General features: G+C 37.6%; 4 protein-coding genes and 1 non-coding gene across 16 annotated transcripts in view; 3 read left to right on the plus strand and 2 right to left on the minus strand.

The window, feature by feature from the left end:
* Window positions 1–8,933: 8,933 nt before the first annotated feature.
* On the plus strand, window positions 8,934–9,005 carry trnap-ugg (transfer RNA proline (anticodon UGG)). Its single transcript has one exon. It is a non-coding gene; the product is annotated as a tRNA-Pro (tRNA).
* A 1,767-nt stretch (window positions 9,006–10,772) lies between these two features.
* si:ch211-117c19.1 lies at window positions 10,773–14,728 on the minus strand. 3 transcript variants are annotated; one of them, XM_087254178.1, is made up of 4 exons: window positions 14,570–14,720; window positions 14,427–14,451; window positions 13,516–13,940; window positions 10,773–13,432 (listed from the first exon to the last, which is right to left on the minus strand). In XM_087254178.1, exons 3-4 carry the CDS (start codon window positions 13,881–13,883, stop codon window positions 11,659–11,661), a joined length of 2,142 nt encoding a protein of 713 aa, XP_087110304.1. In that variant the 5' UTR covers window positions 13,884–13,940; window positions 14,427–14,451; window positions 14,570–14,720; the 3' UTR covers window positions 10,773–11,658. The 3 variants fall into 3 exon arrangements, with proteins under 3 accessions (XP_087110304.1, XP_087110305.1, XP_087110303.1); XM_087254179.1 differs by having other exon boundaries at window positions 10,773–13,046; window positions 13,155–13,432; window positions 14,427–14,720; XM_087254177.1 differs by having other exon boundaries at window positions 14,427–14,728.
* Window positions 14,729–17,321: 2,593 nt separating this feature from the next.
* Window positions 17,322–78,352, minus strand: mamdc2a (MAM domain containing 2a). Of its 2 annotated transcripts, none has more exons than XR_015490274.1 (14): window positions 78,028–78,352; window positions 77,688–77,807; window positions 56,188–56,438; window positions 55,584–55,668; window positions 42,554–42,691; window positions 42,105–42,361; window positions 37,565–37,658; window positions 35,163–35,309; window positions 31,655–31,920; window positions 30,194–30,290; window positions 21,769–21,920; window positions 21,421–21,674; window positions 21,162–21,246; window positions 17,322–17,862 (listed from the first exon to the last, which is right to left on the minus strand). XR_015490274.1 is itself a non-coding variant. In NM_001130397.1 (14 exons), exons 1-14 carry the CDS (start codon window positions 78,056–78,058, stop codon window positions 17,801–17,803), a joined length of 2,043 nt encoding a protein of 680 aa, NP_001123869.1. In that variant the 5' UTR covers window positions 78,059–78,092. The 2 variants fall into 2 exon arrangements, 1 of the variants encoding a protein (NP_001123869.1); NM_001130397.1 differs by having other exon boundaries at window positions 17,801–17,862; window positions 21,765–21,920; window positions 78,028–78,092.
* A 27,619-nt stretch (window positions 78,353–105,971) lies between these two features.
* ptar1 (protein prenyltransferase alpha subunit repeat containing 1) lies at window positions 105,972–131,076 on the plus strand. 4 transcript variants are annotated; one of them, NM_001130074.1, is made up of 7 exons: window positions 105,972–106,076; window positions 107,340–107,509; window positions 107,651–107,717; window positions 116,408–116,512; window positions 117,761–117,977; window positions 126,881–127,170; window positions 130,731–131,076. In NM_001130074.1, exons 1-7 carry the CDS (start codon window positions 105,991–105,993, stop codon window positions 131,074–131,076), a joined length of 1,281 nt encoding a protein of 426 aa, NP_001123546.1. In that variant the 5' UTR covers window positions 105,972–105,990. The 4 variants fall into 4 exon arrangements, 1 of the variants encoding a protein (NP_001123546.1); XR_015490367.1 differs by lacking the exon at window positions 130,731–131,076 and adding an exon at window positions 128,128–128,466 and having other exon boundaries at window positions 105,987–106,076; window positions 126,881–128,013; XR_015490368.1 differs by lacking the exons at window positions 126,881–127,170; window positions 130,731–131,076 and adding an exon at window positions 121,392–122,784 and having other exon boundaries at window positions 105,987–106,076; window positions 117,761–118,515.
* Window positions 131,077–135,245: 4,169 nt separating this feature from the next.
* The window catches only part of apba1a (amyloid beta precursor protein binding family A member 1a), a 104,947-nt gene continuing 96,013 nt past the window's right edge, over window positions 135,246–144,179 (plus strand). For all 6 annotated transcript variants that reach the window (XR_015491792.1, XR_015491793.1, XM_087254169.1 and 3 more), the window contains exon 1: window positions 135,246–135,333. The gene's annotated coding sequence lies outside the window, so the exon portion shown is untranslated. The remainder of the gene's footprint in view (window positions 135,334–144,179) is intronic.

Below are 144,179 nucleotides of genomic sequence, written 5' to 3' on the forward strand. Positions count from 1 at the left end.
CTTCTAACCAGAAGTGCATTGGGTAGCAGTGCATATATATACATTAACCGGCCACTTTATTAGGCACACCTTACTAGCACCAGGTTGTACACATGTATACATCAATAAACCAACAAAATGCAGGGTAATGGGTTAAATTGATGTAAGAGGCAAAAACCTAGCTGTGATGATTGGTGGATGATCCACCGCTCAAATCTTTCTACAAGATCTTGGTTGTAGGTTGTAGCACTTTCATTAATGCTGCACATTTGTATAATTCTCTGTGAAAGCATCTGAATCTATGGTATATTTATCCCCTTCCGCTGCAGTGTTTGCTCTGTCTGGCTGTGCTTAAATAAATAGTATGACATTTGCACACTTCAATAAACCAATAGGAAACCTTTTTTTTTTCTTTTTTCATTTATATGCAAGCGAAATATATGAGATATGATCTAATGTTGACTATCGGGTTATGCTTAAGCCAATTATGACAAAGGGAAACACATTTTTAATATTAACACTTTTGCATATTGAGCACTGTCGGCTTATTGAGCATTTTCAGATTAAGAATGTGCATTTAAACGCACTCAGTGACAGCTTCAGACGTAATCCTCTCTTTTTCGCTGTAGCAGACGAAAAACAAATAGACAAAAAGTGAGAACGAAGAAGAAAGTGACCAGCCTTTTTGTTCTTCGTATCAAACAGGGCAAACAAAAAGATGAAAACAAGAGCACAGAGTGTGATGAATGGTTTTCACAGGCACATCTGGCCTGGGCTGTGCACGCCGTGTGAGCTGTGGGAAAGAGCGTTCCAGCTAATCCATGCACAGTCACGCTGGGAGTCTACTAGAGACACAGCTGCCTTAGTCAACAACTGGTTTCCTGATTTTTCTTGAACCACACCTGACTCCATGCTAAGAGTGGTGAAGGAGCCATAAAGACTGGCATACAGATCTCTGCCAACTTCTGTTAAACTGTGTGGGAGTGGGGGAGGGGGTGCTAAAATAAAATACAGAGGGATTTTTGAGACAGAAATATTCAGTACCAGATGTGGAAAAAATCTATTGCTTTTAAAACATTGTAATTTTCAGTAGTTTAGAAATATTGACTTTTAAATTTTTATAATTGTTTTTTTTTTTTTTGTGTACTATGGTTGTGTTTATTCAACACTGTAAAAATAAATACTGTGGAAATATGAATATTTCTTGAATATTTTCTAATAAAAAATTAGCATCAAATCTTCATATTAAAAGCTGGAGTATTGACAAGAAAGAAAATACAACTTTTCAATGTAAACTGGTGGAAAAAGTATAAAAGAAATCATACTTAAGTAACCATTACTTGTAATCATACTACAAGTACCATTGCTTGCATAAAATGTAGTCCAAGTAGAGTAAAAGTATCTGTTGTAAATATTATTCCAGCCAATATCTTAAACCAATGTCATATTGACATCAAATATTGCCATTTATTTGTCAGGTATGGCAACCAAAATCTAACATCTGGTAAACATCATAACGTCTGGTAAAAATCTACACAACGTCAAGCTCTAACATCATTAGACGTTGAAATTTGGTTGATTTTTGGTTGGACATTGGACATTTAGGTCGGCCTTAGGTTGGGTTCTGATGTCAACCTAATTTTCATTTCCAAACAAAATGCAATGTCCTACGACGTTGAGTGCAATGTCAATCTGATGTCATGACAACATTTTGGTCATCATACAGTAAACATCCGTCATCTTCTCATCAGTGACATGGATCTAAACAGTCTCTGGGTCAATGCGTGTAAAGGTTTTAGACATCTTCTTGGACACTTTTATTGCTTCCAAACAGTTAGTTGCAATTATAAATTGCCTATGTCTTGAGGTAGTTCATTATGATGCTTTTTACCTTCTATGTTCAATTTGATTAGGCAGGAATCATAAAACTGAAGAAAAAAAAAAGTAGTGACAGCAGGTCCATGAGTGCCCAAACTTGGTCCTGGAGGGCCGGTGTCCAGCATAGATTAGCTCCAACTTCCTTCAACACAGTTGCCTGGAAGTTTCTAGTATAGTTAGAAAGACCTTGATTAGCTGGTTCCGGTGTGTCTAAATGGGGTTGGAACTAAAATATGCAGCACACCGGCCCTTCAGGACCGAGTTTGGGCACTTGTAAGTGCAGAAGAAACTAAACCACTTACTTACTTGCTAAACTGTTGTCAGACAACAAAGTAATCACATTTAAATACTAGACAAGATCTGAAACATGGGCTAAGGCATGGATGTGTCCACAATTTATGCTACGACCTAAGTTACACTATAGAGAAAGACCGCAACAGACATAAATGGCCTGTATTCACAGAGAAGAACCAAGTCTTCACACTCAAAAAAGGTGGGAACAACAACCAAACAAAACTAAATAATATTATGAACAGAAATCAAAAGGGAAGCAAAAACAGAAGGATATTAACTTTAGCAAAGTCAAAATATAACAGATCTAACTTTATTTTGAAACTGTCTTACTAAACTGCATCCCTAAACTAACATAAACAGAAGAAAATTAGTCATGCAAAACAAAAAAGGAACCTACTTTCCTTCTACCAAAACACAAAAGACATAAAAATGAACATAATCTTTACTGCTAAAAAGCACCTCAAAGTAACACTCACTTCTCTTTTGGTAAGGTCTCAATCTAGAAGTAAACAAGGAGACAAAAAGGAGCAAAGCACTTCTTCAATGGTCTCCACACAACTGAGAGCAAGTTACACCAAATCATCAAATCAAAGCCCAGTTCACAATGGGTGAATTTAAAATTTGGTTATTTTTAGACCTGTTTTGGAAATGCTGAAACCCAGGAAGCAAAGAATACTGGCCCAGATTTGGCAGTTATCCGGCGGCATACAGTATGTGGGCCAAACATGGCCCTGTTTTGACAGAGGTGACACTGTCTTTAAGGCGGCACACACGATTTGGCCCAGATGTAAGTTTGGCCTGTCATGACCCATAATTTTTGAGAAAAGCAAAAAAAAAATCTACCAATCAGGTCGCTTTGAGAAAAAGCACATCTATAGTGTGCCTAAAGCACAATGCTTAATGAGTTTATCAATTTCCTTGCAATCAAGACACACTAACCTATCTGGCCCAGTTCAGACCCAGTTATGGGTTATAAACTTGGGTGTGACTTGACCCAGGCATGGATCCATGTTTGGTCCTTGTCTGGAAGCCAGACTTGGTCCAGTCATGTACCATAATTCACAGCGGAATGTGGGCCAAGCAAAACCTGATAGTGTGGGCCAAAGCTGGGCCAGAGAAATTTTGTCATGTGGAAAGATACCGCTTATACTATTGGCCAAATAATAACCATTGTGCTGAGATTTTTTTTTCTTTGATGAAATCCTGGCATTTTGGTTTTACTATCAAGATGTATTGCGTAAAATTAACACTGCAGATTGTTTATGTTGGCATCATTTCAGAATGTGGGTTACTGAACATGGTATGGAGTTCTGCATTTACTTTTGTTTGGTGTATGTTGATTGTCATTTAGTCTGACATTCTGAGATCTTACATGTTTATACAGTCTGACAAGCTTCAATAAGTTATTAAAAATCCCACAGTGTGAGCTGGGCTTAGGCTTTACAACAACAGGTCTGTAAGTGGACAAGCACTCCTCTACGTTCACCCAATAACAGCAGAGCTCTAATTAACAGCATCAGGAGGAAACTTTTGGCAAAAGGAGAAAAAGAAAAGAAACAAAAAGCATATTTATATTGTGTGTGTGTGTGTGTGTGTGTGTGTGTGTGTGTGTGTGTGTGTGTGTGTGTGTGTGTGTGTGTGTGTGTGTGTGTGTATGTATATATATATATATATATATATATATATATATATATATATATATATATATATATATATATATATATATATATATATATATATATATATATATATATTGTAGCCCAATATTTCTTACTGCTCCGGATGTAACAGTAAATATTAATAAACAAATGTTTTAAAACTTTCAAAAGTTAAATATCTACATTAAAGTCTCACCTTTTCTCCATTAAAACAAATTGCAGTTTATCACTGTAGATACATAGGGAAGTTGGTGCAACATGATCACTGTTTACATAATGAGAGGAATGGGAATATAAAACCATGAGAACACAAGGGCAAGAGTAAGACAGCCTCTAGCCTTAACCTTGCTAGAAATAGATATCATTGGGTAGCATCTCCAGGGACATACTCTACGATTTTCAAAAAATTGAAAACAAATTACATTATGGAATTCCTGACAAAAGTTGGCTGCGATTCATCACTCGGAAACAAGATTAGACCAGAGATTCACAGGAGACAATGTGAGTTAGGCATACAGCTTTCTGAAACAGTTTCATAAAAAGGTGTTATGTCTGCTTTTCCACAAATGATAGCAGACAGACCTAAGGACTGTTTTGATTTGACCCAGTTCAGAAGATCGCCTGCAAATAAAAAGGCCAATTAATGGACAATCTTGGGGAAGAGTGCCATCTAGACCCAACATGCCTCACTACAGCATGAACCAGTTAAAACTCCGACATGTTTTTATTTGTTTTAATTTTTTATTTTAGTAACAACTGGAGCACATCAGCCAATTATATGCTTTCACATTCAAAACATTACACTAAACACAGAAATCTGTTGTTTGAGAAGCATTGCTTCATTGTCTCTCCTTGCATTGCTTTGTTTGTAGGATTGAACAGAATAATCATTTCTATTACACATTTGTTTCTTAAGCAAGTGCACATTTTGGAAAAAAAAAAAGGGGGAAATCTGTATATATCAAACAAACTCAACACAGTCACAATAAAAAAAATAAAAATAAAGTTCTAAAAATTAAGATTTTACAGAGAAGAACCATTTTAGACTCTGTATAGAACCATTTAGTTATTTTCAAAAATTCTTATTTTGAAAAACATTTGAATAATCTGATTCTGAAGATCTATTTTTTCTAACATTAATAACATTTTATGGGGTGTAAAGATTCTAGGGATGTTGACTACTAATGAGGTATGTTGACTACTAAAAGGACTACTATTTTGTTTTATTTAAAATTATAATCATATGACATTATTTCATTCATTCATTTCCTTTTCAGCTTAGTCCCTTTATTAATCTGAGGGTAACTGGAGCACCCGGAGGAAACCCTCACGAACACGGGGAGAACATGCAAACTTCACACAAAAATGCCAACTGACCCAGCCAAGGCTTGAACCAGCGGCCTTTCTTGCTGTTGGGGTTATTGTGCTACCCACTGCGCCACCATGACGCCTCATTACATTATTTCTAAAACTGTAATAATGTTATGTACATTTGTAAATAAACACATTTTTGTACACATAAAATAAGTAAGCATTTTAACAAAAAATTAGGAAGTATTTTTGTGGGATCACAAAGTGTGGTTATGAAGACCATCCGACAAGTTAATGCAGCAAAAATTGTGTTTAAAATATCACTAAAATGAGAAGAATTATTGCAAAAAGGTCCACCTTTTGACAAAAAAGACTCATCCATTTTAATAGGCTAGCTACAGGCCTGACTGAGCAAGAATGCACAGCTCAACAGACCATTGTCAGCAGATGATCATAGTGGACTTTATGGGTTGTTGGCTTTACTGCTCTGTGTTGGTAGTTCTGTATTCAGTTCTATTTAGTAGCTATATTAAGAATACCAGACAAAAACCTAAAAGACTTAACCTTAAGTTAAAACACAAATTTAAGTTCAAGCATTACAATTTCTAGCAGCAAATACTTATCAATAAATACAGCTACTTTTATTTTCAAATTTTAATATTTTTATTTATTGTACTTTCTAGCTCATTGTCATGCACTCTCAGAAAAAAATGTTACAATGTTGTACCAAAGAAGGTACAAACCCTTGTCACTGGGGCAGTGCCTTTTTATGGAACAGAATCGTACCTTAAGACAAAGAAAAAAAAATGTACCATTGCAGTTTGTACCTTTAGGGACATGATTTGTGCCAAGGGAAACCAAAATGTACATTTCGTTTTTGAAACCTGCAAATAAAATAAGGTTAAAATATGATCCATGAAGGTACCACCACAGCGACAAGACACTTTGTACCTTAATAGTGTGTGTTCATGAACTATTTAAAGGCTTTTTTCTATATTCAAAATGTGTCAATTTATTTTCAGTAAATATAAAACATCAAATACATTGTTTTTAAAAAGTTTCTTTTTGTGTAAATGCACCTTTTCTTCTTGTAAATTACATTTTTTCATTTAGTACCACCTTCAGATGTAAGAACAGGTAAGTATTATATATAAACTTTCAAAAAGATTATTTTTAGTATGCTTTTATAGCTTACTCCGGAAAGTACTAAATACAAAACAGCAATTGTTTGTTGAATCGTTTTGCCTATTGTGCAAGGGACATGTAAACAACTTTTGCAAGCAATAATATTATATTTTTTTGTCCAAAAGTTCTCAAATTAATTATTTATTTCCAAACCTCTGTAACCTGCACTGCACTAACTAGGCCAAGCTTGTGGGCCTACAAACAGTAATTGGCACATCTCTCTTGTGCGCAGATGCAGAGAGAAAGAGAGACAGGAGATGCAATCAATAACAGGATACATTTCCAGATGCTGGGGGATTCAAGAGCCACATCACACCAGACACTGTGTGCCTCAAACAAGAAAAACATCTCCTCCCTCATGTTTCCCCCTGCATGGTTGAGCATCGGCAACAGATCAGCACCACAACACTGACTGTGTCTCTTCAGGATAGCATTATTAAAACCAACTGGCACCCTTTGGTCTATATAGCAGGGACTTGAAGTGTTGCTCTTGAAAAAAAAAATTAAAAGAAAAGAAGGAGGCCCTGGTGCAAATCTGCTCGACTGCCCACTTATGAAAAATGAACATGAGCAGCTTTAATCCCAATAAAACGTCCTTCAGACATGACACGTCCAGTGCCAAAACAGCGTGCTTAATTAGTGGGCCAGTTCCGGTCTGACGGGTAGGGCCGTGACCTTCCTGAGGGAATAATGAGCCAGGCAATGTTTGGGGCCTCGAGCTGTGGCATCCACACAGGAGCGAGGTGCTGATTGCTGCTTTAGACGTGCTAAACTGACAGATTCATGTGACCGGACAGTGAACCGTACACTTGGCACCAGCAAGCTGAAATATTTTGCTGCCGTGTTGGGGTTGGTCAAATCTCTTGTTTTGTGTCCTTTTGTTTCCGCTTTGTGAAGCTAGATGAGATTGGTCAGCTTTCTCTTTGTTCTCCGGCAAAAGGAGAGCTTTTGAAAAGCAGAGCAGACAGTACAGTCTTCTTTATCTGCATGGGCTAAGAGAAGCTATCTGCACTCTTAAAACTAAATGTTTTGAATGCATTAAAGGCTTTTTGTATGCTGGAATAAAACAATTGTTTACATTAAAAAGATGTTTACTAGAACACTATAAAACCCAACAGTCAACTTTATCAAATTAAATGAGTGTAGTTAACTCAAAATTCACTGAATGTTAATTCTACTCATTTAAAAAGAGTTTTGAACTTAGTGTTGAAGATAATAAGTTAGTTAAATGCCTCATTACTTCAACTCAAATGGAGTAAGTTCACAGTACTCTACTCATATAGGTCAGTTTTTTAAACTCAAATGGTTTTTGCAATCAGTTTCCTCAAACCATATGAGTTGCCTTAACTTATTGGGTTTTACAGTACTCAGTTGGTTTGAGTTCTCTTCATTTATTGGGTTTTACTGTGCTCAAATTGCTCAAATTTACTCAAATGGATTAAATTCACGGTACTCATTAGGATTAGTTTTTTTTTTTTTTTACCTAAATGGTTTGTTGCAATCGGTTTCCTCAAATGAAAGAAATAGCTCTTGTCAGAATTTGTGGATGCCATCTTTCATGTTGCTATGATTTAAAACACCTTTTTTGGAATCTTACTTACTTTTAAAACCATACACACTGTAGTATGCATGACTTTGTAAAAGGAATTGTGAAAACAGAAAACATTGAAAAAAAAAATTTTTTTTTTTCAGGAGCAAAAAACTATACACAATGTTTCAGCTATCATGTTTGTCAAGTTTTGTTTTTGCATGTTGAAGCAACCTACTTAATAAAAATAAAATGCATGGACTGGAAAAAAATTATCAATAAAAGTCACAAAAACATATCTTTAGTTCATTTAAAATAACATACTTTTGCATGTGCTAGCAAACTAATGTAATTGTATACGCAGCAAAATTACAAAAGGCCCTTCCAGCCGCAACCAATCTCTGGGAAATAATGTTTAAGATAAATAAGTTAATCAACCTTTCTGTAAGTTATAAAAGATTCAGCTTGGAGTTTTTTGTTCTTTTTTTACAGTGGTAAGAATCTTAATAAAAAGATCAAATCAGTCGTGCAGTGATACATTGAAATCAAATGTGAAAAACATTAGATAGCCATTTTTAAACTTAAAGGTTTATTGCATAACCTCAGCCATCATTATATCTTTTCCTCACAAAACCACTGATTAACATCTCTTGAAACAAAACACAGACACACGCACAAACGTATTGTTAGCTGAATTAAAATGAACAAATTAGAATGCACGCAGCCTGGGTAGTTTTGATGTTGACGTGGCAGAAGTGCCATCTGCTGGTTGATTCGTTTAACAACACCGTTTAAAGGATTGCTTTATAAAGATGATATAACCTAAGGTTGATTAAATAAACAAAGTCGTTTTAAAGATAACTTGTTAAACGTGCCGGAGCCTTTTACATGTAAAATACAAACATAGGAACACATGTTTAGCTATGTCTGTTCAGACAGCCTTGTTTAGTCTGTCAAAATAAGTACCCTGTTCAGATCAGCTACATAAATAAAATGCGACTCGACAGGATCAATTTCCCAGCTCGATCGTTAAGACTGCCTTTCATCCGATAAGGCATAAGATTATGTATTAATAAGAAGTGTAACACAATTTTCGTATCGGCTCGTTGGTCTAGGGGTATGATTCTCGCTTTGGGTGCGAGAGGTCCCGGGTTCAAATCCCGGACGAGCCCGTTCTTTGTTTCTCTTATTCAATTGTGCTCTTTGTTTAAACTTTAATTACCAATGATGTTCCGAGAAATGCACCCTGCCAAATTATGCTGAATTTGCATCTTGAAAGCCTAATGTCAACCCTATCTATTCACCACGCAAATAATGTCATTCTTCCATCTGTGAAGACAACTATAGGATTTGTAATTATTATTGTAGTCCATATCAGTACAACTACATTCCATGAACAAGACTCAATGTACATATGCTCAATGTAGTGTTTTAAGAATGGGTCCTGTTAAAAACTCAAAACTTTATGAATGTCCCACTGAGGATTGAACTACAGAGAGGGCTTTCCATTACACCATGGAACAGGCAGAAAATAAGTTAGTTGTATATATATATATATATATATATATATATATATATATATATATATGTATGTATGTATGCATGTATGTATGTATATATACATATATATATATATATATATATATATATATATATATATATATATATATATATATATATATATATATATATATATATATATATATATATATATATATATATATACATACAGTTGAAGTCAGAATTATTAGCCCCCTTTATTTATTTATTTTTTCTTTTTTGAATATTTCCTAAATGATGTTTAAATGAGCAAGGAAATTTTCACAGTGTGTCTGATAATATTTTTTTCTTCTGGAGAAAATCTTGTTTCTTTTGTTTCGGCTAGAAATAAAAGCAGTCTTTAATTAAAAAAAAAAAAAAAAACATTTTTGGGACAAAATTATAAGCCCCTTAAAGCTATTTTTTTTCCGATAGTCTACAGAACAAATCAACGTTATTCAATAACTTACCTAATTACCCTAACCTGCCTAGTTCACCTTTATTAGCCTATTAAGCCTTTAAATGTCACTTTAAGCTGTATAGAAGTGTCTTGAAAATATCAAGTAAAAACAGTGAGACTGTTAAAATAAGTTATTTTGTTAGAACAGCTTTAGATTTGGCTTCAGAACTTATTAATCTAATGTGTATGAACAAATATATTATTTAAAAACATCGTACATAAAATAATAATTTGAAAGAGAGATCTGTAAGGAGTGTACTTATATATGCTGTGAATTGTAAGTGTATAAAATGCATTTTATAACCTTTACTGTATGTTCATAAGCTAACACGTTCAAATATAGATATATAATCATTTATAGATCAATACCCAAACACCTACTTGTAATACATTCTCTAAGACACAGAAGCAGAAAGATCTGCTTTTTATTCAATTATTCGAGTTGATCAGTAAAAAAAATTAAAATAAAATAAATTATAACTGCATTTGGAACAATAAATCCTTACAAAAATTTTATAGTTAAATGAATAATCAAATATAAAAAAATGTAGAATGTAATCATTTGTCATATATGCATATCAACACTGTGGGGAACAAATGAAAAAAAAAAAAAAAAAAAAAAAAAATATATATATATATATATATATATATATATATATATATATATATATATATATATATATATATATATATATATATATATATATATATATATATATATAGCATTACAACCTTACTAAAAAGTTTTTTACCACTACATCTGCATGTCAAATGGTGCACTACAGACAATTTACAAAATAAGTCAAAATAAGTTTAACAAGTTCCTTGCACACAGCTTTGCTTTAAAACAATAATGCACTGGTTTTACACTATATTCTAAAGATAAATTCACACATTACAAAAAACGAAGCCACACACATAACACCATACCAGGGAATGATTGCATATTTATATTTATAATTTATTATTCACTCAACAGGTCTTTTTCAAATCTTACAATCTATTTACTGAAGAGTCTTCAGCATTACACAACCACAACAAAGACAATTTATACAAGGCTATGCCTAAGGCATGCCTCTGATGAGGCTATCCATATAAATAAACATTCAATTTAAAAGTCAGTACCTATGTTTTCATCCACCACCTATTTTTATGCGCATTTTGGTTATGCACAATAAAAAAATGGTTAATGGAAATGCCAAGATGTGCATACATTTTAAAAATGCACGTAAAAAATCATGTGCATGACTTTTGATTCAAATTTGTACAAACTTATGTATTTCAAAAAAAGTACATTAAAAATCATGTGATTTTGTTATTAAAGGTCATGTGATGATAAAAATGTGTAAGAATGGATAAACAAGCGGGTTGACTGCATTGTAAAACAACTGAAATGTTGTTTTGGTCATTCTAAAATGCCTTAACCATTACAATATTAGTGTCATTATTTTATTAATTACCTCCAGAACTGTCAAGAGCGTCTGTGCTCCATGTCTCATGCCTTTAAACATAACCACACATTCATTGCGTTTTGGCATTCTGTCTCCTTTTGTGTAGACAATTTATTAAATAAAGAAATGATTCAGCTTCTCCCACCGCAGCAATTTCCGTTTTTACTTTTGATATTTGTTTTCAGTTTATCAGGAAGTGAAGATTTTGCTCTCTTTGACTACTTGGATGGAAACGCTGCTTTATTTGATGTCTTATATGAGATACTCATAAATTTAATTTGCATCTTTAGATGAAAACATAGCTAGTGCGTAAATGAGTGTGAGTAGAGTCATGTCTATGAGCTTTGTTAATACCAATGCCCTATCCACTTCTAATTATCCTGCCCACACAAAGTAAGCAAGTTCATCCAAGTCTACTGGGTAATCAGTAAGGTGCATTGGGCCTTTATCAAAATACTCTCCCTTATAACTTCTCCATCTACCCGCAGGAAGGTATATATCTCTTTCCTGCTTTCCTGGTTCAAGTACAGGTGCCACAAGAAGGTCATCTCCTATGAGGAACTGAGAGTCAATTTTGTAGGCAGCCTCATCATCTGTAGCAATCCACCAAAGAGGGCGAATGATGGGATCACCAGTGTACAGAACTTCCCCAGCAAGCTCTAGAACTCGAGGAGCTACAAGAGACTGGTGTAGAGTGGTGAACTTCTTTGCAATATTCACTACCTCATCATCAAAGTGCCATGGTGGAAGCGAGAACTGCATGGCTGGCATGAATGCTGAGAGCTCTAGCCAACGGATGTACAGCTCCCGATCTGGAGGAACAGTGAGGTTTGAATATGCATTTCCACCTATTACATCTGGCAGGATAAACTGATAGCCTAGAATACTGACACTAAGGACAGTTGGGATTATAGATTTGAGGCCTAGGGTATATCCCCATACAGAGTCTCGGTCAACAACTGTGAAAAAGCAGGAGATGTTTTGAGATTGATAGCCTGACCTCAGCTCTCCACGATCATTGAATGGTATTGCCATCTCAGTGTAGCGTCGGGTAAAAGTACTTGGATCATGCAAAGGAACAAAAGTACTGAACTGCTGAGGTAAGTAGCTTGTTTCTCCTGCATCAAACTTGAAAGATTCCACTCCGTATTTATTCTTAAGGTTGCAGAGATTCAAAGTATACCAGTCCCGAGCTTCAGGATTAGTGAAATCCAAAATGCCAGCGATACCATTCCACCAACTCACCAAAGCGGGAAGTTGGCTACCAGGTACACGTACAAACAGTCCTCGTTCTACTCCGACACCAAAATTGACAGAATTATAGTTGACAAATGGATGCGTCCACAGGGTTACCTTGAAGCCAGCTTCCCTTAATTTTTGAAACATGAGTGAAGCATTGGGAAACTTAATAGGATCCAACTCAAACTCCCCATAGCCACTGGGATATCTATCATACAGCTCCAATTGACTGCAATTAAAGCCATGTTTTTGGATATCAGCAGCATATTTTAAAACACTTTCTTGGTTGACTTCTTCTAGAGCTCCTGTAGACCAGATTGGTTGTTTGAAAACAGCTTCTGATGGAACCTTATTGGGCTTGTTGAAATATCGACGGACCATGTACTTGTGTAAAGAAGTGACATCAGGCCCAACACATACACGGTAGCTTAGTGTTACACGATGGGGATTACCAGGGTCAGGTCTGTAAGGACTGTCATTGTATCGAGCCTGAAACCACAGAGTTCTGTTTGTTTCATCCCAGCCTAGATGAAAAGGAACAGAATCGCTAATTTTTATTGCTGTAGCATTTGAAGAAAGCCAGTAGCGTTCTAAGATGCCACCAAATGCCTGATGATTTGTTTTGATATCACCTGTTATGAAAGGTTTGGGTGCATGTTGTCCTTTCAAAACCATTGGCCAATGCTGTGACCACATCTCCGCACCACCATACCAATGTGATGCACCGCAGGACATGACATGCTCTACAGACCCATGCTCATTCAACTCATCCCAGCGGACACGATAGCACTCAACTGTGTCTTTAGGCTTCACCATTTCAATGAAGAAATGTACATTCCCTGAATTGGACTTGTCACAACTGAGAATCTGTCCCTCTTTCAAACAGGAGTCCAGATCTAGGGTTCCAGACCTAAAATGCACAATAAGAAACAGTGTGAACTCTAATCACAACCATGTGAATACAAATAAACAAGACTGTTTTAAAAAGCGTACCTGAATGCCATTTTAAATATGACAACCCCAGCTTGATTTCTGATAGCAAACCCATCCTTGTTAAGGTCTAATCGTTCAGTCGTCAGACAACTGGCCTTGTGAAAAGAGGCAGAGTAGTCACACCATGCCACTATAGCAGCAAAAACAAGTATGGCTCCTAGTGCACTTGCTTTTATGACTGGGCGGCTTGGTCTGCCAACTCTCTTCTTCTTAGGTGGTGGGCAACGGCTTATGGCACCAATGCCAATATCTCCAACAGTTGCTGATACAATTTGGTACATCTTCACAGCATTCTTATGCACAAAGTTCTCTGTAAAATATTTGTATTTTGTGAGCAGAAAGCAGACTGTTTTAGGCAGACTGCACATGGGCTGCACATAGTTGAATAAGCAGCTGGCCAGGACAGCTTGAATATTTCGTCATGCCTAGACAAAATAAAGAAAAATATATATAAAATCATGCAAATATTTTTAAAAGACAATAAAATGTTTAAAAATAATGTTGTCAGGGCTGTGATTTAAATTCGTAATCAAATCAAACTGCTGGAGAAGTTACAAACCCAAGAAAATGCAAAGTCATTATTGTATTAAATGAGAACGGCAATTATTTCCCAGAGATGGGTTGTGGCTGGAAGGGCATCCGCTGCGTAAAAACTTGCTAGATAAGTTGGCGGTTCATTCCGCTGTTGCGACCCCGGATTAATAAAAAAGGGACTAAGCCGACAAGACAATGAATGAATGAATGAGAATGGCAATTAATATACATATTTCATGTTAATAAAGTTCACTAGACGTAAAGGTTTAGATTAACGTAAGATAAAATAAAACATAAAAGAGAAGCTTTTTGTATTTTTGTTCATACAATTCAAGTCAATTTAACTGTAAATAAAGATTCTCTTGTCCTTTACTCACCTTTTTGTGATTCCAACTCTTTGTTCTGTGGAAAAATAAAAAATATTTCAAGAAATCTCTGTCCATACAATTTAAGTCAGCGGTAACAACACCCTTACTATTTTTTTTTAAATAAGTATATTCTACAGAAGTAAAAGTCATACATGTTTGAAGGATGATTCTGATTAAATTATGACAGAATTCCCCTTTTTGGGTAGGCTAAACTAACCCTTACAGTAAATAAAACATTTCTGTGCATATGAGAGAACCTATCTTTTGTTCCTGCACTACAGCCTCTGAAGTGCTCTGGGCAATGTGGGCATGTATTGACCATACTGTTTATACATTCCTGTGATGTAACAGGCACACTATTGATTGAGCCTTTTGATTTCCCCCCCCCTTTTTTACCATCAAATAAAAGCATCTACTATTATTGAAAAAAAAAAAGGGGGATTGTAATTTCAATGTTGTGGGACTGGAATTATTACCTTTATAAGTTAGTTCAGCATTACTCTCAGTGAAAAAAAGAAAAAAAAGGAAAAGAGTTCTTAACACATACTGTTGTGGATGTTTTCATCCACTCTGGGGTGATTCTGCAATTAAATTTAGCCATAACTTATTCTGTGTTTCAGCTCGCATAATGATTTTTGGTGAAAAATCTTATTTAGAAACATATTTTAAGAAATTACAGAGTGTAAGAAAGATACACTCTGTTACTACCCTTGCATTATGTTTGGGTTGAAAACATCCACTCAATTAAACTATTATATATATTAATATTATATATTAAAAAATTATGTATTTTCAAAATAAAAGTTAGGTGTAAACTGGAATTTTGTAAGGCAAGGCAAGGCAAGGCAAGTTTATTTATATAGCACATTTCATACACAATGGCAATTCAAAGTGCTTTACATAAACAAGAATAAAAGAAACAAGTAAAATAAAATAATGTACCTGTTGTCAAAGTCTTGGACATGTGAAACAGCATTGCTTTTGATGCATTGATTTTTTTCTTCTTTTTTTTCTTCCTAATTTTCTGTTGGTGTCTTCCTTTTAAACCACATCTTTTGATTGAAAAGCCATGATGCCACATAATCATGCATTTTTGACTGTTGGTGGTTTCCCTGTTGGGAATAGGTGAAATTTGTAATTTTTACTGTTGATCATCAGTTGGCACCAATAACCCTGTAAAATAAGCCTGTGCACAAAGAAAAGCTTAGCTTCTGGATTTTATATAAAGTATAACAGCAAATTAAAGTGTGTGTGTTTTTGTGTCTAAGTGTGTGACTTTTACGCACTTCCCTTAACATCAAAATAGGCATCTCAGTTCTCAGACCTACATGCAGTAAATAAAAACAAATACTGTGTGTATATGCACTATCAAATGTATGCCCAATGTATGTTTCATCAATAGAAGTCAATGGGGCAAAAAAAGCCACCAACAGTAAAGGGAGAAAAAACGAAAATCTAACAATGCATCAAAGCCAACATTGTTACTAATCGTTCACATGTCCAAGACTGTGATAAAAGCAAAAATATATGAATAAATAAATCCAGCCCACAACCACCTTTTATATTACAAATATGCTATTTTTTCACGAAATCAGTGACATAATTTATGATCTTGGCAATTGAAGAGTTAAAATCACGTAATTTTTAAAAACATTTAGTAGTTTTGATCAGGACAGAGGTTGATTATCAAATTTATGCACAAAAAACTGATGCATTTTTACAGCAGTTTTATTTAGTGGATGATTTTATTCAAAATATAACAAAAGGGTAGTCAATTTGAACAGTGTACAAGGGTTAACAAGTGCTCTCTAAAACATCACCTGACAGATGTATGTTACACAGCTGCTTGATAACTAACAATTAAGTATATAATGTTTAGCTAGTATTATTCATTCAGAGATATTCACTTTGGAAAGCGCAAAAATTTTATTATTTATAGCCTACAGTGAAAAGTATTTTCATCTGTTACTTACATTTAAAATTCAGAGGGAAATGCTAAAATACAAAACTATAAACGTCTGATTACCTTCAACTCTGTTTCCTTTTTGTGTGAGGTTCTTATTGTTAGATTCACGAGGATCTTAAACACGTGAATACAAACTACATAACTATTGTTTTTTTTTTTTTTTTTTTTTTTTTTAAGTACAAGTAAGTTTTCATAAATGTATTCCCACTCCAACGGCAGTCAAAATGCTCGTGCTTAAACGCTCAGGAAAAGCAGGTTCGACCTGTTTGTGTGCATCATGGGAAATGGGGTTTCTTTTTATTTGATAAGAACATAGCAATGTAAGACAGCAAAAAATGGACACCCAAAACATAGATTAATATATTTAAAAATAATTGTTTAGTAGTAGGGGCGAGGCAGTGGCGCAGTAGGTATGCTGTTGCCTCACAGTAAGAAGGTTGCTGGGTCGCTGTATTGAACCTCGGCTCAGTTGGTGTTTCTGTGTGGAGTTTGCATGTTCTCCCTGCCTTCGTGTGGGTTTCCTCCGGGTGCTCCAGTTTCCCCCACAGTCCAAAGACATGCAGTACAGGTGAATTGGGTAGGCTAAATTGTCCGTAGTGTATGAGTGTGTGTGAATGTGTATATTGATGTTTCCCTGAGATGGGTTGCGGCTGGAAGGGCATCTACTGCGTAGAAACTTGCTGGATAAGTTGGCGGTTCATTCCGCTGTGGCGACCCCAGATTAATAAAGGGACTAAACTGACAAGAAAATGAATGAATGAATGTTTAGTAGTACTGTATTGTTTTCAAAATATCCTAAATCATAAATAAAATCTTCAACAAGCCCAAATGACCCATAACACACACCTTCCACTAGATGGCATTGATGGAAAGAACATAAACAAGAATATCCAGAGATATTTAGTTTACAGTATTTTCAGTCAAGACCTGACAAGAAGTTTTAATTTTAAAAAGTTATTTAATAAATGTAACACTTTGAGTGAGAATGTACACAACTCACGACCTGAATTTTGTCATTATTGCAAACATGTTTTACTCTGGACACTGATAAAGAAAAAGAAAAACACTGAAAAGGATTTGTTCACCTCTGCAAAAACAAACTGAAAACTGGTGCTACCTAGCAGCATGCCGCTAAGCAATGTCAAGACTATAAAAACAAAACAAAAACAATAATCTAATCAAAATACACAAAAACAAGACAGTCCCAAGCTGTCCTGTATGATCCAAAAATATCAGATTATATCAAGAACTAGACACATCATACCACCTAAATGTGAAGGAACAATGATGCATGTGTCTCTCCGTGACTAGAATCAGCAGAACACCGTTGAGCCTAGATAACAAATGTTCTTTTCTCTCCTCGTCCCCAGTGAAACACAAACAAAAACAAACACATTTCAGCATTCTTGGGCTGCTCTCAGTACTCAATCTCATTGAAATTTTCAGAGAAGCCTGAGTAGGAAACGCTGTCTCCAGGATCTAGAAATAGAGAAAAAGAAACAGAAAGCTTTAAAGTATGAACACATGAACAAAATTCATTCTGTCTTTTACATCCCAGCGCTGTCTCAATAAACAGAATCTGGCGGCTACAGTAAGAGACAAACTGCGGTAAAGAAATCACCTGCTCCCCCAACCTGCTGTTACTGCAGTGCAGCCATCTGTACTCACAAAGCATACTGCAGTACATCAAATATAAGACAAGATTGACAAGATGAAAACAACTTCTTCTTTACTTCAAGGCTATGCATTTGAATTCACATCAGTAATGCATGCAACAATGTGATGAATTTTGACCAAGCTATATGTCAGAAATTGAAAGCATTTATAAAAGTGAAGATAAGCTGTTTTTCTGGAAAAATTCTTAAAGGGGTGGTCCACTACGATATAATGTTTTGAACTTTAGTTGATGTGTAAAGTAGCTGTTGGAACATAAACAACATATCTAAATGTATGACGGTCAAAGTTCAATGCAAAGGGAGACATTGACTTTAACAGAGTTTGCTTAACAAAGCCTATAACCAAGTTTGGGGACTACAAAAAAATACATCTGCTCTATAATGTTACAGCAGAGAAAGCTAAAATGCCATCCAAATGCTGCTTTTCTACAGACCTTCTTCTTTATTTGGATTTCCAAAGGACACGACACTAAGAGAGAAGTGCTTACAGTTTTATTTTAATTATGTTCCAGAGAATTATAAAAAAAATATATAGCTCTAGCAGTTGACAAAGGATAGCTTGCAAATTCTCTCTCAGTTCAGTGCTAGATTCAGGTAAAAGTCCTCCAACCATAATAGAAGAAGCTGTGCATTGTGAGCCACAACCTGTAAGTGATTTTATTTGTTAAAATTGCTCTATTACATGCACAGTTTCTAGCATAATGGTATGTTGTAGCAAGGACGTAAACAAGGATGTAAACAATGGGAAATGCTGTTTGGCACCGCTAACAATTTAGCTAAAAATTCATATTTGTTAGTCCAACAGCTGTAAACACCCACAGTCTTTAGCAGCACTGCAGCGTCTGTCTATGCATGTTTTACATCTCAAATAACAAACTTGCAAAAGATATTTCAACGTTTTATATTACTTACACATGCTTATTCCGAATATATATGAAAGACACTTGTCAGATTTTATTTTAGTGAGCAGGTGTAAGGTTCAACTGTGTGCTCTTCATTTTTCTGTCTGATTTAAGCAGCTAAAGCTGCTAACAGCTGCTCTGACTGGACTATTTACACAGTGCAAAAACGTGTGCTTGTAGGGGCATGAAGTGGTGACATGGAGCCACTCCCTAATCACAGCATATGATGTTAGCTGACCAATCAGAGTCTCTTGAGGGCTGGTCTTTCATAGAAAATATCACAGTCGATTTCATGTTAGCTGAGTAGCAGTGTATAATCAAAGTAAAATATATGAAAAAATAACATGATTTTCTACAAGTGAAGCATGAGCACACATTGCTTTACATCTTGTAAACACAACCAAGTCTTAAATATACTATCTAAACCACCCCTATTAGCGGTACACTTTAATACCCCATGTGGTACTGTTTGTTGTCACACCTCTAGCTATTTATGCAAATATTAATCTTAGTTTTAAAATATTTATAAAAAGGACTTTTTAAGCTTTAGCAAGAGTGGCTAGTCATTCCAAAAATATGATATGTAGAGTATTGCATTACATTGCCCCAGCACGAAAGACAAATGCAGGGGTTGATGGGATAATGTGGTGAATATTAAGAGCACCATCACCAGAAAAGGGGAAGAGTAACCTCTGTGTTGGAACATGTGGACTGGTCAAAAATGCACTTTAGTGATGAAGAAAGCATAATTTATATGTTTCTTATGTGTAACGATATTTTTGACATTGAATAAGAAATGTCTAAACCCAAAGTTCAAACATTATTAAATTAACACCTTAGGTTAGGTGACAAATCATACTAATCACTACTGGCTTTGTACCTAACTAAGACATTAACTCTTCATAAGTAGTTATAATGTATGATTTTTTTAGGACAAATTAAAGGTTTAAACATTCAGAATGCTTGCACTGCACGGTTGCAAAAAAAGCAAAAAAAAAAAAATGGAGCTCTAGCATTTATAGTGAGGGAATGACATCCAATCCAGTACAGAGTTAGTGGTTGTATTACAGATAAGATATATTGATTACGTAGTATATATATATATAATGTAAATAATTGCTTTCAGCTTATTATAACAGCTTGTCACCCAGTAAGAAGCATAGTTATTCTACAAAATTAACGTTAAAGTGAGCGGCGTTCGTCTGACAGATCCATTTGCGAAAGTACCCTCCCAATGCATATTAAAAAAGATGAAATGGCCAAGCATCCAGCCAAAAATATACAACTGTCTCATTCAAACTCTAAGTAATTTTACAAGAGAGAAGTTAAAGGCCTAAGTTACAAGTCTTTGGATGCCAACAATTTTGTTCTGTGTGGTCATGTGCAAGAAATAATGTTCCATGATTACCACATTCAAAACTTCATATTGCTAAAAACCAAGATTCTGGCTAGCCAAAAAAAAAGGAAAGAAGACTGAACTGTACAAGGCCTGGCTAATCATCAACAAGCAAAACAACTGCATTCTGACAGCGAACTGCAGCTGTATGGCAGTGTATGTGAACGTACATTTTTACATTTCATTCTAAGCATTCAGTATCCGCAGTTTCATTCACCACATTTAACTATTTTTGCTGAAATCATAGCTGCAATCAAAAATGAGTAATGTGTATGAGTTAGCATAGCATGAACTTACCTGATATAAAATGAGAACTACAGAGTCGGGCATTTAGATTTAGTCATTTAGCAGATGCTTTTTTAAATAGGTCCTCACTCTATTCAGCTCTTACGATTGCTGTTAGCCAAATACATCTGCAGTTGGCATTAAAAGCAGTGTGGTGTACGGTAAAAGTTAAGTTTTCTACTTTTGGACTTTCGATTTTAGAATTCAACCACACAACATGACTTGTTTGGTATTGCAACCGGTCTTTTTTTGCAACCGGTTTGCGTGGTTGAACCCATGTGGCGCCATGTGTGACGTAGGTTGGCAATTCCTCTACTTTCTGGTATTCTGCTACTGTAATCCTACCTAAAGCCAAACTCAGCATCTACCTTACTAACTATTTAATAAACAGCTCATTAGTAGTTTATTAGGTAGTTGTGTTTGTTCATGGTTTATGACCTAAGCTAAAGTGTTACCATTTTTACTTTGGAAATGTTAAATTATTTTAAAGCCATTTGGAAATGAATAATTTTCACTTGCCTTTGCAAGGTCCCTTTTTAAACACAACATCATCAATCGCAATGTCACTCCTTATTGACGATCCTCTGGTGGCTTCAAATATAACCTGCAAACAATAAACCAGACATTAAACCTTAAAGTACATTTTACAAACAAAAAACATAATAAAGTCATTTTCCTGGGACATCAGAAATGCAATGGTTTCAGTGATCAAATGGTTGCTGTAATATAAGTGTTGCAAAAGATACTTTTCAAAGAGCAGCAAGAACATGTCACTAACCCAGTGCCTTGTGTAACACTCATAATCCACCATGGCCTTCATCCAGGACACGCTCTGTTCTCCTTGCCTAGACCAAAGCAGTCTTTCCTTGTCCCCCTTACGCAGCAGGATGCTCAGGGTCCCTGTGCCCGAGCCATACATGTGGTAAAAGAAGATCAGACACTGCGGGATGGATGAGCCCCTCAGCTCAGTGGACATCAGCTGGGCTGACTGCTTAGGTAACATGTGGGAGGCCTCAATGTACATGAAGTAACCTTGAAGTCAGAGTAGGAGAAACTTAGTGTGCTCTGTCTCAAGAAATCAGAGATAAAAGCATTCTAAGCTGAAGTATAAATCTGACTCACCTACCCCTAAGGTGTGGTCCCCCTTGGGTCCGGTGTAAGATGTGGGCGTCTGTCCTCGAATCCTTAGCCAATGTCCTTTTTTAGCTTTCTTTTTCTGGGTGTAGCCACAGTCACCAGTTTCAAAGTTACAGTGTCCAGGAGGTGGATTCAAGGGTCCTAAAAAGAGAACAGAAAAAAGTGACCTGTTTTGAAATAGTAGTGTTCACCAATTAGGAAAAGTCTGAAAGTTTAAAGTCACTCTGAAATTCAAATGTGCTAATCTTCTATTTTAATATGAGTTTTTAGAAATTGTTATAAATGATGTTTATGTACACTTCATATTTTTGTTAAATATTATTTAGCCTCATAATATTTTATCAAATATCCTAGCTTTCCCTTCCCCCACGAAATGACTTTTCTTTACTTCTGGTCATATGGAATGCCTTTCGGGAGGGGTGTGTGTTGTTTTACCCTGCTTTTGTCCATTCATCAATCTACCTTCTTTTGTTAGCAACACCCATCTTCCAATGATCCGATAGGTAACCAAAGGATGGGATCATGTGTAGCAGTCGCCACATCTCACTCCTCTGACCTCTAAATTGTGCTCTAGTGACAGACGCTAGAGGCCATGGTCTTTAGCTTCCTTATTAGAGCAACTGACTCCGATGTGGACGATCACCTGTTCGATCCCAGCTCGAAGTGGGTTAGGTAATGTAGGACCAGAGGGGTAACATTGCTTATCAGAGGAGGCCAGCTAGTGAAGTGCTGTGCAGGTAAACCTCTAAAATGTACTCCAGTGACAGATGCTAGAGGCCATGGTCTTTAGGCTCCTTGTTAAAGCAATCGACTACCATGCAGAAAGTCACCGGTTCCAGCCACTGAGTGGATTGGGTGGTGTAGGATCAGTGGTATTACAATCGTGCCATCCTACGTCTTTTTTCTAATTTTAGGACTGTTGTAATTGGATGTATGTCACAATATGGGAAAAAAGAACAATCTTAACTTATGTAACACTGTTATTTTAAAGCTTAAACATGTTTATAAATGTCTCCAAAATGAGCTTTTATGTAAAATGTTTATGGTAAAAAAACAAACACTATATCAGTACAAATAGTTACATATCATTATCTTTGTTGTTCTTTTTTTTTTTTTTACAAAACAGACGAAAAAATAATAATAAAAAATAATAATAATAATAATAATGATAATAAATAACAAAAGGGGAAAAGAAAAAATGGAAACAAGAGTAATAAAAATGTACAGAAAATTACAACCAACTATCTATCTAATGTTTATAAAGTAAATATTTACAATTAAACAGTATACAATAGAAATAGTTAAAAAATAATAATAAATAATTACTACAAAAATAAATAAAAAGGAAGGATAGTGCATCTATTAAATGGAAGGCCAGACCTTAAGAGAGTTAAAGTAAGTTATAAAACATTGCCATCCAAAAAGAACTTTTAACATCCAAATAATATTTACATTTTACAGAAAGTGCAGTGTGGTTATAAATAAAGTTTTTCTTTCCACTTAATTGTGCACTGTATTGTTAATAGCTGAAAAAGGCAGAAAACAAGCAAATAAAAAAAAATAAATGGCTAAATAAAAGATGCTTTAAACACTGGGAAAGTTTGGAAGAAACTACTGACATCCACATAATAAGCCATCCATATTCTATATTGGGAAATTCTTGGGTACATTTTTTTTTAACAAATTGGCCAGTGCCTCAGTTTGTAGGTGCTTTATGTAGACTTGAATTCTTTAATAATGCACATGAAATGACGATTATTGAGTTAAACGTTCAGTACAGTATAACTCCATACAACGGGGGTCACCAATCTTGGTCCTGGAGGGACGGTGTCCCCCCAGAGTTAGCTCAAACTTGCCCCAACACACCTACCTGGATGATTCAAGTATACCTAAATACCTTAGTTTTTTCAGGTGTTGTGGAGTCGGGTGTCTGGGTTGTTCAGGTGTTGGAGCTAAACTCTGCAGGACACTGACCCTGACAAGTTTGATAACCGCTGCCATATAAGTTCATACTTCAGCACTTTGCAAATGTTTAGTGACCCCTAAGTAACACAAAACATGTTCTCACATTCATATTACATGCATTTTATGGGGAAAACACATGAAACTGCAACAAGAATTAGAGATAGCTCTTAAAAGCTAAGATATGTCGGCATCAGTGAAAAAGTACTCTTTAGATAAATAAAATGTTTTGTTTGTTTGTTTGTTTTGTATAAAAAATACAAATAGAAAGCAAAAACTGCAAAAAAAAATTTAGATGTTTTTGTCTAATTTCTAGTCCAAATATTTTTAAAAAATCATAAATCAAGAAGCATTTTCTAGACAAGCAAAAATATTGTATTGTTTATGCAAAAACCAAGATAGCTTTTCTTCCTTAAAATAGGCAAAATAATCTGCCAATGGAAAACAATATTATTTTGCATACTTCACAGATTTTTTTGCTTGACATAGGGAAAAAATTATGTAATTTTAGCATATTATTTTTTAAACAAAAAAAAGTATTTTTCTTGTCTAGAAAATGCTGTTTGATTCTAAAAAAAAATTGTTAGATGTTGTTAATAGAAACAATAAAAAACTAACAAATCTGGAGTACTCTAAACTTTGTGAGGGTAATGGTTACAAGCTTGTCTATTTCTGTTGGCCACAGGAGGCACTGCCCATTTAATGTCTATGTTTGTGAGGGCAGATGTTCTCTGTAGCTATGGGATATAAGTCTATAAACAGAATATTGAAGAACCTATTTCCTGAACCACATTGTTTAAAATGTGCTCACTATCAACAAGCAACGACTTCCAAGCAACCTGTAAGCAATATACATTTGCTTTTAACAGAATAATCAGCTGCTTGCATCTTTTACAAGTCATTGGTTTCACTTCCATAAAAGCAACAAAACTAGGTCAAACAGAACACTCTGGAATTGTGAGGACAGCCTGTGTCAGTCATGTTTATTAATAAAAGAAAGAACAAATACCAATTTGGAATTTTTTTTTTATTTAAATATAAAAATACAATACATTGCTCTGTCCAAAACTTGACCTTTATTTCAGTTATATATGTTTCTGAAATGATTAACCCTAACTGATTGCTGAAGAGTTTAGCTTTGACACAACCATGTCCGAATGATCTTATTCCAGGATGACATTACCAGATTCCTCAGGCTCAAATAGAAAAAGAAAGCCTATTTTTATCTTACGAATTGACCACCAACTCTTGATGGAAATAAATGTTGAAACAATGCAAAAGGTCATTGATGATAAATGTACACAGTATTTAAAGCTATACATTAGATCAACCTAAGACGCTTACTATCTGGTCTGCTTTCAACACATCCAAAAGGACATACAGTGGGCTTCAGGTCAACTGGATGCCAATGTGAAAACAAAGCCTTCTTTTATAATGCTGGCATTATCATCCTGGAATATGACAATGAGATCTGTTTTACAACATTACAGCATCTTTCAACATTGTTTAAAAATAAATGGCTACACACTGCATCAGTTAGGGTTAAAATAACTGTTGGCAGATATATAACAGGCCAGAAAAACAAATCATCACTATAATAAATATCCTGTCATAGACTAAATTTCAAAAAGAAAAGTAAATTTCAACAAGTGGCGTGATTTTATTTGGCCTTGTCATGTATTTTGGTTGTTCTTCATTATATCGAGATTGTGTAAACTAAATATATGCACTTTTGCCATTCTATTGTAATTATTTTTTAATTAGAGTAAACTTCACCAAATCAACATATGCACTTTTTAGACAAAGTAAGGTAGTGTTTGTAAAACAAATTGCAAAGTTTCTCTGTTACAAATCTCTGTATTGTTTTGTACTTAACATTTTAAATTAGCTGTTAATTTCATTTAAATTTCCTATGTAGTTTTGTCATTTTTATTAGTTTCCTTTTTAATTGATATTTATCTATATTTGCATTTCAGTTCAATTTAAGTGAAATCTAAATTTGTGTAAAATTAAGTGTAATGGAGACCAGCTAGTGAAGTGCTGTGCAGGGAAAGCTCACTCCTCTGACCTCTTTAGCAACATTAAAGCTAGAGGCCATAGTTTTTAAGCTTCCTTTTTAGAGCAACCGACTCCCATGCAAAAAAATTGCTGGTTTGATCCCAGCTCAGAGCAGGTTGGGTGTAGTAGGAATAGTGGGTTATACTTGGGGGCTCGTCATGGATGGAAATGTGGGTTATGAGGATGAGTGTAATGGAGGCCAGCCAGTGAAGTGCTGTGTAGATAAATCTCCCTCCTCTGAACTCTAAAGGTGCTCTAGTAACAGACGCTAGAGGCCATGGTTTGTATATATAAACCTTGTTAGAGCAACAAACTACTTTGTGGTTTACAATAAGTAGAAGCATAATTAGCAATCAGCTATTTTAAATATCCATTTTTATGATTGATTGCACCTGTGCTGGGATTGTTAAGGTTCACTGACTCCACACACTGAAATCAATTTTGTGTTGTAATCAATCAGCATTAAGTGACTACAGGTTTTGTAATCCACACAAACAAGAGAGTGCCCAAAATTTAATTTTACACATCTCAATACTGCTACACTATGGATTTCTGTGTGACAAACATGACATCATCTAGCTTTCACTAGAAATTGAATGACATAGAATTAGAAGGTTTCATCTGACACTTTTTTCAAAATAAAGTTATTGACATATTCTTATTAGGCGACGTAGTGGCGCAGTAGGTATTGCTGTCGCCTCACAGCAAGAATATTGCTGGTTCGAGCCTCGGCTCAGTTGGCGTTTCTGTGTGGAGTTTGCATGTTCTCCCTGCGTCAGCGTGGGTTTCCTCCGGGTGCTCCGGTTTCCCCCACAGTCCAAAGACATGCGGTTCAGGTGAATTGAGTAGGCTAAATCGTCGGTAGTGTATGAGTGTGTGTGTGAATAAGTGTGTGTGGATGTTTCCCAGAGATGGGTTGCGGCTGGAAGGGCATCCGCTGCATAAAAATGTGCTGGATAAGTCGGCAATTCATTCCGCTGTGGCGACCCCGGATTAATAAAGGGACTAAGCCGACAAGAAAATGAATAAATGAATGAATGAACATATTCTTATAAAACGACAATTATTTACATTATGGGAAGCTTTTTTATAAGTTGTTTACATTTTAAGACTTCGTATTTAAAAAAAAAACTCAATATCTCAAAATCATTTAGAATGCAGAATAAACCTTATAATTCCAAGGTGACAATATCTCTGTGATCTTCTCTTATAAAGAAAGAGCACAGTATTATGCAGCCCCAGAGATGGCCAAACTTTTGCATAAAACTATACACTCAAAGCACTGCAATATGGCTGTATATCAGCACTGTTAAGATATACAGCCATATCACACTGTATATGAGTGTGATATGGGTTTCATACAACAGTTGGATAGCATAATCATGTATTAAAAAAAAATCTAACTGGTAGAGTCTAAAAAAAACTTTTGTTTGAGGAATAACTTCCTTCCCCCATTTCATTCACATCTGCAGCTGATGTCAAAAACAGCAGAAACCATTACTAATTCACCAAAGTCACTTTATAGCTAGTATTTAAATTATTTTCTTGCGTAATGTCTAAATTTATGACAAGACAGGTGATTTTGCTCACTCTAGAGACATTTAAGAAAAACACGCTATACACATGTGGGCATTTCTTCTTTCTTTCTTTATACTAATCTAGTCTGCAATTATATGATACAAATACAGCACTACAACATACAAAAGAGAGAGATCGACTTAGAATGTCACTCACTAGTTTAATAATGACTTGATCAGCAGTGGTTAGAAAATACAAGTTTTTCTCCTCTAAGGGCTTATTATGTAGTCTCGCCTGCCACTTTGTGGCACAACGTCAACCGTCTTTGCTCTGCTCAACGACAGGCTGAGGGCTGCTGATGCGCTTTATCTAAAAAATTATAATTGTTTACGATGGGCACTATCCTTATAAATAAACTGCATAGATTCAATCTAAACAACTACATTCTCACTTTAAAAAAGCCTCAACAGTACATTGTGTTGTCCAACAGCTGCAATTTTTGTCAAACTGTAGTGATTTAATTGATCTGCCGACACTCTATCTGGGCAGAGTAAAAGTGAATAGACTATATACTGATATTGCAGAGCTATCAGCCAATCAAAAAGAAAAACCAGACAGAACTGTTATACTATATGACCTATATCAATTGTTCGTGCAATTTAAATAAAACAGGCTCATTGAGAATGCTTCAGTTTGCATTTTCGAGAAACTGAAAAAAAAAGTATTTAAACATACATTTGACTGTCGTTTCTAGGTAAAATTTACACCAAGGGGTAGTATGACACCAGCAATTTTAGTTTCTTTTTACATTAAGCATATTTACAGGGAAATAATAATCATGAACAATTTATTGTTTTTGTGCCGTTTACACAACACCATGTCAATACCAGAAAACACCATAACAGTGACTATGATTTGCAATCTAATATATTTGGCTTAGCTATCTATCTCTATGTGGACAAGTTTTATGGTGTGAAAAGTTTGCTCAGTTGTTCACTTTTTTTGCTGTTGTAATTGACCCTTCGCTAAGCCACACCCAAAAACCACCATCCACCAATCGTGGCTTAGCAACCGTAGCTACACGCAGGGGCTATGTCAAGCTTTCAAGCGACGGAAACAGAACAAAGCATTGTGCATATGGATTGTGCAAATCTGATACCTGGTATCCTTAAAGTTTGGACAGGGTGGTGGAATTTTTTCCTTTTCAAAACCTAACACCCAAGAGGAGAAATGTCAGTCTGGATCAAGCTGTGTGAGGGGCGCTAAAGGAGCGGAGCTAAGTTGGTTTTGTTTTGATATTCCTGACACATTCAGTGATAGATCGACGGCAATAACTCAAACCTCTTACCCTAAACAGATCTAAACTGTGCTTCCTACAAAAACACAAAGCAGGTGATGTTTCACAGCTGTCTTTTTCTTTTTTTCCCGCTCGATATTATGAGCAATGCTCTGTTTAACCATAGTAACGTTATCATACTAATAGCAAATAGGTCATCATGAGTTACTGATTAGGCAAAAACAAATCTGCAAATATGTTTCTAACTTTACTGAACTTCATATCTCCATCTGCTTCAAGCTACGAATATTTGAAATTACAAATCAACAGAACAAAACCTTGATATGATCACAAACTGAGCACTTGCGATCAATATACTATACCCGCAGCTGCTTTTCAGTAAATTATAAAAAGCACTCAAAAATACTGACAGTTATAGGTAACTTACTGTACATTGTTATGGGTCAGTGATGCTAATACTCGGCACAAATCCATCTGTTTCCCCTTTCTGGCTGTTCTTTCTCTGAATGAATGATGTAGAAGGATGTCCATGCGTGTTTCCTCGTCAGTTAGTGATGCTATATTTCATTGCACAACAATTCATCTATCAGGCTTTTTGGCTAAAAATAGAGACATCACGGTTTAATTATTCATAAATAGATTATTTTTAAATGTCACCTCTTCTGCTGAGCATGAACTAAGCAGCTGAATCATCAGCGTATGAGCTATAAGCTAGCTTCAATTTTGATTTAATTAATTTCTAATCGGTTGCCTATTATGTGGTGAATATACCCCTGTAATGCATACTGCAGTCCTTTTTTGTCTGACTTTATCGGATATCTCACCTGTTCGCCAAAAATGACATTAAATCCCTTGCAATGTCTGACACCAGCACTCGCACATTGTAAAAGCCTTGCCAGACACGAAAGCTTGACAAGTGTAGCAACAGTAACTAAGGAGGGCGGGGCTTAGCGAAGGGTCAATTGTGATGCAGAGCACTCGGGTTTGAGTCCATCTAAAATCAAGGTAAAATGGCATGGTTACAATGCACTTTATTCTACATTTGATTTTAAAAATACTATTTACATCATTGATTCACTGATGATCTGCATGACAAGCCACATTCTCATCTTGTGTACAGAAAGATGTGTATCTGATACATATTACAAAACCTATTTCAGTAGCATATCTCAGCATTCACAAAATGTAGAACATGCAAAATGTAGGTTGAGGCACATATTTTCAGAGAGCCTAATTTAAATTTGCCTTTGTGTAAAAGCAGCCGCACAACAATATGAATAATTTAAAATATTTCTGTGATATAAGCTTCATTGTTCTTAAAATACATAATTTGCCACACAATGCAACCGGTGCTTGGCAGGGGTCAAGAAGAATTTCTCAAATGCCTTTTGGATTTATTCCTCTTAGTGCCACATGACTATAATGGTTGTTTAAAAAAAAACAGTGAGTGAGTCATTGGGGAATTTGGAATCTTGTTGCTGAGAATATTTATTTTTATTTTTAAATCTGACAAACATCCCCATGTAACATAATTAACATCAACATAGGATCCCTGACACTGGCAAAAGAGTTAAAGTACCTGCATTAACACGACAGTCTCCAAGAGTCACAGAGATGTCATCAAGAGACACAAGGCCACAGTCCCAGAAGTTTCTACAGATGCTGACAAATGCTACCTTGAAGGGAAGTTAAGAAAAGATCCATGGATAATACAATTAAACAGGTAGATCATATGGTAAAACTTTATTTTAATGGTCCGTTTGAGTATTAGTAGACTGCTTAATATGTGTTAAAACTGCTCAACAGACATTTAACTGACTACAAGAAACTTTGCAAGTACATGTCAACTTACACTAACCCTAACCCCAATGTTAACCCTAACCTAACAGTCTAATGAGAATTAGTTGGCATGTAGATCCAATGTAACATAAATTCAACAAAGGGACCATCAAAATAAAGTGTGACCGATCATATACTCCTAGAATAATACAGAATGTTATTTTATCAAATGCTAAAAGGTATATTGAAATATCAACCAAATTAGGGATAGTTCAACCAAAAATGAAAGTTTTGTTTTCATTTATACTCACCCTCTACTTGTTTTGTTTCTTTCTTTTTTTTTAACCACAATATATAAAGTCAATTTATAAAGTCAGTAAGTGAACTGTTTAGCCACTAAATACTCAGACAGCACACAACAAAAAATAAATAAATGCCAAATTTGGAACAACTTGACAGTGAGAAAAACTATGACAGACATTTTATATTTTGGGTGAACAATACCTAAAATACCTTAATATACTATTATTTATTATAATAAATATTTTATTTATATTTCAAATATATTTTTATTAAATTTTGTTTTAATAAAAGACAGTTTAATTAAAATCCACATTATTTGTCTTTAACATTTGGCAACATCAGTTTAAAACTCTTAATTTTTTCTGTGGTTTTTCCTTTAAAATGGCTTTGACATTTTGAAGAAGCACAATGAATATCCCCCAGATGGGGTTTGGAAGTGATTTTCCTGCAGACAGACACTTCATTCAAAATAGTCTTGTGCTTCAGCTATCAGAATCCCGGAGATTATGACAGGAATTTACACACAGGGTGAACCAAAGTACAGTCAAAGATTTGTTACGGCTTATCTGTGACAAGAAAATACTTTTCTAAAATAAAAAAGCATTAAAACTGAATTTGTACTTATCATTCAGGACATTCAATGTCCTTATATCACCTCTAATCTGAAGAACACTTAAGACCTTAATGTTGTTCATCATCTCAATTTACTTTCAAAAGTGTAAATTTAGTTCATTTGTTTTCTACAAATTGTTCCATTTAATAAGAGATCACTGTATTGTCACAAGCCATGGATATTACTTTTGTTTTGCCCATATATGTTGTTTTGACTTTGCTTTGAAGAATAAGTTATGTTTTACTGAAGAAAAAAATCCACATCTTGGTTGACCTGAGGGTGACTAAATTAACATTTTCCTTTTTAGGTTAACTATTGCTTTAAGAAACAATGCACGGATTTTACCTTAGTAGACATGGGCTTCAGGTAGGTCACTTCCACCTCAGTCCAAACATCTCTAGACCTCTCAGAAACAGTCCATAGTTTCTCCTGAGCTATGTTGTTTTCATCATAAACATAAAGAGCCAGAGCATTATCTATTTTCATGAAGCCATGAAGGGCATAGTAGAACCTGAGGCAGTATTTATGGTTCCCTGGTAGGAAAGGTCCAAAAAGACGACCCACATACCCTGGACGAGAGGCATGGCGAGTGTTGGTCAGAAGAAAAGAACCTGTGGATATAGTAGATAGATATAAAGAACATAGAAACAATAAGTGAAATAAATCTTAAATTTACAAAGTGTAAAGAATCTCTTAAAGGGATATTCACCCCAAAGTTTACTTAACCCCATGTTTTTCCAAACATAGATGAAATGTATTCATCTTCAGAACACAAATTATCATACTTTTGTTTACCCAAGTATTCAAAGATTAAAAAAAAAAAAAAGAAAGAAATTCATATGAATTCTGTGGTCTACTCTAAACCAAGTCTTCTGGTTAATTTAGTATTTTATCCACATATGAAAAGGAATCAGCATACATAAACTGAAGTTCAATGATACCTTCATATCACACAATAACAAACTTCACTCATTGGTTCTTGCGGGAGCTCAGTGCCATGTGACAAACATCATTGGTTCATGAGCATCAAGCAAGCATACTCGAGCTTCTGTGCCCGAATTTGTAAAAAGTTGTAAACATAAAATTTAAATAAGTTAGCATAAAGCATACATGAAATCTATGCATAATATAAAGCAATGGTGTCTGTTCAGAAGACTTGCATGAAACTTATTTATATGAATATTTTTGGATCTTTTAATGAACATTTTGAAGCTTCATAATGCAGTTTATTGCAACACGTCTAGGTAACTAGACCTTCAGTGAAGAGATAGAAGCCTCTCAGATTTAATTCAAATAGTTTCACTCGTGTTCTGAAAACGAAGACGTTTCTCATAGTCTTGGAACAAGTTTAGGGTAGGACATTTTGATAGAATGTTATTTCTGGGTTGAAGCTTTGTTTGTTTATAACACTGATAATTATTAATATTGAAAAATTATCAAGTAAAATGGCATTTTTATAAAGCAAAATTGATCTCACCTTTTTTGCAATTCCATAACTATCAAAGAATTCTCTTAACAGGTAAATGATTTCTTTCTTAGTTTGTCAATAAACATTACCTTGACTATATAGAAATATATAGAAATAACTGCAACTTCATTACTAGCACACTCACAAACATATAGAGAAATGAAAAGAACTAAATAATTCCTAAAACTGGCAAATTCTGACTTAAGATTACTTTTATTCAACCACCAAGTTTTGAAAATGACACTGCTTCTCATAAAACATAATGAGATGATGTACAAGAGGGATCAATCATTTATTCATTTTCCTTCGGCTTAGTCCCTTTATTTATCAGACAGATTAAACCACCAACTATTCCAGCATATGAAGAGATCAGATGCAAAAAACTCTAAAAGCCATTTGAAATTGTTTTAAAAGTCTTTAAAATGAAATAACTTAACATAAACATAGGAGTCTGAGAAAAATGCTCATTTTCGATGGAAATTTCAGACGGCACATAGAGGTTTTTGCATCCGAACTCTTTAAATGTTTTACACAGCAGATGCATTTCCAGCTGCAACCAAGTACTGGGAAACATCTATACACAATCACATTCACACACACTACAGCCAGTTTAGCTCATTCAATTCACCTATACTGCATATCGTTGGACTGTAGGGGAAACTGGAGCACTCGGAAGAAACCCATGTCAACACGGGGAGAACATGCAAACTTCATGGCTCATGCTGAATCACTATGCTGCCCCTACAAGAGCAATCATTGTATGAAAAAAATATTTACCAGCTTTTATTTAGATTTGAACAGAAGGCGCAAAGTCTAAAGCGAAGGGCGCAAAAGCATTAAGGACGTGTCTGAGCCCACTTTTGCTAATTTAGGGACGGAAAAATATAATTTGCACCCTGGCACATGGTCTAACAGGGCTGTGCTTATTCTCTTAATGAATCTCATCTCCCATTCCCTTTAAGAGTCAGTTGCATCACACCATGGCACATTTGCTAATTACATGGCTGACTTTGTAAGAAGCAAAACTAAAGCTTCACTAGCCAGAAAACAGTTAAACAGACCATCTGCAGCGCGAGGAAAAAGAACAAGCCTCCTCCATTCTGCCTCTTTGATTTCTCTTTACTTTACTTTTACTCTTTACTTTTGTGGATAAGGAAACGGTGGAAACTCACTCCAGTGAAGACATCCATTAGCCTACATATTTCATTTTGCTTGTTAAGTGCAAAAATTTGTTTCAAAACTATTTCTTAATTCAGTTCTAATTTCCAGCAAACAAATAAATGAATAATCAATAACGTGTGTTATATCCAAACACACGTCCTGTTCTTATGCCCTAGAGACACCTATGTCTCCAAAAACCCGACAGGTGGACAAATCTAACCTGTTTTTGTTAAAACAATTATAAATATGCCCATAATAAATACTGCTACGAATAATAACATTATACAAATGCAAAATTGGTTTATATTTATTTAAAAAAGGATACTTTTTGTAACATTTTAATCCTTTAATTGTTTTTATATGCAAAAATATTTGTGTATTGCTGTACATCCTGTATATATTAAGCAATGTGTAAGTGTTTGGACTAGCATACAGTATAGTATACTGTAAGTGCACAACTAACATGATTCGCACTGGGCTTTAGACCACCTTGTAGTTGGTCAGTGGCACAGTCTATTTCAGTTTCCCTCAAAATAACAAAACGCCAATAATGGGCCTTAACACACCTTCTTTTTAGACCAACATACCCATGAGTCCACGAAGTGGGGCAAATGTATTTGCTGTTTAAACAACGTGGCGCATAATGTGAAAATTAGGATTGCGCTGGTCTGATAATAGCATATTGCAGTGTGTGTATGATAGGGACCTGAGTCCGAATTTGCTAGGGGTATGAATAATATTGGGTTCGACTGTATATGTAGCCCTAAAATTTTAAAAAGCATCCTTTATGGAACCTAATGATAATGTTTCTATTTAGCAACAAACTATATAGTAAACAAAAAATCATTACTTTGATTATTGTCACAAAGCAAAACAACATAAATTTAGTACAGGGGTGGGCAAACTTGTTCCTGGAGGGCCAGTTTCCTACACAGTTTAGCTCCAACTCTAATCAAAACATTTCTAGTGATCTTGAAGACACTGATTGGCATGCTCAGGTGAGTTGGAGGACCGAGTTTGCACACCCATTTAGACTACCATTTAGAACCATGTATTTTCTAATATTTGCATCAATAAATAGTATACAAGTATGATTTAAACCATAACAAATGTTAATCAGGTTTGTACACAATTATGTCCAGCTAGCAACGTAACTTGGAGGATGGTTGAAAAGATATAAATATATCAAAATAATCAGAAATATCAAAAGACAGATTTGCGCACCAGTGCCTGTGGTGTGATCTCCAATGCGGTAAACATTCGGTTTGACAGAGACTTTGTTCCACAGCGAGCCTCCAGTCTGTTCCTGATAATACTGACACAGGCCCTCCTCAAAGTCACAGTTTGCAACAGACGGGTCAATCTCTGGCTCTGAAACATGAGTGATATGAAACAAACACACAACATGAACATCTCCCACATGGACAGACTTTTTGTGAAATGTATGTGAAGTGCTGACTAAAGGAAATGTCAATGTAGTTACTACATAACAGGACAACAGCAAAAAAATTCCCCATTAAACAGCAGTTTACTGGTAATTGTGGGTTGCGGTGTCAGCCTCTTTAAGAACAACAGGCTGTCTTTCTGTTTCAAAGAATAGTTAGCTTTAAATATTTTTGTTGTTAAAATGGTGGATCAACATAATTTTTTTTTTTTTGCAAAATCAAATGGTAAAAATGTCTTGAATTTATAAGCAGCTTCATTTATGTAGACTTAAACTGCAAATGTCTTTAACAAACTCAATAATTAATGACTAAAACATTGATTATTTGAATTCATGAACTATTTTCTATTCCAGCTATTTTGTTAGGTACATTATTCTGAAACATGCATAGAATTTCAAAGCAATTTCTCATAAAAGCATTAGTTTCAGATGTCGATGTTTTGTTGGATTTTTCCTAAAGTGATACATATGAAAGTATATAATGCATGTACTAATAAGTTTTTTTATTTCAAAGTGTATTTATAAAACATCATTTTCAACCAAAAAAAATATAGCTGTTAATTTAACAAGGATGACATTTTGGTGACCTAAAAAAAGTGAAATTAACTGCCATTTTTTAAATAGTAAACTAGTTTGAAACAATAAACTGGGCCTTATTTTATTAATCAAAGTGTACAGTATAAAGCATTTGGCGCTGATACACTCAGGGTGGGTCTGAATCCACTAAAAGATCAGTGAGCCAGAGCATGGTCTAAAAGGGTTGTGCTTATGCCTTCCACTGAATGGTACAGTACAGTTCAGTATAGAACGGTAAGCTATATTTACGTTCCGGTCACCTTTATTCTCTTCAGTAATGAGTGTGTTTTGGCCTTAACATGCAATAAACCAATCAGTCTCATCTTCCACTTCTTTTAAGAGCTAGTTGAGTTCACACAATCTGCAAAGTGTACTTAAATACACATACCTACTCTATAGGCAAACATTACTAACGAACCTTTTAAGTAACAAATAAAATCTGTAATGACTTCTATATTGATGCATATTGAGGTTTCAGTGGTTCAGTGCCACATTCTTTTTCAGTGTGCTGAATATTAAAATGGTAACTGATGAAACTAGCAAATAATACAGGGCTATTCAATTGGCAGCCCTCGGGTCAAACCTGGCCCCCGAGATAATTTGTGGCCCTCCAAACAGTGTGACCAAGACATCAAAGATAAATTTAGTTCAGTAAAAAAATATCCGCCGTAGTTATGAAGTGAAATGCATCTGTACAATAAAACACAAGCTGCAGTTGAAAGCGGCGAGCGTGAGTCGCCTGGCATTTAGCAAGTGGCGCAGACAGCCGAAAACATTTGGATATGTTTGTAGAAAAGGCTTTTTGTTCAATGCACTGATATCATTAATAGGAATGCAACGATTTGCTGATTTTACTAGTAACCACACTTTAATTCATTATGGTTAATTAATCTGAACGTCTCCTCAACACCATGTTTCTGTTGTATGGAAGGAAACTCCTTCCATACAAAACTCATTTGTAAGTCGCTTTGGATAAAAGCGTCTGCTAAATGACTAAATGTAAATGTAAACTGCTGCAACTAAACACAGTTATGACAATACGTAAAAATATGTTTACTCAACCACAATGTAATAAATATTTTTTTTTTTTTTATTTAAAAGGGATTTCAATTTACAATTAAAAAACAGGCAATGTACAGTGCAGGTGATATATGTTTACACAGATCTAAAAAAAAAAAAAAAATGAATGAAACACTTAATGACATCTCCGTACAAGGCAATGTTTCAAACCCAAAACTCTGCTGATGAGTAAAAGAAACGGCTAAAATGCCATGTCATGCCTTCCAGAAATCTCTGTTTTGGTATTATTGATGAGCTTTTGTTTCTGTATATAAAAGTCAATTGTTACAATTAGATTCTGTCTCAGGGTTTATCTATCTTTTGCTCCTGTAACCAGCTTGAGACATTTGTAAAGCTATATGCTAAGTATGAAGAATTGTTCATATCCAAATAAGCATTGTAGAAATGACCAAAACCACAAAAACAGAAGCGCAGTTTCATAGTGTTTCTTCAAAATGTCAAACAGCTGTTTTTTGTGATGTTCGGAACTATGTACAGTTGCATAAGGTTAGGGTTAGTGATTGTTATGTAACAGAACTGCACTGACCTGTTTCTGTGTGGCAAAACGCAGAGGAGAAAGAGATGTCATCCAGAGCAACATGACCACCGCGAGCACTATTAAACGCCACCTCAAACACCACCTAGTAAACCAAATACACCAATGATATAAATCACACTCGTGAAGTGCCCGGCATCAAACAAACAATAGTTTCTAGAATGATCACAGTGTTACAGATACAACTATAAAAAGTGCTTATGATTTCAAAATTAATACAGGGTTCCCACATTTTCATAAACTTTTTTTTTTCATAGACTTTTTAAAGCACCATTTATTTTTAAGAACACCTACACTTAGAGGTCAATGGTTTATTTAATTACGTAGCCTGACATGTTTACTGTTCCAAAATATTATAAATGTTTTCTAAAATGAAATATATTGTGTTAGATGGGGGAAAAGGCAACAAATACAACTTCAATGTCCTAACAGCTCAAATTTCACAGATTTAAAAATGTATAATAAATAGTCTGATGGTATTTTAAGCTGAAACTTTACAGGCACGTTCTGCAAACACAAAAGACCTATTTAAATCTTGAAAATGGGGTAAATTAGGTACCCTTTGAATCGAATACTTCTCTAACTCACACCAACAACATATGTGGTATCATGAAAGTATTTACTTCATGTACGCTTAATATTTATATTAAAAATGTCAGAGCAATGATGATGTTTTGAACTTTATTTTCAAATAGTAATATTCAAATTATGTTTCTGAAACATTGATACAATTGGTACTATTTGTCATAGTTATTGTATTCTATTCAATTCTAGAAAACACCATAAACACATTTCATTTCAAATTTAATTGAAGCACTTTTAAAATGTTTGTTTGGTAACACTTTATTAAAACTTGTAAGATTTATGACAAGTTTTGTTATCTTGTCTTATATCTGTAGTTGTCATGACAAAGACAAAAAGCAGGTTGTGATGTATTTGTTTATGTGACGTTGTTATACCAAACAATGTCATCACTTTCAAGTTCTTTCAAAAGTTCCCAGAATGATACTTTCATTTTGAAAACCAAAAACATTTCAGACAGATTTAGCTTGTGTAAAAGTACAACATAAAAACTGTAGATGGTTCAAAGGATCGCTCTTTAGTAACACTTTAGACAGTGAGCTCATCTGCTGAAGAGAATGTCCAGACTCCACACACACTACCACTCTCATTATTTACATTGTCCCTCAGTGTTGGCTGCTCACACTTAAACATGGCTGAGACAGCACTAGCTCTTCACTGCATGTTTATACCATTTCTGCACATGCAAAATAAACACTCTTTTTCCCCCAGAACAGAGATTATGTTATTGTAAGGTCTCAAATAGATCACTCTTTGAACTATTTGTAAAGAAAAAAAACTTTTACCAAACAGTTTATAATCTGTCAGTTTTCGGTAGAACTATTCATACCTAAGACTTTTACAACAAATGGGTACTGTTTCACTACTCATTGAAAAATTTGATAATCCAACAACATTGACTAATTTCTGTAATTTTTCATCAACAAATCTTAAGGTCAAACACAAAAAAAGAGATTTCGAGCATCAAAACACTCTAATGCATTTATTTTGCTTCAGCTTAGTCCCTTGTCTGTCAAGGGTCGACACAGCAGAATGAACTGAAAACTATTCCAGCATATGTTATACACAGCGAATGCCCTTCCAGCTGCAACACAGTACTGGGAAACACCCAAACACAAGCACTTGAAGGAAACCCACTCCAACACGAGACTCCACACAGAAATGCCAGCTGACCAAGCCGGAACTCAAAAGCAACTTTCTTGCTGTGAGGTGATAGTGCTAACCAACTAATCACAATTTAACTGTTTTAAAATATTTTGATGAAACTGCATCCTAATAGAGAATTAAGGGCTGTATGTAAAAGCCTTATGGTTGTGCATATTCCAGTTCATAATAAAACGACAAAACATCAACATTAACATGATTCATAACAAATCTAATGAACATTAACTAATGTTTGCAGTTGAAAATGATTGCAAACGCTGTTAGCCATTAATCTACTGAAGGTGTGTAACGAACATTCATTTATATTTGTTTGACTAAAACTTGCCATCTATAATATGACACAAGCATACACATGCAATAAAAGTAGGCCCCTTTTATAAATAGGTGCTAGCCATGTTTGGATAGTGTTATAGTGTATACTAGCACTTTAAGCCAGGGTACTTACAAATGGCTTTAGTATATCATGGGTAGTTAAAACGTGTAAGATTTACAAAGTAGACAAGCCATCTGTTCTAAACAAAAGCTTACTTAAGGATAAAGTTAACATGTGAATGTGCAGTAATGTACAGTACATTTTGTTTGCATACAAATTATAAATCATTTCTAATCTTATCAAAATATAAGAAAATATTCAGAAATACACAAAAAAAAGTAGATTTAAATTTTATTAAATTTTGTTAATAGAATCACCTGGCCAGTTACACTGCATAGTCCATAATTTTAAAAATATGTAATGTAATGTAATGTATTTATATATAGCACATTTATCGTATTTGGCCATACACCCAAAATGCTTCACAATCACGAGGGGAAGGGGTCCCTCTACACCACCACCAGTGTGCAGCATCCATTTGGATGATGCAACGGCAGACACAGGATAACAGTGCCAGCACGCTCACCCCACACCAGTTATAGGCGGAGTGGAGAGACAGTTATAGAGCTAAGTCAGTGGATGGGGATAATTGGGAGGCCTGAGAGGCCACAGAAAGTCAGAACCTCGGCTTAATGTCTCATCCGAAAGACGATGCTCACTGACAGTACAGTGTCTCCTTCACTATACTGGGGCATTAGGACTCACACAGACCGCAGGTTGAGCACCCCCTGCTGGACTTAATAACACCAGCTGCTTTTAAATAAACTTTATTTTATAAAGTGCTATATAATTGTAGGTGACAATTAGACAATTAAACAATCCTTCTAGCCACAGACATGCTCAGGATACTTAAGCATGTCGATGGTTAAAATAATTGTTTAATTATTTTGTCAAGTCACCAACTGTTATTTAGCACTTATTACAATAAAGATTATTTCAAAGCAGCTTTATATCAATAAATGGTCATGTCAACAGTACAAAACAAGAGGGATTACTGTCAACAGACAGCAAGTTGGCTATCATTGCTTTAAATCGAGTGTTATTTTCTGAATAATGCACACAAAATACACTAAACTTGAAATGCATCACTTTCATTTACTTAGTATTCTGTGGGCATGTACAGGATTTCTGCAAATAAATGAAACCTTTTAAAACATAGTCCAATAATTTTTTATTGATAATGTGAAGGGGGCACAACACATTATTATGTTCTGTAATGTAACCCTTTAAGGAGAACACAATGAGCAATATTAGCAAAAAGTCAACTTTTTTGGCCTCAATGATATACTTTCACTTGAAATTACACCAATTTTGAATGTTAGCAATTGATTGAATGGCCGTTATCAGTGGTTATCAGCTGATTAATATGGGCCAGTAGGGTCCTTCTGCACCTACTGGTAGGGTCAGAAGGCTTTTATTATCCATCCAAATGGTTAATCAGCTAGTCTTATAGAGAAAACTCCACATCCAGATCTGTTTTTACATTACTGTTGGGTTTAGGGTTAGGGTAGGGGTAGATGTTAATAGAATACAATTTATGGGAAATTTAATAAATAACATAAATAATTTTCATGGTTAATCAGCTATACTAATAGAAAAGAATTTAGATCCAGATTTTTACATTACATACGGTTGGGTTTACACCCCATTAACACAGGGTGTCAGCAACAACGCTTCCCATTCACTTTGAATGGGTGACGTCAGGTGTTGCCAAACTGTATTGTGGATTCATCTGTGCCACTTCAGCATCATTGCTCGATGCAGAAGTTGTGGATTTCTCAACTTTTGAAGTGCCAACAGATGCGTCAGCCAATCAGATTCCTTTATGCAAATACACCAGCTAAGTCAGTAGTCGATTGCTAATTAATTTCATTGGCTGACGCTGCTATGATGGTCACATAAGCCCCATCTTCAGACATGCCCCCTGTCAATCATTCGTGCTGAAGTTCCATGTAAATCGGGCGTTAGAGTTGGAGTAGGGGTACACGTCAATTAAAAAAAATTATTGGGAAATTTAATGAATAATAAAAACAATTCTCGTGGTTAATCAGAGAATACTCCAGATCCAGATTTGTTTTTACATTATTGTGATGGTTGGGTTTAGGGTTGGGGTAGACGTTAATAAAATATAATTAATGACAAATGTAATAAATTCTCGTTAACTTCCTGCTGCAGCCGTATGTGATATATAGCTGATTTATCATGTGGATGGATGATAACAGCCTTCTGAACCTACTAGTAGGCACAGAAGACTCCTTCTGGCCCCTATTTATCAGCTGATAACTACTGACAACTGCAATTCAATCGAGTGATAAAAATCAAATCAGCTAGAAATTGCACAATGAAACGATGCAATTTGTTATTTATTTATTTATTTTTTATTTATTTTTTGTAAAACAAACTTTCACTGACCTCTAAAGGATGTGTTGCCTTAATATCCACTTGCACTAACTTCCAACTTGATGTGGCATAAACATCAGGCCTCCATATCTCTTCATAGTGGCCTAGCTGGTCCTTAGTAAACACAGAGAAGAAATTCCCAATGGCTTGGTCTCTTTGATAGTAAAAGGACAAGCACCCTGTCATTGGAGTGGTGGTCATCGGAGACACCAGCTTTGCCACCTCCTGAAACCTTTTAGCATAAACTGAGTCCACATACATGTAGTGACCTAGATTAGAGTGGAAAACAAAATAAAAAAAAAAAACATAAATAAAGAACGGATTCACACAGCACATTCATTTTGGTAGGAGAGCAAGCTATAGAATTGTGGGTTATGAAAAGCTGTTGGAGAGCCTGGTGTGATTTATTCCAGCTCTTGACCTATTGTGCAGCATGAAATGCTTCTGTCCATCTGCATTACCTCTCCCATTGTTCATGGTGTGGTCATCTGGAAGATTTGACCGAGGGTCCCGGACCAAACTGCCACCCACATACCAGTTCACATTGGGATTCCACTGATTACTGTAGCCACACAAGTGATGCTCCTCAAAGTTACATTCTAAAACAGACATTATAATTATATTGTAATTATTAATAGTTTACTTTAATGATCCCATTTTAGATATTCTGTTGTACTTAAGTAACTTTGGAATTACATGTCCGCATATACTACTAAGTCCAACCTAATACTCAAGTAATTCACTAATTTACAAACATAGGTGAGAAGTTATTTATAGTTAAAGCATGTTTAGGGTAATCATGAAAATAAGGTGTAACAAGACTTTGATTTTTTGTTTTATTAGGGAAATTATATTATATTTTGGCATGCTGTCCTGTGGGAGGCATCGGAGCTTGGAACACGGCCCAAACCAGAGACCCCCATTCCTACCCCATCCCTTGCGTGGGATAAGAATACACTACCTGACAAAAGTCTTGTTATCGATCCGAGTTGTAAGAGCAACAAATAATTTGACTAACTGATAACTTCTAGTTGATTATTTGTAAAAGTGTTAGAAGGTAGACCTATTAGAACCTGCATGGACCCAAGATTCTCACAGATATCAGTCAAGTTTGGTAAAGGGAAAATCATGGTTTGTGGATACATTCAGTATGGGAGTGCGCGAGAGATCTGCAGAGAGAATGGCAACATCAACAGCCTGAGGTATCAAAGACATTTGTACTGCCCGCTGCATTACGAACCACAGGAGAGGGCAAATTCTTCAGCAGGATAGCGCTCCTTCTCATACTTCAGCCTTCACATCAAAGTTCCTGAAAGTAAAGAAGGTCAAGGTGCTCCAGGATTGACCAACCCAGTCACCAGACATGAACCTTATTAAGCATGTCTAGAGTAAGATGAAGGAGGAGGCATTGACGATAAATCCACTCTGGGAGTCCCGCAAGAATGCTTTCTTTGCCATTCCAGATGACTATATTATAAGTTATCTGAGTAATTGCAGAGATGTATGGATGCAGTCCTCCAAGTTCATGGGAGTCATACACAATTTTAACAATTTTTCCCCTGCACCATGACTGTATATTCTATACTGTACATTATTTTTATTAAGTGACAGGACTTTAGTCTAAGCAAAGTCAGACCTTACTCTACTTATTAAATAATAAAAAAAATAAGGCATGATCACATTTTATTTTGGTAAAATAAGTGTAATCGAGAGGTCTTTGCCTTTCATACAAGCTACTTTTGATACGAAATTATCAACTAGAAGAAAATGTATTATTTGTTGTTTCTAAAACTTAGATACACGACAAGATATTGTCAGGTAGTGTAGATGAAGTGAATAATGTGAGGAGTTAGGGTGAAAGAGGGATGCCAGAAGTATACATTTTTTAGAGTAGAGGTGAGTGAGTTGGACAGTTATACACACAATGTGCTAGTAAGATGATGAGCTAAACGTTTTACATCTGTGCTAAATTGATTAATAATCTGCTCATGCTCTCCCTGAACTTTGTTAGTGACACATCATATAACTGCAATGGCACAGTGATTCAGTGCAATTGGTATATATTTTACTTTTTTAGATGATATTTACATTTGGATTACAGTTTAGGTTACATTTGTTCTACTTGTTAAGGTTCACAAATAATTATTAAAAGACAGGACATTTCATTCAACTACGCACATGACACTGTTTCCAAATGATAACAGTTTTTCTTGTCAATTTAACTTTCAGTCCAACTTTATTTTATAGATTGGCAAAAAAGTCCCTATAATCTTATTGAAAATGTATGATGTCTTCATACTATAATGTAAGACTTCAAAAAAAGGTGTGTTCTTAACCACACCCCTAAATGTGCCAATCAATGGAGAGATTACCAAAGCATATTAACATAAACATACAGTACTAACATAAACGACAGAACAAAAAAAATCCTGAAAAATTCCTTTTACTCAATTAAAGAAACCACAATAATTAAAAAATAGTTTCATTACTAAATCCTTTACATTTAACAGAGAAAATAAAATATTTAATTGACACAACGTGAAATTGTTATATTATTGACAATATTTAAGATTTACATAAAAGATGTTCCCCTTCGGTTGGGGAACTCCAGTGCTATAAGTGGATTTGATGTTCTAAATCCACGTATAGGAGGTTTCGGTTTAGAAGCCGCTTGTCTGAATGAGTATTGAACGGGCCAATGAAAACAATGAACTGGCAGCATAAGCTTGCGCAGGTGTGCTGCATTGCTAATTAACTGAGCATATAAGCACACCTGGCGCCAGCAAACGCCATCCTTTTCGCTTCAGAGACTTTTCTGATCGAGTCGATGAGGGTTCCTCCTGCTGTGATCCAGCGATGCCGAGCGAACGAGATCTTCTCCCGGTCCAGAGTGTGTACAACGCAGTGGCAGACGGTCGAGCTGGGTTTTCTCCCTTGCCAGGCGATCCTTTGGGTCCGGTCCTTCAGAGCGGCGCGTATAAAGTTGCAACTTCACAAAGAGAGCAACACAGTCGTGCAGCACGTCCTTTTCAGGATTTTCAGGTGCGTTTCTGGATGCTGTTTGTTTCTGTCCTCGGATGATGGGCACGGGCACTGCGTTACATGCTCCAGCATGTTAATGCGCTGCTCGCAGGCAGTTCATGTCGTCATTGCGATGCTATGACTGCGCAGTAAAGATCGCGGCTAGCCTTTGCAAAAGGGCAAACCACCCCAGTTGTCTGCATGCGATAGCCACCTACCAGCGCTACCAAGCGCAGGCGCTGGTCGAGCTGCACGAGGGTGGGTCCAACCCAGGCTTATGAGCTTCGCACCGCAGCCGACTAAGCTCTTCGGACTACTAAATACGCTGCGTGTGCTTTGGGGAGGACGATGTCCACACTAGTGGTCCAGGAGCGCCACCCCTGACTAAAACTTGGCTGATATGCGCGAAGTTGACAAAGTCCGCTTTCTTGACTCAGCCATATCCCAAGCTGGTCGGCGACACTGTCTGCGAATTCACCCAGGAATTCGAGGCGGTGAGAGAGCAGTCTGATGGGTGATGTCTTATCGGCGGGTCCGTAAGCCTGCTCCGCCCGCCGTGCCATCCATACCTGCTCCTCGCCGAAGGCGCCCACCTACGAGAGCTGCACCGCCCCCGCACATGCCTCTGGCAAAGCGAGCGCGTCGAGCACCTCGGAAGCAGATGTGACAGCCCGAAATCTGCCAGTCTGAGACACTGTGCTCTCTAGCTCGCAGGTTCGGTGCGCTCCACCAGTGGCTCACGAGCACTGGGAGCCCTGCCAGTCTGGGATGCGTCGCTTCTCAGCTTGCAGGGTCTACATGCTCCGCCAACGGGGTGACGGTCTCCTTTCTCCCAGCCCCCGAGCCCCCTCTCCGGAGTCAGGGTGCGAAGCCAGAGCGAATAGCTCTCCTCCAGCTCTTCCGCGGGACGCTTGCGCTTTCCGGATCAGCACACCCGCTCCGCGCTGCCCCAACTCTGGTATGTCAGCGGTTGTAGCAATGACGCCATTAGCGAGGGCTCTGCCTGCCTGGTTAGCGCGGGCCAGCCCCTCGCGGTGGCTCATACGCACAATTGGACTCGGCTACTCGATTTAGTTCGCGAAACAGCCCCCCAAGTTCATGGGCGTGTATTTCACCAGGGTTTACCCCCTGTCCGCCCCTGTCTTGCGAGAGGAGATTGCTGCCCTCCTGGCGAAGGGTGCAATCGAGCCAGTTTCTCCAGCCGAGATGGAAAGCAGGTTCTACAGCCCGTACTTCATTGTACCCAAAAAGAGCGGTGGGTCACGGCCAATCCTAGAACTGCGCGTTTTGAACCGCTCCCTTCGCAAGCTGGCGTTCAGAATGCTCACGCAGAAGCGCATCCTCCGATGCGTTCGTCCTCAGGATTGGTTTTCAGCTATAGACCTCAAGGACGCGTATTTTCATGTCTTCATTCTTCTGTGCCACCGTCAGTTCCTGCGGTTTGCGTTCGAAGGTCGAGCATGGCAATACAATGCCCTCCCATTTGGGCTCTCTCTGTCTCCGCAGGTCTTCACCAAAAACTCGCGGAGGGTGCCTTAGCTCCCCTTCGGCTCGCGGGCATCCGCATACTCAATTATCTGGTTGATTTAGCCCACTCACGGGAGCAATTGACTATGCACAGAGACGAGGTGCTCCAGCATCTTCGCCTATTGGGGTTACTGGTCAACTGGGAAAAGAGCAACTTGCCCCGGTGCAGAGGATCTCTTTTCTCGGGATGGAGCTGGACTCAGTCACCATGGTAGCGCGCCTCTCCGGAGAGCGCGCTCACCTGTTGCTGAACTGTCTGAGGGAGCTCGACAGCAAAGTAGTGGTCCCACTGATATACTTTCAGAGGCTCCTGGGGCATATGGCGTCCGCTGCGGCTGTCACGCCGCTCGGACTGCTCCATATGAGACCACTTCAGCACTGGCTTCTAGATCGAGTTCCAAGACACGCATGTGATGCGGGCACACACCGAGTCTCTGTTACTGCGCTGTGTCGCCGCACCCTCAGCCCCTGGAACGACCCCTCGTTCCTGCAGGCCGGTGTGCCTCTGGGACAGGCGTCCAGTCATGTTGTTGTCTCAACAGATGCTTCCAACACGGGCTGGGGAGCCGTGTGTTGCGGGCATGCAGCTGCGGGCCTGTGGAAAAGTGCCTAGCTGCATTGGCATATCAATCGCCTAGAGCTGTTGGCAGTGTTCCTCGCTCTCCACAGTTTTTCTCCGGTGTTGGAGCAGCAACATGTGCTGGTCAGGACGGACAGTACGGCGGCTGCAGCGTATATCAACCGTATGGGGGGTACGCGCTCTCACCGCATGTCTCAGCTCGCCCGCCGTCTGCTCCTCTGGAGTCACCCACGGCTAAAAACGAGGAGCGCCATTAACATCCCAGGTATGCTTAACCGTGCAACCGATGCACTCTAACGGCAGCAGATTCACTCTGTAAAATGGAGACTCCACCCAGAGTCTGTTCAGCTGATATGGGCGCGATTCGGGGAGGCCTAGATCAATCTGTTTGCCTCCCCCAGAAAACGCTCATTGCCAGTTGTTCTTTTTCCTGACCGAGGGCACTCTCGGCACGGATGCACTGGCCCACAGCTGGCCTCAGGGCACACGCAAGTATGCGTTTCCCCCAGTGAGCCTACTCGCGCAGCTATTGTGCAAGGTCAGGGAGGACGAGGAGCAGGTTTTGCTAGGTGGGCCCCTCTGGCCCAACCGGACCTGGATATCAGAGCTCTCCCTCCTCGCGACGGCCCTCCCCTGGCAGATCCCTTTGAGAGAGGACCTACTTTCTCAGGGACAGGGCACCATCTGGCACCCTCGCCCCGATCTCTGGAACCTCCACGTGTGGTCCCTAGACGTGAGAAAGACTTAGGTAACCTGCCGTCTGCGGTGGTTGATACCATCACTCAGGCTAGAGCCCCCTCCACGAGGCGCGCCTACGCCCTGAAATGGAGTCTATTCACTGAATGGTGTGTCTCTTGCAGAGAAGACCCCCGAACTTGCCAGATCAGTGTTGTGCTCTCTTTCCTTCATGAGAAGCTGGATAGCAGGCTGTCGCCCTCCACTCTCAAGGTTTATGTTGCAGCCATCTCCACTCATCATGACGCGGTGGCTGGCGGCACCGTGGGAAAGCATGACCTCATCATCCTGTTCCTCAGAGGCGCTAGACGAATTAATCCAACTCGCCCCCCTCTCATGCCCTCTTGGGATCTTGCCCTCATTCTCACGAGCCTGCGTTCAGATCCCTTTGAGCCACTCGATCAGTATCCTTAATATTTCTGTCCCTGAAGACAGCTCTACTGGTCTCGTTGGCCTCCATTAAGAGGGTCGGGGACCTGGAGGCATTTTCGGTCAGTGACTCATGCCTGGAATTCAGGCCGGATTTTTCTCACGTTATCTTAAGACCCCGCCCGGTTTATGTGCCCAAGGTTCCTACCACTCTCTTTAGAGATCAGGTAGTAACCCTGCAAGCGCTGCCCCCGAAGGAGGCAGACCCAGCCCTTTCCTTATTCTGTCTGGTTCACGCTCTGCGCATTATGTGGACCGTACTCAGTACTTTCCAAGTTTTGGGTTCCAAGGTTGTCATAGCCGGGGGCGGTAATGGGGATAAGCTCCCACTATCTATAAAGTACCCCTATACGGCGTGCGTCTCAAATAGCCTCTGACAACCAAGTCCAGCTCCTGGCCTTCAAGTGTGGTTTAGCTACCAAACCCGGCGGAACTGTTTTCACTGACAGGAGAAGGGGCGCAGGCGGGTCACTGGCGCCTTACAACCAGTTGCTTCGGGGAGATGATATTCGTTAGCCTGGGAAGGCAGATCATCTAGGGGAAGGCAACCCTGTTTTCAAACCTCCGCTGCCTTGCGGCTATATCCATTCATGGAAAAGGCTTCAGGAGTAAACCTCGAGGAAAAATCCGGAGTCGGAGTCCCTAAGGCAGTTTAACGCTGTTTGCAGCCTCACTCTGGCAACTCCTGCGACGGCGCCGATACTAAACTGTAGCAGCCCTGCTGTTCCTTTGGATTTGTCGACAACGTGGAGAGGGGGGACCCGCTACATGGGCAACAGCCTGTCCTCCATAATACATTGCCCTGGCTAGTATCCGATCTCGCACACCGATCTCGCACACCCTGGAGAGGACACTCCAGCCTCGCTAGCACTCTGGCGTGGATACAACACGGGGAGCAGTAGTTTACCGGTTATAAGCCACAGCTCGGTTGGCGTAGAGCAAGGCGCCAGGGACTGCTCCCGACGGTGGGAGGGATCTTCGGGTCCCACTGGACAGTTACCGCCCGCCTCAAGCTGGGCAGCCCCCAGTCAATTAGGTACTGCCCCGCCACAGTCTGCTTTCCTCATTGGGTGCATGGGGAATAGGAGCATTTCGAACAGCAGACTGCAACCATCGCACCAGACAATAAAATAACACAGAGAAAGAGACCAGCTCTAAAACTGGGATGCTGGAATGTCCGTACAATGCTTACGGGCCTCTCCGAGGACTTACGGGGCATTGACGACTCACGAAAAACAGCTGTCATTAACAACGAACTACTGAGGCTAAACGTAGACATCGCTGCTCTACAGGAAACACGACTAGCAGACTCAGGAACTCTAAAAGAAAAGACTACACCTTCTACTGGCAGGGAAGGGCCCCAGACGAGCCCAGACAGCATGGCGTGGCTTTTGCTGTGAAGAACAACTTACTGAGCATGGTAGAACCAGGCAGAAATGGTACAGAACGACTTCTTACCCTCCGCCTCAACACCACCACAGGCCCTCTCACTCTTGTCAGCGTGTACGCTCCAACTCTGAACGCAACACTGGAAACTAAAGATAAGTTTTATGGGAACCTAACATCTGTCATTAACAACATCCCTGATAAGGAACAACTCGTACTTCTGGGCGATTTCAATGCCAGAGTGGGTGCAAACCACGAATCATGGCCCTCGTGCCTAGGCAAATTTGGCATTGGAAAAATGAACGAGAACGGCCAACGCCTGCTCGAGCTTTGCGCTTTTCACAACCTGTGCATCGCCAACTCATACTTCCAGACCAAGCCCCAGCATAAAGTCTCCTGGCGGCATCCGCGGTCAAAACACTGGCACCAGCTGGACCTCATCTTAGTTCGCCGCTCAGCTATCAACTGCGTCCTGCACGTACGCTCTTATCACAGTGCTGATTGCGACACAGACCACTCCTTAGTGTGCTGCAAGATCAGGTTAAACCCAAAAAGGTTTCACCGTTTAAGGAAACAAGGGAATCCTCGCATCAACGTCAGCAGGATGTCGCAGCCTGATCTGACGCAGAAATTTGCAGAAACCCTTGTGAAAGAACTTGACACCGCACAGACAGGTGATTCTGCCCTGGAAATGTGGGAATCACTACGAAACACAATGCAACGCACTGCCCTGGCAACTTTTGGAAAGAGGACCACAAAGACGCATGACTGGTTTGAAGTAAAGGCCTCTACGATGATCCCATGCATAGAAGCCAAGCGTGCGGCCCTGACAGAATACAAGCGGTCACCAACTCAGAAGAACCTTCAAATTCTCAGATCAACTAGGAGCAAGGCTCAACACATTGCCAGATATTGCGCAAACGAGTATTGGCAAGAGCTCAGCAACGACATCCAGAAAGCAGCCATAGCGGGGAACATAAGAGGCATGTACAACGGCATTAAGAAAGCGCTAGGCCCCACCCAGTGCAAAACGGCACCCCTTAAGTCATCTACTGGGGAAATAATCTCCGACAAGCAACAACAGATAGAGAGATGGGTGGAACACTACTCCGACCTCTACTCTAGACAGAACACGGTGTCCTCCGCAGCACTAGACGTCATTAAATGCCTGCCAACCATGGAAGAACTTGACGAGGAGCCAACAGCAGAAGAGCTCAGAAAGGCTATCGATAAACTGGCCTCAGGCAAAGCCCCTGGCAGCGACGGGATTCCTCCAGACTTGCTGAAACAGTGCAAGGATTCCCTACTGCACCCTCTTCACAAAGCCCTCTGTCAGTGTTGGAAAGAAGGGGCCGTACCGCAGGATATGAGGGATGCTAAGATCATCACCCTCAACAAAAATAAGGGTGAGAGAAGTGATTGCAACAACTACAGAGGCATCTCCCTTCTTAGCATCGTTGGAAAAGTATTTGCTCAGGTCATCTTGGCCCGACTGCAGAAGCTGGCTGAACGTGTTTACCCGGAGTCACAGTGTGGTTTTCGCGCCGAACGGTCAACGGTAGACATGATTTTCTCCCTCAGACAACTGCAGGAGAAGTGTAGAGAACAGCAGATGCCCCTATACATCTCCTTTATTGACCTCACCAAAGCCTTTGACCTGGTCAGTAGAGACGGACTTTTTAAAATCCTCCCCAAGATTGGCTGCCCACCAAAACTGCAGAGTTTGATTGAATCTTTCCACACAGATATGAAGGGAACAATCCAGTTCAACGGCAGTTGCTCTGAGCCTTTCAGTATAAGCAGTGGCGTCAAGCAAGGCTGCGTTCTTGCCCCCACACTGTTCGGAATTTTCTTTGCCCTGCTCCTAAGGCATGCCTTTGGTTCAGCAACGGAAGGAATCTACCTCCGCACCAGGTCAGATGGCAAGCTATTTAATCTTTCTCGCCTGAAAGCCAAAACAAAGGTACGCGAGACACTGATTAGAGACATGCTTTTTGCTGACGACGCTGCAGTCACCACACACACCCAGGAAGAACTACAGTCGCTGATGACCCGTTTTTCCATGGCCTGCAAAGACTTTGGGCTGACCATCAGTTTGAAAAAAACAAATGTCTTGAGCCAGGACACTGCCACTCCACCAACCATCACAGTAGATGATTACCAGCTCGATGTCGTCCACCAGTTCACGTACTTGGGCTCCACCATCACCGATAACCTCTCCCTGGATGCTGAACTTGACAGGAGGATCGGGAAGGCAGCCTCTACTCTAGCCCGCATGACAACCCGAGTGTGGACAAACCATAGGCTGACAACTGCAACAAAGATGGCAGTGTACAATGCTTGCGTCATCAGCACTCTGCTGTATGGGAGTGAGACATGGACCACCTATGCAAGACAGGAGAGGAGACTGAACACCTTCCACCTAAGAGGTCTGCGTCGCATTCTGGGCATTATCTGGCAGGACAAAGTCTCCAACGTCAAAGTCTTGACTCGAGCCGGCCTTCCCAGCATGTGTACCATGCTCCGACAACGTCGCCTGCGCTGGCTTGGCCATGTGTGCCGTATGGAGGATGGGAGAATCCCAAAGGATATCCTTTACGGAGAACTCTCATCTGGGAAGAGAACAACAGGACGCCCATTTCTGAGATTTAAAGATGTTGTGAAGAGGGACATGAAGGCCCTTGACATAAACACCAAGTCCTGGGAAGACCTCGCAGCAGACCGCCTGAAATGGAGGTGCACCCTGACCAAACAGCTCAAGTCAGGTGAGAAGAACATGATGCGTGCGTCAGAGGACAAGCGAGTTCACCGAAAGGTGCAGAGCGTCAGCCAGGGAGCCACCTATCAATGCGACTGCTGTGGTAAAAAATGCCTCTCCCGTATTGGTCTCTTCAGCCACCAACGACGCTGTCTTAGACAATCAGTCATGCCTCAATATAAGAGCTAGGATACGTCATCCATGGTCAACACTGACCGACGGAGGCCTACTAAACTCAGTACTTTAGATCCTCTGAGCAGCTCTTTGTCTGTTATGGTGGACGGCAGCAGGGAAGTGCCGTGTCCAAACAAAGATTATCCCACTGGGTTGTGGAGGCCATTTCTTGTGCTTATTTGAGCAGAGGTCAGCCGCGTCCCCCGGGAGTGCGAGCGCACTTAACTCGGAGCGTTGCATCCTCTTGGACATGTGTACGCGGCGCGTCTTTAACAGACATTGTTGAGCTGCGGGCTGGGCGACACCCAACACATTTGCAAGGTTTTACAATCTGCGAGTGGAGCCGGTTTCCTCAAGGGTATTAGGTAACCCTTGATGATTAAGGAAACAACTCGGTAGGGTGTTGTAACACGCTTGCGGTGCCTTTTTTCCCCTAACACGGAGAGATGTGCACCTTCCTGTCTGTCAGTAAAGTTACCCGTTCGGTGAGCCCTGCAGATTCCTCCGAGGCCCCCAGCACTGACTCAGCGGAGGAGTCACTTGCTGGCCCACTACGTTAGGTCTGCCCGCTGGTCAGCCCACGTTTTTGGGTATAGGTGCCGGCTATGTGCGATCCCCTCTGGAGATCCCATATGCTTATTCCGCCACGGTTAAGCCCCCCCCCCTGGATGGACCCGTGTCTTCCCTATCCGCTAACCACCTTCTTATGCGCACTCCCCCTCCTTAGGGTTAGTCCATATGTAATTCCATTTTGTCTCCCTTATTGGGTATGGATGGTCTCCGCAGCATCCTCCCTACCGGGATTGCACGCTTCCCAACGTACTGTCGTATTTCCTAGAATTATCTAGACGCTAGCGACTCCCAAAAAAATATACCTATTCCATAAAGCTTCTTTTGTAGTGGGGATAAGTTAGGGCCAAGGGCACGTTGGAGGACTGTGCCTTCTATGATTTGGGTACGTCACGCTTGCCTAACTGCCCTCTCATCGGAGGCGTTGGTAAGGTGCAGTCATTATGGCGTTTTCAATGGCTCCCATAGGTGGATTTTAACATCAAATCCACTTATAGCACTGGAGTTCCCCAGCCGAAGGGGAACCTTCGAGGTTACTAAAGTAACCCTTTGTTCCCCGAGGAGGGGAACTGAAGTGCTATACTCCTCGCCATAATGACTGTCCCTTAGCTGTTTAAAAGTCTCTTCAGCTTAAAAAGGGTGGCGTTTGCTGGCGCAAGGTGTGCTTATATGCTCAGTTAATTGGCAATGCAGCACACCTGCGTAAGCTTACGCTGCCAATTCATTGTTTTATTGGCCCGTTCAATACTCTTTCAGACAAGCGGCTTCTAAACCGAAACCTCCCATACGTGGATTTTAACATCAAATCCAATTATAGCACTTCCGTTCCCCTCCTCGGTTAACGAAGGGTTACTTCTGTAACCTCGAACGTTCTTCTTTCTAATTGATCTAAGTTCCAATTTTCTTCTGTGACTTTACATTGAGTTTCATCAAATTGATCGATGTGTAGACATTAAACGAATTCATTTCAATTATTTTTACAATGGGTATACCCCAGCGATCAATATTAGGCTTTTTATTATTTAGCTTGCATATTAATGATCTCCCAAAGCAATGTGAAGGCATGCAAGTGCAAATGTATGCCAAAAGCAATATTATTGTTATACGTGTGAGAACAGCAGAGTCAGCAGCTGATAAGTCTATGTCGTGATGAAAACAAATGTCAACAAAATGATCTAAAACAAATGTCAATCCCCCAAGGCTAATACATTTACTAGTGGTAAAAAGAAAGTGGCTCTAAGTTTAACTACATGAGATAAATACTACTGTTTAAAAAAACATATAAAGAAAAATGTGGGAACTATTAAAAATAATGTAATTATCTTTAGACAGACTTTGTCTTTCTAATGATGTATACAATCATGTATGCTACAATTTTTTGGACTTGTCATATTGTCTGACATGCTGGGGAGAAGAAGGAGAATCTGTTATTTAACCACAAAAATTTCTTTAAAAGGCGATTTTTAAAAACTCTTGATAAAAATTCCAATCAACACCATCACTGTAGGGCAGGGGTCAACAATTTCATTCCTGGAGGTCCGGTGTTCCTGAAGGATTTAGCTCCAACTTGCCTTAACACACCTGCGTTGGTGTTTCAAGTACACCTAGTAAGACCTTGATTAGCTTGTTCAGTTGTGTTTGATTAGGGTTAGAGCTAAAATCTGCAGGACACCGGACCTCCAGGAACAAGTTTGGTGATACCTCCTGCAGGGTGTTGGAGAAATACAGTTTTGATAATTTTAGAATTTATTTTAATTAGTGTATAATTTATAAAATTATAAACAGCTTGGCCCCTACAATGTATAAAAAGGCAACAATAATGTTCCTAAATAGTCCCTTTTCATATAAAATGTAATAATAATAATAATAATAATACACAATAGATATTGCACAAATGAGAATAATGTACAAATTCATATGAATTAGTTTCTAAACTAAAAAGTTACCTATTGTGCTTTGAAATTCTGAAAAATAAGATTACAGTGAATATTCAGTTCTGCTGCATCATTTTCAGTCTTTAAACACCTAATTATTTTGTTCAAGTATTTCATTAAAAAAAATAATTCTGAAATAACAACGGTTATGTTATTTTTTTATCATCATTTCTGAGAATGTAATTTTTGTTTTAAACTAAGATTTGTTTTATTTGTTTATAATTTACACTTTGGTTGCTAAAGATGTCCCTTTTATTGCATAACATAGTGTTTATGTACAATTTTTAGATTTTTAAAGCTTTATGAAAGCTGTTGTCCATAATATATACAAGCATAAAATTGTACTGTTTAGGAATAAGCAAAAGTCAAGTGCTCACCTATACAGTATCCAGGTATGATATGTATTTCAAAAACAGCAACACTATTTCCCATTCCTCTGCTAGGTTTAGCCTCAAACAATAGCTAAATGTCAAAAACAAAAGAAAGAAAGTGAAACAATCAGGGTTATAACAGTTAAAAATGCACCAGCTGTTGTCTATAGCCTAAAAAAACCCTCTAACTCATTTCAATAGGGAACAGTTTCACACAGTATAATTTTAGTATAAATACAATATCAGAAAGTTTACATCATACGCTGCCAGTCAAAACTAGCATAATAGATCCCCTTTATTTCCAATCATAATTCATAACACTTGTTATTAAACAAAGTCAATCACTATCCATCTGTTTACAAAGGCCATGTATTACACTTAGTCTATCTTTCCAAAAGTAATGCCCAGAAACAAAACATCACTATTAGCAGAGTAAAAGTGTTTGTCTAATCGACAGAGAGGCATACTTTACAAAGCCCTCTTTTCTTCAACTCTGCTCCATTTAAACCCCCTTTAAACTAACAATCCTCCAGAAGACTATAAATAGTGCTGACTACATTATATAGCTTACACAGCGGCCTTGTTTCCCTGTTTTGCATTGAAATGATACCTGGTAAGTTCCAGAAATGTTACGAAGGTCCACACTTGCGATGAGCCAACTGTCTGAGGGTTTCTCTGCACTCCATAACATGTAGTCAAAGTTTTCCTCCTCGGATCGCAAGTGCAATTGAAGAGATCCTGAGCCTGAGATCTGATAGACCAGCCGCACACAGCTCCAGTCTCTGAGCTCCAGCTCCGGACTTACTAGCACATGCTTCTCTTTTTCTCCAAAGGACAAGGATTCTGCTGTGATGAAGCGACCTGAAAGAAATATTTAAACACTGATGAAAACACATGCATGAATTATGTCACAAGTATAAAAACTGAATATAAAACACTTCAACACTCCTGTTACCCTAAAATCTGATAACATGTTTTATCCACTGGGGTTAATTTGACCCCAGCAATTTAAAACCTTCAGAATAGGATTTTTCTTTGCCAAAAGTTTATTGACAGGTAGTTGACTACCTAACAACACTCTGAAATACACACCTCCACTCTCTAGTCCCAACCCACCCACCCACTTCATGCCCCTTATACATACAGATTAATACAGTTGACCTATTGCATTACTATAGACATCTTTACAAATCAGCATTAAAACTCACAGTTTCACCTAAATTTAGAAAAGTATATATGTATTTGTTGTTTTATTAGTGTTGTACTTTTTTTTTTTTTGGTACATATTTTCAATATTTGTAACATATGAAAAGTATTTTAAAAATTTTCATGGACAGGAATAACACTATGTATGAGGTCAAATTGACATTAAAAAAAACAAAAGGACAGCAGTCACGAAATGGAACCAAACATTTATCCACAGTGATGTGGGGGCCTGGATTGTAAAGAAAGGGCATCCGCTTGACCCACTTATCCCATACTTCCGTATTACTGCGAGTTTGTCATGCTCTTGTCTGCCCTTCCTTGTTACTTTTTCATCAAAGTGCATGACGTATGAGAAAACATGGAATGTCTTTAAAGACATGATGGCTGGAAATACGGACATTATCTATATGGAGTTTCACATAATCATACTCATTAGGACTCTAACATGCCAATGCATACATTTAATTCGGCTATACGGTTATATTATTAATATTTTTGTCAGTTGAAATGTTTGGCACAGATGTTATGTATTTCATAATATTTACATGTTGATCCGGTGCTCGCGGACAGTTCTTGCCCGTATTGCGATGACTTGACTGTTGCGCAACTGAGGTCGCGGCGAGCTCTTTTATTAGGGCAAGTCACCCCTGCTGCTCCCTGCCAAGTGTTTAGCACTCGGCCAGGCCTGAGGGTTACAGTGGGGGCTAATCCATCGCTTTCGAGCCTGTGGACCCCTCGCTCCTCGCCAATGTGCTGGTACATCCTCCGGGCTGGCCGCCCTTTCATTAGATGACACCGGGGGCGTGACGTGCATCACTGCATTGGAGGGTGAGTTGACAAGCTCTGGGGAAGATCCGGACCCCCTGCCACCCTCCGGGGTTGTCAGTATAATTACAGATCAGGAATTAGACATGTTAGCCGTGTTAACCCGGACTGCTTCGGCCGTGGGGCTGAGGATGGCTTGTCCTCCAGAATCGTGGCCGGTCCGCTTAGACAGGTGCTACGTGGGGGTGTAGAAAAAGGCAAAGCCTTCTTCTAGACCCCCGTCCCCATCTCGTGGAGATTTGCCCAAACTCCCTTCCAAGGCATGCCGGTTATCTGAGTATCTCATGGCCAGAGCCTACACTGCTGCAGGTCAGGCCGCCTCCGCTCTGCACGCTACAGCCACCTATCAACGCTACCAAGCTGAGAAGCTGGCCAAGATGCAGGAGGGAGGTTCTCCCCCGGGCTTGCTGCATGAGCTCCGCATGGCAACCGGTTATGCTCTCATAACTACCAAATCGGCTGCTTGTGCCCTGGGGAAGACGATGGCCACATTAGTGGTCCAGAAACACCACCTTTGGCTGAGCTTGGCTGATATGAGTGACGTTGACAAAGCTCGCTTTCTTAACGCTCCCATATCCCAGGCTGACCTGTTCGGCAACACCGTTGGGTTCACCCAGGAATTCTCCGTGGTGAAAGAGCAGTCGAAGGCGATGGGTGAAGTAATTTATCAGCGGGCTCGGAAAACTGCTCCTCCCACTGCCCCTTCCGCTGTGGCAGCTCCTCGCCAAGGGCATCCACCCGCGGCTTCAACAACCACTCTGCTTCCGCTGCCCGCTTCCCACGGGACTGCGATGCCACCGGGCCAGGGTGCCGTTAAGTCCGGTAAACGGACAACGAAGCGTTTCCAGGATGGGCCATTCAGAGAAGAGAGGACCTGCTCTTTCCTCGGAGGGGGGCCAAGGATTATTACATCAGTCCACTACGACTCTAAACTAATCGCTGCCGGCCTCTGGGCCAACGGCACCCAAATTTCCAAAAGAGCAGTTTCCTCTCTCTCTGGATGCGCAAACCCGAGCACAGCCAGTCTGGGACGCTCAGCCTTTCAGCTCGCAGCGCCGGGACCCCTCGCCTCAGGTGAGAGAAATTTTCTTATTTTCAGCTTTTCCTCGGGACGCACTCCCATCCCGAGCTGCCCCTCGTGATGCGATCCCTCAGATGGTGCCATTAGCGCGCGTTCTGTTGGCTTGGTAAGTGCTGCTCAGCGTGTTGCGGTGGCTCATACAGACGGTCAGACTCGGCTATACGATTCAGTTCGCTATTTGCCCTCCCAAGTTTACGGGTGTCCTTTTCACGAGGGTGATCGCCGAGAGCGCCCCTGTCTTTCTTGCGAGAGGAGATTGCTGTCCTCCTGGTGAAGGATGCAATCGAGCAGGTCCCTCCAGCCGAGATGAGGTCTGGGTTTTACAGCCCGCATTTCATCAGGTCCAAAAAGAGTGGGGGGTTAAGGCCAATACTAAATCTGCGCAGACTGAACTGTCATTTAAACAAAATTCCTTTCAGAATCCTCACGCAGAAATGCTTGATTCAAAGCAATGGTCAACAGGATTGGTTTGCAGCCATAGACCTGAAGGGTGCATGTTTTCACGTCTCTTAATTCTTCCACGCCACCGCTCTTTTCTCCGGTTCGCGTTCGAAGGAAGAGCATGGCAATACAAAGTCCTCACCTTCGGGCTCCCTCTGTCTCCGCGGGTTTTTACCAAGCTCGCAGAGGGTGCCCTAGCGATGATTGGCTCATTCTAGCCTTGTTCCGTGATCAGCTAATTATGCACAGAGACAAAGTGCTTCGGCACCTCGACCAGTTGGGGTTTTAGGTCAACCGAGAGAAGAGCAAACTTTGCCCTGTGCAGAGAATCTCTTATCTCGGGCTTGGAACTGGTTTTGGTCGCTATGGTTGCGCGCCTCTCTGAGGAGCATGTCAGGCTGATGCTTTCCTGTGTAAACGAGCTCCACAGGAAGGTAGTGGTCCCACTGAAATGTTTTCAGAGGCTCCTGGGGCATATGGCATCCGCAGCCACGGTCACGCCGCTCGGTTTGCTTCATATGAGACCACTTCGGCGTTGGCTTTGTGATCGAGTCCCCAGATGGGCATGGCGCGCGGGCACACACCGGGTGCGCATCACTCCGCTGTGTCTCCGCACTATGGACGGATCAGGTTTTTCTACGGGCCGGAGTGCCCCTAGGGCTAGAATCCAGGCATGTTGTCGTAATGACAGATGCCTCCAGCACGGGCTGTGGGGCCGTGTGCAACGAGCATGCAGCCACAGGTTCATGGTCCGGACCCCGCTTGCATTGGCATATCAACTGCCTGGAGCTATTGGCAGTGTATTTAGTTCTCTGCCACCTTTTACCAGTGCTGGAGCGAAAACACGTGCTGGTCAGGATGGACAGCATGGTGACGGTGGCTTATATCAACCATATGGGGGGTATATGCTCCCGCTGCATGTCTAAGCTCGCTCACCGTCTGCTCCTTTGGATTCACACGCGGCTGAAATCACTGCGTGCCATCCACATTCCGGGCAAGCTCAATCGTGCAGACGATGCGCTCTCACGGCGGCTAGTGTCCCGGCGAGAGTGGAGACTCCACCCCAATTTGGTCCAGCTGATATGGGCGCGCTTCGGGGAAGCCCTGATCTATCTATCTTCCACCAAGAACGCACATTGCCAGCTGCACGGATGCATTGGTCACAGCTGGCCATCGGGCATGCGCAAATATTTGTTTCCCCCAGTGAGCCTAATCGCACAAACTGTGCAAACTGTGCAAAGTCAGGGAGGGCGAGAAGCAGGTCTTGTTTGTTGCGCCCCTCTGGCCCAACCGGACATGGGTTTTGGAGCTCACACTTCTCGCAGTGGCCCCTCCTTTGCACATTCCCCTAAGGGAGGACCTTACCACCCGCGGTAGTTAACACCATCACTCAGGCTGGAGCACCCTCTACGAGGCATACCTATGCCCTGAAGTGGAGTCTATTCTCTGAATGGTGCGCTTCTCGCCGAGAAGACCACTGAACTTGCCAGATTAGCATTGTGTTATCCTTCCTTCAAGATAAGCTGGAGCGTAGGCTGTCACCCCATTATGACGCGGTAGATGGCAACAGGCTCGGAAAGCACAATCTAATCATCCGATTACTCAGAGGTGCGCGGCGGTTAAATCTGTCCCGCCCCCCTCTCATGCCCTCTTGGGATCTCTCTCTAGTCCTAGCGGGTCTGCAGAGAGATCCGTTCAAGCCACCGGAGTCAATATCTCTTAAAATTCTATTATTAAAGACAGCTCTGCTGATCGCATTGCCGTCATTCAAGAGAGTTGGAGATATGGAGGCATTTTCGGTCAGCGAATCGTGCCTTGAATTCGGGCCCAGTTACTCTCACGTTGTCCTGAGACCCCTGCCTGGCTATGTCTCCAAGGTTCCTACCACCCCATTTAGAGATCAGGTGGTGAACCTGCAAGCGCTGCCTTCGGAGGAGGTAGGCTCAACCCACTCACTGCTTTGTCCCGTTCGCGCTTTGCGCCTTTAAGTGGAACAAACGCAAAATGTAAGATCATGTGAACAGCTTTTTATCTGTTATGGTGGTCGGCAGAAGGGAAGTGCCGTATCAAAACAGAGGTTGGCCCACTGGTTAGTTGATGCCATTGCCCTCGCTTATTAATGACAGGGTGAACCGCGCCCTCCTAACGTGAGAGCGCACTCTACTAAAAGTGTTGCTTCCTCATGGGCGTTATCACACGGTGCCTTTCTCATGGATATCTGCAGAGCTGCGGTTTGAGCGACACCTAACACATTCACGTGGTCCTATAATCTTTGAGTGGAGCCAGTTTCCTCGATTGATTGGGTAACCCCAATCAATGAGGGGGGGAATTAAGCTCTGTGTCACAAACGCTTGCTGCGCCATGCTCCCTAACCTGGCGTTGTGTGGCCTTTTTTCTACTCTGCTAGTAAGTTTCCTTTCTCAGGTGTTTCCCTTTGGTCTACATGCATATTGAGGATTAGTGCCAGCTGTGTGCATCCCCATTTGGTGATGCCATATGCATTATTACCATGGTGTGTTCCCCCTTATCAGGCGGTCCGGTGTCTTCCCTAACCGCTAACCAGCTTATCATATGTAGCACTCCCCCTCATTAGGGCTGATCCATATGCCTCCTTACCATCAGGTCTCCCCTTCTGGGCAGCAGGTGGTCTCCGCCACGTCCTCCCCCAGCGGGGACTGACGCTTTCCCAACGTACTGTCGTATTTCTAAAAATCCTTAGTCTATATTAGCTAGGTAAAAGCACACTTATGACTCCCGATTAAAACTTTAAACATTTATTACCATGTAATGGTAATATGTTGGGCCTATTGGATGTTGGAAGTTTGCGCTCTTGGTGATGTCAGTGCGCTCAGGCTTTGGCTTGGCAAACTACACATCAGGAGCGTGACGTGTCTGTTTATACAGACACACGTAGAAGTTCCCATATGAAGGGGAACGTCCAGGTTACGTGCGTATCCCATGTTCCCTGAATAGGAAACGGACAAGTGTTTCTCCACTGCCACAGCACCTGAGTCTCCAGCTGGGAGCTGAGCGATCGGCTCTTCAGCAGGCAAAATTCTGACGAGCTAACTCACACAGCCAACTGAAATAGCCCTAATTGGCTCATCAGTTTCAGCTGTGGAGCTAAGCTCCGCCAATTAAATTGGCATTTCATTGGCCTGTTTTTATACCTTCAGAATAATTGGTCGTTTAAAGCACTCCTAAAGTCTGTTTATACAGACACACGTCTCCGTTTCCAATTCAGGGAACGTGGGTTCCCCGCGTAACCTGGACGTTTTTCATTTTTGGATGGTAATGTGTCTGCTTGCCGTTGAGAGACAACAGGAGGGTCAACACTAGGAGTGTCATTCACGTCTGAGGAGGATGCCTCATAATCAGGGTCCTCCTCAAGATTATCCTGTCTCAGACACATTCTTCTCTGTCACTTTCAATGTCAAAAACCTATGACAAAATCTCACTAACAGAAAACCTTTACTTAAAGGCCATTTTCAATTGAGAGAGCTTAAGAGAGAGCCCACAGAGCACAATGACTAATATTTTAGAAAGCTTCATGTGCAAGCTTTAATAGCTTTGCACCTACACCTGTAAACCTTATGAAATATGTTTTCCCAGTATTTTTCAAATAATGCTGCATAAAATATGTTTATATCCAAATGCCTCATCTTTTATTGCACTTTTCTCACAATATCTGAATTAGTAGTTTAAAGATTCTATTTTTGTAAACCTCATTTTCTCAGCATCTTCTTACATGCTTAAGAGGCTATCTTGTAGATCTTTTAAACTCAGTTATATGCAATGGCATCTGTTTTACCATCTCAATTTTAGCAACTATCACCCACTTTGAATGTTATCTTTGGATTGAATGGGAGTTATCAGTGGTTATCAGCTGATAGATATGGAGTCTTCTCAATTAGTATACCAGCAGGCTAAGAAGGTGCCCCCTTTTTAGCTGTTTTTACATTACTGTGACGGTTAAGTTTAGGGTTGGGGTAGGGGTAGACGTTAATAAAACACATTAATGGGAAATTTAATAAATAATTTAAATATTTCTCGTTAACTTCCAGCTACAGCCATACACGATCTATAGCTGATTAATCATGCGGATACATGACAACAGCCTACTGAGCTTACCAGTATGTGCAGAAGGCCCCTACTAACCCATATCTATCAGCTGATCACTACTGATAATGGCCATTCAATCCAGAGATAACATTTGAAGCGGGTAAAAGTTTCTAAAATTGATAGGGTAAAACAGATGCCATTGCATATTACTGTGTTAAAAAGATCTACAAGGTAGCCTCTGAAGCATGTGAGAAGGCACATATCTATCAGCTGATAAACACTTATAATGACCATTCAATCGAGTGATAGCATTGAAGTATTTGCTTGTTTTTGCTTAAATTACTTTTTTATTTTGCAAATGTCAACATGTTTTTTTTTTTTTTTTGCTGATTTTTCAACCATCAAGGGCTTCTGCCTTACAACTTATTTTAAATAGTTCAAAATCAATTCTCAGCTACATTACAAACTTCAAGAATATTAATGCATTTTTAAAACACGTGCAGGTACAGTAAACTGAATTGATGTATGGTTTTCCCATTAAGAAAGGAAAAAAAATACCAGCTGTATTCTGTATCAGGTTCTCCGAAAATTAATTGCCTACAGTCGCAGACTCACAGGTTCCCACGAGAGAATGAATGGCTGATTTAACAGTGCATTTAATCCTCTGACTTCAACAGAATGAAAGTTTTCGAGCACTGAAATCAGTTACTTTTACATTTAAATGGTTTATTAAAGATGAAATATTGGCTGTCAGGCATAAAGTAATCATATATGTTGTGAAAGTATCTAATTTCCTCTTGTTTAATTTGTATCAAAGCTCAATATGATGTAGAGTGCGTTTTCTGCAGCATAAGTCAGTGATCTCAGATAGCTCCAGATGTTTGCATGATGATTCATTCCAGGTGCCAGATGAAAACTATGCATTTTTTCTTCTCTCTTTCAAAAACACTCTAATTGTGTCTACACTCTGCGCTTTTTTGGGATCTAAATTACATTTAGTCTATGAGCAAAGTAGCAGTCATTAATCTCCCACTTTTGCAGTCATGAGAAGCACAGGAGGCCTGTGCTTAAAATGATGAAGTCATGTCTTTTGTATGGTCTACTGAATTTAGTCTCCATTTTATTCGCAATAAACCACAATAAAAACTGCTTACAACACCTCTCATGACTGCATTAGAACAGTTGCAAGGAGAAAATTCAGCTGAGCATTTCAAACTAAGGAAACATATAATCACAATGTAAGTCGAGAGGGTGAGAGCTGATGTCACTGACCACTGACCAGCAACAAAAGATTTAGTTTCCAGCAGTGTGCTTTTACAGTGATCCCGCAGAAGAAATTATTTTGGTTTTCCAAACAAACTATTAATTAAGAGTTCTTAAACGAAGCACATTTTCATTTGTGTGAAGAACATTTTAATAGTATGAAGAAGCTTTTTCCACTATAAAATAAAATACTTTTTTTCCTTCTTGGAACCATTTATAGCTTAAACAATGTCAACAAAAGGTTGTCTAAGAATGTTATTGGATGCACCAATAAGCTTTTCTGTTCAATACAGATATCTTACAACATTTTGCATTTCAAAGCCAATAACAAATGTGTAAATGCCCATAAATGCAAATCTTGATAGTTTTTATGTAAGCCTGATTACAAAAACAAACACAGCAGCAAATACAGTGGATCTTTTTTCAAACCTTTATCGCACAAAAAAAAAAAAAAAAATGGCAAGGAACCATATAGAACTATCTTTTTCCCAAAATCTTTTTTACACATTGCAATTTTGAAGTCCTCCTTATGCTTAAAATCTCCCACTCTTGACACATCATGTCATATGACCTAAACTTGGGCTGTCAGTTGAAATCTACCTACACAAACTGACACAGTTATGTAGCCTATCCCAGTTTTAGGAACAACAAATAATAACTTGAACTCTAGTTGATCATTTGGTGTCAGAGGTAAGGCATGAAAGGCAAAGCCCTCTGGATTACACTATAAACTATGATCATATTGATTTTTAATTATTTAATTAGGACAGTAAGGTCTAAATTTGCTTAGACAAAAGTCTTGTCACTTAACAGAAATAATGTATAGTATGGAAAGTCATGATGCAGTGCAGTGGAAAAAGAATAAATACTGTGGATGACTCCCATGAGCGTGGAGGACTACATCCATACATCTCTGCAATGACTCAAATACCGTGTTAATAAAGTCATCTGGAATGGCAAAGAAGTGTTCTTGCTCCATTCATCTTCAATGCTTCCTCCTTCATCTTACCCTAGACATGCTCAATAATGTTCATTTCTGGTGACTGGACTGAGCTGTCAATTCTGGTGCCTTCTTTGCTTTTAGGCACTTTGATGTGGAGACTTAAGTATAAGAAGAAGCGCTATCCTGCTATTTTTCCTTAAAACATGCTAAACAATTTGTCAATTGGTTAAGAAAAATGATTTGATTTCAAAACAAAAAACACAATTATTTTGCTAACCTCAATAATTAATAAAATCATTTTTTGCAGTGTAATCATCTAATAGAAATGACATGTGGAGTCTGTATAGTTTGTTTCTATTTGATGACTATTCTGTTTTTGGACTATTTCTAAACATCTATTAGATTTTCAATGACAGCCCAAATTTAACCTGGTTCTAGCCAAGATGTTTATTTTTAGACGTCTATTGTACACAAAATTGCTTGCCTGGACTCTTTAAAGTGGACTGCACTTTGATCTGGAGAGTATGACAGACATGATTGTTTACTGTAACTTGAATCACCCTTTAGAGACTGTTAACACCAAGCACCATAACAATATTATACAGTTAAAGTCAGAATAAAAAGCCCCTCTTTGATTTTTTTTTCCCTTTTGAGTATTTCCCAAATTATGTTTTACAAAGCAAGGAAATTTTCACATTATGTCTGATAATCTTTTTTTCTTCTGGAGAAAGTCTTATTTGTTTTATTTTGGCTAGAATAAAAGCAGTTTTTTTATTTTTAAAAACCATTCTAAGGTCAAAATTATTATATATTATCTATTATATATTATTATATATATATATATATATATATATATATATATATATATATATATATATATATATATATATATATATATATATATATATATATAGCTATTTTATTTTTTCTCGACAATCAACAGAACAAACCATCATTATAAAATAACTTGCCTGATTACCCTAACCTGCTTGAAAAATATCTAATGTCTAGTCAAATATTATTTACTGTCATCATGGCAAAGATAAAATAAATCAGTCATTAGAAATTAGTTATTAAAACAATTTTTTTAGAAATATGTTGAAAAAAAATCTTCTCTCTGTTAAACAGAAATTGGGGGAAAAATGAACGGGGGGTGAATAATTTAGGGTTAATATAAGGACAAATATATTTGCGTCTACATTGATGAACAATGAAAATCAGTTTATTTTTAGCTTATGGTTTTATTTAGCAATAAACCCAGTGTGCTAAAAGCGCATCTGACAAGTGAATCTTTATTTAAAAAGTTCAATCTAATCAAAGAAATTTTGCGATCATTATCAGTGTAGTGGAATAAAAACTATTTTCTATTTTTTACCAAGACACTGAAATTAGCACTAGATACCTAGTGTACTTTTATTTTGATAATTCTATATTGGCTAGCCTGGCTTGCATAATTATTACATGTATTTTTATCATTATCACTTTAAAATGTCATCTGTAGCTTTAAATTGTGCATGCTCTTTATATTTCAGTGGATTCTGACTATCTGTCTGTGTTTTATCACTTATTATCTGAAAGTGGGCATCGCGGTGACACAGTAGGTAGTGCTGTCGCCTCACAGCAAGAAGGTTAGAACCTAGGCTGGGTCAGTTGGCAATTTGAATGTTCTTCCCGCGTTCACCTCCAGGTGCTATGCTTTCCCCCGCAGTCCAAAGAAATTTGGTTCAGGTAAACTAGGTAGGCTAAATTGTCCTTAGTGTATGCATGTGAATGAGTGTGTATGAATGTTTCCCAGAAATGGGTTGCAGCTGGAAGGGCATCTGCTGCATAAAACATATGCTGGATAAGTTGGCAGTTCATTCCACTGTAATGACCCCGGATTAATATAGGGACTAATCCGAAAAGAAAATAAATGAATGAATATCTGAAAGTGATCCCAATGATACTGCTTCTCTGTATCTTTATAGCTGTGGTCTGTAGTTTTAGACAATTGTTAGAGCTCTATTTTTATTGTTATCTTTATAGTCATTGTGGGCCTTCATCCCAATTGGAATGCAATGTATGCCATGGAGGACAACTCCTCCTGGCTAAGACACATAGCAGCCTAAATTTGAACTCATGGGTCTTTCTGGTCCCCACACCCATTTTGCTTCCTGTCTACTCTAACTGTTCAGTATGATTAAGTCAAAACCTATAAATCAATCTAAAAACAAATATTACAAATTTATTAAGATGCTTGTGGTAAAGTCACCAAGAAATCAAGCTGAACAAAACCAACATCCCTTCCACCATGAAACAAACTAAGCAAGCAAAAAAAAAAAAAATACTCCAAAAGCCTTTCACACACTAGATTGCGGCAGTTATCTAACAAAAACCATGCAATGATCTAATTAATTCCCAATGGACAAAATCAAATCCCAATTCATTTTTAAACTCTGAACATTGATAACGGATGGATGTAATGAAAATGTATGTAGCTTAATAGGCATTTTGGACTATGAATGAGGCTGCAATAAATTAATTGAAGTGCTTGCTGTTCAATGGTTCTATTCTGTGAGCTGCTGATGATGCCTGCTGCTATTTTTAATACAATACGACTTAGAAAATAAAATACTGACACAATGTGACATTGTGTGACTATTTGTCATTTTCAGCCGAAGGGCAAAAACCTTTCAAGTAATAATGAGTAGAAGGCATTCTTCTGCACTAAATTACTTCTTCAGCATGAAAATGTTGGAAAAACGAAGTGGCCATAATGAAACTTGCAACTGTCATTGTCTAACAATACTTTTGTTAGCTAACAAAGCCCACTTACAAACTTAAATATTGTGATGAACTCTCAAGAGATGAATCTCTGCTATACATCTCAATGCCAAAATGATTTTTACAGCTGTCTGAAATTCCTTGGTTAACAATATTAGCAGATCTGCAAGTTTAGTTTTTTCACATAATTTATGTCTCTTACTCAGCTCCTATTGAAATGTTTTGTTGTATTTGGCTGCATACAGTTAAAAAAAATGCTTGATTGGGAGGTGTGCATGTGGCCTCATGCCTTAGTGTCCCACCAGTAATGATATACAGCCATATCGCACTGCTACGAGTTTGATAACATACTGTTTGATAACAAAATCGTGTATTTAAAAAGAAAATCACACACAAAGGGTCTAAAAATCCTTTTGTATGAGGAAAAACCTTCTTTAAGCATCACTTTAGAGCTATTTGAATGTTTCTGTAGAGTAATATTTAAAATGATGACAAAACAGGTGTTTTTATAATATTTTCAGATTATAAGGTACAACAGCATGAAATGTCATCAGTTTAAAGACATTTCCCAGAATTTCTCTGTTGCAATTGGAAGATCATTTTCCCCTGAAAAAGCTAAACCAGCACAAACACTACCATATTACTGTTGTGTTTGCGATAAGGAAAAACGCTAAACACATGTGGGCATTTCTTCTTTCTTTCTGTTTACTCAACAAGTCTGCAGTAACGAAAACAGGAGGCTCATTAGAAACAAACAAACACCAAAAAATAACTCAGGGTTATACAAAAAGTAGCAAACACAAAATACATACATATTCCTGAAATATAAGTCCCATCTCACACACAAAACATTACAATTACTGTGGTATAATCAGCACTGCAACATAAAAAAAGAGAGAGATCGACTGTCACTCACCAATTTTAGAATGTTTTGATCACCTGTAGTTTGAAAATAAGCTGGGGCACTATTTTGACGGTCCATGCGCAGAGCGCAAAATGCAGGGCGCAAACGCTTTCAGGGCGTGTCAGAATGCATTTTTGCTAATTTGAGGACGGGAAAATCCGCTTTGCGCTGTGGCGCATGGTCTAAAAGGGTTGAGTTTATTATCTTAATGAGTTATCGGTGTGTTTTGAGAATAAACCAATTAGAGTCTCATCTCCCATTCCCTTTAAGAGCCAGCTGCGTCACACCATAAGCGCATTTGCTATTTACAGGATGTAAAGTAAGTCTAAGTGGAAAAACTGAGCATTTCACTAGCAAACAGTTAACAGTTAACAGTTTTTTTTTTTTTTAACAGAAAACTGTTAAACAGAGCATCTACTGCATGAGAATGAGAGATAATGGATCTACTTTCAGTTTCGCTCTTGGATAGGGAAACCTTTATGCACAGATATCAATTAGTCTATAAATAATTAATTGTGTTTGTTAAGCGCAAATATTCGTTTTAAAATTATTTCTAAATTCAGTTCTAATTTCTGTTTTGCTGTTTGATATTGCACAGATGATATTGACATATAACTTATTATTTGCATAATAGCAGTAATGGTCTAAGCGCAAATATTCGTTTTAAAATTATTTCTAAATTCAGTTCTAATTTCCAGCAAACGAATAAATGAACAATAATAATTAAGTGTGCTCAAAAACCTGAGTTATATCTCAAACACATGCTGGGGCCCATATGGTCTAAAACCTGACAGGTGGGCAAATCTAACCTTGTTTTTAATAAAACAAATATAAATATGAATATAATAAATAATACTGATAATAATAATAACATTATACAAAAGCAAATTGTTATGAATGAACTGAAAAAGCCTCCCGAGATGAAGAAGGCATAAAAGCAGTGATTTTTCATATTTATGTAGATTAATATTTTAATCCTTTACATTTATATCCTATATCTATTATTATTATATCCAATATATATACTTAATTTTTAATTTTTTTCATATGTGAAGATATTTGCCTATTGCTCTTTTGTGCGTATAAAGCAGTGTGTAAGCGAGGCGCAACTCTGCGCCGGAGTTTAGACCGGGTTTAAACAACTATTCTCGGTAAAAAAGCATCAACAGTACTATATATATATATATATATATATATATATATATATATATATATATATATATATATATATATATATATCATGGGTGCTGTTTGATATTGCACAGATGATATTGACATATAACTTATTATTTGCATAATAGCAGTAATGGTCTTTTCATGAGTTTTTCAGTTTTTCATGAGATATTAGTCTGAATCATTTGGTTTGTAATTCGTACCGAACTGAAAGTCCTAAACGGTTCAATAAGAATATATATATATATATATATATATATATATATATATATATATATATATATATATATATATATATATGTATATATATATATATATATATATATATATATATTAAGGGTGTAACAATACGCCCATTCGTATATATATATATATATATATATATATATATATATATATATATATATATATATATATATATATATATATATATATATATGTATGCATGTATGTATGTATGAATGTATATACTACTGAACAACACCCATTGTTGTAATGACAGTTCAAAAATTATTTTTTTATCCACTTCAAATACAGACTATACTGTATAAAGCCACGGCTGGGCACATTGATAAATAGTAAGATAATAGATCATTAGGTATTTAGTAAAGTGTCTCCATTTTTCTCAAAATAAGATGTCTGTGTCTGCTGTGTTTCCACTACAAAGTCAGTGTTGTCCAGGAAACCAAACAGAGACACACACTATGCCCAGTCTTGTTTTATTGACCCGTGGGGAAAAAATCACTTCACAAGCTCAAGGTTGAGAAGGTTGTCAACCAGACAACTGGTCAGCACATGTTAACTGGATGACTCTGCTTTCATCATACTTCGGTTACAGTCATTCATACAGTCATCTCCTCTGTTTTTTCCCCTACAACAGCTGTGCTCATCAAGTTGTTCACCAGCCATTATAACGTTTGGCAAAAGACAGAAACAAGAAAGTTAAGCAATGATAACAAAGCTTATTTTTAGAACATTACATAATGTGATAAATTTGCTGTATGTAAAATGAAGGTCAACTCAAAAGACAAGAAATATAAAATCTGTCCTGCATCGTCTCTTGTGAAAAGGCAGATTAAAGAGAGTTATAAAAGATTGGTCTGTGAAACATCAGAGTTTTTTGGTCTAATGTGCATCATAAAGGTAAATCATTCATGTCTGGCAATCCTTACACTGTAAATCCCAACAGTCAACTTTATCCAATGAAATGAGTGTACACGGAAATAACCTATATAAACATATATGTTTTAATATTGGTTTTGATAAAGGTTTAGAATATATGTGACATTTATAAAATTGGCCGTTTTCCTATATTATATGTACATATATGTACATATATGTGCACATATATGTACATATAATAAAGGAAAACGTCCAATTTTATATATGTCACATATATTCAAAACCTATATCAAAACCTATATCAAAGCATAAATGCCAGCTACATGTGATACCAATTTCAAGTGTTTGTACATACATAAGTTTTTCTATTTTTTTTTCTTCTCTTGGTTATTGTTCTTACCTTGATAATAAAATGAAAATATGAGCTAGGTGAGAAGTGAGATATATGAGCTATATAGGAGACATCTTGTATGTACAAACAGGGCTTATATGTGGATATAAAGAAGCAATACAGTATACCTATGGCCTGTATATGCACATATATGCACCTCAATTCTGCCTATATGGGGCATATATACACATATATACAGCATATATATTAACATATATGTGCATATATTCTGCATATAGGTTTCATATATGCGCATATATTCTCATATAGGTTCTTTCCATGTGGGTAGTTAACTCAAAATTGACTGTAAGTTAATTCTATTTGAAAAGAGCTTTGAACTCTCTGTTGTAGGTATGAGTTAATTAAATACCTCATTACTTCAACTTAAATGGAGTATGTTCACAGTACTAGATTAGCTTTTAACTCATATGGTTTGTTGCAATTGGTTACCTTAAATGGTTTGAGTTGCCTTAATTTATTTGGTTTTACAGTGTGGCAGTTGTGTCTTGTGTGAATAAGATTAACTGTACAGAACTCATATGAAGTCCTGCCATGTAAAGCAGGCTTACTCAGTAGTGTCCAGATGTGCAACAATTAAGCTCTAAACACGAAAGTGAGATGACACTTACAGGCTCTGCATAAATAATCATGAATTTCAGTGCGTCATTACTTCATAACGCATCTACTTATGTTGTTAAATATTTCCAAAACCACATAATATTAGCAAGGCTGCATGGTATTGAGCTGGTATGTATATATTTTGGCCGACTGGATGATTACCCAGACAAGGGTCTATGCCAAATAAGCTGTGCAGTTTACTTATGAACACAAAAATAGAACAATACAGAGTAGTAGATTTTGTTTCTGCTCTGATAACTGCAAAACTATGCAGACCACTTTGGGTTTGCTTTCTACACCACATAAGCAATGCTTTCCAAGTTGTCCACTTGTGATCGTATCAACAAAAATGCTAAGTGAGTAAGAGCTACCTAAGGACCTACGTTTCTTTTGTTGCCTCTCAAGCAAAAACAAGATTTAGAAGTTGTGTTGCTTTTGGTTTTTAATGGTCTGAAAATGTTTATGTGGTGTTACTGTGCACTAAAAATAAGAAATTAAAGTTGATCTTTTGACTTATAAACTGAAAAAAAACTGAAAAAAAATTTAAATTTGAGTTTAAAGTTTCTTGTTAGATGTAAAACAGATTTTAACGTAGCCAGTCCGCCAAAGTGGCATGTTATGAAATTATCCAGTATATTATGTAATACTATGGCTAAACTTGGTCTTTGTAGAAGAAGACATCACTGCTTCAACATCACTGAGTGTTTATTGGGTACAGTAAATGACAGAAATCGTATAATAAAGATGCTTCAAAGAAAAGAAGATGATGTGCAGAGCTATTTTGAAGAAAAACCAACACAACCCATTGTGGATACATACCCCTGTCTACATTTCTGGAGAGTGCAAATTATGCGGCCAGAGGTACAGCACATTTGACGGTTTATTGTTTTTCCCCTTTTCAAACAATACAAATTTCATCAAATAAACAGCCTTAACACCCCACGAAAAATGCATAAACACGTGTTTAGGCATTTATAAAGATTTTTTTGTCAATGTTTACTTTCACCATCTCATTTAAGAAAACTCCTGAGATAAAAAAAAAGTGATTTCTCTGAACTTTAATAATAAACCGATATAAAATGCTGCACTTTCCACCTCCAGTCGCATTGACTACTGGGACTTCTAGAGCGAGTTCGGTGCTCAAGTCTGCATCCATGCGTCCTCAATATCAAGAACACATCTGGAAACTTTTACACATCCTCCGTTCTTACGGTCTTTAGTTTAGGAAATGGCTTTGACAGCTTTGATAGTTGGTGATGACGTTACATTAAAACAAGAGGACGTAAGATCGCTGAAGAATGCATATTGAGAAACCTGGTGAAATCATGTGGCCACGATGGTTTTAATTTTTCTAGATTGTTTTTGAAAACACTATTGGTTGGTTTTAGAAAATCAATCAGGCAGTCAGTCAGTCAACAGCAAGCTGACCTGGTTAGCTCTCAAGTGTAAATTGCGTCCTCTGTTGAATTTACGAGAGCAGGTGACACGCAATAGAAATTTGAGATCATCAAAAGGCGTACACAGTGGCCACTTGTGGATTTACAAAACCAAATACTGCAAGTAGATGTACCACGTATTTTGCTGTCCCCAAAAATGTAAACCTGGGTAGCATATGCAATGATCCTGGGTTGGGAAAAATGCTTCTGCATTGCATCTGATACCAACATTAGAATGAGAATCAGATGCACACTGCATCAGTAAGGTCTTGGTACTTTGTTTACTTGATTTTACCACAGAATTGTTTACAAACAGTTTACAATTCAACAGACACTGTGCTGACTATTGCATTTGAATATTAAACCACACAAGTATGAATAACTGTTTTTATTACGTGGCAAATATTATTTCTTTCTTTTTACAGATTGTTTGCCACCAGTGGATGTTTACTTCTAAGCCAATCCACCACACCAATTATGAAGGAATTCTAAAGAGGGAGGTCAAAACAGGACAGAAAATGTCTTATTATTTTTAAATTGTTTTTTTTTTTCTTCATAGTATTGTAGGTGAATGTCAAAGAACAGTACTTTTTCACAAGAGTCTTGGGACAACAAAGATTTGGTAGTCATGGGATGTTTATAAATGTCACACATTTAGATGTAAATAAAAGTTTATCTAAAAGATATCATGAAATTTTTGTATCTTTTCACTGGACACTGTATCCTGACCCTTTGATCATTCACAAGGCAAATTAAAAAATTTATTTATTTATTTATTTTTTATTTTTTTTATTTATTTATTTATTTATTTATTTTTTATTTTTTATTTATTTTTTTTTTTTTTTTTATCAGGATTGCCATTATCCCCATTTTATTCAAATAAAGCAAAATGCAGACTGCAAATTTTGAGAAGATAAACGAAGAACAATTATTTGATGTTTATAAAATTTCTTGTTATTCATTTTATTTCATGGTTAGATTGCGCATTTCATGTTTGTAATTTCACCATATAAAATATTACTATGCAAAACATGTTATCCCTCACCTTGTACAAAGTACAAAGTTATTACAACTAAACAGAAAGCTGTCATTCAAGTAGTAGTTAAAAATGAAACATTTAGAAAGACCCTAATACTACATCATTACTCTTCACTATTGGATGAATGTGCTTGTTTATATACACTGTAAGAAATGTCTGTAAATTAACAGTTTTCCCATATAACATGATTCATGTAGTTATTTAGGCTTTTGAATTGCATTATTGCATTATTGTCTCAAACTACTAATATGTTAATAAAAGTCACTTTGTAAAACTGTGTTTCTTCTTTTGGTAGTTTCAGCTTGGCGCAAGAGTCGTTTTGAGGCGTTGCGCTACGCTGTTTAAATAGCAAATGCATTAGCGCTCATATGTACGCCCATAGGTGTTCTGGTCTAAAAAGGAAGGCGTTCTGAGGCGCACTGCTGGCACGTTGCTATTTTGACAAACTAAAATAGATTTTTCATTAGACCAAAACAAACCCGGTCTAAACTCCAGCGCAGAGTTGCGCCTCGCTTACGCACTGCTTAATACGCACAAGAGAGCAATAGGCAAATAGGCCTATCTTTACATATGAAAAAAAATTTAATATTAAGGATATATATAGGATATAATAAGAATAGATATAGGATATAAATGTAAAGGATTAAAATATTACAAAACATATTATTTTCTAGCCTACATAAATATGAAAAATCACTGCTTTTATGTCTTTTCATCTCGGGAGGCTTTTTCAGTTCATTCGTAAAAAATTTCTTTTGTATAATGTTATTATTAGTAGTAGTAGTATTTATAATATCTACTGTATATGTATATTTGTTTTATTAAAACAATCTTAGATTTGCCCACCTGTCAGGTTTTAGACCATATGGGGCATGGCAGGTGTATTTGGAAATAACTCAGTATTTTGACCACACTTGGTAATTATTGTTCATTTATTTGTTTGCTAGAAATTAGGACTGAATTTAGAAATAGTTTTGAAACAAATCTTTGCGCTTAACAAATGAAATTAATTATTTATAGGCTAATTGATATCTGTGCATAAAGGTTTCCCTATCCAAGAGCGAATGTGAAAGTAGTTCCATTATCTCTCATTCTCATGCAGTAGATGCTCTGTTTAACAGTTTTCTATTAAAAAACTGTTAACTGTTAACTGTTTGCTTGTGAAATACTCATTTTTTCCACTTAAACTTACTTTGCATCCTGTAAATAGCGAATGCGCTCTTGGCCCGATGCAGCTGGGTCATAAAGGGAATGGGAGATGAGACTCTAATTGGTTTATTCTCAAAACACACCTTTAACTCATTAAGAAAATAAACGCAACCCTTGTAGCCCATGCGCCTTGGCGCAAAGCAGGTTTCCCCATCCGTAAATTAGCAAAAATGCGTTCTGACACCCCCTGAGTGTGTTTGCACCCTGCATTTTGCACTCTGCGCATGGACTCAAAATAGAGCCCAGAAAAACCAACTGGGCCGAGGTTCAAACCAGCGACCCAGCGACCTCTTTGCTGTGAGGAGACAGCACTACCTACTGCGCCACTGCCTCTCCCACATCAATTAATTTTTTTCTAATTAAATTATGATTTAATATTAATCTGACCAGTTAACCATATTCAGGTAACAAGCGGGGGTTATCAGTTGGCAAAATTAACCAAAATGAGCATCCCAAAAACATATTTTACGAGAAAGTATTTTTGTCAATTATACTCTTGGTTTTCATAACATATATTGTTTTCAGTCATGTTTTCTTTATATAAAAAACAGACTCTGCTGCTTTGCTGATTGTGCTATAGATCAAAGCAGATGGATTCAGTTTAAATAGTAAGAATCCATTTCAAAGCAGAAATAAACTTATTTTATCTCTATTTAAATAAAAAAAATTAATACATTCATTGATTAAACGAAACAGATTAAACTGTTTATTAATGAGTGCTAAAGCAAGCCTGCAGTGAATGGGCAGAGATCTAGCTCCCAACAGAAAAAGATGTGAACAAACAAAAAAGGAAAAAGCACATGTAAAATCTTTGTTTATGTGAAGACATCACTTTTATTTGTAATATAGATTGATTGATTTATTTTGTTTGGGGTTTATTTTACAACTTCAATTTAGTTTTGGTAAAAGGTAGATTTGTTAGATAGATTTAAGACCAAACAATTCATTCATTCATTCAATCATTCATTTTCTTTTCAGTTTAGTCCCTTTATTAATCTAAGGTCACCACAGCAGAATGAACCACCAACTTATTGAGCATATGTTTTACGCACTGGATGCCCTTCCAGCTGCAACCCATCTTTGGGAAATCCATACACACTCATTCACACTCATCCACTACGGACAATTTAGCCTACCCAATTCACTTACATGTCTTTGGACTGTGGGGGGAAACCGGAGCACCTGGAAAAAACCCACGCAAACGCAGGGAGAACATTCAAACTCCACACAGAAACGCCAAATGACCCAGCTAAGGCTTGAAAAAGTGACCTTCTTGCTGTGAGACAACAGCACTACCTACCACGCCTCCGTGTCAACTGACTAAACAATTCGATTGACGAAACTGCTTTGACATGAGCATAAGTAGCCTATATTTTGGGGGTTAAATTTCAAGTATTCCGAAGAGGGAATCGGATTCTAGCCCATAATACAACTTTAACTAAATCGCAAATGTAGGCTACACAGTTGATAGCGCCACCTACTGTCTGACGCACGTATGATGCCTGCAGTGAATTATTTTGGAACCATTCAAGCACATTTGTTCAGTTTGACAGTTTTGTGGCATAAATGTCAACGAAACTAGTAGCCTACTAATAAAAGTGTCTGGATCCAAATAATAAGAGAGTTTCTCATACCTTCATCGTTGATGGTCCAGGCAGCATAAGCAGGATCAGACGTGTAGCCGCAGCTGTCCGCCTCGAATGTGCAGGAGCCCCGCAAAAGCTGCGTCTGAGACCGCGCTACAAGAGCCACAGCTGAAGACACAGAACCTCACATCAATAAAGCCAAACTATAAAGCTTTAAATAGACATACATTGCATTCATAGTGAATATGTTAGCAGATGCAAATGTGCAGCAACGAAAAAATTGCACAGTTTGGAAGAAGAAGGAATTAAACTTACACAAATGCTCAGAAACATGCAAGCAAACAACTTCATTAATGCAATCAGACAATTACATCAAGTGATGACCTACCCAGAAACGTTAAGGGGTGAAGAAAACTCATGGCAAAAGTTGCAGGGATGCTGGAGTGGAAGAGCGGCGCTCCGCTAACGCAGATTGCGTACGGCAGCAGACGCACAGCGCACTGAACACACACCGCTGAACTCACTCTCCATGCTGAGTCTGGCAGACAGTAGGAGGAGGGAGTGGTTCTTGAGGTTTCTATTTCAGAACAGGCAGCGGTGATGGATCTTATTTAGGTAAGGAGTTTACCGCTATGTAAACGTCTGACAGATATGACATACTTCTTGCTCATCGCAGACAGAAGATTTAATTAGATTTGATTAGAGTGAATCACCTTCAGTGGCCAAAATACAAACAAAACATCGACTGTCATTGAAAAAATTGCCAGCAAAGCAACAAAAACCTTTTCTTTTTTCATTTATTACCATCCCTAAACTATATTTATTCATTCATTTTCTTGTCGGCTTAGTCCCTTCATTAATCCGGGGTCACCAAAGTGGAATGAACCGCCAACTTATCCAGCAAGTTTTTACACAGCAGATGCCCTTCCAGCCGCAACCCATCCCTGGGAAACATCCACACACACACTCATACACTACGGAAAATTCAGCATACCCAATTCACCTGTACCATATGTCATTGGGCTGTGGGGAAACTGCAGCACCTGAAGGAAACCCACATGAACGCAGGGAGAACATGCAAACTCTTCACAGAAACGCCAACAGAGCCGATGCTTGAACCAGTGTCCCAGCGACCTTCTTGCTGTGAGGCAACAACACTACATACTGCGCCACTGCTTCGCCCTCCCTAGGCTATATTAATATGCATATTTTTAAAAGTCTCATATTTGTCTTTTTAGTATGGCTGTCTAGAGACAAGAAAAGGTATTTGTAAGAGTAAAAATGCTAAAAAAAATATATATATATGTTTCCACTATCAGTGCATTATTTAAGAAATTATAATCAACAAGAAGTGTTAAAATTGTAAGTCTGCAAAAATTACGTAATGTATGTCCAGCTTGTCTACATGCAGAGTTAGGAGGATGGTTCAAGTGGCCAAACAGCAGCAGCTATGGGAATTTGAGGTCAGAAAACCTCCATCTACAATCCCACACCACATACTGTAGATAACACAACACAAATTTTAAAGAAGAAAGCAAATATTTTAATAAAAAAAAAACAATTTAATATGTCATAACCTACAGTATATCATTTTTTACTGAACAGGTGCCTTCTTTTACAATTGTAAGGCAACTTGCTGCACAGTTTTTAGTTGACTCAATGTTTAACAAAAGTACTGCATTTGACATGATGATCTCTTCCTCATTAGCATAGAATGTTAGTCTTATTTTTGAATCTGCCACTATGCTGGCACACATTTGTAGCTCTGTGTTCTTTTGAAAAGAGCACAATCGCATTTAAATTTAAAGTGACAGTCACCAAAGCAGCACAATTGGGATTAAAGTCTTAAGTTTCAAAGGGACAGTTTCAGTGTTATTATAAAATTTCATTTGTGTGGTATTTTGAGCTGAAACTTTCCATAAACAATCTAGGGACATCAGAGACTTATTGTAAATCTTGTAAAAAGGGGCATAATAGGTCAACATTTTTACAGTGTAGGATGATGACCAGATCATGTTTGACATAAGGACAGAATGCAGATCAAGCCCAGCAACTTTTTTTTACTGTGAAAACAACCATCAACTGCAAATTCTGTTTTATTGTGACTTTATTTGCAATGTATCAGCTATTTCAAAAACCAAATTTTATTCAAACTAAAAAATATTTGTTCTTATATCTTAAATAGTAAATAACTTGCGAGTCTTAATTAAGTATAAAATATTTAAAATTGTATGATATATTATTAATATCAAATCATATTAAACTAATGTCAGCAACTTCGGGATTATTTCTAAATTCAATTGTGGAGGACGTCATTTTCCTTCTTGTTTTTCTTGAAGTAAATTTGCATGAGCTCATAGAACAGAAATAGACTTTTGTCTTTTATTGAAATAAACAGTACCAAACTGTCAAGGTCAGACAGTACCAGGACAGGAGATAGTGGTTCATAAGGTAGTCTGGTGGACATAAAAGCAACAAAGTAATTTTGTTTAAAAAATCTTTGCTATACACAGAGGAACTTTAGGAACACCATCTTCTCTTTAATCTGCCTAATAAAAGTGAAATGGTTTACAAAAGACCCCAGCTGCAGGCATTGTTGTTCATGAGGCTGATGCTTTAAAGTGATTGTTTTTTTTTTTCAAACACAAGATCCGCAGTGCAACAATTCAATAACACTTTATTTTGATGGTCCATTTGAGTATTAGAATCTCTGCTTAATATCTGTTGATACAGACATTCAACAGACAATTAACTGACTATAAGAAACTTTGCAAGTACATGCCAACTTACATTAAACCTACCCCTAAAACCAGCCCTAACAGTCTATTTATAATCTAATGAGAATTAGTTGGCATGTAGATTCAATGTAAGTTAAATTCAACAAACGGACTATCAAAATAAAGTGTGACCAGTAATTCTCATTTCAATTATGGGTTATACTGTAACTCATACACTCACTAGCCACTTAATTAGGTACACCTGTCCAACTGCTCTTTAACACAAATTACTAATCAGCCAATCACATGGCAGCAACTCAATGCATTTAGGCATGTAGACATGGTCAATAAGATCTGCTGTAGTTCAAACCGACCATCAGAATAGGGTAGAAAGGTGATTCAAGTGACTTTGATCGTGGCATGGTTGTTGATGCCAGACAGGTTGGTCTGAGTATTTCAGAAACTGCTGATCCATTGTTTTTTTAACGCACAACCATCTCTAGGGTTTGATGAGAATGTTCTGAAAAAGAGAAAATATCCAGTGAGCGGAGGTTCTGTGGGCACAAATGCCTTGTTAATGCCAGAGGTCAGAAGAGAATGGCCAGACTGGTTTGAGCTAATAGAACAGTAACAGTAACTCAAAAAACCACTTACTGCAACTGAGGTCCATGTACAACATGTCCAACCTTGAGGCAGATGGGCTACAACAGCAAAAGAGCCCATGGGTCCCACTGCTGTCAGCTAAAACCAGGAAACTTAGGCTGCAATTAGTACAGGCTAACCAAAATTGGATAATAGAAGACTGTAAAAACGTTGCCTGGCCTAATGAGTCTCAATTTCTGCTGCAACATTCGGATGGAAGGGTCAGAATTTGGCATCAACAACATGAAACCATGGATCCATCCTAGCTTGTATCAATGGTTCAGGCTGCTGGTGTTGTTCTAATGTGTGGGGGATATTTTCTTACCTGAGTATTGTTGCTGACCTTGTCCAACCCTTTATGACCACAATTTACCAATCTTCTGATGGCTACTTCCAGCAGGATAACGTACCATGTCATAAAAGCATAAATCATTTCAGATTGGTTTCTTGAACATGACAATGAGTTCACTGTACTCAAATTGCCTCCACAGTTAACAGATGTCAATCCCATAGAGCACCTTTGGGTTGTGGTGGAATGAAAGATTCGCATCATGGATGTGCAGCCAACAAATCTGCATGAACTGTTTGATGCTATCATGTCAATATGGACCAAAATCTCAGAGGAATAAATCTAGTATCTTGTTTAATCTAAGCCATGAAGGATTAAAGCAGTTCTGAGGGCAAAATTTATGTACTAAGGTGTACCGAATAAAGTGGCCAGTTATGTTGCTAAAAACAACGAGTGTCTTTAAAACAAATTGGAACAAAAAAATAAATTAAGAAGCTATTAGTTTAAGTTTTGGATCTGATTACCTGATTTACCTGAGTACCTACTGTACATGCAATATTTACTAGATGTTTCGAATACAGTGCTTCCAGATAACACATATTGGTTTGTATTTTAGAAAAATTTATTGATTGCGTAGAGTAGATTTATTTTATTTATTTTTGTTGTTGTTGTTTGCAGAGCAGTTACTTAAGCATATGTATTTCATATATTAGATCCCTTTGTTCCAAAATTGATAGATGGACGGGTGGATTGATGGATGGATGGATGGATGGATGGATGGATGGATGGATGGATGGATGGATGAATGGATGAAAGAAAGAAGTGGTGGATAGATGGGTGTACAGGGCAATTAAATGACTGAAATGTAATAATTTAAAGTTTAATGGCTAAAACTAAAAAAAAATAAAGCTAGGTCTAAAAAAAATTGTGGGGCTGAGGCAAAGGTTACACATTTTTTTTATTGTGTAAACTGTTAATTCTGTGAACTACTTAATAATATTAATAAAGTCTATAATATTTCAATCTTTAGAGAAAGTGGTTACAGTCTAACAGATAGCAAGTTTGCTCCAAAATTGAACTAATATTAATAACCTAACTGCTGTTCAACTACAATAAATCAGTAGTCATTCTGATATTCTCAGCCAGTAAGTACCCTAACAGTCACCACAGGACCCTGTGGACACTGAATGCATTTATACACACAGCACACAGAGGCAATGGAAAATGGTTTATTTTAGACTACTATCAGCTTATGAATAATGTCTCGTTCTCCATCCACCTCCCCCCTCTCTCTATCTCTATCTCTATCTCTCTCTCACTCTCTTTCTCTCTCTCTCTCTCTCTCTCTCTCTCTCTCTCTCTCTCTCTCTCTCTCTCTCTCTCTCCCCCCCATCATCTTTGCCACGCAGCGAATGAGTTTGGAGCGTGTTCTGTAAATTTCCCCTCATTCAGGAAACCCTCTTTCAGGCAGTTCTGTGTGAAGATCCCGGGTTTTTCACTAACCATGTGTTTAGCTTGGAGGACTGCACTTTTCCACACACACAGCCTGGAGAATAGGAATGATGGGATTGGTGGAGGATGAATTCTCCACCAACCATAAAAACCAGAAGATCCCTGTTCCACCAAATAACAATAAACAGGATATGAAATTTCTGCAAAAAATAAATAAAAGCAATATTACTGTAGTATTATTGAATGAATATGCAGAATGTAGACACAGACAGATTTGGCTTATAGTGCATTATGTTGTTAACAAATTGCAAATATAAAAACAACACCAACTGTCATCTTTTCTATTAATAAGTCAAATTATGATAAAACAGTCTTCATGTTTATTGTGCTTTCCACTGGCAGATCTACAGCACTAAAGAAAGGCATGTGCTCAGGACAGTCAGTGCACTATATTGGACCCTACAATTAACATTCATTCCAAGCTCACTGTAAACAAACATGCATCAAGTCAGATTTCTTCTCCAGTTTTCCTGATTTTACTGTATGGGCTGCTTATATGAAGATGGACCTCACATTACACATTAAATAATAAATTAAAAAACACATTAAGGAAAAATCTGGGATACACCAATGCCTGTATGTTAGCTTACATACAATGCTAATGGTCATCATGTGGCTTCCTGTTTGATCCACATGGAAAGTTTCTCAGTACCAGAGGCACAAATGCTGGAGGCTTGATGCCTAGTCATTTCTTGTTGCCAAAGTATTAAACTGAGCTGAATTACTGGGTATTTGATGCATGTGGCTGTTGAGCTCACAAACCTTAGCAACTTCCTTGTTCCAAAACCACCATAACATCATTAGACACATATTCTCCAAACACTCAGAGGTGTGAGACAGATGTTGACGGATGCTGGATGCCTGGTTTTAATACCTTGACTGTTGCTCATTTTGTAAGGAATAAAGTCATCTGGTACAAACATTCATTCATTCATTCAATTTCCTTCAGCTTAGTCCCTTTATTCATCAGGGGTCTCCACAGCGAAATTTTACACAGCAGATGCCCTTCCAGCCGCAACCTATACTGGGAAACTCCCACACACACTCATTCACATACACTACGACCAATTTAGTTTATTTAGTTCACTTATACTGCATGTCTTTGGACTTGTGGGGGAAATCAGAGGAAGGAAACCAACGCCAACACTGGGAGAACATGCAAACTCTACAAAGAAATTACAACTGACCCAGCCGGAACTCGAACCAGCAACCTTCTTGTGGTGAGGTGACCATGCTAACCACCAAACCACCATGTAGCCCCCTAGTAAAGACATGGCACAAAAAACAAAGAAGGCGCTAAGGTCACTGAGACAATTGTACTCACAGAATACATTAATATGCTGTATATGTTGCTGGCTGGGCATCACAGTGGCGCAGTGGGTAGCACAATAACCTCAAAGCAAGAAGGTCGCTGGTTGAAGTCCTGGCTGGGTTAGTTGGCATTTCTGTGTGGAGTTTGCATGTTCTCCCCTTGTTTATGTGGGTTTCCTCCGGGTGCTCCGGTATTCACCACGGTCCAAAGACATGAGTTATATCATATATATATATATATATATATATATATATATATATATATATATATATATATATATATATATATATATATATATATATATGAATTGAATAAACTAAATTGGCTGTAGTGTATGTGTGTGCATACAAGAGTGTATGGGTGTTTCCCAGTGTTGGGTTGTGGCTAGAAGGACATCCGCTGCCTAAAACTAGATTAGTTGGCTGTTCATTCTGCTGTGGCAACTCCTGTATAATAAAGAGACTAAGCCGAAAAGAAAATGAATGAATTAATGAATGTTGCTGGTAAGAGTTAATTCACATAAAAATGGAAATGATGTTATTGTTGTCTACCCCCAACACAAAAATTGTGTTGGTTTAGCTCAATTATAATAAGTATTGTGAACAAACAGCAAATGTTATTTTTTGAGTATGAGCCAGTTAGCATTTCATATTCTCCCTCTGTTTTATAGGTGAATTGAAAGTGGCCGTAGGGTATAAGTGCATGTGTGTGTGTAAATGAGAGAGTGTATGGGTGTTTCCCAGCATGGTACTGGGTTCCTGCTGGAAGGACATCTTTATTAAACCGTATGAAAAAGGTTATATTTAGGGCCAAAATGTTTCCGTTATAGTTACAAGCTGAACTTTTTTTCTTAGTACTTTGGTAGTGTTTAAAACAATTTTGTCATGGTAATTTTTTAGAGTGCCCCCCAGACATTCTGAGGGCACTCTATTTCTCATATCAGCCACTTTCCCGTACTACATGTACCACAACTAACAGCACCTCACACCTGAAGTTCATGAACTTTGATTACACACACACACACACAGCTGAAGGACATCATCACTGACTAGATCAGGGGTCACCAATCTCTTTTTTTGTCCTAAGAATATAAAATTAAAGCAAAAGATCTAGATGAAATTAAAAAGACAGATGTCTTAAAAGATTCAGTACTGAATCTGATCTGACCACTGGAAAAGCATGTTAATACCAGGTGTAAACTGGTCTCAAGACGTTTCAAATTATTGTCAAAGTAAGAGTAAACAACCATTATTTGGTCTTTTCATTACCATCAACTGGACTCTCACAGAACAGTTTGATGTTTTAATGTGTTCCCCTTGACTTAGAGCTTTGGCACAAGCTATTTGACCTAAAGAAGTCCTTCACAAGCCATTTTACATTAAAGATCCCATTATGCCATTGTCTTATGTCTCATGGTTACTGCTGTCAAATTAAACTTTATATCTTCTTAAAAAAATCTAAACTGACAGATTCCAGAGAGTTGAAGGCTCTAATTATATGGCTGTATGCCTTCAATTTTTGTAAACCGAGCTGCTTTGTTTAGTCATATAAAAATAAGATAGAAGAACTGTCCAAAAGTTGTAGCTTACGGTGCAGTTTCTGGTGGCTTTGACTTGTACGGTACAAAATATTTTGGTGCAGCACCTTTTCAAAAGGATTGAAATTTTACATAAGAGTGCATGTGAGTACATTTTATACCAAATAATAATAATAAGAATAATATTAACACTCAAGTTTTCCAGAGATGGGTTGCAGCTGGAAGGGCATTGTGACAGTAAACAACAAGACGTGGAACCCAAATGCAAGTAAAAAAGTCTTTATTGCTTGACTTAAGCAAAACAGGGAAAATGGTGAGTGGTTGGAAGTGAGGAAACTGTAGTAGTAATTAAAGAGATGGTCCGTCTCGGCAACGCCGGATAAATGTTCATAAACTCATCAACAGAGTAGATCAAACATTCGTCGTAGAGAAACAGCAATGTCTCCGATGAACTCATCAACAGAGCAGATCAAACACTCAGCGTAGTAGGAAGAGGGCTCATCAGAGACAGCAACAAGGAATCAACCAAACCACTCACCACCAGCGATCTCAACGGGAGGAGCCTGACAAAAACACAAAACACCGTGAACAAACAACGAACTGACAAAGTGAGACAGGAACGCTGATCATTTATAGGCACATAAAATGCGCTACACCTGTAGCGCGCTGATTATCAGCCGAGCGCGCTACGCAACAGTTCCGGTAACAAAAGATCATGTGACCGCTCAGCTGATGACATGAAAACAAACAGCCACGCGACACCCACACAAACACAGAGAGAAAAAGCACACATACTTAAACACGCATCATGATACTGAACTGTCACACAACGCAGACACTTCAAATAAGGAGCAGATGGATCCACAACCGTGACATTACCCTCTCCCCTAGGGACGCCTCCTGGCGTCCCCAGACGAGCCTACCTGGCGATTGTAATCCTCGATAAGAGAGTGGTCCAGTATGTCCCCGGCCGGAACCCAACTTCTCTCCTCCGGACCGTAACCTTCCCAGTCCACCAAGTACTGAAATCCTCGTCCCCTCCGTCTAGAGTCCAGAATGCGCTTAACCGAATAGGCAGTCTCCCCATCTACGAGACGCGGCGGGGGGGGAACTGGGGTGTGCGGATTAATTGCCGTATGAAAAACGGGCTTTACTTTGGATACATGGAACACGGGATGAATTCTCCTGTACGCTGGAGGTAATTTGAGGCGGATTGCCACAGGACTAATGATTCTAGTGACAATAAAAGGGCCGATAAATTTAGGAGCTAACTTATTACAGACGGTGCGGAGCGGAATGTTCTTAGTAGAAAGCCACACTTTTTGACCGACAACGTAAACGGGAGGCTTAGACCGGTGGCGATCAGCTTTAGCCTTGGTGCGCTTCCCCACTTGGAGGAGGGTCTGTCTGGCCCTATTCCAAGTGCGGCGGCACCTCTGGACAAAGGCGTGAGCGGAGGGAACCGCAACTTCGGATTCCAGACTGGGAAAAACTGGTGGCTGGTAACCTAGACTACACTGAAACGGAGAAAGGCCCGTGGCAGACACTGGTAACGAATTATGTGCGTACTCCACCCACGAAAGTTGTTGGCTCCAGGAGGAAGGATTCTGCGAGACCAAACATCGCAATGTACGCTCAAGATCTTGATTGGCTCTCTCAGTCTGGCCGTTACTCTGGGGATGAAAACCAGAAGAAAGACTAACAGTGGCCCCCAATAAACGACAGAATTCTCTCCAGAATTTAGAGACGAACTGTGGGCCCCTGTCAGAGACCACATCCCTCGGGAGGCCATGTATGCGAAAAACATGGTCAATGACAGCAACGGCTGTCTCTCTGGCTGATGGTAATTTGGGCAGAGAAATAAAATGAGCAGCCTTCGAGAACCTGTCCACCACGGTTAAAACTACCGTATTACCGTTAGAGGATGGAAGACCCGTAACAAAATCTAGCGAGATGTGTGACCAGGGTCTCGAAGGCACTGACAGCGGTTGGAGGAGTCCAGCAGGGGGACGATTGGAAGACTTGGAAACTGCACAGACAGAGCAAGCCAAAACAAAATCGCGCACATCACGAGCCATAGCTGGCCACCAAAATCGTTGTTTGATAACAAATAATGTGCGACTCACCCCTGAATGACAAGCTACCTTGGAGGAATGACCCCACCGGACAACGTCGGACCGTAATCCCTCTGGCACGAACAAACAACTCGGTGGGCATCCGATCGGGGGCGTTACCCCATCCAGGGCTGCACGGACCCTCGACTCAATCTCCCAGGAAATGTTCGCTACGATGATGTTCTGAGGGAGCACAGGATCAGGAGATGACTTGTGATCCGAAGGATCGAAAAGACGTGACAACGCATCAGGTTTGATGTTCTTGGAACCTGGTCTATACGAGATGGTAAAATTAAACCGTCCGAAAAATAATGCCCACCGAGCCTGCCTGGAGTTCAATCTTTTAGCGGATCTAATATATTCAAGATTTTTATGATCGGTCCAGACGATAAAAGGCACCCCCGAGCCTTCTAACCAGTGACGCCACTCCTCCAAAGCAAGCTTGACGGCCAACAACTCTCGATTACCAATGTCGTAGTTTCTTTCAGCAAGAGATAATCGATGAGAAAAATACGCGCAAGGATGGACCTTGCCATCCGAGGCGGAGCGCTGGGACAGAATGGCGCCGACCCCCACCTCCGACGCATCGACCTCCACCACAAACTGCCGGGAAGGATCAGGGGCAATGAGTATCGGAGCTGAAACGAAGCAGCTTTTTAGTTTGGAAAAGGCAGCTTCGGCTGCGCTGGTCCACCTGAACGGCGTCTTGGAGGAGGTCAAGGAAGTCAGAGGCACGGCGAGCTGGCTGAAATTGCGAATAAAACGCCGGTAAAAATTGGCAAAACCCAGAAACCTCTGCAGGGCCTTACGGGAATCTGGGGTTGGCCAATCTACCACAGCCTGAATCTTCTCTGGATCCATACGCATCCCCTCGACTGACACGATATGTCCCAAGAACTGAACCGACTGTGCATGAAAAACGCATTTCTCCGCCTTGACATAAAGCCCATTCTCTAGTAACCTCTGCAACACTCGCCTGACATGTTGAATATGTTCCTCGAGAGAGTGAGAAAAAATCAGAATGTCATCCAGGTAGACATAAATAAACTGATCTATCATGTCTCTCAACACGTCATTGACGAGTGCCTGGAAAACAGCTGGAGCGTTGGAAAGGCCGAAGGGCAGAACGCAGTACTCAAAATGCCCTCTAGGGGTGTTAAACGCGGTTTTCCACTCATCCCCGGGTCTTATGCGAACCAAATGATAAGCATTGCGAAGATCTAATTTTGTGAAAAAGTTCGCCCCCTGCAGGCGCTCGAAGGCTGAAGACATCAGTGGCAAAGGGTAAGTATTCTTAACCGTGATGCTGTTCAGCCCTCGATAGTCTATGCACGGACGAAGGGAACCATCCTTCTTTTTCACAAAAAAAAATCCCGCCCCCGCCGGTGAAGAAGACGGGCGGATGATCTTGGCTGCTAGAGAATCAGAAATATATTTCTCCATGGCCTCCCTCTCTGGAACAGACAGCGAATACAACTTGCCTTTAGGCGGAGACGTACCTGGCAATAAGTCTATAGCACAGTCATAGGGACGATGAGGAGGTAGAGAAGCAGCCCGGGACTTACTGAACACGCTCTTCAGGTCGTGGTACTCACGAGGCACGTTTGACAGATCCACCTGCTCCTCCTGAAACACAGAACAAGACACAGTGGAACAGGCAGACAAAAAACAAGACTTATGACAGCTCTCACTCCAGGAAAAAACTGTGTTGTGACCCCAATTAATGTGAGGCTTGTGTAACACCAACCACGGGTGTCCCAGAATAACAGGATTTTTGACAGTGTTAGTGAGAAAGAAAGTAATAGTCTCAGTGTGGTTTCCTGAAGTAATGAGCCTAATAGGAGCTGTAATATGTGTGATAGTTGGGAGAGGTAGACCGCTAAGTGCGTGAACAGCTATGGGTGAAGAAAGGGGAAAACAGGGAATTTTTAACTTCTTAGCTAAATCAGAGTCAATAAAACTCCCCTCCGCTCCTGAATCAATGAGCGCATGACAGGGATGCAAGTTCGAATTGAATTCCAATTTAATGGGTAGGAAAGTGGAATCGGGAGAGTCCTTCCCTGTCATGACCTCACCCACCAAAAGACTCTTACCAGCGGATGATTTATTGTTCTTGGCCGGACATAAAGCCCAATAATGACCAGCAACCCCGCAGTACATGCACAAGCCCCCCGTTCGACGGCGTCGTCTCTCCTCCGATGAGAGGCGGAACCTTCCCACCTGCATGGGCTCGGGTTCCGGATCGGGGGGTGAAGCCTCTGGAAAACAGGTCTGTGAGCGAAACTCCCTGTGCATACCTCTGCGCTGCAAACGGATGTCCACCCTTATGGCCAGGCTGATGAGAGCGTCCAACGTCTTAGGTAGCTCCAAAGCGTAAATCTCATCTTGTATATGATCCGCGAGTCCGTGAAAGAACATGTCCCACTGAGCTTCACTGTTCCAACCACACTCAGCCGCCAGGGTGCGGAAATCGATAGAATACTCCGCCACCGTGTGATCTCCCTGACGGAGCTCCGCGAGACGTCTAGATGCCTCTCTTCCTGAAGCGGACTGATCGAAAACGATCTTGAGCTCCTCTGTAAAGGACTTGAATGTTTGACAGCAGGGCAGTTTCTTCTCCCACGCCGTGGTTCCCCATAATGCCGCCTTGCCAGTCAAAAGGTTGATTAAAAACGCCACCTTGCTCTCCTCAGTGGAAAAAGACGATGGTTGTAGTGAGATGTATAGAGAACACTTGGCGATAAACGCTCTGCAAAGTTGGGGTTCACCTGCATAGGACTGTGGTGGAGGCAGTCGCGGTTCGGCGGTTCGGGGAATCTCATTGACAACCGGAGTGACTGGTGGTTCAACGGAGGGAGCCGGTAGAGTGAAACCGGCGCTGAGACCTGAGCTGAGTCTCTGGACTTGTGTTGTCAGCTCGGACACCTGATTTACCAGTGCTTGTATAGCCTGACTGGTCACCTTCATTTGATGCTCCTGGTGGTCCATCCGGGCGACACTGCGTGACAGCACATCCTGTATCTCCGCCGCACTTGCTGGGTCCATGTTTGGTCAGTTCGTTCTGTGACAGTAAACAACAAGACGTGGAACCCAAATGCAAGTAAAAAAGTCTTTATTGCTTGACTTAAGCAAAACAGGGAAAATGGTGAGTGGTTGGAAGTGAGGAAACTGTAGTAGTAATTAAAGAGATGGTCCGTCTCGGCAACACCGGATAAATGTTCATAAACTCATCAACAGAGTAGATCAAACATTCGTCGTAGAGAAACAGCAATGTCTCCGATGAACTCATCAACAGAGCAGATCAAACACTCAGCGTAGTAGGAAGAGGGCTCATCAGAGACAGCAACAAGGAATCAACCAAACCACTCACCACCAGCGATCTCAACGGGAGGAGCCTGACAAAAACACAAAACACCGTGAACAAACAACGAACTGACAAAGTGAGACAGGAACGCTGATCATTTATAGGCACATAAAATGCGCTACACCTGTAGCGCGCTGATTATCAGCCGAGCGCGCTACGCAACAGTTCCGGTAACAAAAGATCATGTGACCGCTCAGCTGATGACATGAAAACAAACAGCCACGCGACACCCACACAAACACAGAGAGAAAAAGCACACATACTTAAACACGCATCATGATACTGAACTGTCACACAACGCAGACACTTCAAATAAGGAGCAGATGGATCCACAACCGTGACAGGCATCCGCTGCATAAAACGTGCTGGATAAGTTGGCGGTTCATCCTGCTGTGGTGACCCCAGATTAATAAAGGGACTAAGCCGAAAAGAAAATGAATTAATGAATTAATTACCTTCAGGAGGTACTTTTGGGGCAATACTGTATATATCTTTGAGATACCTACTGGACCCATTAGCTTCAAATGTGTACTTTTTTCCCTACTACAGCTTGTTAACAATGTCACCAGATGATACTGCAAAGTTATTTTTGAAAGTTATTTTTCCTACTATGGAAGTCAATAGTTACAGGTTCTAAGCTTTCTTCAAAATATAATCTTTAGTGTACAACAAAATAAAGAAACCCAAAAAGGTTGAGAACTGCTAGAGGGCAAGTAAAAGTGACTAAATAGTGATTTCATTGCTGGAATGAACTATCCCTTTAATTCTATAAACATTTAAACAGTATAAAAATATCACACATACGTCATTTTTAAAACAAAGCTGCTTTATGTTTATACATAAGTAAACAGATAATAAAATATTGATCTCACTAGACTTTTCAAACTGTGTTAAATTAAGTAAGAGCAGATAGTTAGAACAGTTACCGGCAGTGAGAAGGTTGCTGCTTCGATTCCCGGGTGGACCAGGAGACCTTTCTGTCCGAAGTTTTGTATTTCTCCCTGTGTCTGCTTTAGATTTCCACCAAAGACATGTGGTATTGGTCAATTTGCATTAAAAAAGACCATCATGTATCTGCATATGTGATCCACTGCATGGGTACATTACATAAAGAAACATCAGATAGCATGATTATTCATAAATAATATCATAATGGTAAAGTTGCAGGTTAACAATGACTGTATGGCCATAAAAATGACCCGTCAGGTTATGCATGTGCCTCTAACATATAGATATACATTTACATTGACTCATATAACAAATGCTTTAGTTTAGGTCTAACCAACAGTGCAATTGCAGCAAGTGCAGGATACAGGTATAAGTTATAAAGTGCAGTTATAAGCTATAATGATATTTATGGATGTACTATGAACATTATATACAGGTTGTATTAGCTATGAGCAGAGATTTACAATAAATGAATAAATGTACAGGTTGCTTTTAATAGTCTTAAAGTTAATTTAAAGTTTTTTATTTAAATTATTATAAAAATTTAATATTATTAAAGTCTTAAATTATCTTAAAGTTTGTTGACTTTTTCTGAAATCAACCCACAATTTAAAAAATTATCTATTTTCATATTTTTATGAAGGCTGTGTACATTTTCTTGAAGGCTGTGTATAACGTACAATGGTTTATGATTGTAAAGTCTATTTAAAAATCTACATTTAGAATAACCCTTTTCAACCAGAAAAATGAAAGTTCCAAGTCTCTTTTTTTATTTATTTCAATATAACTATATGGTTTGACACACCCCTTCAGACATTGTGTCCATCAAAATGGATATCACATGTCAACCCATGTTTTTTTTTTTTTTTTTTTTTTAGTTTCTAAACATTTAATTTAATTTAAAGCCTGCAGTCCATAAGAATGGATGATTGACATCCAATCAAATGGCAGTAAGGCTTGGCATGTTGTAATTTGGAAAAAAAAAATCCATTACACAAAAAAGCAGAATGACATCACTTCCCTCCAGACAGACATAAATATCTCAGATGTGGACACCATGTGAAATGATGTGGAAGATGAAGATAAAGTTTGTTATAAACAAGATGCAATCTGTATGTTGGTATAATGTTCGAGAAGTACAACTGTTCTCACCTGATGTCCATTAAAATGGACAAAAAATATATATACTTAAAGGGTGCTGAATTTTTATTATTATAATTTGGTCTCAATTATAAGAGCCTTAAGAAACTTGAAACATAATTTGGGTCTGAATGGGTTAAAGTGTACACTAACAACAAAAGGTATCATTATAAAATTACTTTTATCTTAACAACAAAATGTAAACAGCGATTAGGTGATACAACTTCTAAATAGAGCCATTTATTTATACATACATGTTTAAAACTGGTAAAGTTATGCAGCATGCAACAGTTACAGCACATACTGTAGCAGACATGTTTGCGTTATGTGGGTCAGTCAGGAAACGGTGGTTGTCTCCTCTGTAATATTGCGTCTTTCTCTGGTAGTGGAAAATGAAGTCATGCTTCTCTGTGAATATAACAACAAATCAGCCATAGCAACAAAAGCTCTGTGGCATTTTTGTTTTGTTATAAATGCCTTAAGCCACAGGAAATGTAAAGTAAAGACCTTGCATATGTCTGGCAGGAGAACAAGATCCACCTTAAATTAAAAAGACAATGTAAAGACCATGACAGACAGAATGAAGTCCAATACTTTATGGTTTTTTTCTCTATAAATTAATGAAAGAAATATGTCAATCACAAGATATGGAATACTGTTATTTTACAGTCAGTTATAAGTTGATTGGTATCTATTCAATAAGTAAAAAGATTTTTGTACAAACATGATGGTAACTTTTGTCACTACAAAACAAAACAAAAACAAACAAATAAAAACATTTTGCATTTCATTAAATATATTATGCTGACTTGTTTTTCAGTGAACGGCCTACAAATCAACACAGGAAATTCCCTCTTCAGTTCTGCACTTCTCTATTTCCCCTTCAAAATGAGAAAAAGCTTTGGGAGAAACTTCCCTCTGGGCTCAAAGGTAAGCTCTGCATGTAGGGCACAGAAGGGAATGGAATGGCAATTTGTGAGAAAAAGGAATGACTGCCTTGTGATAAATAAAGACTTAACTTTAGTTTGATGGCCCTGTAATCTATCACATTTAGTGGCATCATATGTAAAGACAACAAACCAGGGAAACATCTGCATGGCCACATATAGATAATAAAAAAGAGCAAATTCATTTAAAAAAAAAAAAAGTTTGAACAAATGTCATTACGTTTAATTGGTGACCTTAATGGTGCCATTTAATGTGCTGGTATGTAGAGTTAAAAGTACTCTCTGATATCTATATAGAAGGTTCGTGGCTTAACACTGTAGAAAATGCAACTTGAAATAACACGTGATTTAACACGTTTAATTCACCTAAATAAAAAAGATTTGTTTTGTGAGCAAAACTGCAAGTTCACACAAAAAGCTTCTGCCAACTTGTTACTTTACATTAATCTCAGACCTTCGCACTTAAAAAAAATAAATGTAGCAGTATTTATAACCCTAACAACAATGACAAAAATGACCATAACACCAATAATAACTTTAATGTCATTATTATTAGCAACAACAAAACACTTCTGCAATAATGCTAATGTAAATTGTAATCATTATGTAAATTGTATTAATTTTATTTGGGGGGGGGGGGGGGGGGGCACAGCTGCAGAGAGACTTTTAATGTGAATTTTTATTTAACTAGTTCACTCTACAAAAAGAAATGCTTAGTGCATGTGGACTGTTAATTTGTATTTATTATTATAGTACTAGTACTATTAGTATAGAATATTATTTTATTTATGGAATTGTTTTCCTTACAAAATTAAAAAGAAAATTCAAAAAGATCAAATAAAAACTTGAACTTTCAAAAACAACTACCCACATGATGAATCAAATGGTCAAATAATAAATCAAAATGCATTCTCAAATGAGAAATCAAATGCATTTGATATTTAATTTTCATGAACAACTAAAATTCAAATGAAAAAAACATTTTCTGTTTTACAAGCTCATTTAGGACCGTACCCCTAACATGAAAAGCTCTGTTTTTACCTTATTTGGAAGAGTTGTGAATATTAATAAGCTCTGTTCTCTTACTCTCTCCAAAGCTCTTAGAACTCTCTCTGTATTTCTCTAGTTTCTGTTTTCTCATGTCTCCAATACTCATACAGCTGGGAAATTAATTGAAATTTTTTTTTATTTAAAATTATTTAATAAAAAAAAAAATAAAAAAACTGTAATTGTTATTATTGCATAATACTCCATCTTCTTTGCACTAGTCCACATTTGTTTCTCAGCAAAGTATTGTTATTTGAACAATTACACCTTTTCGAGTCATCAATTTAGCACTAATTGTTTTACTGTACGTAAATTTAGAAGCTGTAAAAAATTTATAATTCAAATGCAATAACACCTTTATAAATACATTTACATAAAAAAGTCAAATAAATATTATAAGATAGTGAATGCAGTTGTACCCTGGAGTTGTGTCAATGTGTTTATTTTTTTTAATAAAAGTCACTCTGGATCACATACCTTGACTCTCTTCTCCCTGATGATCTATTAGGAAATGCCCTTTTCAACTCCACTGTCAGTTGCAACCCAGGCTCATTCTAAAAACGCACCATACATTTCTGGAGAGCATTAAATACATCACAGGAGCTACTTTTTTGCAGTTTTTGTTTCGTGAATCCACTATGTGTATGCTTTTTCAGATCTCAAATTTCTCTCACGGGTGCCATTTGCGTCTGCTGTTATAATGTAAATCTACAAGAGACCCACCCTCCTCCTTCCCTAAACCCAACCAATAGTGTTTTCTGCACATCTGAATATATGTATGTATATATATATATATATATATATATATATATATATATATATATATATATATATATATATATATATATATATATATATATATATATATATATATATTGCCAAAAACGTATAGGTAACATCAGTGACAAAAAAAAGGTTCATATGATCTTTAAATAAATGTACATAAAATAAAATGATTAAGCTGCCATTTATGTCTTTTTATAAAATCAAAGGGCAACAATGTGCGCTAGTAAAATAAACATTGATATCTTGCTGACTTGCACTAAGAGAGAAAAAAATGCTCACACAGGTGCTCTACTAAAACAGTTATCTAACCATGCCTAGAATTCCAGGCAATGTTCCAGGTTCATGTGGAAATTGAACTGAAATCATACCTGACTATCCATTTTTAAATTTTTTTTTTTTTTTTAAATAAGCAAAAGTTGATTAGGGTCAGGCAACGCAGTGGCGCAGTAGATAGTGCTGTTGCCTCAAACCAAGAAGGTCGCTGGGTTGCTGGTTCGATCCTCGGCTCAGTTCCCTGCGTTTGCGTGGGTTTCCTCCGGCAGCTCTGGTTTCCCCCACAGACCAAAGACATGTGGTAAAGATGAATTGGGTAGGCTAAATTGTCCGTAGTTTATGAGTGTGTGTGTGTGTGTGTGTAAATGTGTGTGTGGATGTTTCCCAGAGATGGGTTGCGGCTGGAAGGGCATCTGCTGCGTAAAAATTTGCTGGATAAAATGGTGGTTCATTTCACTGTGGTGACCCCGGGTTAATAAAGGGACTAGAACAAGAAAATGAATGACTGGGGTCATATATACCAAGATCAATTTAAGGGTTAAAACTTTTAGCACAATTGTGGATGAGCTGCTAATGGTGTTTGAGATGCACTGTACAATGCCTTCTTGTCTATACTCATTATTCAGCTATCCAGTTTTTATTCCATGGCACCTTTAATGTATGTGAAATAGATTGCTTATTATTTATCCTGTTCCACTTTTTGCCACCTTAAGCAACTTATTACATATTTATTATGGCTTCATGACAATTATGTTTATGACTGTTTTATGACAAGTTTTGTTGTCTTGTTAAAGTCAAGTCATCATGACAAAGAAAAAAATTGTTTATGATGTATTTGTTTATGTTAAGCTGTAATAACAAACAATGTCATCTTTGCATTTAAATGTCATAATTAAACAAATGCCACTAAACAACAGTTGTTATAATAATGCATAAATACATGTCATTAACATTCATGACATGGTCATGCCATGATTATAAAGGTTTTATGACCTTCATCTTATGAACTCACCTTCAAGTAAAGTATTACCATATTAATAAATAATTAACAATAAAACATACAGTGACATTGTCACAAAGCCTATTTATAGCAGACAATACCCAGAAAACTATACTGTAAAACTAAAAAAGTTAAGGTAACCCAAACCATTCGAAGAAACCTAATGACCTAATGAACCTAATAAAACCTAATGAATCCTAATGAGTACTGTTAACTTCACTCTGTTTGAGTAAATAAAGCAATTTGAGCAAGATAAAACCCATAAAATAAAGAGAACTCAAACCAAACTCATTCATTCCTTCATTTTCTTGTCGGCTTAGTCCCTTTATTAATCTGGGGTCGCCACAGCGGAATGAACCGCCAACTTATCCAGCAAGTTCTTACGCAGCGGATGGCCTTCCATCCACAAACACACTCATACAATTTAGCCTACCTAATTTAGCCTATACCCAATTTAGCCTACCCAATTCACCTGCATTGCATGTCTTTGGACTGTGGGGGAAACCAGAGCACCCGGAGGAAACCCACGCAAAGGCAGGGAGAACATGCAAACTCCACACAGAAACGCCAACTGAGCCGAGGTTCGAACCAGCGACTCAGCGACCTTCTTGCTTGTTAGGCAACAGCACCTACTGCGCCACTGCCTTGCCGTCAAACCAACTGAGCATTGTAAAACCCAGTAAGTTAAGGCAACTCAAACCATTTGAGGAAATATTAAATGTGTACTTTGAACTTGCTCCATTTAAGTTTAAGTGATGAGGTATTTAATTAACTCATTACCTTCAACACTGAGTTCAAAACTTTTTTCAAATGAGTAGAATTAACTTTCAGTGAATTTTGAGTTAACTACACTCATTTCATTTGATAAAGTTGACTGTTGGATTTTACAGTGTGTACAACGAATGAAAGTTTCGATAATAAAATAAAAGCAATGAACATAGATTTAGTAACTTATGAAGTAATTATAACAATTATAATAATTATTATAATGATAATAACAACAACAACAACAATAATAATAATAATAATAATAATAATAATTAAAGTGTTTTTTTTTCTCCTCATTGTAATTTGGTTCCCCTGAATGTGTGAGCATAGGCTTGTATCTAATGCCTAAATCCGGCTCTTGCTACTCCCACAGAAGATCATAATCAGTCAAGTTTAATAGGGTTAGTATAAATACAGCTTTGCAGAAGCTGCCATACTATTTTGATGACTCAGTTCCAATGTGTGGATCAATCATTCGAATTCCAAAATCATAATTTAGCCCTAATTATAACAATTTATCATTTTGAGTTTTTAAAGTATAAAATTATGTTTCACAATATATCTTAACAACTCCTATACATGCTATTGAACCAAAATAAACAAGGCCAAAGAAGTGTGTTATCCATGCTGCATCTTCTGGATCACAGTGACCTCTCGTTACCTATTGTGTAATGAGAGGAGCATGTTTATAAAAACCTCCTCTGAGTATTTAAAGAGCGGCAACTGCTCTGATAGTAAACAGTTTTAGACATCTGGAAAACTTCACTTACACACATTTTCTTTCAGTGACGGTGATATGCCAACACTAAACTTGATATAAAGTAAATTAATTTATATAGTCAGAATTACAATTTAAGTTGAACTTTTCTGTTTAATAATGCATAATGTATTTATTAATGGCTACAAATTAATGGGGCCTTATTTTATCAGGCCATATTGAGTGCCAGTATGCAGGCCCACTCATATGCTGAGTGTTGGGATAAATTGCAGATCGTCTGTGTGTTTCCTCAGTAAGCTGGAGCTCCAGGAAGGCAACAACAACTGAGAGATGTGAATCCAACAGTTTATTGCTCTCTTCTAAAGAAGTCTGGGGTATTCCCAGCTTTTATACATCATACTCAGGGTTACATGGGCTATGAATACGTGCAAATATTCAGCTCAGTTAGGCAGAACAATTTTATCCAGTGCTCAAGAATGTCAAGGCGCAACGTCAAGGCGCCTAGTACAGGGACAACTTACAATAAGATAAGACACAGTTACAAAACAGAATATTTGGAGAGTGACTACATGGATATTTCTTTCAATCCCCTCTTCCAGGCTCTGTTTTTTACAAGAGCCTGGATCATACCATATTCTCATAAACTCTATTTGTTAAATTCCATTCATTTCCATTCAGTTCCGTTCATAGCTAAATGTTCATAACCCTTTACCTAAGGCATTAACCATCCTATACATTCGTTCCATAAAACATCTCAGTAGACATGGACCAAAAATACATACACATAAGAAAATAATAAGTACCGGTACTACCATTGAGACATATGGAGCCAATGATCCAAACAGGCTTTCTAAAAATCCCCATCCCCAATTAAAATTTCTTTCCTTCATCTCCTCCTCATACACCTGTGATGATATCCTTTTCATCGCCTTTACAGCTTGTCCTACTCGTCCAAGATCCTCATCATCCGCGGGAACGTAAGTGCAGCATTGGCTCTCTCCGACCAGGGAGCAGACCCCGCCCCTTTCCGCTAAGAGCATGTCCAGAGCCAGTCTGTTTTGCATAGTCATTAGTCTCAGAGCTCTCATCTCCTCTCTTAGTCCAGAAATGGCATCCGTGGTACTGTTTATAAAAGAGGCCAGTCTATAATGCATGATCTCTTGCTGTTTTAAGGCATCTGCTACGCCAAAACTGGGAATCATAGCCTCCCAGAATCTAGTCCAGTGTGATCTCATACGGTGTTCGTCGGGTACGTCGTCCTGGGGAACTGACCTCCGTTCCCTTCCGGATTGTCTGGCAAGATGCATGACAGTGACCATGTGTTGTAATTGGATCACAGTACAAAGACCAGTCCAATTGGTGGGGTAAGTGTTGAAGATGGTTTCTCCCCCACAATACCAGTACCAGTCATCGGCCAGGACCGCATCATGTCTCGGCCAAGTGGGGACACAAGTTACGTTGCTGCGTTGACAGTATGTGTTGTTCAGGTTGTAACATGCCGTGACAGCTGTCTCATTTGTGATATTAGCACATTTAAGTTTGTTCAGTTCACAGGTGCCTGGGATGTAACGTGGACAAACACTTAGTAGAGAACTATATTTTTTATTCTTTCGCCATGGTAAATATACCCCTGAAAATCGATCCCTTTCGCCAATTACTATATTACAATCTTTAGCTCTTAAGGTGGATACATTACCTCCATTTGTCCCATTAAAGCAAAAAGAAAAAGTGAACCCCTGGGGTTTCGTCAACAAAATATTCAAACCCATAGTTCTAGGTGTAGGTATTACAACAGAATGATTCTTTCTGCTAGTTGATTTGCAAAGAGGCTCCCATGTTTTCTTGTTAGAAACACATGTGGGGCGCCACTCATAAATATCTCCCAAAGCATTTGTACAAAAAGCAAGTTTAGTACATGTGAAAGGCAAAGGTTTCAAGGATATAGCCACAGCAGAGGAGAACACTTCTTGGCAGACAACACATGACTCATTGGTTGTCTGTCGTGCAGTCCAGTTAGCATACTGCCAGAATAAGTTGTGTACTTCAGTGTGGGCCTGTGTCAGTCCCAGTAGGGTTATCAGTAGAAGTAGTCTGCAAAACAAAAACGATTAATATCATATCATAGACATTTACTTCAATGGTTTCACTCTGGTGCCATGGATCCACTGTGGAAAAAGATCAATTAATACAGCAGTGCGTGTAACAGCCAGAACCTCAGCTGGCCCTTCGTATTTGGGGTCAGTTAAATCTTTCTGGGGTTTTATATCTTTTATTAGCACCTTGTCCCCTATCTGGAAAGGGTGTGCTGCCTCAAGTGAAATTTCAGGGTGTTTCTTTGTTACCCTTTCCCAATACTGATTAAGTTTCTGAATTAGGGCCGCTGAGAATTCTGACATGTGGTTAGAAAGCTCAATACCCACTCCCATAATTCCCCCTTGCCATGGGATAGGGAAAGGTCTTCCCATGACCACCTCATATGGTGATAAAGATTCCAAATTTGCTTGTGGTGTCATTCTCAAATCTGCTAGTACTATTGGTAAAATTTTTACCCAATCTTTATGACCGTGTTGTCTTAAGGCCTTCTTTATCTTTCCTTTCAAGGTTCTGTTAGTTCACTCCACAAATCCAGATGATTGTGGATGATAGGGTATGTGGAAACGCCAATTTATATTTAATTCAGTTGCCAATTGTTGCGTTACCTTTGATGTAAAAGGTGTTCCTTTATCTGAATCGATACTTTGTGGGATCCCATATCTAGGTATAATTTCAGAGATCAATTTCTGTGTTACCACCTTTGCATTTTCCCTTGAGCAAAGAAAAGCTTCTACCTATTTTGAAAATTTATCCACGCAAACCAGTAGATACTTAAACGGTCCCCTCTTGGGCATATGCGTGAAATCTACTTGCCATTCAGAAAAAGGTGTGATTGGTCTTGGTAAATGTTGGTGCTGTGCCACAGGCTTTGATACATTATATTGAGCGCATATAAGGCATTTGTCAAGTATGTTATTAATGGTGGTTTCTAATTTTGGGACACAAAACAAAGATCGCATTGTTTCATGTACCCCTCTTCGTCCACGATGAGTGACACCATGAAATTCGTGGACGAGGAATGACAGTGCCACATGTGGGAGACATAGGCGACCTGTCTTGTCGTGCCATAGACCCATCTTTTCATCAAACGTGGAAGAAAAGGCGTCCCAGAAGGACTTATCCTCGTCAGTGGCTGATGCTTGTAACATAGCCAAATCAATGTCAGGGAGCATCCCCGAAGCCGAGGTTGTAGACAACAAGGAAACGTGCATAGAGTCCTCAGGCAAAGGCTGTTGTGCTGCTAATTTAGCATGTCGGTCAGCCAAAGCGTTTCCTTTGGCTTCATCAGTGTGTTCCTTCGAATGGCCCTGAGTTTTAACAATGGCCAGTTGCGAGGGAAGATGGCAGGCCGTTATTAAATCAGTTATGAGGGTATGATGGGACACTGGTCTACCGTCAGCGGCAATAAATCCCCTAGATTTCCAGATGGCGCCAAAATCATGTGCCACACCAAAGGCATATCTAGAGTCTGTGTAGATTGTAACTGGTTTGTCAGCATATAATATGCAGGCTCGAGTAAGGGCATACAGTTCAGCCGCTTGTGCGGACTTAAAAGGTAGAGGGCGGGCTTCTATAACTTGATCAGGCAGTGCACACACAGCATAACCACAGAGGTAGACGCCATCTTGTGGCTTTGAACAAGAGCCATCTACAAAAATGACTTCTCCATGTTGTAGTGGTCTTTCAGCCAAATCAGATCTTATGGAGCAGACAGCATTGATTTCCTCCAAACAGTCATGTTGTTCAACCAACAGTTCATCATCAAATGGTGATAACATGTGATGGAGGGCAGCGGCAATATGACTATGGCCAGTCAGGCTTTTCACAGTCAGATTGGCAGTAGAAGTCAAAACGTGTTCATAACCAGCCCTTCTCTGGGCCGATAAATGCTGTGTATTGAGGTTATTCAATACATGCGTGACCTGATGTGGTGAATGCAAAATCAGAGGATGCGAGAGAACAATTTTCTCTGCATCCTGTACCATGACTGCACAGGCAGCAATAGCTTGTAAGCATCTGGGGAGGCCCCGAGCCACTATATCTAAAGTCTTTGACAGGTAGGCGACAGGTCTCATGCCACCCCCGTGTTGCTGGGCCAACACTCCTGCAATGGTTCTGTCGTCATTATGGACATACAAATGGAAAGGAAGGTCATAATTTGGTAAGCCTAAAGCTGGGACAGAACAAATAGCCTTCTTTAGAGCATGAAAAGCTGCCCGAGCCTCATCTGTCCAAATGACGGGCGAGGTTAGTGGTTCTTTGTGCTCTACACATGAGCGGAGAATGTGATCATAATGCGAACAATCAGGGATCCATTGCCTACAATAATTGACCAAACCCAGAAATGACAGTAGTTGCTGTCTTGTTTTGGGGATAGGGTGTGTGGCAATAGATGTAATACGGTCTGTTGTCAATGATCTCTGGCCTTTTGACAAATGATGACCTAAATATATTACCTTGTCTTGGCAAAATTGTAGCTTCTCTTTGGAAACTCGAAACCCACAGTGTGCCAGATGATTTAGCAGAAGCATGGTTGCATGCTTGCACGTATCATAGTTTTGTGCTGTGACTAAGAGGTCATCAGCATATTGGTGGACAGCAGCCCCTTCAGGCATATTTAATGATTGTAAACAATCATGTACTACTGCAGAAAAGTAGGCTGGACTGTCGACATACCCCTGGGGTAACCTGGTCCAGGTGTATTGGATTCCTCTGTGGGTGAAAGCAAAAAGAGGTTGGGTCTGCTCTTCTACAGGAATGCTGAAAAAGGCAGAACAGAGGTCAACAACAGAAAAAGTATCATGTATACAATTGATACTAGACATGATGGTTGGTACATCGGGCACAACAGGCGTTATTGGTATTACGGCCTCATTGATTTTTCGTAAATCTTGTGTGAACCGCCAAGAACCATTTGGTTTCGGAACGGGGTTAACAGGGGTATTGTAAGGGCTTTGACAGGGTCTGAGGACCCCTTGTTTCAAAAAGGAGGCGATTATTGAATCAATGGCCAAAGCCTTTTCCTCACCTAGTGGATACTGTTTTATGCTGACGGGGACATTATGTTTTAAAGTGGCTTCGTATGGAGGACATACCACCAGACCAGTGTCATCCTTATGGGTTGCCCATAGATGAGGAGGTAAACTAGAAAGTGCTTCTTGGTCTGCAACAGTTAAGTTGTCATACAGAAAGAAGCACTTTCTAGTTTATTTCTTTCACTGAGCACAAACAGTCATGATAAAATATAGTCAAGATAAGAAAAAATTCTTCTGTTCCAGATTACCATCTCATCACACCAGACCCAGTTTAATATCCATGTCTCCCTCTACTGGAAATCTATGAAACATCAACCTGTTCCCTGCGATAGCAATAGTTGTGTAAAACACTTTCATATAATTATTGGTTCGCTGTAATATTCTAATATTCTCTGTTTTAATATTATAGTAAGGATAATACCTTTTATGTGATTGCTTAATTTATTCTGAGTTGCATGAACCGCTCAAAATATCTATAGGATGATGGTAGGATTTGTTTAGCTATAATTTCGCATTCTTATTCTTAATCTACCTGCATCTTAAGGTCTACAGATCTAAAAAAGCTTAATGAGGAACTGTAAACAAGTCTTAACAGTTAATGAATATACACATTACATAGATTTTATTTTATTTTTTTCAGTGAAATACAGGTCTGTGAATTGCTTATTGTTTTGTAAATAAATCATAAAATAATTCTCAATCAGATTAGCCTACATCTGTGTTGCTTTACTCTGACTACAACAATGAATTAGAAACAAAATTAATGATGAATAAACATAACCTGTATTTTTTTTTTTTTTTTACTTTTATTTAGAAAAGAAGAAATGTACAATGTAAATTAGGAAGTGATCTGTAAGAGAAAGGTACAACTTACAGTTACAAGGTGATAAGAACAATAAGTATCCAAATAAGAAATAAAAAAATAAAAAAAGAGAACAAAATAAAGAACGGGGAAGTACAAAATTGAATAAAAACAGAAAGCAACCGAGACTAACTTACTGGAAGCCTTACATATTCATAAGTTTCCATTAACTTGCAGAATTTTTGTTGTTAGAAAAATGCATAGCTTTAAGCAAGGAATCAATTTCAATTAAAAAATTAGCAAATGAGGTAGAGGATTTAAGATGTTTTTGTTTGTAAATAAAGAATTTCATATATATATAAAAAAGTAAAAAAAAAAAAAAAGTAAAAAAATTATTATTATTATTACTATTATTATTATTATTATTAGCCCCCATTAGAATTTGTGTTTTTTTTTTTTATATTTTCCAAATTATGTTTAACAGAGCAAGGAAATTTTCACAGTATTTTTTTTTTTTTTTTACATTTTAAGGTCAAAATCATTAGCCCCTTTAAGCTATATATTATTTTTCTGATAGTCTACAGAACAAACCATTGTCATACAATAACTTGCCTGATTACCCTAGCCTGCCTAGTTAACCTAATTAACCTAGTTAAACCTAAATGTCAATTTAAGCTGCATAGAAGTGTGTTAAAAAATATCTAGTAAAATATTATGTACTGTCATCATGGCAAATATGAACGAAATCAGTTATTATGGATTAGTTTTTAAAACTATTATGTTTAGAAATGTGTTGAAAAAAATCTCTCCGTTAAACAGAAATTGGGGAAAACAGGGGGGCTAATAATTCTGATATTCCTCATTTTTATTTTTGAGACTAGAATAATAACATTTAATTTATTTCAATTTGAAGCGTTGTTTTGTTTATTGTGGTTTATTATTTATGTAGAATATGAGATTTTACATGTGTGTCACAGTTTCCTCAGTTTCCCGACAGAAAGAACAAGTATCTGCAATATCAGTAAATATTTGAGGTAAATGCATTGACCGGTTAACGTGTTATTAAAATTTTCAAATTGATTTCCTTTGCTTTGTTTAGGATTGCATATTTATATAGGAGATTATCCAACTAATATCTTGTATTAACGCTGTCCAACATGGTTTTCACATTTGAAGCGATTTGATTTTTTTTGTTGAAATCCTGTATTTTCCCTTAAACGCGTTATGGTCAGGTTATGGTACGGTTACTGTGAAATGTCCCGGATGAGGTTGAGTCACCCGCGCTGACGTCACTCGAGCTCTGAAAATGGCTGAGTCGGAAGAGGAGGTGGATGTCTTGGTCCAGAGAGTTGTGAAAGATATCACTAACGCCTTTAAAAGAAACCCGAACATGTACGTATATGAACTCGCATTGTTATTCATTGCGCAGTGTTCTAGTTTAGTCTAAACAGCTCGTCCAGACCCTCGCTGTAAGTCGCCGGGAGAACATAGAGCAGCAGCCGTCTGTCTGTAACTTGCGCAGGCATTGGCTCTGGCTAACTGGCTATTAACCAGCTCTAACCCGCTGGCGCTTGGCGCAGGCCAGCAGCAGACTGTAGACCAGAGCTCTTCAGCACTGCATTTACACCGTGCCTGGAGAAACTTGTGTTGTTTAACATCTCCGTGCGAACGCCAAAAGTTTTTCTCACCGAAACGTCAAAGTATGTGCATGTTTGTCATGCTGTAGCTAGTACTGTCAGTGTTATTCTCTGGTTAAGTTAGTAATTAGATAATCGTTCACCTTATATATTTATTTGCATAATCTCAAGAATTGTCCATGTTTACGTACTGGTGACGTTATATGGAGTGATTTAATATGTTGTTGCAACATCTTGCATCTTAATGTACCCAGACAAATCACTTAAGTCAACATCTAACGTTACAACGAGCATTATCGGGAAACTGATACACAGGTTTGTGGATATTAATGTAACCACCAATTTTATTTCTCATATCAGAGCTGTCCAGTTATGACTTCTGATTTGCCGCACAAATTAAAAATGAAATTAAGAAAATTTTATTCTTGTTTTAGATTAGATATGCCCTTTTGCTTTTGAAATGAAAGGTATATGAGCAAATACGAAATATAGTTTTCATAAAATCATTTACCACATAATTTAGGTTTTGTAATGAAGCTAAGCATGTGTTGTTTATTTGTTTATTTTGACAACTTCACTTTTTTAGCATAAATGTGAACACTTTCAAAGGTACCTGATTTAATGCAAGTGTTCATGTATGACTTTTAAAGATCTGACTTTTGATTCAGACTCCACAATTCTATACACACATTTTCATAGTAGATTATTTCAAATGTTAATCCATACTGTCTGGCATGTTTCTAGTCCACTACAAAAAATTTTTTAGGATGTTCTGTTTTCAATTGTAGTTGTTAATTTTGTCTTCGTTTTGTCTGTTTGTTTCATATTAAAAGGTCAGTGTCTTGTGCCAATGGTTTAATTACTTCCTTCTCTTATGGCACCCTTGTATTTATGCCAGAGAGGTGCATCTAAAGCGACTATGTGTCAGCTGAGATGTTATGCATCCCTGTTTGCCATCAGCTCCTTAGTATTTAGTATATCCAAAAATAGCCAGCATCTTTTTATCTTGAATTCACAGTGATGAAATTGGCCTCATTCCGTGTCCTGAAGCCCGGTACAACAGAAGCCCCATCGTCCTGGTGGAGAATAAGCTGGGAGTGGAGAGCTGGTGTGTCAAGTTTCTGCTGCCTTATGTGCATAATAAACTCCTGCTCTACAGGCAGAGAAAGCAGTGGCTCGACCGGGAAGGTAGGATGAAAGATTATTGGGTTAGCTTGCTTTTTTGAACACCTTGCATGGTATAGCATTTATTAGTATGGTATTTTATTAAATACTTTGCATCATTGGAGAAAAAAAAATCCCTGATATTTCTTTCTTCTTCTTTTCAAGCTCTGGTGGATATAACCAGCACATTGCTTCTGTTGAATCCAGATTTTACCACTGCGTGGAATGTCAGGTACAGTTCCATGGTTTCCTCTACATTCATTCTTCCATGGTGGGGCGTCATGACAAAATTCATCCCGCCACGGCTACAGTACAGCTTCTCATTCAAAACATTAAATTTTTTTAATAGCGGGTAATAATCGCATCAACACGTATTAAAAGATGACTGATTTATAAGAGTGCAAACTTCTCTGTAACCGTAGTAATGCTGTGCATTATTTGTTTACCCCGTTAAGGTTACGTGTTGACAGACAGACTGACTGACTGACTGACTGACAGGTGCATGGTGAGGCCAGCAAACACGACGTATAGCCATTTCATTTTACTTGAGAACGCATTAATATCGCTCTGTAGGTCTATTAGAGACATTCATAAATATTCGTAGCAAATCTAATAAATGCTGGAGACATACTCGTTACATAAACACACTCAATCGCACCACAGCAGCGTTTATTTGAGATCGCACAAGAGGTTTTGTGCACGAGCAGAGGAAATCGGCGCGCAAGCAAAGAGATCTGCATGCTGTAGGCTATTACATAAATGCAATCTCGACCTGTAATACTGCACTCACGACATTTGTCATTGAAAAAAACATCACTGGTATTTGGTATACCTGTAAAAAAAAAAGGCCTGCCGCCACAGCTGGAAAAAATCCTAGAGGAAACACATTGTCCATTATATCTACATGTGCTTTCTAATGCATGCACATCTATGGTATTTTTAGAAATTCTCCTTCTTTCTTTCTTTTATGTCAGCATTTCATCACTCTATCTTTCTTGTTGGTGCTTTTATTAGATGTATTGTCTAATTTTAGAAAAAGGAAAACCAAAAAGGATACTATTCTGCTAATGCTACTTTATTTTCATAATTTTACATAAGGAATATTAGTTTTTTTTTTATCAAATTTACCTGCATGCAGTAAACTGTTAGCCAGACATTTCTATTTTTTTTACATCTACCACAAACTGTAATCATCTTCATACAAGAAACCTAAATTCTAAGATAAAAAAAAATGCATCTGTTTAGCTTTTTGTACAAGGACATAGTTTATATACTGCTCAAAATAAAGGGAACACTTAAACAACTCAATGTAACTCCAGGTCAACCACACTTCTGTTTAATCAAACTGCCCACTTAGGAAGCAATGCTAATTGATAATCAGTTTGTGCAAATGGAATAGACAACAAATGGAAATTATAGGCAATTGGCAAGACACCCTTAATATAAGACTGGTTCTGCAGTTGATGACCACAGACTACTTTTCAGTTTTTTTTGCTTATTACCTGATGTTCTAGTCATTTTTGAATGCTGGTGGTGCTTTCACTCTAGTAGCATGAGACAAACTCTACAACCCACACAAGTGGCTCAGGTAGTGGAGTTCATCCAGGATGGCACATCAATGCGAGCTGTGGCAAGAAGGTTTGCTTTGTTTGTCAGTGTAGTGTTCAGAGCATGGATGTGCTACCAGGAGACAGGCCAGTACTTCAGGAGATGTGGAAGAGGCTGTAGGAGAGCAAACAACTCAGCAGCAGGACTGCTACCTCTGCCTTTGTGCAAAGAAGAACAGAAGGAGCACTGCCAGGACCCTGCAAAATGACCTTAAGCAGGCCACAAATGTGCGTCTAACACATTTCACCTAAAACGATCAGAAACAGACTCCATGAGGGTAGTATGAGGACCCGACATCCACAGGTCGTGAAGAAACAAAATTGGCAAATTTTCCACTGGCTCCCTGTGTTCTCCAGGTGAAAGCAGGTTCATACTGAGTACATGTGACAGTCGTAACAGAGTCTTGAGACGCCATGGAGAATGTTGCCTGCAACATTCTTCAGCATGACCGGTTTGGCAGCGGGTCAGTAAAGGTCTGGAGTTGCATTTATTTGGAGGGTCTGCACAGCACTCCATGTGCTCGCCAGAGGGAGCCTGACTGTCATTAGGTACTGAGATGAGATCTCTAGAGCCCTTGTGATACCATACACTGGTGCTGTTGGCCCAAGGTTCCTCTTATTGCTAGATCTCATGCGACTAGACCGTATCAGCAGTTTCTGCAAGATAAAGGCATTGATGCCATAGACTGACCCGTCCGTTAACCAGATATAAATTCAACTAAGCACATTTGGGACATCATGTCTCGCTCCATCCTCCAATGCTACGTTGCACCAGACTGTCCAGGAGTTGGCGAATACTTTAGTCCAGGTCTAGGAGGAGGTTGCTCAGGAGATCATCAGCCACCTCATCACGAGCATGCCCAGGCATTGTAAGAAGGTCATACAGACATGTGGAGGCCACACACACTACTGAGCCTCATTTTGACTTGTTTTAAGGACACTAGATCAAAGTTTGATCAGCCTGTAAAGTTTTTCCTCTTCAATTTTAAGTGTGACTCCAAATCTAGACCTCCATGGCATAATACATTTGATTTCCATTGATAATTTTTGTGTGATTTTGTTGTCAGCACATTCAACTATGTAAAGAAGAAAGAAATTCAATAAGAATATCCCATTCATTCAGATTTTTTTGAGCAGTGTACTATAAAAAAAGTATATAAAATATATATATATTATAATTAGTTTTACAATATGTTTATTCACACATTTCCTTTTATTTAAATTAACTTATTTGAAATTAACTATTTAAATTTGATGGATAAGGTAAAATGTTATTTGTAATCACTTTGTTTTGCTTATTTGATTCAGATATATTCATACTTATTATTCAGTACTTTTTAAGTATTTTATAAGCGTAAATATGTTTGTGGTATTAGATCTTGTTTTTTTGTTAACAAATTTTAACTTGAAGTGAAAAAACTTCTGGTGCAAAGTAGGGTTGGACCGATAGACGATGCCATCACCGATGGCCGACAGACACCACAATGCTGAGTCGGGATCGCAATACTCCGCCCTGCCCCCGTTGCAAATTCGCTTATTTAATTATGTGTGTAACTTATCTTTATTCATTTATGATTTGGTTATGGGTAAAAACAGACCATGCGGGTCAGGTAGTTAAAATGGTAGGCTATAAATGATTAATTTGTTATGAATTAATTAATTATCCATAATTATTTCATCACCGCCTATGATGACGATGCCATCGTCCATTGCAATGTTTTATATTAAACATCCTATGATTCCAAATTGGTCGACATCGCCAAACCCTAGTGCACAGAAGTCATTAACACATGCCACTGTGCTTGGTGGCAGTTTTTATTGACGTGTTAGTTTATAATGACATGTCATCAAAACTTGTGATTTGGCGATGCATTCACTGACTGTATTTTGGTTTATCCTCCAGTAGTGACTGACATGCACCGAAGCATAATGTAGACTTTGAACACACACACACACAAAGAAAGATATTTAGTCAACAATATGCTGCTGCCAATCACAACTTGCACTGAGCTTCTAAGTGATTTTATTTGTATTTTTATTTATCTTTGTGACTTTTTTTATTGGCAGGTGTCAGTGGATACTACTGGCATGTGCCACTAAAACTTGTAACATGCCAAAAATTGTGTACTGTGTCACTGACCTTGTCGCAGTTTATGGCACTTTGTTGACTAATGTTTTCTGTTAGTGCATAATGTAGGTTTAGTTAACAATAAGTTCCTGTCAGACATGTGATTTATTGCATTGTGGAGTTTGTACAACATATACAGTGCTTCAATGTTTATTTAAAGGTTTTTTAAACGGGGTGCCTGCATTTCTAAATTTTGCAATACTATAGACTTTTAAAAGGTCTATTCCAAACATTCAAAGCCAGTGAGTTCACCCCTGTTATAAGTTGAAAAGAGTATATTAACCCTTGTGTATTGTTCCAATTTACTTCCCTTTCATTATGCTAATGGATGTTATTGTCCCATTGACTTTCATTACAATGACATTTTTTATTGCAAAGGCTTGACACCAAATAATCAGGCGTTCTTGATTGTTGGTGTATTTCCCTGTTAAGAATACGTGACATTTGTACTTCTTTACTGTTGATAGTCAAATGGCACTTTTAACCCTTTAGATAAGTCTGTGCAAAGAAGCTTTTGACTTTTATATGGAGTTCTATGGAGTATAACAAAGATTTAATTTATATTTATTCATTTATTAATTTTTTTTTTGTGGCTTAGTCCTTTATTTTATTGGGGGTTACCTTAGTGGAATAAACCGCTAACTATTCCAACATACATTTCACGCAGTGGATGCCCTGCAAGCCGCAACCCAGCTCTGAGAAAAACCAATAGACTCTTGCATTCACACTTTAGGGCCAATTTTTACTTGCTGAACTTACTGAACCTTTGTCTTTGGACTGTGGGGGAAACCGAAGCACCTGGAAGAGACCCACTTGAACACTGGGATAACATGCAAACTCCACACGCAAATGCTAACTGGCCCAGCCAGGACTCGAACCAGTGACCTTCTTGCTGTGAGGCGACAGAACCACTGAACCCTCATGCTGCCTTGACAAATTATTTTGTGTGTGCATAAATACACTAACTATGTTTACTATGTTCTGAGAGCTAAGCTGCTTATTTTGAATTTCTTGAAAATCAAGGTAAGTACACAAAGGTTACGCACACTTTTATCCATATAACTCCAAAAAAGCCAAAAACTAAGCAACTGATCAACAGCAAAAATGGCAAATTGTACCTCTTCCCAACAGGAAAAACCACCAACTATCAAGAATACATAATACGGTGTCATGGCTTCGCGACCTATAGTCATTTTAATGGATGTTAATTGGGCAAAAAAAAGCCAGAGTGTGTTGAGTTTTTGAAAACTTTCAGCATTTGCTAAATAGCATTTGTCACCAAAAATCATTCCATTTGCTAAAGCACAGAACGTTGTGGCCAAATCAAGAATCACAATCACCCCACATTGGATGAGAACATTGTCAACCACACACAAGAGTTAAGATTGCAGCAAACAGTGATCAGGGCAAAAAAAAACAACAACACATTTTGTTTGCTTGGCAGCTAAAGAAATTACTACGAAGATCCACTATTGCGATTATGATTTAAAAAACAGCTTAATCATTCTGAATTTCCTATAAGCCCCACTAATCAGAATAGCTTAATTGATGAATTGGCTCTGTCACTGAAGAAACAAGATCTGAGCTTGATAAAGAACTGGAATTGGAAGATATTTTTTAATGCTAATCTTCATATGAGGTGTGGTAAAGCTGTGGCTCTGATGGGTTTCCAATTAATATTTACATGGAAATCAAAGAGAAATTTTAATCTCCCTTATCACCCCTTTATTTTAAAGCAGGAAATGTTATCTTTAAAGTGCCCAAACTCGGTCCTGGAGGGCCGGTGTCATGCTTAGTTTAGATTCAGTTTCCTTCAACACACCTGCTTGGAAATTTCTAGTATACCTAGAAAGAGCTGGATTAGCTTGTTCAGGTGTGTCTAATTGAGGTTGGAACTAGACTGCAGGACACCGGACCTGTTTTGGGCACCCCTTATTTAAGCCCATCTCACTTTTAAATGCAGAGTTCAAAATTATTGCTGATGCATTGTCTATGAGGCTTAAGAGGTTTGACCTCAGTTGATACATGTTGATCAAATGGGTTTATTAAAATTTGTTATTTTTTAATTTTTTATAGGAGCTTTAAAACACTGTATTTCCCTTTGCACTAATGATGTCATTGTATTTCTATTAGAACTTGGAAAATCAATCCCATCCTTAAACTTAAAGGGCCATAACCCCCCCCCCCCCCCCCCCGTTTCAGCAGGGTGTTTTCACACCTCTAGTTTGGAAAAAGTCAGGAAAGTGGGTGTGTCTAGTTCTGTTTAAGTAGGAGTGTCGGGGGAGGGAAAAGGGGAAATGAAATAAAATGAATAAAATTGGAGTTTCCATTTGGGCATGCACTGATTTTTACTGAGGCAAAACAAACATGCAACCAAGGGAGAAATACAGCAACTGTGTTCAATGACGGTGGAATGTTTGATGTCGCACGTCGTATAACAGGAAAAAAACCTCTGCATTTCTTGGTAACTCAGATTCTCTGCACTCTGTAGGTCAGAAAGCCATGTGTGTGTGTAGACTATTCCTGTCACAAAATGTGGCGAAAATTAAACATGACTTTCGGTAATGGTTTGCTTGCAGTGTTCACGTTTACACTCAGAGAGCAGCATTTACAGCAGATCTTTCAGTCCATAATATTGTAGTGATATTAACATAAACTATGGAACTTAAAAATCATTTTAAATGAGTCTTTAAACACTGAAAGAGTACTGCTGACGATACAAACTATAACTTTGCCATCTGAATAAACTAAGAAAGGGCACTTAACGCACAAATTTACCAAATCTGTAGAAACAGGACAATCAACACCGACTGGAGCCGCATCTTTTTTTAAAAGAGACGAGCAGCAAATCCGGGTTTCATAATTTCCAGATGTGAAAAGCTCGCGAGTAAAAAATGTTCCATACAAACGTATTTCTGCCACGAGTCGCATGCACTGATCCACACGTTAGTCCAGTTGCACTCTCATAGTTGGAAAATTAAAACAAAACCTTCGTTGCAGCACATTATAAAAGTAACACTGATGACCCATATCCAAACAATTCTTCTTCTTTTCCCACTTTTTTTGGCAACACAACGTATCGTCTCTCTGCCGTCTGAACACTGTTTCAGGTACAAACAGTCTTCAGAGCTATCCTGCATATTAATAAAGTTGCACCGTATACACAATAGAGCGCGCTGATTGGTTTGGTTTGTCTTACTCATGAATGAATGCAGCACACTCAGAGACATAGTTAGGTACTCCCAGGTACAGACGTCCAGTCTACATGCTGGAATACACGCTAAGATCTCATGGCCGTGACGCAGCTTCAAAAATTTGTTTCAAACCGGAAGTACCAATTTGCTCGAAATAACGCAAAATTTTTATTGAAAAATATGTGTACTAATAATGTTTTTAGCAGTTGGGGACACGTATACGACTGTCGACAGCTAAAAAAATATGTTTTGGTGTTTTGTGACCCTTTAATGGCCTGTTTGGCAGTTTATCTTAATTGAAAGGAGATAAAAATAAATATTTAATTCTGTTTTTCATTGAACAAGAGAGATTAAATCCCAATGTTATTCACCCATACATAAATGCTATAAATGGTTTTGATTATCTAAGAATTATAATAATCTTTAAAATTAGTATCTTTAGTGCAATGAATGATAAACATTAAATAGTCAGGAAAAATAATCTTGACTTGGATGTAAACAAAATTTTAATTAGTTTTTTTCAGTCAATACCTCTCCAGTATAATATTTCTAAGAATAAGGTTTCTTTCTCTTTTTATTTGGAAAAACAAGAAGCTAAGGCTTGCATTATTATTTCTTAAAAATATGGGAGGGCTTCAACTACCAAATTTCGTTTATTATTATTGGGCTTTTCATTTAAGAGCTGCATTGTTTTAGTTCTCTAGTGAAGCATCCATGGCTTGATTACATGTTAAAAAGTTGGCCGTAATAATACATTTGTAAAAGATAGAAAAAAACGTATGTCTAGTACGACGACCTTTGGAATCTAGGACACTTTTAAGTGCTTTCCAGCTTTTTTAATTTTAGCTAAAATGATATGGGGTTTAAATTATGGATGAATAAGAGTATGGTTAGATTGTATAAAGATATTTTATTATGTAATTTGAAGATCTTGTAGCAAAATTTCACATACCCCAAACACAAATAATAAGTATCTTCTTGCAAATGCTTTATTTTTCACATTTAAAGAATTATTTGCTACTCCCTTCGTGGTCAATGGTGAAAATAACATGGCAAGGAAAAAGAAAAATAACAGACTAGCACTGATCCAACATTTACATTTTGAAATTTCATTAGATGACTAACATACAGTTAATTCAAGTACACAAACGTTGATCTCTCGGATGAGACTTCTACAGTATAATTGTATAATGACATTTTGTTAACCCTGTACAACACATTTAACTTTAAATCCCCTGATCTATGTTTTAAATGCAATAAGCTTCAAGATACATTTTTACATTGTGTGTAAGAATGCGAGGAGCTGAAAAATGAGCTCCAATTATGGCCCGCATGTGTATTGAGTATGTATAAAGACAGATGCTCTTTGTCCAATAAAGATAGAAACATGCTCGATTTGTGCCAAATACAAGGAAGACTAAAAAATAAATGGACCCTCTATTGGACTGTGGCTGATAAACTTAATGAAATGTCTATGTCCTTAAAAGCCCACATATACAATAAGTGAATAAAATCATCAGACTTTTAATTTTTTATATATATCTAGCAGGTGTTTTTTTTTAACTATGCTAAAATAGACATATTGATGAACCTTTAGATTTGTAATTTTGATTAAGAATGGTATTGTGTGTTTGTTCACAATCTAATTTAAACAATTTCTACAGTAATGCAGGAGCCACGTAGCAACATGTACCAAAACACAGTCATTGACGTCATAAGTTTTGGTGGCACATGTCACTACACCCTGACACATGCCAATGAAAAACGGATGTGCCATTGGAAATGGCATGTGCAAATGGCTACTGTGCATTTGATGTCTTGTCACTTAATGTTAAATCTGCCTCAGGAACTGCCTAAATGGAATGTTTGATAATATGCATGAAAAAGCATATTGTCCAGAAGATAGTGCTGTAATTTTTCCTTTTTTTAAGGTTTTGATATTTACAGAATTTTTGCATTCATCTGGGAATTGATGAAACTGTATGTTTTCTAGGAAGGAACTCTTGCAGTGTGGTGTGTTAAACCCAGAAAAGGACCTTTACCTGGGCAAGCTCGCACTATCTAAACATCCTAAAAGCCCAGAGACATGGATACACAGGTTAGAGAATGTTAATTAGTGGTCACAAATGTCATTGCTTAAGCAAAAAGATGATGTTTTATCCAGCCAGTGAAATCTAATTTAAAATAAGTAAGCTTTCTTTTGGTTTTAATATAAATTTTTGTTTTAGCATTTTTTTATTTTTTTTGCTTTTGTTGAATGGGGACAATAAAGAACATCAGCAAATGAAAATCACAATGTAATATACTGTGGGTAAAGCTTTTGGTTCGTCAGGTATTTTTCTCCTTCCTAATACACAGTTTGGGCAAATCTAATTTGTTTTATTTATTTGCTTTTTATTTATTTTGATTAAGTTAATGGCAGAAATGTGAACACTAGCTAATACATCCACAACATAACAAGAATTTATGAGTAAAAATGAATTTTCATGCATAAGCAGACATTGCAGGATGTAGTTAAATGAGATATTTCCAAATATAAAATATGACACTGATGTGATGCATTTTGTGCATGTCAAGTGTCCTATTTTAAGAGTACTTATTTTACTTCACTCTTAGATTTAGGTAAGTCAGAATCTTGAAAAATTTATGTGAAAAACTAATAATAAATTGGGCATTATGAAATTAATAATGGAATAGCTGCAGGCACTGTAGCAGAAACTGTGCGCTGTGCTTTCAACTAGCTGAATTAGTATTAGTAGAAAGAGAACTTGAAATGGTGAAAGCAGTGGCCAGGCCACCATGAAATGAAACTCTCTGCAGTTGCAGACCTCTTGCAACATGTCAACAATGGCACCGACTGAAGCAGAATTTCATCACTACTGCAAGGACAAGGGCAAATCTCTTTAGAATATCCTGGAAAGCTAATTTATACTCAAGCTTGTGCTGCTGACAAGACCAATAAATAATTTGTATATATAACTTAATTTGCAAATCAGTACATATATTCAGATTTTTACTCATCACCCTGTCGATTTGGATAAGGTCTGAATATGACATGGTACCAATTCTGTGCTGTAAATACTGTTGAATCAATATATAATCGATAATTATCACTATAATCTTTAATGAGCGGTGCTGCTGCGTAGTACGGTATGCAATAATTAGCATTTCTGCTGTCATATGTTCTGCATTGTGTGTATTTATTGGAGTGCAGCTGTATCAGTGGCTGAACCAAGCTCAAAAGAAAGCATGTTTATACCAAGGAACAAGAAGGGATGCTGGATGTCCTGCATTGTTCATGCAGCCATGCACATGTCTTAACAAAAAAATTGTGTAAATCGCACAGGCGCTGGGTGTTGCAGAGGCTGCAGAAGGAATGCTCTCCCTCAGGACAGGAGCTGAAGGATTCGGCTGAGAGCAGGAGGCAGTGCGAGCGGCTGCAGAGGGCCTTGCAGGAGGAGATGAGAGTCTGTGCAGAAGCAGCTGGCCGATACCCCAGCAACTACAATGCCTGGTCCCATCGGATCTGGGTATTGCAAAACATGGCTAAAGGCAATCTGAAGGTAGGCCGTCTCAGTGTACTGCACTGCATTTTTGTCATTTCTCTTAATGATGTAAAGCGTGTGACTGTAAGATGTCATTTTGTTTTGTGTAAATCTCAAAGATTAGATTTGTTTCGGATTACTTTAAAGGAATGATGGATCACATTGGCGCATAATCAGTATTGTTACAAGGAAAGCAACATGACATGGTTATTTATGAGGTTGATAAGTCTACGGAGCCTTTGATGATCTTGATACCTTTCTTTTCCACCTGATAAACATAAGAGACCTGATTACAGACGTCACACTTTTCTGTCCATTTAGCTTTTTTATTTATTTATTTACTTAGGAGTGAGAGAGCCGAGTGCTGTTAGTCAGGAGAGCTTATTGGCTTTAAGGGGGTCAAGTAAGTGCCAGACCTTTGATGTGTGCTTATCCTTTCTTAATTGGATGCGAAATTAGGCAAATGTTACAGGGCTCAATTCAAGCTAAAGGCTCTCATATAAAAAGGATGAGCCTGTAGATATTTAATGATCCAGGGCTAAAAAGACTTGAATCAGTCTTCACAGCAAATTCATTGGTGTTAAATTTCAAGTGTTGAGGTAATTCAGAGTAAAGTGTTAAAATTCTAGAGTTAGATCGGCGTTAGAAGCTGATTTGCCTCCTTGTCACACAGAGTAACATGTATCTACCTTTGTAGAAAACCCTTGTATTTGAGAAACTAATCAGAGTGTCTGAAATCTCGCCACACCCTCATTCACCTGGCCCTTAAATTGGTCAATTAGTTTAGTCCACTAGACAGAGGGAATGACCACAAATAAGTGAATTTAGACACCTGCTGTTGAACACCTGCTGGTTAACAAGCACAATCACTGAAGGAATAAGAAATTGAAGGAAGAAATAAAACTACAGACACAGCCTCACACCAAACCAACTGAATTAAAACAGAGGATTAAACAACTCCATTAAATAATAGTATAAGCAGCTTCACTGATTAAAGTTTGACTTCATTTCTGTAAGTATATTTGACAATGAACAGAGTTTTATATTTATTTATTAAAAATATTTCATTTGACCTCACCATCATAGAGATCAGAGGCTGCTTATTTGAGCTCTTGAAGCTTTACTCTTCTATCTAAATGTTTCTCTGACTGTTATAGCTGTGTTTCTAAAACATATTAGCTATAGCAAGAGATGTCATGAGAAACCATACAGTTTATGCTTAATTGTTATAGATATAATATCAGGTGTTTATTAAGTTGATTGATAAAAATATGCAAATATAGTTGTATTAAAACTGCATGGGACAATACTTCTGGCAGTCTGCTGCTCTTCATAGAAAATTCAATCAAAAAATTAGGATGCAATTTATAATTAAAGTGTCATGCACTAAACATTCAAGCTCCAGCTTGCTCATATGACTTACAGGCATCAAGAATTAGGATATGAACCTCAACCGTGGTTGCTGAAAAAAAAAGCTGCATAGTTCATGCCGCAATGCATGCTGGGTGCCAGCATAGTTCAAAGCTCCCAGCATGCATTGCAGCATGAATAAATTATGCAGCTTTATGTTCTTACAATCTCTTTCTTTTCCTTTATTTTGTGTTGTTTTTGGGAGGTAATGTTTCAGTAGAGTGTTTTTTTTTAACTTGATTTTTATTTTTTTGTTTGTCACCATTATTGAGATTCAACGACTAATTATTGATGTCTGTGTGTTTTGAAGTTGTGCCATAGATCAAACATTCTCGTTTTAAATGGTGTTTTTAAACCTGTTATAAAGTCATTAATTGTTGAAGCTTCAGTGATTTCATTTATGTATATTAATTATTTCTCACACATAACTAATATGATACTGAATTAAAAACCAAGCAGGAAAGAATGGCTATGATAACATATATAATCTCTTCTGACTGACACTTTTATTTTCTTTTGGCTTTCAATGCTATACGTGTAAATAGTGTGATTAACTATAGCAGCCACAATAAAAGACATCTTATAGTAAGAAGTTGAAGAGCCTGACTAAAGTAGACTCTGTCCTCCATCATGGTGACTTCAAATGAACAACAGAAATTTCATTAAGAGCTTTTGTTCACATGACAGAAATAAAGTCAAAGGTCAGTAATAGGTGAAGCTCCATGATGTGTTGTTTAATTTGATGAGTTGTGTTAAAGATGTTGAAAAATATTTTTTTTTCATTGTGTAATTTGTTTTATTTTTATTGATTATTATTTTATTTAGAGTTTTTTTTTTCTCAGTTGATTTCATCTTTGGTTTTGGCTTGTGTTTTTCTTTCCTTCAGTGATTCTGCTTGTTAACAGTTGTTCATCAATAATTCTCAATCATCCTTTAATTAGACACTTAATTGTCTCATTAACTTCATCACTGTCTGAGTGTTCAGCCCTCTGTAGTGAGGACACTAGTGAGGATTTTGCTCTGGAATTTAAGGCTTAAGTGTGTTTGAATAAAAAATACAGACTATGGGATGTATTTTTAACAGAAATATTCTGGAAACGAATGTATTTACTAATGTAAAATGTTGAAAACGGCAGATTACTGGCAACCACTGCTGCCAGAATTTTGACATACATTTAACAGATATTTTACACAATAAGAGTTTGCTAATTAACACTCTGGGTGTTAAAAATTTTAACACTTTCAAAAGTGTTATTTTAACACTTATAGTGGTTCCCATATAAACACTGAGGGAGTGTTAATTTTAACTCTAAGGTTGTTAAATCTACCAAATCTAAAATTTGCAGTTTGAGTTCGATAAAAAATACAGACTGTTGAATGTGCTTTTAACAGAAATATTCTGTAAACTGAATTTATGAATGTTAAAAACAGCAGATTACTGGCAACCACAGCTGCTGGTATTTTTCCGTAAAATCTAAAAATGAAAAAAAAGAAAAGAAAAACAGCAAAACGATTTTTGTGTCACCATTGTGGAGGATAATAGCGTCTCTGTTCAAGTCCAAGATGAACTGAAAATATTTGATGTTATGCTGCATCTTCTTTTGTTTAAAGGTAACTGTGTAGTTACTAATGCAGTCAAAATCTGTTTGTTAATTGCAATCACACATGCAAACATTATTGCATCTAAAGACTTTAAATTTTTGTGCACTAAGCTATAATTTTGTAAAATGAACAATGTATTAGTTCATGAAATATGGTTATTTTTTGTAAATTTATACAGTTATATAAAACTTCCATGTTTTTCACAGAAAGATTCTGGCAACCACAGCTGCTGGTATTTTTTCGGAAATTTAACAGATATTTTACACAATAAGAGTTTGTTAATTAACACTCTCTTGGTGTTGACAATGTTAACACTTTCAAAAGTGTTATTTTTAACACTTATAGTGGTTCCCATATAAACTCTGAGGGAGTGTTAATTTTAACTCCAAGGTAGTTAAATCTACTATCTAAAATTTGCAGTGTTGGCTGTTCATAAGCTATTTCAGGAGTAATTGGGTTATGCGGCTGTCAACTTGCATTCCTGCATGCCTTGTTTGTCTACTCTGCATGTCTACTGTTTTTGTCAGTCTGAATTTGCAATCTAGAGCTCTGTAGAACTGCATAGTACCTAGCTAAAGTCATAATGTTTTGAAATATTTGTTATGTTTAAAAGCTTTCTCTGATGTTTGCATTACATTTTTGCATTATTTTTGATCATCCTAGTGATGGTATCTACTAAAAACGAGTGAAAGTGAAATACTTTTTAGTGAAAGTATTTTAACCAAAGTTTATTATCTACAAAGTCAGTTTTGATGCAGCTGCTAAGGACGCATTCAAACAAGTGGTGAACAAATGCCAAACTTCTCCTTCAGAGATGAGACAATTTATTAATGTTTACATTTTAAATAAGTGGCAAGAGGAGTGGGATGCATTGGAAAATAATAAATTGTATAAAATAATAATTCCTAAAATGGTGACGCAGTGGCGCTGTAGGTAGTGTTGTCGCCTCACAGCAAGAAAGTCACTGGTTCGAGCCTCGGCTGGGTCAGTTGGCGTTTCTGTGTGGAGTATTCATGTTCTCCCTGTGTTCGAGTGGGTTTCCTCCGGGTGCTCCGGTTTCCCCCACAGTCCAAAGACATGCGGTACAGGTGAATTGGGTGGACTAAATTGTGTGTGAGTGTGAATGAGTGTGTATGGATGTTTCCCAGAGATGAGTTGCGGCTGAAAGGGCCCCTGCTGCGTAAAAATGTGCTGGATAAGTTGGAAGTTCATTCCGCTGTGGTGACCCCGGATTAATGAAGGGACTAAGCCGAAAAGAAAAATGAATGACAACCTGAAAAACTCAGAGTTTTAATACATTTTAAATCTAGATTTGATCAGGTGATTTTTACTAGATGTTGTGTTGGACATAAATTATTAACGCATGGCTTTTTGCTCAAAGGTTAAGACCCCACTCAATGTTTGTACTGCACAACTCCTCTTACTGTAAAACACATTTTACTAGACTGTCCTGTTTTTAATGATTCCAGAATGCTTTTTTTGAACTCTCTTAAGGACATTTTTAACAAAGTGACACCAGGAAAAATATTTGAATTTGTATCATGTATTATTAGCACTAAAAATCTTACTTATTTTTGTATTCATTTGTTTGTTGTTTTTAATTGCATATTTAGTTGTATATATTGTTGAAATGTTCTTGCCATGAAATTTTACCTTGGTTGCTGACATAGCATTAAATTAAAAATACATTACATTATATTATTTTTGCAGTTCATGGCAGTTAAAAATCAAGTTGTTTTTAATTCTATAGTGCTCTTACAATGTAGATCGTGTCAAAGCAGCTTAAGATAGATGAAGAAAAGAAAATGAAAAATCCACAAAAAATTTGCACGTCAGGCAGGGAGTTGTGGTAAAATGCTAGTGTATTTCTAGTTCAATTAAAACAGAAATTAATATATGTGTTCTATTTGTTTAAGAATTGAGCTGCTTTACATAATATGTTGTGGTAATGAATGATTGTAATACATTAATGAGCAGTTAAACACTTATTGAGCATACATCTGATAATGAACTTGTTTTTGAAAAGTCTTCCTGAATGGTTTGGAACACATGCTGAAGTTTGGCTTCAGAAGTCAAAATATAAAATTAAGCCGGTTAAGAGTTAAAAGTTAAAGAAATCTAGATTTTTTTGTTATGAAATTGTGCTAAATATTCTAAAGCTGGGAGAATTTAGGCCATAAATCTAAACAAATTGTTTCAAAGTTTTGGTTGATGTAAGTTCACTCAGATTAAATCATTTCCACTTTACTGAACATGCTGTCCAATTAGGGCTGGGTGATATTGCAAAAAAGATAATAACAATATCATGTTTTATATCATTCAATATCGATAATAATTATTGAATATTTTTTAACAATACATTTAGGAATATTAGGATTTTTTATTTAACCACTTTATTTTAATTTACCAGCATTATGAATAAAAACAAAAATATACAAACAACATATCTCATTTCTTTATGAAAAAAAATAAACATAAGTGTTAAAGAGACTCTTAAAGTAAATAAATTAAATGTTACAAAGTCTGTGCAATGGTAAAGCGTAAGCGCTGAACAATCAAAGCAAACTTTAAGGTAAATCAACATCTGTAAGGTGTCAATAATAATGATACAGTAAATCTCAATTCTGTAAACAAAACAAATTATGATAATCAAATCTGATCTTTCAAGTAAAGGAACTAACCATCATTATTCAAAAACATGCTGAACATTACAAGTTGTGAAATTGAATGATTATATTACCCCCAAGCTAAAAATTCTTTCAGATGGGGAGCTAGTGGCTGTGATGCACAAGAAAATAAACCAAAAAGCCACTCTGGGTACATCCTTTTTTATTGAAAACCTCCTCAATGCTACTGTACAGCATGCATTTTCACATGTGTTGTTATTCTAACCTGAAGTGAAAGGTGCAAGCGAGTGCTTTCCTTTACCATTTTCTATAGCGTCTCTCGTAACTAGCCTACCATTTTCTCAGAGGATGACAAACAAACTAATTATTGCTGCAGCTCAAGTTTATGGAGAAAAGTTTGGGTGCCCTGTGTTTGTCTGAGGTAATTAGTCCGCCGTTACTGAAATGTGAATATTTCATCAAAAGTATGAAGCAGATTACTTGCATGAATCGCAGTGCACTTGTAGCATTCGGAAAGTTCAGATATATTTCAACTAGGCTGGAAAACCTGGAAAATGTGTGCGGTGTCTCCATCAGAAATGACAAAGTGACAACCTAAGCTTATTGCCATTGCTTCCATGTTGTGCGCCACATTTTAATAAATATATAGCGCTTCATACTAGGCATGAACCGATACTTGAATCGGATATCGGTTCGATACCGCATATTTTTGCTGGAATGGGTATCGGTCAGCAGGTACTGATCCAAATCCGATCTTGCGTGTGCGCTATATTCTGTTTATAAGCCAACCAAGCCATGAAAGTAGCCTACTATAAGCCACTAGATCGTTGTCATGTAGGCATACAATATCCCAAATGTTCTAAAGCCATTCTACAGTTTAATGTAAAGTACAGATGAATATTAACGTGGTTAAATTCATGTTCACTTTAGCGTTTCCTGCCGCTGCGTCTGTCAATCATTCTCTATTCATTCTCCATTCAAGCTGCTTGTCGCATTTGACAACAGGAATACCTTTTTACAAGACTATTTGTTCCTGCTAGTTTAAATAATTAGTGAAGAAATGCATTTAGTTTTGCATTAAATGGGTTCATTTTGACCTGCAGCAGGAGTTCATTTTGTTGCTGTCTCTACATCATGTTGCGCTGTGTCTGTTATATCAGATCGCATTCGCAATAGAGGAGTAGAGAGGTTTATTACCTGCTCTTCACTCAAAAAGTAGGCCTACCTGAAATGTTTAATTAGAAAAGCCTCAATAATACATTGGACAGATCCTCAACGCACTTATTTCTTCCATTTGAGCTGCTGTTTTGCAAATGTCTGCAGACACCGTAATGCTGCGCGCTTTGTCTCCATAGCATAAATCGCTTTCATTCACGTACCGGCTTTGTGCAAAGAGACGTTGTGCATCGTTACGTAAGATTATTCTCACAAGTTTGTTCTCCCATCCTTCAGATTGAGTTTCTTCCAAGAGGAATACTTTAAGTGCTGCGAATAGTTTTATAACCTGGCCCATTGTGGTCAAAGTAATAGATTAAATTAATACAAGTTAAACTGACGGGCGCAATATGGATTGGCATTAACAGAAAATGATTTAGCCTAATATAGACTACTCCGAAACTGTAAATATTTCACTGTGATTTTATATATTAATATTTTATTTAGCAAATCAGTTTGTGTTTTGATGCTGAAGCATATAAGCGGACTTTGTTTTGAACTTTCTGTCTCACGGCGAGGTTTCGAGAGGGATTATTAAGTAAAACTGGCATAAGACGGTTTAGTTTAGTCTGCATCAAATCTGCAGAAAAATATCAGGCTTTCATTTAAAAAAAAATATAAATTTAATAAAAAGCTGATTATTTTACCGACAATGTCAATAATGGCCTATTGCAGATTAAAAAAAAAAAATCTTAATATTAAAAAGGACAATATCACATGAATGCTTAAAGAATGCTCAAACAGCAAGCATGTTTTTAGTTAGATTGTGCCGTCTGTCATGTATACCTGTAGGTCTGTTATTTTTTTACTGAAGAAGATAGGCCTATTATTTGAGTTTAGCACCAGAGTTATAGAAACAGCTTATTTCGGTTAAATTTGCCAACAGACTACCGCCGCTCTTAAACTGAATGTTAACCGTTAACAGATTAATATTAAAATATTGTAAAAAAAATAATAAATGAAGTGACTATTTTGTGTGACACATTAAATATTGCATTTTAAAACACTAATTTAGTATGCAAACAGCATACAGAACATAATAGAGCATCTTCACGCACCTGCATTTCAGCAGTAAAACAAAAACAGAAACTAAATCCTGATCTAGATCTTTTCCCTTTAATGACAAATTTATATAACAAAACGAAAACACTGACTGAATCCTTTTTAAGAACCGGAAAAGGCTGTTTGTCAAATCATGTTTTTTTTCTTCCTGCAAATAAAAATGTCAGGCTACCTTAAATGGATTGCTTCACAGAAAATATGCATTTAGTTAATGCTCTGCTGCTAGTTTTAAATTACAAAACCTCAGTATCAGTATCGGATCGGTATCGATGTATCAGTGCATCCCTACTTCATACCAAACCTTTTAAACATTTTTTTTTTTTTTACCATCGATATTGTTAATGGTGTTCGGTAAATGAATATCGACATCAATTTTATTGCCCAGCCCTATGTCAAATTATAATAAAGGGCAAAATACACTATACAGTTAAATGACAGATTTTAGATTTAGTATATTATTTTTGATTTATCTCAGTTTTATAATTACTGATGTAATGTCTTTTAAAAAAATTGGCTTAGCAAAGACTGACATAAAGGACCTTTTAACATATATTACATAAGAAAATATATTTTATGTTGTAATAATAACATTTCTGAACATTGCAGTATTACTGCATTTTTGTCACATAAATGCTGCCATAGGAAGATAGATAAAAAAAAAAATCAGTTTATTCCAACCTTAGGCAGGTAGTGTATATATTTAACACCAGAAATTCATCTGTTATTCCTTATCAAAATACTTCTTGGCCACTCTGTCATGAATCATTCTAATAAAAGTGGATTCCTTAATTTCACAGTGCCTGCTTTTTAAACCTATTTTAATGCTGCATAATTATGCAAAATGTTTTGCAGAAAGTCCATATTTTATTTAAGGCTTCTGAATAAATGATTGAATATATTGACATCCATAGGGCCTACAACTTGGCAGCTGAATTAAAATTCACAAAATCAGCTGCAACAACCTTCAGCATGACGGCTCTAATACTCTGTGACATTCAACTGCAGGTTCTGCATGATGAGCTGTCCTCCACTCGCCTCTGGGTGTCCATGCACGTGTCAGATCACAGCGGCTTCCACTACCGTCAGCATCTGCTCAAGGCCTTGGCCAAAGAGCTGAGCCCGGCTGCAGAGAAGGATGTCCACACCAGCCAGCAGCCCAACGGAGAGAACACGGCGACTGCATCTGATGACAATCACCACAAAGACGTCATGCCTCGGCTCTTCCATGAGGAGATCCAACTCTGCACCGATCTCATCGAGTCTTATCCAGGTCACGAGACGCTGTGGTGCCACAGGTGAGAATGAACAAGCAGAGCTTTAAAACCAGAAGCGCATCTCCAGGGCTTTATCTGAAGTTTTAAGTGCACCATTTGTGTCTTCAGTCTTCAATCAATCCCATTATGCACAGCTATAGCAAGTGTACAACCCATCCACACTCAATAGCACTGTGAGAGTTCACATGCTGAATGAATTTGAATGAAGATTTAATTTTTAAATTAAATATATTGTTTCTTTACTACTAGACAGCTTGCTAGTTGTAAATTAACTAGCACAGGGTCTGACCTGGAAGTTTAAAAGAAAGATATCACATCCTTCAAGTGGACTAATGTAGGGTATGGTGAATGATCGTATAGGAGGTGATTTCGGATAGAGCACAGGTCTTGGTAGTCATGCAATCAATCATCATCAGACTCTCAGTGTGAATACAGTGACTTTGTTTGCCAGAAGTCTGTCCTTGGCCCTCAGCTGGTCTGGCCTGATGTGTTTATGGCTTACTGTTACTAAAATGATGGATAGTCTTGTGCTGCAGAGTTGTAGCTCACGGAGGGAGAGGCAAACAGTTTGCTGGATCTCTTTTTCTCAAGCTCCTTTAGATTTTCCCCCTTCCAGCCTCGTCTCTTGGTGCTGAGGGAAGAAGCAGCTGCTCAATGAATGGTGTTTTTGTATCTTTAGCTTGTGTTTGCCCCTTTAAAGTGTATCACTTCAACAGATCTATTTGATTTACAGGTTTGCTGGTAGTGTAAAGAGAAGACATACTATTTTTGTGTAAAATATTTTGTGCTGCATTATGACCTATAAGGCAAAAGCTCTTGCTTTAGTCACTGATGCTTTTTATTCTGTAAGTTAGTTGTGCAACTGTACAAATTGCTCATGGTTCGGTTTGTATCATGGTTTGGGTAGTGGTTGGTATATGATATTTTAAGAAGTTACTAAAAACAGGACAGCAAAAGCACAAATGAAAACATTATTAGATATTACTAAAATAAACAGTGCTTTTCAGATTTTTAAACAATAGTTGTCAGGTAAACTGACTAATATACTGTATATAAACTTAGAGACATGGTTAATCATTATTGATGTTACAACTAGGGCTGCACGATATTGGAAAAATCTAACATTGCGATTATTTTTTTTTAATTCTCCTTTTATATATTGCAATATTGAATATAATTTCACTAGATGAGTTGAATAATTATTTGGAAAGAATATATAATTTTAAATTGTTTTGGATGATTCTGTAAGAGAGTGTATATGTATAAAGTATAAAAAAACAAGCGCAAATAAGTTCAATAAAGAAAAGAATACAAATTAAATACACAGCGTTTTATTGTTTTCCAAGTAGTCAAACTGTATTCAGGTATACAGAAATTGAAGATTCAAATATAAAATAATGCTGTATAGTTTTCATTTTATAAACCATTTAATAAAATAAATTAATTTATTATTAATTATATTATTAATTTATTATTCATATATAATATATGAATTATTAATTCATATTATATAATTCGAGTTACAAACGTTGCAATTTCTTATGCCTAAAGCTTTTAAAACCATCACACATTCACAGGACTCAGAAAACACTTGATGATAAGATAAATAATAATCCGAACTCAACATTATGTATAATTGCGATGTGACTATTGCGATTGATTACATTGCGATAACGATGCTGAAACGATATATTGTGCAGCCCTATTCACAACAGCTTCATTATCTTTTGCTGTTTATTAATAATAAGAACACGGGCTGCAGACAAGAGATGGTTTAGACAGGTAAAACATCTCTAAGTTATTAAAGTTATTAAAGTAATTAACTTTTGTTTTGTTCTTGGCTGTTTTGTGCTATTGATTTCCATTATTGATGCCATTTTTTGGTTGCAAAGTCGTGGCATCATAGAATCATGCATTCTTTATTGTTTCTGGTTTTCCATGTTGGTAAATCAGTTGGCATTATTAACCCTTTTGATAGACCTCAGCAAAAAAACTTTCTTGCTTTTATATGGAGCTCTGTGGAGTAAAACAGCTGATAATAGTGAATGTGTGTTTTTGTGCATAAATACATTTACTGTGTTGACTGTTCTGACTGCTGAGCTGCTTATTTTCTCAGACATATCAAGATTTTTACCTCTTCCCAACAAGAAAAACCAGCAGCAAGTGTCATGACTTTGCAACTGCATCATTAGAAAATGTCATTTTAATGGAAGTTAATGTAGCAAAAACAACCACCAGCATAATGAATGAGTATTGAATGTATTTTTTTTTTAAATGTGTCATTAGAAAATGTCACTATAATGGAAGTTTATGTGCCGAAAACAAACACTTGCATAAAGAATAAGTAGTAAATTTACAGAAAGTGTATTGTTGAGTTTTTAAATATTTTCAAAGCATTTTTCCAAAATATGTGTCAAAATAAGATTTGTCATTAGAAATCATTCTATTTGCGGAAATACAGAGAGTGTTGTAGCCCAATTAAGACTCACCCCAGAATGGATGAAAATAAACCAACAGCACACGAGTTAAAGGCATGAAAAAATGCTATTTTAAAATGTAAACTAAAAATTGTAGGTGGTAGGCTACGAATAATTAATTGGTAATTAATTATTTATTCATAAATAATTAATTAACTGCCGTCTATGACGACAATGCCATGGTCCATCCCGATGTTTTACGTTAAACATTGTATGATTTCAGATTGGTCGATATCGCATTACCCTAGTCCTGTGTCACATTTCCTTTTTAATTTTATTTTAGTTTGGTTTTATTAGTTGACCAGGTCTAGGAATTAGTCTTTTACACTAAAACACAGAGCAGTGGAGATTGCCAAGTTCGCGCTTTCATGTTTTACTGGTTACGAAGATAAAGTCTAATTGAAGAAAAATGTCTTTTTAAAAGGGAAACTTAGATGGGGGATTTAAAGACTTGACATATGGTAACATTAAGCACAATAACTTTTTTAAGAGATGTTATGGAGAGTAATTTATTGAAGGAAACTATAAGTCTTATAATAATATCAATTGTAATATAGTCACAGTTAGGGTTTAGTTACTACTTTTTATTATACTTGACGCATATGAAAGCTTTTTAAAGCTTAAACACTTCTGTTTGGATTCTCTGTATTTGCAAAGAGTAAAGTAATTAATAATAAGGGGTCACACAGTTTTCTATACGACATAAACATAGCAAGATGAAGTTTAACAACTTTAGTAATCCTGCATGGGGCAGTAACATTAGGTCAGTAGCATCATGACACAACATACAAACAAAGTCAAACAAAACAATATGATAAAAAATATTAAAAAACACACCAACATGCTTCATAATAAATTCTAAAAATTATCAGATAAACTTCATACATTTAAAACAAAAGCTATCTCAAATTTAATGATATAACACCTTTTATAGATTCTGAAACAAATATAAATTTGTATCTATTAGATGAGCATTTGATATTATTAGTTGCCATTGTTTATCTCTGAACATCATATCAGACCTGTGACAAGTAAGACCTATGTAGTAATGCAAAGAGAATGTAAAGGTTGTTGCACAAACTCAAATTCAGGCTTCTCCAACAGGCGGCATGTTTTCTACCTGTGGCACCAGTGGAGGAGGGAGCACATGCAGGGAGCAGGATCACAATCTCCAGCTCTCACCCACACCGATGTCCTCCTCAGCAAAGAGCTCTGTGACAACAACAGCATCTCCCAGGCAATGGACATTGACTGTGTACTGGACGGAAGCAAACATGGAAGCTACACCCAGGACACCAAGCGACTGAAGCGGGGCCCTCTGCTTCTCCAGCCAGGATTTCCCTCAGAGCACACATTCATCTCTAGAATCCTCACAGGCTGTCGAAACCCTGAGCAAAGCCGCTTTGCCATTGCCTACAGAAAGTGGCTGGACTCTGTAATAGGTCAGTAGCTTGAGAAACACTCCGCCCACCACCATGTGGAAGAGCTGTGATAGGTCATCTTATTTCTGGCTTCAACCGCCCACAGGCGCTTCTCAGAAAATGGCTGGACTCCTTGGCCAGCTTATCAGTGATGCAGATTCCCACTCATGATGAAAACCCAATAAGCGTCTTCATAGTCTGAGCCTGGTCTGTTTCCGCTGCTTTAGTTCAGGTACTGGATATCTCAGGTCTGTTTTCAGTGTTTTTTCTTTTCTTTTTTTTATAAAAAGCTACAATTGTAGATGTTTATTTTTTTTATGTTGTGTAACGTCTTCCTCCACAAATCAATTATATTATCATGCTGATTTCTGTCCGAAATCTTAAATGCATACTTGAAGGGAACACTTAGAGCCCAAAGTGATTCTGACCCACATTTTTTCTATTGTTCAATTGAGGGCAGACTGGCTCTCGATCTTGTCTACTGCTCCTCTTTGAACTTTTGTACTGAAGCATGAATACTTTTCAGCAAAAATGTTGATGTTTTGCTACAATCAGAAACGTGAGCACAATCATTAAATGGAAATGTACCTGGAGCCATCTGATATGTTAGGGCTAGAGGCAGACATTCTCCTGAGCTTTAATGACAAATGGAACAGTTGAATGCACATGAAATTGCCAGAATCGATGGCCTCGTTCAGGTGAGTATTTGTATCAAACAACATATCTGTTTCCTCGGCTCATGCAGATGATTCTTGAGCATTGGAGAATAATGGCTCATAAGCACATCATCGACACTCATTAGAATTACGAAGACCACAGTGGTGTAGTCATCATTCAAGCACAAGATTTAGGTTGTAGTTCATCCAGGTGGTCTCTCTGATGCATGGGTTTTCATGATGAAAGGGAATTGTAGAAGGAGGAATAGTCTTTTCTCAGCTTGACCCAAACGTGGCGACGGAAACAACAACTTGCCACATTCAAGCCCATCTGGTGCTTTTTTCCTGCACTGAGGAGTGGGAGTGTGGGTTTACAAATGCTGCTTTTGTTTAACACTTTTGAACTTCAAATATATTTATGCAAAACTGAAAAGGTGAAATGTTGTTAGCTTCATTTATGTCATGATTTATTAAAGCTAATATGCTATTAGACAGTTATGGTTGACTCACTGTTACTCCCTTATTATTATTATTATTAAACTTGTAATAAACTTTGAACTTTCACAGGCTTAAACCTGCATCGACAATTCGATTTGTTCACAGCTTAATCAGAGTAGATTCTGGTAATTGGTTTAGAATGTAGAACATCTCAGTCGTAAATCAGGACGATGATCATTTTATATGTGCACAACTCTTCTGGGGTGCGTTTCTAAAATGTATTGTGAGCCTCTTAAGATCTCAAGTTTAGTCTTTACAAGCATAGTTTAGAAATATGTATAGATTAAACAAACATTTGCAGCTCTTGACATATAACAACATATGAAATATAGGCTTAAATAGATTATGCCATAAAACCTGCAGTGACGACCGAGAACAAAAATATCAAAGCAGTCTTTGGATGCTATGTTATTTACAGCAATAATCGCACATTATTTTGATCTTGAAGTGTTTCATTTGCAGAAGTTCTCGCTTCATGTCATCAATGACGTTTTAAACAGTGTGCTTTTTGTGCGACACGGTTTGACTAGCTAGTTTGTTTCTTTAAAAATATCAGTGAGTTACGTCATTGTTCAGGAAACGCACCCCTGGTTTGGTGAATTCATTTTTGAATTCAGGTCTTTCAGCATATCTAGAAGACTTGTAGAACACAGGTTTCACTTCATGAAAGTCTGTTACTGTTCACTTTTTTTTTGCACAGTTGCACAAGAGTTGGAATTCTGAAAGTAATGTTGAGTTATACAATCTCTAGACTGACTCTCAGACTATTCAGGTCCATGTCAGAGTGCTTTTCTCTGTTCCTGCATGTCTCAGACTGACACTTTTTGAGATTCTTGAGCTGCTGCAGCAAAATTACCGGATTTCTGTCACTGAATTCTGAAAAAAGCTTTTTTTCACTAGCTTGTCCCCCACACCATTCCTCTCCATAATAATATATGTTCAACTGACAGCTTTTTATCACTTATCACTTTAAGTACATGTGTGAAAATGGGAGCTTGCTTTAAAAATTAAAATACGTTTTTCAATCTTCTAATAGGATCCTTTTAGGAAGAACAGTCTAAAACTGGAATTGATCTGCAATTGTTCTTTAAAGCCCTTTGGTCACATAATAGATGCAATCTGTTGCTAATGTTATTATTTGAAGAATAGTTTATCTAAAACATTGATCTTTGGAAAACATTTAGCATGTTCATTGTGTGTACACTGGGATCAAGGTCATGTTGTGATTTGTATTTGATTGCATTTTATTAGTATAAATTTCACTTTCATTTCCCATGCATACATGCTGCGAGAGAAAACATTGTTTGGCTGCCATAGCAATTAACCACTAGCTATTTGTAATGATAAGACTATAAATGACTTTCAAATGTGTCTCCTAATAACTTAACGAAGAGTCTTATGTTGTTGAAAGCTCACAATATTTATGTATGTCTTTGTATTTATTCAGGGCTTCCTGCTTAACATGTTTCACTTCCTAAGCAGTTTCTGTAAGACTCATATTTTAACCTTAAAGGTTTTAAAGTTCTGTAGGTTAATGTGAATTAAACTGAGGACGCACATAGTATTTCAAATCATGTCATGTCAGTTTCCATTGTTGTACAGTTGTTATTTGCATAACACGTTTTAAGAGACTGCTACATCTATGCAGAAGCATTATGAAGGTTGTCCAGCTTTCAAATGAAACGATGTAGTCTAATATTTTGTATTTTTCTTCATGTGATGTCTGATAAGCTGATAAGGTACTGTAGGTTTTTAATAAGCATCTCATTATGTATTTTATATTTATTTGTATTAAAAGCTGCATCAACCATAGTTGTTTTGTCAGTTGCCTACCACATTAAATAAAACTACTCTTGAAACAGTCCATCTCATATTTTGCTTTCATGTTCATTTTTAATTCATAACTTTTTTTATTTCCCAAAATCATTTCATATTATGGAAGTTAAGCCATTTAGGATCCTACTGTTCAAATGCTTTAAGTCAAGATATTCATTTATTTTATTTTTGACTTAGATTCTTTATTTATCTGGGGTCGCCACAGTGGAATGAACTGCCAACTTGTCCAGCATATGTTTTATGCAGCGGATGCCCTTTCAGCCGCAACCCATCACTTGGAACCATCCATACATATTCATTCACACACACTAACGGACAATTTAGCCTACTTAATTCACTTATAGCACATGTCTTGGGACTTGTGGGGGAAACCGGAGCACCTGGAGAAACGCACGCGAACACTGGGAGAACATGCAAATTCCACACAGAAATGCCAACTGACTCAGCCGAGGCTCGAACCAGCAACCTTCATGCTGTGAGGCGATTGCGCTACTCACTGCACCACCGTGACACACTCAAGCTATCTTAATGAAGAATAATTTAAGATAACTTGCTTTTACCAAAGATAATTAGATGTCCACAGAAAATAAAAGCGTTTTGTGTAAGGTTTCAAAGAGCTTGCAGAACGACAGTGGAAAATGAAACCATATCCGTGCTATCTGGGCCGGTTTGGAAAAGAATTGGAACGGTTCACCATATAAACGATTCAGCACGATAGTGGAAAAGCAGCTTAAGTTACAACCTTTTAAGTTCTTAAATGTTTGAGTGAAATAAATAAATAAACATAGTTTAATGTAATGAACATTTCCAATGCTTATTCATTTCTATTAAAAAAATGCTTTTTCTGAGTTAGAATAGCAAGTGTTTTCATTTATTGTGACTGGAAATGGGTATTTCACAAAACAACTAATTCCATAGCTATTCTGAAGTTATAATTGTGTGTAAATTTTAACTAATTTCAAATATTGCTACTTCCTTTTTAATCTGGCATGGATAGACATTTGCACCCATCTCATTCCACTGAAAGGGCTTTCTAACTATGCACTTCATGACAGCTATGTGCTCGCACCCCTTCTTCATGACAGCTATGTGCTCGCACCCCTTCTTGTTCTGATGTTTAGCCGAGTTCATCTAGTTCATTGAGAAATTAAGCAGCGTTCGGTGACGTTTGATTAGCGTTTGATATGGGAGGAGTCGGATTTGCCCACAAACTGACAGAAAGCAGACAGGCGATGAAGATGGTGGATCCAGACACACATCGGGCGGACCGTTAGATCGCAACAAACCGCAGTAAACGTAAGTGAGAGACGAGGCACGAGATTTCATTTCACGCCTTATGTTCAGTCGCTGAAAATGTTAGGTTAAACCGAACCGGGTATTGAATGTTTTTGTACCTCAGCGAGAGTCATTGAGGTTTGTTCAAAGTGACTGTTGTAATGTTTGTCGCTTTTCCTGCGGAAAACAGGCAGAATAGCAGGCTGTTTGTTTACACTGGAAGGACCATATGTTTCTATGGCGTGGAAAGTACATTTAGGTTTACCAACAAGAAATGCAATGAATACATAAATGGGAAGTGAAGTTAGTAGTTCTCAGTCAGTACGTACATGCAATGAAATTTTTTTATCCTAAATAATTGTTCCACATCATTTGTAATTAGAGCAATAAGCATCATATGGTGATTGACTGTTAGTTTAGAATATGGTGACTCCATACGTTCACCAAAATGCCTTTTCAGTGTAACTTTTTTCTGTACACCAGTAGATGGCGACAACTATGATTCACCAAAAGTTTGGCTGCGTTCAAGTCCAATTTTTTTACGCCCTTCACTTGCTAACTGCCCTCTGTATCTTATTGGGTGTCTGTCAATGATTTTGTTTATGCAAATGTCTCCTATTGGTGGAACATCTGAAGCGTTTAAATGGAATGCTTTAGGAATCACACTGTTGTGATGTCACTATCACTTATAGGTGCTGGAGTGGACATATGAAGCAGACTTGCTTCCTTGATTACTTGATGAAGTGGAACACACTTCAAAATTATGTTAGGGATTCCCCCGAGGGAAAAAGGGAAGGAAAGTGTCTGTCTAAAAGTGCTCTGGAAAACAGTCATTGAGAAGGGTCAGGCTGCAGACTGGGAGCAGATGCAAGATGAGCTGCATGCTTAACCCTGCCTCTCATAGGGACGTCACAAGCTTTATTGAGTGCATTGTGTATGAGATTATGTCAGAGACAGTCAGATACTATTGCAGATAATCTCCACTGTTCTATAAAGGCAAAACTATGACTGCATCTGAAAACTTATGCAGCTGATTTCCTGTTAAAGTACTTTTCTGTATTTTGAAACTTTATATGAAGGGTTGCAACAAACATAATCCAAGAGCATCCTCCCTGTACAGCCAAAACACCAGGGGATGCCGATTGCTCCTAAATCTGAAGGGCTGTTCAAATGAATATGCTAACTTATTTAGGCTTGAAAACACTTTGGAATGAATATATTTCCTATGACAACAGCACCTCACAAAATTGATTTTAGAGAGACTTACAAGAGAGCATAATGAGTTTTTTTTCCTATATAAGTCATAGTGTACACAACAATATCTGGGCTTGCTGCATCACAAATACTAAAATGGTAACAATTTATAAAAAAATGAACAACTTTCTGGCCATCGGATATTAGGCATGGACATATATATAGCGATCGTAGAGCACTTGGACCCGGAAGCCACTTTGCGTGACGTCACACTTAACAAGCGGATTAGCTTTGGGTAAGTCAATGCAACAGCATACTGCTTTAGCTTAGTTTACTGCTCATCAGAACTCAAAATATGTGAAAACAGATTAAAAACATATTTAGTGCCTCCCATAAGTGGCATAAAGTCTGTTAAATCTTTTATTAGTTTAATGTGTATATTGCTACGTTTTTGGTGTATGTCTGTTATTAGATGACAAGCAAAAGTTGAATAAGTTCTTAATGCACATTGATCATCATGTCATATCACTCCAAGGGCGTAGATTCGCTCTTGATATGGTGGGGACATACATCCCTAGAGCGCATGCATTGAACAGCACAAATTCTGTTTTTGCTCTTTTAAAAACATGATTGAAACTTAAAATCTTAAAGGGCCATGAAACCACCTTGTTTCAGCAGGGTTTTTTCCACACCTCTACTTTGGAAAAGTCAGGAAAGTGGGCGTGTCCAGCTCTGTTTAGGGGGGAGTGTCGGACGAGCAAAAGAGGCAAGGTCTGTAAAAATTTGCATAATAATGGGAGTGTCGGTTTGGGCATACGCTAATTTTCAGAGAGGCAAAACACACACACACACACACAGGGGAGAAAGATAGTGACTGTGCTTACATGGACACCAGTAATCAAATTATTTGACAAATTATTAAATGATGGACTTTAACTGAAGTTTGGCACTTTCATTCAGGAATTTCATTCATGCCTATTTTAAAGATAGAAATATCCGCTTTGCGCCATGTCGCATGGTCTAACAGGGTTAAGCTTAATCTCTTAATGAGTTATAGGTATTTTTTGAGAATAAACCACTCAGTCTCATCATCCATTTTCTTCAAGAGTCAGTTGCGTCACGCCATAGTGCATTTGCTATTTACATGGCGGACTTTGTAAGTGGGAAAACTGAATACTTCACTAGAAAGAAAACAGTTAAACAGAGCATCTACGGCCAAGAAAGAGCCTCCTCATTCTTTACTTTCACTCTTGTGGATAAGGAAATGTGTTGTACGCACAGATATCCATTAGCCTATACATAATTAATTTTGTTTATTAAGCGCAAATATTTTTTTCAAAACTATTTCTAAATTCACTTCTAATTTCCAGCAAATGAATAAATAACCAATAATAACGAAGTGTGCTCAAAAAACTGAGTTACTGTATATCCAAATACACATGGTATGCCCCATATGGTCTAAAACCTGACAGATGGCCAAATATAAGCTTGTTTTTATAAAACAAATATAAATATGCATATAATAAATAATACTTCTAATAATAATAACATTATACAAAGCAAATTGTCATGAATAAACTGAAAAAGCCCCCTGAGATGAAGAAGGCATGGAGGGGGTGGTTCTTATATAGGGGTGTCACGATTTCGCTTTTTAATCGAAATCGATCGAAATTTATGCTCAATTTGATTATCGAATCAAAAAATAGAATCGTCGATGCTGCCACGCACCCATGTCACGTCAGCTTGGCTTGCCAAGCGGGAAAAAAACAGGCTCAGAAGCAGGAGAGCTGTCGACAGAACTTAAACCCTCTCCTCTTTCAATGAAGTTGCCGGTGTGTAAGCATTTTGGATTTCCAGTGAGTTATGTTGACAACGTTCATGTTGTCGACAAAAAAAAAACACAGTTTTGCAAGCTCTGCTATGTACGTATTACGTACGGTTCGTCCGATAGACAGCACCGGCATAGCGATCTTTCGCCCACCCCCGTTGCAAATCCGGTCGCGAAAAGTACACACTCAGGCCCTGTTTACACTGTCTTTGTTATTAAATGGCATTTTAGAACGACAACGATTTGACATACACAGTGGCGTGTAGCATTTCTGAGCAGCCCTCCTTCCTCTCTACCTCTGAAAAAAGATACTGTTGGCTGGTTCCTGTTGGTTGTGCGTCTTTTTTACCGACGCCATTATAGCGACACAGATCACTGCCTATTCACAAGTCCCGCAGAAAAAGTGATTGACAGGTGGTAATTATGTGTGTATCTTGCCTTTATTCATTTACTGTATGATTTGTTTATGGGTAAAACAAAGACCATCCAGGTCAGGTAGTTTAAAAGGTAGGCTACAAATAATTAATTGGTCATTAATTAATTTTTTATTTATAATCGAAAATCGAATCGAATCGTGCCTTTAGAATCGAAAATGTAATCGAATCGAGGATTTGGAGGATCGTGACACCCTTATTCTTATATTTATGTAGGCTAGACAATAACATTTTTTTGTAATATTTTAATCCTTTAATTCTTTTTCATTTGTAAAGATATTTCAGATTGCTGTACATCCTGTGTGTATTAAGCAATATTTAAGCGAGGCCAAACTAACACGCTCTGCACTGGACTTTAGACCTGTTTTGATCTGGTCTATTGTGCAGTCTGTTGAAGTTCCTCAAAATAACAATGCGCCAGCAATGCGCCTCAACACGTCTCCTTTTTTAGACCAGGCGCACATATAGGCACAAATGCATTTGCTATTTAAACAGTGTAGTGTAAAACGTCAAAACTCTTGCGCCGAGCTGAAACTAGCAAACAACAATTGCATTGTGCCTTGCGCTGGGTGTATAGGGCCCTAAAGTTTTTTTAATTATCCACGAGTCAATGTCGAGTCAAGTCTGAAATCTATTAAAATGTGATTTGAGCGCTCAACTAATTCGTTTTGTCAGGTAATATAATTTAGCATATATTTTATTCACAATCCAAGAAGCGATTATGGACAGATAGCTTACTAGCTTCTTATACAAACTTCTTTTCCTCTTCAGTTGTCATTAAACAAGGCATCTACTCAATTTCTTCAAATATTCAAGAATGACTATTTTACACACTCTGTGAGTACTAGAGACATCAGCTGTGGGAACCGTAAAGCTCAATCATTCATTCGTTCATTCATTTTTTTCAGCTTAGTCCCTTCAACAATCTGGTGTCACCACAGTGGAATGAACCGCCAACTTATTCAGCATAAGTTTAAAGCAGCGGATACCCTTTCAGCTGCAACCCATCACTGAGAAACATCCATACTCATTCAAACACATACACTATGGTCAATTTAGCTTACCTAATTCATCTATAGTGCATGCCATTGGACTTGTGGGGGAAACCGGAGCACCCGAAGGAAACCCATGCCAACACAGGGAGAACATGCAAACTCCACAAAGAAATGCCAACTGATAAACTGATCTAGCTGAGGCTCGAACCAGCGACCTTCTTGCTGTGAGGCGATCATGCTACCCACGGCACCACTGTTACGCCAGAGAAAGCTCATAATATTAATATTATACACCATTCATCAAAATTAAGTAAAAACAGAGCTTTTCATAATAGTTTTTTTGTACTCAGCCACATAACGTCTATGTATCAGAGAACAAATGAAATAGAATGCATCAATATATTATGGCATCTTTCATGTACATCAAAATACAGAGGGCTTTGGTGATAACTATATTGTAAAAATGCTGTTTCCACATAATTCCTTCATATTGTCCCAACACAAACTAATTTAGTTAACTTTTTTTTTTTACAAATTTAAGTAGTTTGAACATAAAACAAATAAGATGTCTTAAAAAACCTTCTAAAAAACTTAATAATTGTGATGTTTCAACTCATTTTAAATGAGTAGTTTAAACAAGCAGCAAAAGTAGTTTTATGAGTACACAATATTAACTTCTCACTAGAAATGAAATCAAAGTAGAAAAAAATGACACCCATGCAAAGCTTCCAGATGCCGTCTTTATTTTTAGCTAAACTGTCAGAAACGAAATGCATGATTTGCCTTTGATGCCTCTATACTGAATTTATATATATAAATGCAGTTGAAGTTGAATTATTAGCCCCCCTTTGAATTTTTTATTATTTTTTTATTTGCCAAATGTTGAACAGAGCAAGGACATTTACACAGTATGTCTGATAATATTTTTTCTTCTGGAGAAAGTCTTATTTTTTTTATTTCAGCTTGAATCAAAGCTGTTTTTTTATTTTTTGAAACCCATTTTAAAGTCAAAATTATTAGCACCTTTAAGTTATATTTTGTTTCGATAGTCTACAGAACAAACTATCATTATACAATAACCTGCCTAATTACCCTAACCTGCCTAGTTAAATGTCACTTTAAGCTGTATAGAAGTGTCTTGGAAATATCTAGTAAAATATTAATTACTGTCATCATGGCAAAGATAAAATAAATCAGTTATTAGAAATGAGTTATTAAAACTATTATGTGTTGAAAAAAATCTCTTCATTTAACAGAAATTTCAACTGTATTTATATCAGATTAAGGTTTGATGCTTTAAAAATGAAATGCCATCTTGGTGTGTTCACACTTTAGGAGGTTTAATTCGACTAATACAAACTCAGGTGGCACTGTCCTACACTGTAAAACCCAACAGTCAACTTTATCAAATGAAATGAGTGTAGTTAGCTCAAAATTGACTAAACGTTAATTCTACTCATTTGGAAAGAGTTTTGAACTCAGTTTTGAAGATAATGAGTTAATTAAATACCCCATTACTTCAACATAAATGGAGTAAGTTCACAGTACTTCTATAGTTTAGTTTTTTAAACTCAAATGGTTTGTACTGTAGCAATCGGTTTCCTCAAGCGGTTTGAGTTGCCTTAACTTGTTGGGTTTTACAGTACTCTCGTTGGTTCAGAGTTCTCTTCACTTATTGGGTTTTGCTGTGCTCAAATGTCTTTATTTATTACAATGGATTAAGTTCACAGTACTCATTAGGATTAGTTTTTAAACTTAAATAGTTTGTTGCAATCGGTTTCTTCAAATGGTTTGAGTTACCCACTTGTTGGGTTTTAGCAGTTGAAAACTATTGTGCACCAAATAACAGAACATGATCACTGAAATGATCTATTAAGGATCTATGTCTAAGTAATCTCTGGCAAAGTTTCATGGAAAATAAATGCAAAATGGATCAAAGACATCTACTTACATACTGTAAGCACAAAAATTCCTGATTTTCCTTGTCAAACTCATCTCAAATTCTGGTGGTGTTTAGCCTTTAGTACACATTTTTCAAAGATCTTCATGTGTTATTTGCTGATCATGTAACAAGCACATTCTGGATGTTCTGCCCTAAAATGCCATTAAAGGCTGTTATTATGATAATTATTTGTGTTTTAACCAAGTATAGAAAAACAGTTTGTTTATTAAGACTATGCTATATAGGCTTAAATGATTCTGCATATAGGCGATTTTTAGATGTGCCAGCTACCATTGTGGGTGGGCTACGCCAATGTTTTCAGGAAAGTAATGTGAAATGATGTGTTATGTTGTTTTTGTACTTTAAAAAATAAATTTTCCCCGACATTGATTATTACACATAAAACTCTGACTATGTTGACTGTCATAGTCAGCAGACTGTAGCATTAACATTTGGGTAACACTTTACAATAAGGTTCATTAGTTAATGCATTTACTAACATTAACTAATCATAACCAACACTTGTAGAGCATTCATTAATCATAATCAAACATTTACTAATGCATTATTAACATCCAAGTCCATGCTTGTTAACATTAGTTAATGCACCATGAGTTAACATAAACTTACAATGAACCACTGTATTTTCATTAACTAACGTTTATTAACATGAATAACTACTGTAGTAAATGTATTGTTCATTGTTTGTTCATGTTAGTAAATGCATTACTTAACATCAATTAATGAACCTTATTGTAAAGTGTGACCAACATTTGTAATGCAATGCAAACCGACTACAATCTTAAACTACGTGTGGCTAAAAGCACAGTGGACACAAAAGAAGAAAAAGTGTCCAAACAAATTTTCATTAATAAGCTAAAGTTTGCTTTGCTACATGTCTTTGGTTTTGGGGCTTTTCCCTTTAGAGCTCAAGAAAGTCGTATTTAAAGATTTAGATTACTAAAACATAATGTGAATTACTCACCCTTATGTCATCCACTAGTCTAGAGATAATCTAGAAAAGGAACCAAAAAGACATTTAATGATTCTTCAGTGGTTCAAGTGCAATAATAGTGCAAAACATTCTCTCCACTGATGGTTTAGAGTGCACAATTATACACACACACACACACACACACACACACACACACACACACACACACACACACACACCCTGAAGTGTGGACAATGTCTTTCTTAATTTCATGGTTTTATTGCTTTTTTATTTTATAAAATATCCAACTTTGTGTTCCAAAGATTGGAATGACAGGAGAGTTATTAATAAATGACTTTATGAATTCTTGGGTTAAATAATCCTTTATCAACACAGGAAGGGTGCTAGCTTATTCACCAAACACTTGTATATGTGTTCTTTGGTTGATGCAACTTGTATTAATTTTTGCACATGTGCCTTTATAAACATTATAAGTCACACACCTGACTGTGAGTACATTCATATCCATATGCTGAGGCTGTGGATAATATAATTATAAGTGGATTAAATGTTATAATGTTGTAAAAAGTGTTCAGTTTCATGGACAGACTGATCATTTCACTTTACAACAGCGGCGTAGTGCAAACTGCATTTATATATTTTCTTTCACAAGCTTCTTATGAACAGTGTTGATTTTTATTTTAGAATTTATGATTTTAAATTTTAAGTTTAGAAGGCCTGTCCTGGTTTATAGTGGTGGAACAGCTTGATTAAATGAATCAAAATGAAACTGCACTGGCACGATAGATGAAACAGTTTAAATTAGGCTAAGCTACTGTTTTATTTTTGTCATAGATTTAACAATAAGACATTACTCCTCGTTTGTTTTGGCCGCTGAATGGAAGTGGTCTTATAATGCAACTAATTTCTCCTTAAACGTAATTCATTTTTCTGGTTTATTTTGTTGATAACTGAGTGACAAAAATGTTTTAAAATTAAGATACAAATTATACCAAATGAATTTCGTTCTAAGAAGACAACATTTTTCAATAGAAATATGAAATTGTAAAAATAATGAATAGCCTTATGATAAACTGCTGATTTGAAAAAGATAGATAAAACCTATTTTAGAAATACAATAGATTATCTTGTGAGAGAGCAAATGGATATGCTTTGATACACCGTTTGTCACACTTTTTATTTGAAAATATGGTTTTGTTAACACATCGAACTACAGAACTCGAATGGACATTGTCGTTCCATCATATTTTCACATCATATTTACACTGTAAAATAACGCCCATTAAATTATAAGCATTTACCGTAAAATAACATACAATAAATTACTAATTTAAATTTAAATGTCAGGTTTCATTTACATTTAGTCATTTAGCAGACGCTTTTATCCAAAGCGACTTACAAATGAGGACAAGGAAGCAATTTACACCACTAAGAGCAACAATGAATAAGTACTAAAGGCAAGTTTCAGGTCTGTAAAGTCTAAGAAGGGAAGTGTTAGTAATTTTTTTTTTTTTTTTTT

The sequence above is a fragment of the Danio rerio genome, chromosome 5 (genome assembly GCF_052040795.2).
Source record: "Danio rerio strain M-AB ecotype USA chromosome 5, GRCz13ab, whole genome shotgun sequence".
Lineage (NCBI taxonomy): Eukaryota > Metazoa > Chordata > Actinopteri > Cypriniformes > Danionidae > Danio > Danio rerio.

Excerpts from the sequence above, each read along its gene's own strand:
- si:ch211-117c19.1 (XM_087254177.1), bottom strand. The coding sequence starts at position 13,883 with ATGTGCAGTCTGCCTAAAACAGTCTGCTTTCTGCTCACAAAATACAAA. Across the intron at positions 13,433-13,515 it reads ATATTTAAAATGGCATTCAG|GTCTGGAACCCTAGATCTGG; the intron begins GTACGCTTTTTA and ends TGTGCATTTTAG.
- mamdc2a (NM_001130397.1), bottom strand. The coding sequence starts at position 78,058 with ATGAGTTTTCTTCACCCCTTAACGTTTCTGG. Across the intron at positions 56,439-77,687 it reads CTGGACCATCAACGATGAAG|GTCGCTTCATCACAGCAGAA; the intron begins GTATGAGAAACT and ends TATTTCTTTCAG. Across the intron at positions 35,310-37,564 it reads GTTTTGCCACACAGAAACAG|AGCCAGAGATTGACCCGTCT; the intron begins GTCAGTGCAGTT and ends CTCATGTTTCAG.
- ptar1 (NM_001130074.1), top strand. The coding sequence starts at position 105,991 with ATGGCTGAGTCGGAAGAGGAGGTGGATGTCTTGGTCCAGAGAGTTGTG. Across the intron at positions 106,077-107,339 it reads TTTAAAAGAAACCCGAACAT|TGATGAAATTGGCCTCATTC; the intron begins GTACGTATATGA and ends TTGAATTCACAG. Across the intron at positions 107,718-116,407 it reads ACCACTGCGTGGAATGTCAG|GAAGGAACTCTTGCAGTGTG; the intron begins GTACAGTTCCAT and ends TATGTTTTCTAG.